At 40.8% G+C, this 144,179-nt stretch overlaps 2 protein-coding genes across 4 annotated transcripts; one reads left to right on the top strand and one right to left on the bottom strand.

Annotated features, from left to right (window-relative positions):
• Positions 1 to 38,051: 38,051 nt before the first annotated feature.
• Positions 38,052 to 45,096, bottom strand: LOC147901024 (protein STRICTOSIDINE SYNTHASE-LIKE 3-like). Of its 2 annotated transcripts, none has more exons than XM_087375504.1 (4): positions 44,469 to 45,096; positions 39,045 to 39,320; positions 38,769 to 38,936; positions 38,052 to 38,665 (listed from the first exon to the last, which is right to left on the bottom strand). In XM_087375504.1, the coding sequence occupies exons 1-4, from the start codon at positions 44,747 to 44,749 to the stop codon at positions 38,272 to 38,274; spliced, it is 1,119 nt and encodes a 372-aa protein (XP_087231630.1). In that variant the 5' UTR covers positions 44,750 to 45,096; the 3' UTR covers positions 38,052 to 38,271. The 2 variants fall into 2 exon arrangements, with proteins under 2 accessions (XP_087231630.1, XP_087231631.1); XM_087375505.1 differs by having other exon boundaries at positions 38,066 to 38,665; positions 39,045 to 39,317; positions 44,469 to 45,090.
• Positions 45,097 to 75,695: 30,599 nt separating this feature from the next.
• LOC147901025 (protein transport protein SEC16B homolog) lies at positions 75,696 to 103,376 on the top strand. Of its 2 annotated transcripts, XR_015541184.1 has the most exons (14): positions 75,696 to 78,503; positions 78,810 to 79,136; positions 83,670 to 83,798; positions 83,900 to 84,022; positions 84,122 to 84,298; positions 89,793 to 89,918; positions 90,011 to 90,145; positions 91,063 to 91,190; positions 91,312 to 91,423; positions 91,720 to 92,034; positions 99,620 to 99,769; positions 99,881 to 100,170; positions 101,420 to 102,654; positions 103,171 to 103,376. XR_015541184.1 is itself a non-coding variant. In XM_087376091.1 (13 exons), the coding sequence occupies exons 1-13, from the start codon at positions 76,227 to 76,229 to the stop codon at positions 102,189 to 102,191; spliced, it is 5,061 nt and encodes a 1,686-aa protein (XP_087232217.1). In that variant the 5' UTR covers positions 75,696 to 76,226; the 3' UTR covers positions 102,192 to 102,891. The 2 variants fall into 2 exon arrangements, 1 of the variants encoding a protein (XP_087232217.1); XM_087376091.1 differs by lacking the exon at positions 103,171 to 103,376 and having other exon boundaries at positions 101,420 to 102,891.
• The last annotated feature ends 40,803 nt before the right edge of the window (positions 103,377 to 144,179 follow it).

The raw sequence follows: 144,179 nt of genomic DNA on the forward strand, positions 1-144,179 counted from the left end.
ATCGACTTCACAGTCATCTACAGAAAAGGTTGATGAAGAAGAGCAAGAATTGCTAGAATTACCCCAAGCAGAGCCATAGCAGCTCAGACAGTCTACTAGGGAAAGCAAACCACCGTCCAGATTGACATATGCTCAGAAAGGCAAAGCAATTCAGGTGGAAACCACCAACTATGCTCTTATGACTACCATCATGGCTATAGAAGAGCCAGTGTACTTCAAAGATGCAGTAGACAAGCCAGAATGGCAAAATGCTATGAATGAAGAAATGGATGCTTTGTATAAGAATAATACTTGGGAATTATGCGACCTTCCATGAGGAAAGAAGGCCATAGCAAAACAAATGGGTATACAAATTGAAGTACAATCTAGATGGAAGTATTCAAAGATACAAAGCCAGACTAGTTGCAAAAGGATTCGCACAGCGATATGGTCAGGAGTATGATGAGACTTATGCTCCAGTAGCAAAGATGGCTTCCATACGGTTCTTGATATCACTAGCAACACTCAGCAGATAGAATGTGTATCAGCTCGATGTCAAGAATGCATTTCTCAATGGTTACCTATACGAGGAAGTCTACATGCAACAACCAACAGGTTATGTTGAACCAGAAAAGGAGAATAAGATTTGCCATCTTAAGAAGAGTCTCTATGGCTTAAAGCAAGCACCCAGAAGTTGGTACAACAGAATCGACAAGTATTTTGCTGATCTGGGATACATTAAATCCGATGCAGATCATACTCTCTACTACAAAGTTCAAGGGGAAGACATTACTATTGCACTTTTGTACGTAGATGATCTGATTGTGACCGAAAGCAAGGATAGCTTCATCAGAAAACTAAAACAAGACTTATCTGCAGAGTTCAACATGAAAGATCTTGGACTTATGTACTATTGTCTTGGTTTTGAGTTCTGGAGAGATTCAAATAGCACATTCATGAGTCAGCTCAAGTACGTTGACAGTCTCCTAAAGAAGTTTCATATGGCAGATTGCAAGACATGCAACCACTCCCATGGAATAGAATTTGAAACTTACTAAAGATTCAAAAAAGCCTTCAATCAATGACAGGTACTATAGGTAGCTCATTGGATCTCTTATATATTTGACTATCACACGACGAGATATTTGTTATGCAGTAAGTTCACTAGCACAGTTTATGGCAAATCCAAAACAGTCTCACTAGAATGCAGCCAAAAGAGTCTTGAGATACATCAAAGGCACAAGACAGTCTGGGATAGAACACAGAGGAAGTCATCCACAGTTGCATGGATACTGTGACAGTGACTATGTCGGAGATCATGAGACCAAGAGATCGACACAGGGATATGCATTTTTCCTTGGTCAAGGTGCTATATCATGGTTGTCAAACAAACAGTCAACTGTTTATTTGTCTTCGTCTGAAGCAGAATATAGAGCACTCACTACAGGTGCATGTGAGGCTATATGGCTCAAAAGACTATTGTTAGAAACTGATTACTTTGATGAGTCAAAGCCAACAACAATATGCTGTGATAACCAATCAGCTCAAGCATTGGCTAAGAATCTAGTATATCACTCCAAGACAAAGCTCATTGATGTCAGAGAGCACTTCATCACCAAAAGAGTGTTACTCGTCAATGACATCACGCTGCAGCATTGTGATATCAAAGGGAATGTTGCAGACATCTTTACCAAAGCACTCGGTAAAGAGCTTTTCGAGAAACACCAACTAGCTCTTGGTTTGATGCAGAGGAAGGACATTCCCATTAAAGGGGGGTGATGGAATGTAATGCTCAGTCCTTCTTCGATTCCCCAGAATCATCATCTTGAGGGAAGGCCTACTTCATGATGTTGATCTTGAGGGAAGGTGTTGAGAGTTCACACTCAACATCATGTGATCATGTGTGTATAGCACCATCATGTGATCATATGTGCAGAGCACTAATCCAATAGAGTGCTATAAAGGAAAGGGTTAAATGCCCTAAACCTAACCCTAAATGGGTTTGTATATATGCTACATTTTCAACTAAATCTAGTGTACAGTCAGTCATTTGTGGTGTGCTCTCAAGCTATGCCCTCTCTCCTCATCTCCACTCTTCTCCTCTCCCCTCTTCATATTTTGTCAAATGACCCACGATATTTCAATTGGCAATATGATTCACATGTGACAAAATATTATTCAAATCTTGATAATCAAGAGCCTATTTTTGCCATATTTAAAAGGGAGATTCTTTGATCCAAAGAGATGCAATCAAATCAAAGGGAGATGGTTATGCTCACGTTTTCACCTTACTTCATAGACTCGTCCATGTTCTTAGTAAAGTCTCAATAGCAAAATACTTATGGGATAGAGAGGTCAATATTATAGTGACATACTTTTCCAACTCTTATTATGTTTGTATCCTCATGCAATTATATCACTCTTATAAAGAAATCGACACTACCATGTCATGATAAATGAAATTGCTAAGACCTTTGTATGTCCATAAAATCATAGATAATTTATGTATGTCATAGTTAGATACATTGATGTTTTTTAGGATGAGCAGGGGTGTGCAAGGTTTCAAGGCATTTTATCAACTACAGATATATCATTCTCATCATTTATAGTATAAGTGTAGCTTAGGACCTTAGGTCGTATTCCGACGAGAGACGTAGGCTCAAGTGTGGGAAACAAACATCGCGCATGCTTGTGTGAAAGGAACATTCATTAACATGGTTGGGTAATGAAGGATTTTTCCTCCATTGGGGGGCTTTTAAGGCTTAGAAAGAGTTTCAGGGTTAGAAGAAGGTCTAGGGTTCAGAACGAGGTTCTAGGGTTTAGAAGGGCTTTCTCAATGTTTAGAAGGAGATTCAAGGTTAGAAGGAGGTTCAAGGTTAGAAGGGGGATCCAAGGTTCAGAGTAGAGTACGTGGTGGAGAATTCATCTCCCTCATAGGTCTTGGAGGTCAAGAGTTGAGGAACTACTCTAAGTAGGTAAGGGTTTAGGGGAAGCATAGGAGTGGGAGAGAGAGAAGGTGTAAGAGCATGGGGTCTCGTTGTTGGTGAGGATGTGGATTCTTTCAAAAAATCTTCTTGAGAAGAGGTTTGGAAGGGGTCTCATTGTTGAGGCTGTGGACTCTTTCATCGAATCGTCTTGAGCTTTGGAATTTGTTGCTATCCTACATTAATTTTGGATGGGATTGCACCCGGATCCTTGAACTTGTAGATCAATTTGTATGCAGGTGTGATATTTGTGCATGAAGAGATGGCTGTGACGTTTGGTAAGCTCTCGTTGTTGCTAAGGCTGCAGGCTCTTTCGGCGATGAATCTTCTTGAGAGTCAAAATAGCTGCTTGTCCTTCTTGTGAATTCATTGGATGTTTGGAGACTGTGAATGAAAGTGTGTTAACAGAGTTTTAGTGATGCAATTACTATGTGCCTATTCAAAATCATGTGAGTGCACATGACCTAATGAGTAGGTAGGGACTAACTATATGCTTATTTGCAGGATTTCGTAGGGAAACTATCATCACCTCTGAGCCCTAGGTTGAAATCAATTAGTTCTACCTATATGTGAAAAAATGTGCATATGTCGATGAGTGTGCATGTAACAATCTAGTTTGGACTATATGTGTGAAAACATGCATATGCAAGTGAGTGCAAAAATGTGCATATTCCAATGAGTGCATGTGGACCAATCTAGTTCTAACTAGGGGAGATTAGGGATTCCCAGATCTTTGATTTTGTCCATATCGGTAGCAATTCCATGTTGAGAAACTATGTGTCCCAAAACACATTAGGAAAAAAGGGAGCTCATTTTGGGGGCTTTTACGGTTTGGAAAAATAAGCTCTCAACCAATCAATAGAGGGCCAATGTAACGTTGAAAATTCACGAAAATAAGAGAAAATAGAAAAAAGAAACAATACTTTATGTAGGTACAAGCGTGCTACATTAATGTGGAGATTGGTTTTTTATTCTCAGAAGATCTTTGGACAAGAATATAGAATCTAAACTGACATTTTATCTGACAAGGGCCTTCTCGCTTCCACCTTCCTTTGAACTTTGAAATGTTGTGCCACCTTTCGTGCGAAAGGTCTACCATTCTACACCATTGCCTCATTATGCAGCAGCCTTTCTTTTCTAAAACTGCTCCTTTGATCCTGTTTGGCGTAGAGTAAGATGTTTCTCGTCAACTGTCTGTCTGCCCACTTTCTCTTTCTTGAAACTTCAAATTGTTATCTTAGTTACATTACTTTGCTATTGTTACAGATTCAGAAAATCTCCATGGTGAACCAAAACCACGGCCGTTCTTGTGGAAGACGCTCTGTGGATGATAATGCTACGAAGGCAGAATTATACCAAACATCCTTACCCCGTCGACCTGCTTCTTCTATTTCGTCGATAGAGAATTCAAGTACAGTCAAAACGGAAGGAACTTGGGAAAGGTTTAGTGTTTCGAAAGGAGCATGGGTGCTCATGCAACCTAGCAAAAGAAAAAGACCCCAGACAAAAAACATTTTCTTGGTGTCGTGGAAGGGAAGAGTACGAGATTTTAAAATCACCAAAGGGAAGATATCTGTGAAAGAAGTTTTGATTCAGCACGTGTACATGTATAAAGAACTTGTCTTGTGAGACTATCCAAAAAATCTTCCGCAACACAGGCCTAATTGTATATTTTTCTATTGTGGTTTTTTTCTTTACGAGGTGTATGGATTTTTAAGATGAAGCTTTCTCTCTTAGCTTATTGACATTCTTGTGTTGTTTTATTTCAAATTTATATCCTTCATCGTATGAGACATGGCAAAACATCGATTGTATTCTGGGATTTATAGATGTTCTGCATGGATCGATAGGGGAACAACAATACCAAGGTCGATGTGCAACAGAGCTAGCTCAATCAGGTATATTTTTTACTGATCATTTTTATCAGTTGCTGGACAAAGCTAACACACATGGTGTATTAATAAAACAAGACCTTCCGGCGTGGAATTCAGTGGATTGGCCTCACCCACATTCTAGTGTTACAGAGGCATATAGGGCGAAGCTTTTTACAGAAGTACAGAAAGCTTTGAGGCCCAATATTGCCACTAGGATAGTAAAAATTTCTTTATGCATGCCTCTCACAGTTTTTGTGGACTTGTTTAATACCTTTCCAGTGAAGGTTTCAAAAACAATGTTCACAGTTAAAGCAACAAATTCGGCATGCATGCCACAATTTTTGGATAAAGGTTGGGATAAGAAGACATGTAGTTCAGTGTTTTGTGAGGTTGTCCAACCTTCTATGCAACTTGATCCAGAGGCTGCTCTACATTTTTTGGAGGATCTTTTCTCTGCTGCTCCATCCTGTCCTGTGCAGTATGTTGGTATTGCTCCATTGTCTCCTCCACTGCCCCAGGAGCATCTCTTTGCTACTTCTCCACCTTCTCCTCAACAACATCAGCAGCAGGTCTTTGCTCCTGTGTCTGCTCCTCCTCAGCACTATGTGATTGCTCCTGTGGCTTCTGGTCCTCAGCATTAGGTGCTTCATCTATGGCATCAAGGTGTATGACACCTTCTTATACTTTAGAGCTTTCACCCAGCTCCACAGTAGCTGGTACAATAGGTTTGGGGGAGGCATAGCTCAAAAACCTCCAAATTGTATGAGCTCTAAAATTATGTACATAGTTGGAGCTGAAGCTATCCTCTTTCATCTGCAATGGCAGAGGATAATTTAGAACACTTTGTATCATTATGAATTATCTTCAAGCTAAATGAAAAGTATTTTTCCTTACAAGGTCTGGCTGTTCCTTCTCAAAGTAGCTTGAAAGTATATATTTTGCATTGATCAGCACTCTCCATCCACAGCTACTTGAATCATTTTGTTGTGGTGTCTCTACAGTTAGAAAGATATGTTAGAAACTGTTAGCATCAGCACAAAACAAAATTATTCAATAAGTTCAAAGACATAGCATTTAATAGACTTTTTACCTCTAGACTTATTGGCTCTATTGAATCCAAAAGAGAGACATTTGGAGGATAGTGATCCAATGCATCTAAAAGCCTTCTAATACAACTGCAATATGTATAATTTAGTTAGTATGATATCAAAATAATGAAGTTTTAAGTTCAAAAAGCACACACAGCACTTATAATTTCAGCTCTCTGTGTGTGTTTTTTAGAGAGTTGAATAGAAAGCATTGCTTCTGCTGGATGTCAATAGAAACAAAAATCCAATGGTCACTGCATAAGGAAAAAAGCATAAGGAAATCAAAGGCTACAAGAGTTCCCAATCTTAAAGAAGAATCTTAAAAGAAGTAGTCACCCACATACCTGCTATGGTATGGAAGTAGCAAAACATCAATTACTTCAAAATTGCAGTGTTTGAACCAGCTGGAAATACTCATGGGAGTCTCCTTTGCATCTCTTAATTTAGAAGAAATGGCAGGATCAATAATATGGACTGTATGCTGTACAGAGGGGTGAAGCCAGCTTCTCATCATGCTGCATAGGACCAGAAAATAATTAGGGTAGGTTATAAAGGAGGTACAAGGAGGATTGATTTGCAAAAAATGTAAAATAATAGACACTTACTAGAGCATTGCAAGAATGATAGTATCTGAGCAATACTCATGCTTATGAGCCAATGCTGCTAAGCATTGTTTTGTCAAGTCAAAATCATTCACTGAAACTTCATCCTCAATATGAACAACTACATCAGGGCCTAGCTCCTGCAACCTTCTATGTATCTATAGCTCCTTCTTTCCAGTCTCCACATCTATATAATAGATTTTGTTTCTTTTATTTGCTGCTTCAGTGAATCCTCATAAGCAGCCTTCCCTCTGGTGTTCTTTGAGTGCGTTACCTCAACAACCTTTACCTCATCAACCTTCAACTTCCTTGTAGGTGGAATTAGCAATATGTCTCTCATTTTGATGTCTTGCCATTCCACAAGATGAACAAGCTTGTCATACCTCCATCTCACTCTGGACAAAGTGTTGAAGTCTTTGGCCATCAAAGTCACCCTGTGAGCATGGCCTGCTACAAGCATTGCATCTTCAAAATATTTCTCCAAGTAATCCTCTGCCATTTCCTGTAAGGAAAGAATGGCAGTTCTATTCCACCTGAACCCAAGGTTCCAACTGTCACAAATTTCTCTCACCGGTCTTTGAAAAGGTGCCTTGGGTATTGCAAAGCCTATAGCTTTCTATTGCCTCCTGATCTCCCTTAGCACACCTGCACCATGATTCAATCTTTTGGCCTTTTGCTTGAGTAGGCTCATTGGCTGACCCTTCCTGCCATGTGCAACTCTTCCCTTTGGAGGCACACTAAATTTCTTGGTACCTGCCCCAGCTGCTGTTGCTGCAAGCCCTGGCCCTTTGCCAACTTTCCTTGCAGTTGACTTGGTTCTTGCCATCACTCTGAAAAACTACATACAAAGGATTGGAAAGAGATCACACACATGGAGAACATGTTTTAACAAAGAAAAGGCAATCACAGGGGTGGACGAAGCCATATAGAGAAATTTGCAATAAAATGCGATATGAGCAGTTTGAAATTTCAAACAGGTCCACATCGCATTTTGCTGCAAATTTTTGAAATGACATGCTGGTGCATTCCTACAGTGATTTCTCTGTCTCTATAACTAAATACAGTATGAATGGAGTTTATGCAAGAAGATTACAGCTATGGATAGCTATGGAAGTCACAAAACCAGAATGACAGGGGTTGATGAAGCAATATTTCAATATTTGCAACAAAACGTGATTTCAACTATTTGAAATTCCTAAGGCCTTCTCCTCGCGTTTTGTTGCAAATTCATGAGGCAGCATGCTGGAATATGCCTTCAGTCATTTGAAGGTGTTTGCATAACCATACAGGATGGATTGAGTCTATGGAAGGCAAGAAGTGTGCACAGACTGAAGGGAGAACCCATAAGTACAGTTTTACCCTCACATGCAAATATCACACTTGAAGATCTGCATTCCTACAGTGATTTCTCTGTCTTGACTTGAGTCTATGCATTTCCATGCAGGATGGATTTTTTCTATTGTAGGCAAGAAGATTGCAGAGACTAAGGGGAGAACCCAGTGTTACTGACCTGGAATCTATCTGTGGATGTGCTGTGCTACTGATGAGTAACCTGTGCTGAGGATGAACCTGTGCTGCTGGACAGGATGCTGATGTTGCAGAGTATGGAGGTAGGGAGGCAAGAGAGCAGAGACTGGAGGGCAAGAGGTCTAAAATAGGATACCACAAATAAGTGCAAATACAAATAAGGCATCTTCTAAATCCCACACGTGTGGAATGTAGTCGTTTTTCACACGTGTGGATGGGACCCAGATCTCTTGGAGTTTGAAATTTGGCACGTGTGAAAGTACACTTTATGCCTTGGAACTTGTGCCATTCATGATTTCATAATCAATACCACAACCACTCTTCCCTCCCCTGCCTCCCAATCTTTCATCCCTGCCACGACCCTTGCATCTTCCATTTCCTTCTCTCTGATCCTTTCCTACCCAGCACACTCCATCCAGACTGCAACCTGCCTGCCTGAAGACTACTACTACTGCTAGATCTCCAGGTTACCTAGAGTAGGTTACCTAGAGTGCAGAGTTCAAGCTAGAGAAAGAGCAGGAGATTTACCAGTGCAACTCCATCAGCATGGAAAAGGAAAAAAAAGGTCAGAATTCTAGATTGGCTTCAATGTTTTTTAACATATATTTCTTCCATCCATTGGATTTTTTATGTCCAAATGTCTTCACTCAGCTCCATCCTTCTTGTTACATTTTCAATTTATACTGTCCAAGAATGTGGTAAATCACCCAGGAATTAGATTGGAGATGGATATGAATAGAAACTAGAAATTTGCAACAAAATGCGAGGAGAGTGGTTTATAATTCTCTAAATAGCCCATATCGCATTTTGCTGCAAATTCCTGTTGTTGACACATTCCTCATGAAAAGTTTCACTCAGCTCCATTATTTCTCTTGCATATGAGATCATAGTGTCTAGAAATCATTGAGATGAACCTAGTGCTTGATTTGACATGCACATGAACAGAACTTGAGAATTTGCAACAAAATGCGAGGAGAGTGGTTTATAAATCTCTAAATAGCCCATATCGCATTTTGCTACAAATTCCTGTTGTTGACACATTCCTCATGAAAAGTTTCACTCAGCTCCAGCATATCTCTTGCATATGAGATCATAGTGTCCAGGAATCACTGAGATGAACCTAGTGTTTGATTTGACATGCACATGAACAGAACTGGAGAATTTGCAACAAAATGCGAGGAGAGAGCTTTATATTTTCCAAATGGTCTCCCATCACGTTTTACTGCAAATTCCTGTGTCTGATTTGGTTCTCACTTCTACCTCATTAATTTGCTATCTTTAGCCCTGTGGAAATCTTCCTTGATGATGAGAAATGTTTTTGCTTTGGAACAGCTGGCTCCCAGGCCCCACCTTTCAAGAGGAAGCTGGACTTTTCTGCTGCTATTATTAGACCACAGCAATCACCAGGTGAGTCATGAGATGTCATGAAGGAATTATCTGGTGATATACAATGCATTCACTGATTGCATATGTCAGCATATAGAATTCATAGTATATAAGTTTTTGAACAGGCAAAAAGAAGAGACTGGAGCAGACTGCTGATTCTTCCATCAAAAAACAAATGGAACCAGAAGAGGATGATTCTCCAGATTTGCTCCTATTTGAGTTTCTTCACAAATGCAAGGCTCAGAGTAACTTCCATATATACCACAGTATTTTCAACATGGAGTTCACAATGAGCTCTGTACTGGAGCAGCACAAAGATTTTCTTTCAGACTATTGGGATACCTTCAAAGAATTGACAGAGGCAGGAAGAATTGTGGAAGGAGAAAAGGTTTTTGTGCATATAAATCATATTGTCTCCAATGACAGGCTGAGGTACCATGTGAACAGAAGATTTGACAGCCTGCCTGATCAATATAAATTCAACTGTACTTTGCACACCAGAAAGTGCAGAGTGCTGGAGGAAACCATGGCATTTCTTATGTACATTGTCTTCAGTCAGGAGTCTTTGGATGAACAAGGGCAGGAAATAGAAGAAGAAGACACATCTGAAGCAGAGGAAAAGGAGGATGTTTCTTTGGTCACAGAAATGGCAGAGCAAGAAGAAGATATCAACCTTCAGGATGAGGGGCTGCAAGTGGCTGCTCTTGACCTTGTTCAACTGAGGACAAAAACTCTGAGGGGAGCAGAGCCAGTTGAAGATTTTGATGTTCAGAGCAGCAACTATGCAGTGCCCATGCTTCCAGGTGTGTTGATTGGTGGAAAGGATTATGTTTTCCTCCATGATATAGAGTTTATGTTCAATTTGAGGGAGGACTATGCCATTTCCCTTATTGCCCAGGCTTCAAGGCTTGACAAGGAGGTTGGCATAGAGGATGACCATTCACTACTGGCTTTGGAAACAATTTTTGATCCTATAGAGGCCCTTTCATTTTGTTTCAAAGAGGCTGAAAAGTTCCAACAGCTAGATGAAGCTGCCTTCCAGCTCACACAGGAAGCTATGAATCTCTCAGCACTATACACAGAAAAGCCTAAAGAAGAGGCTAGACAAGAGGGGAGAGGGATAAATCTTTGGAAAGATGAACTGCTTGTTGCTGATGAAAATGAGAAGGTACTTCAAATCAAATACTTTGACTTCTGCTTAACTTTGTTTTTATAGGTTGTGTATTGTCTCACTCCAATCCTTTGATATGTGGCAGCTACAAATTGAGGATGACACATTCCTCCAGAGATCAAGTGGAAGCAGGTAGGTTGGGTTTCACAAAATGTCAGGCCTAGCTCATTATATTCATGATCTAGGCAGTGCCAAGATCTTGATTTACCATAGGTAGTTGAGCAACAATGGAGAAGCCATTGTTTACTTCTTAAAATGTTTGTCCAGGGCTTTAGGTGGACATGTTCTTTCATGGCAAAAGGAAAAGATCATTTTGATAGAGAGGTTGTCTGCCATAGATATATTTGGAGATTATGTGAATAAGCAGGCCTCTAGGGCCGCTTACTTTTTGTCTTACACTTCTTATGCATTAGCATGTGATGTTAAGGAGCCCAAATATCTGGAGGGCTATGGAAAACACCAGCTCGTAAGGTTTCGAGAGCCACCCATGATTGCATCAGGCCACACAGTCCAAGAAGAGGAACAGGTGGAGAGAGCTGAAGAAAAGGATAAACAGACAGTCGACATCAAGCCAATAAAGAAGAAAAAGACTCCAATCAAGATCAAAAAGAGAGTTCCGATCGGTAGGCCCTAGGAGAAATAGGATTTAGTCATCAAATATAGCACAAACATTATATTAAATTTGAACTGATTTGTACAAAGTCTTTGATATCTGGTATGATCTTGTATAAATGATTAATAAGTTGATGATGAAATGATTTGTACATTTACATAGAGTGGTGTCGTTAAATATTAAACGAACAATATATTAAAATTGTGAACAAATTGTATTAAGTTTAGATCATATGTTTCACAAAAGAAATACTTTTCATGCATAACACCAAGAGTCACTTGTTCCACTAAAAAAATTTCTATTGAATGAGTTTGAAAACATGTGGACATAACACCAATAAGTTACAAATGAGTCCTATTCATGTTTACTTGTCCATTTATGGTTTCTAAATATCTTTGATTCCCTCCATTGTCTATGTCTCTCTGCTGCAATTGAATTGTCTAGAGCTTGTCTTCGTCTTTGCTTTTGGGCTAGAAGAAGAAAAGCAAGCTTGATTTTGGAGCTAGCAACTTTTCTTTTAGCATGCAGCCTCTGTAGGATGCCTCGGTAAAACCATTGGAAGACTTCCTTCAGACTATTTGCCTTCTGACTCCCTCCATAGTGTTGTGTGTGTCTAAAAAATGCATTACGTGCCATGTAGTGAGACTTCTACATGCCTTGGGTAGACCAAATAGCTGGGCATCCATACTTTTTGACAAAATAGGGAAGGTGGTTGTATATGATATGCTGTAAGACATAAGAACGCATAGTAAGTAATAAAAAAAAGAGGATCACACTTAAGTAAAAGAAAAAGACAGAACCTTACCATGTAGTGAGTTATATTGCAGGCTGTCCACGCGTCTTTCATTGACTTCCCAAAATGTTTAATTGCCTCCTCAAAGTTCTTGTAATCACTCTTTGTCCATGTTACTTTGTCACAGAACATGAAGAGTTGATCAAGAGACCTCCACACCTCTGCCTTCCTATTTCGTGCTTCCCCATCTACCTCATGATCTTTCACAGCGTTATGGACTTGCTTCCACAATCCATAATTAATCTTTGAAACTGTTCTACCTTGCCTTACTTGCTTACTGTGTTTGGGTCGAGACAAGAATCTTCTTGCCTTAACACCACCAATAGAGGGCTTGATTGGTACCTCCTTGCCATTGGTAGACTTTTTAAAATCCTTTGTGATTTGAACATCTCCTCCATGCAGACCTATATCGGATAACACTTTTTCCAATGCTTGAAGAGCATCCTTTCTATTTTTTTCGGGACAGAGTTTCCAAGCAAATCCAATATATAAAAATACCAATTTCTCAATAATTCGACATAGACCATGCAATGTGCAGATGTGAACATTACATAGTGGAATGTCCAGAATGGCCTTGAAGTTAGGGTCAACTTTATCTCTATTAGTATCTCTATTAGGTGCTCTCTTCCACCATTTTGAATCCATTACTTGAGCTGATTCTTTGCAGTAAAGACAAGGAGACTTTGAGTTGCCTCCTTTACTAATGCTATACATGCACTTAAGTGTTTTAAGATCCCCAGCCATGTGCCACTCTACTTGAAAATCACCTTTTCCTGCAACATGGAGATTCTCGCCTTGCACTTGTCTTTTGATTATTCTTGGTATTTCCGTGTGGTGAAACACCCAATCTAGTGTTTCATGGTCTTCGGTCTTCACGTGCCAGATTATAGAAAACAAAAGTATTACTATAACAGATTTGAAAACAATGACCAAAATCAAGTATAAAACAAAAAATGATCATACCTGGAACGAGCCTAACCACCATATGTGTTTCTCTGACTGCACACTAAAATACTTCGAACTCGCTTCAGTCAATGATGTATCAATTGCTCCATTCATCAATGTAATAGTAACTCTTTCCATTTTCTTTTCCTTTACAACCTCACACTCATCCAGTTTGATAACAAATTTCAAAATGCCTTTGCACTCCTCAAATGTTATTCCCTAAAACTCGACCTTCTTTTTTGAAGTTGTTGCAGATCTAAAAATATATTATTCCAAGGATCATACACAGTGGTTCCTTTAACACATGAAATATTTCTTCAATATGGATATATTGCCCAATAAATTCAGCTATACTTGCATTCAAATGACCTCTTATCCTCCACACGGTTGCTGGATTTGGCAGTAAAACTCGTTTAATCCTTTGATCTTTCAAAGTTGAGGATATCGCATGGAAAATCGAACTATATCCCTTCCTGCTAACTCCACTAACATCAAGAGCCTCTTGGATTATAGTGCCATCAACTTGATTATTGGATACAAAGTCCTCTACAACATTGCGTTTGACTGTTTTGTATTTTTTTCCCTCAATCAAACCTTTTGCTACACCGCAAGAAAGCAATCCTTTCATTAGTTTAACAGGAAGAAGGTTCGGGTCCATATTTTCTTTTGCAAGCTCCAATAATTTCCTGTAGTAACAACACAATATGACTATATCATTCAGCACCTCCATTCTTATTTTGCGATAATCGACGAAATAGATATAGTCTGGAAGAGAGCCTTTTTGAGTATACAAAATGATAAATTTCAATCTAACCTTGCTTCCTGAATTCGTCGCTTGCATCCACCAGTCCCAGCCTTCAAATTTGGAATGTTTTCAATCTTCCTGCTACGTAGTCTGTCTCCAAGAATGGTTCTCTTCTTTCTTGCTCTTGTTAACTCTTTTTTACTCTTTGAATGCTCCTCAATTTCATTCTGCAACTGTTGCTCCAATTTTGCACGAATGGCTATCTCCTGCATCTTGGCCCCCTTTTCTTGTAGGTACATCATTTTATACGTTTCCGCAAATGCAGACTGCGCTGAAATATAACCAAGAAGTCCATTTTGTCCATCGCCGGCAAACCTCAGTAATGTGGTGGGATTGACAAATGGAGGTGTAGAGTTTTTTACTTGACATTTTGGATATATGCTTCCATCGCACCATAAGTCAATATGTTGAAGCCCTTCTCTTCTCATATTTTCCTGCTGTTGAGCATTCAGCACCGTATCCTTTCGTCTTTTTTGTGCTGGAGCATATTGTTCTTCTAAGTCGATGTGAAGATGGTGTAATCACTTCTTCTGAGATAATGACTCACTAGTATCGGCCATTTTTTGTGCTTCTGAGGTTGCGAAGTTTGTTTTTCAACCTCATAGTCGTTTTGTAACATGAATCGTGGAAGTGTGGCAGTATCCATGTGAATATTTTGAAAACTTGCAATCACCAAGTTCAGTGATGGACTTTTTATGAAAGGCTTGCACACGTCGGCCAAAGAGATGCGGAATCTTTGGTAAACAAAAAAAAATCTAAGGAGATATTTAATGCAAAATCGTGTTAGTCAGACAAAAGATTATCTTATTCCTTTTTGAATTGACAGTTCTGTAGTCCTTACTGACAATTCTAAGCCACGTTTTCGTATTTTACTATTTTTGAGGTCTTTTAGGAGAGAAATAAATCAAAAAATAGTGAATTTCTTACAGGGCCCCAAAATGAGTTCCCTTTTTCCCTAATGAATCCGTGGGTGAACATGAACGGGTGCCATACTCCCTGCATTTGATGAGAACTACTTCAAGGCATTGTAGGTGGGATTTCTTATTGGAATGGATGCACAAGTCATCCAAGAAGACTCGTAGCAGACTTGTTAAGCAAAGATTTGAAGCAGTGAGCATGACTCTTTGGAATGTGGTAGGGACATTGAACAATCCGAATGGCATGACACTATAGGCAAAAATTTCCCATGATGCTATAAATGTTGTTTTAGATTGATCTTTAGATCTATTTGCACTTGGTTGTAGCCACTAAATCCATCAAAGAAGCTATATATTTATATTCCTACCAGCTTTTCCAATTCCATTTCTATTAAGGGCAAGGGATAGTGATTCTTGATGATGGCAACATTCACATTATTTAAGTTCACACATATCCGTAGCTTCTTGTTACATTTAGGCACAATCATGATGGGGGAAACCCAACCGGTGTGCTCTATCTCATTGATGAATCCTACATCTAAGAGCTTCTCTAGTTCATCATACACCATGGTGCCATATTTGAATTTGTTCAATATGGTCCACATACCTTTAGTGTAGGGACCTTAAGGCAGATAAGGTATGTACCTTTAATAGCTTAGAGTTTAGGGTTGATTTTCATCATTCGATTCATATAATCTATATACTTTGGTAGATTCTATTTTAAATGCGAAATCCATGCTTTTTCTTTAATTAATAGGGAATCAAAACTAGGATTTAGGGCTTAGCATAGTAAAACCTAGCAACTCAAAAATATTTTGGTGGAAAACTGGAAGATAATATTTCAACCTAAAAATTTAGGGTTCCAAGTGAACAATTTCTTTTTGGATTTTCCTTGAACCCAGGTGCTCCAATGGGAATGTTGGTGCATAGGGTGAATTTCCAGCACAAAAGTAGGCCGTGGTCACATGATGTTAGATTTTATGTTTCCAGGGCTTGTCTAGTGTGCTGGAAATTCACCCTATGCACTAGCATTGCCATTGGAGCACCTGGGTTCAAGGAAAATCCAAAAAGAAATTGTTCACTCGGAAGCCTAAATTTTTAGATTGGAATATTTTCCACCAAAATATTCTTCCACCATATAGAATACATCAATGTTTAGGCTTTTTTTGCAACATTGATAAAAATTATACAACAAAACCACTATTCTAGATTGAACCATGGTTTAGGGTTTAGGGAATCAAACCACGGTTTTTGGTTTAGCATACAAAAAAACTCATTTTTAAATATCCATGTGATCATTCTACACATCTGAAGAATATTGTGAGTTTTCATACCCCAAAACTAGAAGAAAGTATTACTACCAAAAAATTTAGGGTTTAAAGCAAACAATTTTATTTTTTATTTTCCTTTCACCCATGTGCTCCAATAGCAAAGACAATGCACAGGGTGATTTTTTAGCCCCAACAAAGCCCAAGAAGAGGAAAATCTGACATCATGCAACTAGGGCCCACTTTTTTTCAATTTCCCTCTTCTTGGGCTTTTCTCGAGCTCTAAATTCACCCTCTGCATTTTTTGGCCATTGGAGCACATGGGTGCAAGGAAAATAAAAAATAAAATTGTTTGATTCAAACCCTAAATTGATTTTAAAATGTTTTTCATCTAATTTCTAAGTTTTTCCTGCCATAAATATGTTGTTATAATCACAAATCAAGGTTTAGGGTATTGATGTAATATGTTCATTCTCGGATGTTTTATGGATGAGTATGCCCAAGGGTGGAACCAAAGGATCTTCTAGGGGCGGGATGGCTTCAATCACTCAATATATTGACAAAGTGGCTCATCATATTTTGGTCTTTCATCAGCAATTATCGCCAGATGGAAAATTAAACATTATGAAGTTTAGGGTCCTTAGTCGGATGGAGAAGATGAAGCCTATTCATCACACTAGAGATCGTGTTGTTTTAATAAAGCATAGCATTTCTTCATTTTTGTTCTCAGACACACGATCCGGCCCCCTCCATAGCATCATGGCCATCGTAGGGCTAGCTGGTATCACTAATACCCAAGTAATTGAGAATGAAATCATTCAATCCTCTCTTCATAGGCAAGCCAAAGACAGTGCAGAACCCAACACAAAGAAGCATAGGCCCTTTGAATTGCATGTCATTTAAATCAAGGTTATAAAGACAAAGTCAAAATATTATTTTCTATTAATATTTCCTTTCTTTGAATTGCATGTAATTTAAGTTGAAGTTGCAAAGACAAAGGCAAATATTATTGAATTTTTTCATATTGCATGGAGATTGCAATGACAAAGACATAGACTACAAACATTGTAAAAAAGGACACTTTATTATATTTATAGGAGCAAAATAGAACATTGAGAATTGCACAAGGCGCAATACATAGACCATCTTTAACCATCACCCAATGCGTAGTACCCAAAAAAAACCTAACTATTCTTGGTTCTCCTAAGCCGTACAATGAACTGCCTATCCTTTGCAATAATAGTGACCCTACTACTATGTGGATGATAGCCAGTTGGACATCATCCATGAGGTCTATCAACAAGTAGGCCTCAAATACATGCTATAAGGCAAGAAGGGCATCCGATGCAATATGCCAAGGGGCCTCCCCCACCCCTGATGGCCCCCCTCTACAAAACCACCTATTCTTAGGAACCTGGTTGATGTCTTGCATGACCTCACGAATGACTTTGGCAAATCTCACCTTTGAGATGAGGAGATCAAAAGACTGCTGATATCTCTGGATCTCCCAAAGTGCCATAGTGCCTGGTTTAAACCCATTCCATTTCCTTGGGGGAGGACCTCTTTGGCCTGGATGTAGAGGTGGCTATTGTGCTCTCCATGTGGGTGCACATGGACCATGTGCCTGTGGAGGAGGGCATGGCTATTGTGGATAGCATTGTTGCTCTTGGTTGTTCTTTGACCTCTACTCTTGATGTCATTAGAATGCCCCTTTGCTTGCTTCTTCTATCTCAATGTTGCTCTGCTCTTCTTCTCACCCCTGTGGATTCCACTTTGGAAGCTTCTCACATTGGGATTGTTGTCTTGAGGGGGTGGGCAGGGGAATGAGTCATTGAAGGATCTCTCCTCTTTTGGCATCAATGGTGTTCCTAGCTTCCTCGCCTTCAAATTTTTCCTAGCCATGGGGGATGGAGAGAGAGGGAGAGAGGGGGATGGGGAATAGGGGCAACTGGGAGGGAGTGTCAAAGCTCTTTTAAAAATGACATGAAAATGAGTGCCAATTCCTTTATATAGGGCCAAAAGTCTTAATTTTTAAAAATACTTGCTTTTGACATAAACTCCTAGAACATAAACTTGGCGCAACCTTGAGCTTTCTTTATTGCAATTCCTTTGCTTTATATAGGGCCCAAGACCTTAATTTAAAAAAATACTTGTTTTCAACATAAACTCCAAAAGCATATAATTGGCACAACTTAGAGCTAGAAACCTATAATTAACATCGAACAACTCAATTTTTTCCATTTCATAGCCTAAGACACTAACTTTACTGCATATCACAAAACTAGAGTTACGAAAATCCCAAAATTTATGAATGGGCATCCACATTCAAAGATTCTACATCATCAATTTCATCAGACTCCACCCATATGTGCCCTTCTCTGTGATGGGTTGCAAGCCACGTTGCATGATTTTGTCTTGCATTTGATGAATTATATATTCTTCTTCTATGTTTCAGCATTAACGTCTCACACTGCATGGGATACTAAGGACTCTTTAAATGCCAGTGTTGCAGTTGCTCTTATTTTGATATGCATGTACCACTATTGAACCAATCAAACTATCGGGTCGACCTAGTTCTACCACCCCCATGTTGTGTCACTCTGTTATATACACAACATGCTTGCCAATGCGATCTTTCCATGCCTTGAGTGGACCACACTCCAATGCTTCCATAATGCGATGCCATGTATGGTGCATGGGTATATAAAAGGGGATGGAATATAAAAAAACAAATTAATAAATATGGGACCAATCAATATATACATCTTAATATGTAAGTTAGGGATTACCATGCACTGTGTGAAATGATTCTTTTCCCAAGAGATTTCCATATTCTTGCTAAAGTCATTTCACATAATTGATGAAATGGTGTGCATCTTCATCTTCAAATCTTTTCTTTTGAAGCAAAGGTACCAAGCTATCAAGAGCTAACCTTTTTCATGGTACCTCAAATGTAACCAACCACCAAATCTCTTGTTTTAATTGCACACTAAACTGCCTTGCATCATCAAGCTCAACTTGAAGGTCCAATATTCTATTCATCAATGTCAAATTGACTCTTTTTAATTTTAGACCTTTGACAATCTCACTTTCATTAAGCTTCAGTACGATCTTTAGTTGACCATTGCATTCTTCAACAGGCATATCATAAAACTTCACTGTCGCTTGCAAAACTCTTTGAACATTCATGACAAAGTTATTGTTGATTGTGAGTTCTTTGGACTCTCCAGCCTTCCCTTTCATAGTTAGCATACTACATACATGCCAAGGCTCTCCAACTAAATCAAGTACACCCAAATTGAGAGCATGCTTTGCCTTATTGACATCGGTTGGTTTTGGAAATGGGGTTTTAAATTTTATTCCTATAGAAAGGCATATTTCTTTAAGCTCTTGAATATGAGATGATATTCCCTCATGCATATCTCTGTGATATCACAGACTCCCTCTGCATTAGTTGCATTGAATTGCTCCATGACTTTGCTCATTGACTCAAATGTTATCTTTGATTTTAGACTTTTGAATTTGGGATAATGTATAGCAGACTCCAACATTTTTTTTGTAAACACTTCACCCATAGCACTAGAGTGTTCATCATGGACAAACATGAGTTCTGAAAGAGTCCTGCAAGCTTTCACTCAATGCTTCTAGTGACCACTTTTTTTTTAATATTTCATCCATTGGACACAATCTCCTCTTACGAAGTGTTGGACACATAGGAGTATCCTTCATGAATGCTAATGTTTTTCCCGATTTCTTGATCTCATCTTTAAGAGATATGTTTTGCATTTGTAAGTGAATTACATTTAAAGTATGCTCTCCCAACAATTGAGCGCCTAATGTTTGAACCTTTTCCTATAATTCCTGGTTTTTATTCTCTATGCCATCATACCATTTTTATTTCGTAGCCATCTGAATAGTTGTAGCTTGCATAGATGATACCAAATGGTTGATTCCAAGACTCTAACATTGTAATCCTTTTGTCTTTTTCATTAAGCAAAGATCCATAATGGGTGTGAAGGCTCCTTGCTCCATGAGTAATCAATCTTTTACAATATCCTAACAAACCATTCTCACCCTTACATAGAAAATTTATTAAACTGCTCAACCCATGAATTGCTTGCTCCATGAGTAATCAATCTTTTACAATATCCTAACAAACCATTCTCACCCTTACATAGAAAATTTATTAAACTGCTCAACCCATGAATTGAGGGGTTTGATAAGTTTTTGGATGTACTGGATATATCTTGCCATCTAACCACAAATCCATATGTGTTTTTCCTTGATTTTAAAGAGCTGCCAAATCACTTTCACTCACCAAGGAGGATTCATTCCTCTTTAGAAATGGTGCATTTTCTGCATCAATTTGAAAATGGATGTCCAACTTTTTATTTTTCTTGAGGGCCTCCATGGTTTCATACACTTTACACCTAACATAATATGATATTGACATCAGCAAACAACATATATATTCAACACACAAAACTAATACCACATGCATAGATCATGCCAATAATAAATGAAATGGCCTTGCCTTAGAAAAACATAGTAAGACACTTAACTTAGTAAATTACACATAACATAATACAATTAAATACACAAACATAATACAATTAAAACATATAATACAATTAAAGATCACAAACATTGCTAAACTATTGCATGTAAAATAAATCAGAATTTAAAACTAACTATATCAAACATGCTTTAAAAAATAATAACAATAACATCAACACATATACATTGTAAAGTTATAGAAAACAAACTAATATCACATACAAAGATATCACACAAACAATAAATAAATTGACTTGCATTTAGAAAATATAGAGGCATACTTGACTTTGTAAATCATAAATAACTACAAACACGAATCACATCTGAATACTTAAAACATTGTTAAAGTATCAAGTGTAAAATAAATCAAAACTTCTGAATGAACAGTACCTGATTCTCAATGATCCCTCTTGTATTCCAAGATGCTAAAGTTAATGGATCTTTATCCAAAACAAATTATATTCTTCCAAACATCTCAAAATCTATTTCAAACAATCTTTTGCAAAAAATAATACATTGTAAAGTGATAGAAAACAAAACTAATATCACATACAAAGATATCACACAAACAATAAATAAATTGACTTGCATTTAGCATATATGGAGGCACAGTTGACTTCAAAACTCATAAATAAACAACACAAATCACATCTAAATACTACACACATTGTTAAACTATCAAATGTAAAATAAACTTTTAAATGAATACTACATGATTCTTAGTGGCCCCTCTTGCATTCTAGGAGGCTGAAGTTAATGGATCTTGCTCCAAAACAAATTATATTTTGCCAAACATCTTGAAATCTATTTCAAACAATCTTTTGCAAAAAATTATACATAGTAAGAGTGTAATGATTGCTCTTTCTTGTAAGAAAACATCTATAAGCTCACTTCTCATGAAATTTCTTTCAAAACAAGCAAACCTTTCAACATTTTCAAATAATACAGTAAAACAAAACAACACATTTACACAAAAGAAAGTATAAACTAATTGTTTCTTCAAAATTGCATCATTTCCACTATCTTGCATTATTCCACAGGAGATCTCACCTCAACCTCCATGAACGCTACTTGGATAAATCCCAAAACTTCACAAGCTCTTTGAAATCGTGTCCCTTCAAAGCATCTCTCCTTCTAAGCTCAAAACACCTTGCATCATTCATGGTTCATCCAGAACATTGATTGGATTGATTTATTTATGAAAACTATTTGAGATTGCAACAAAATCTTAGATTAGAGAAGAAATGACAGGATTTGAATGAAAAGCTCCCAAGATAGAGTAAGAAGAAGATAGAGTAAATCTCATTCAAAAATCTTGAAAGTTTTGAAAGAATGAGAGTGAAATGGGAGGGAAATGCAAGTGAAGAAGGAAAATGACAAGATTTTGGCATGAGATTCCATCCCATGATAGGGAGAACAGAGAGAGAAGCTTCCCCCTCAAAAGAAAGGAACATATTTGAAAATAGAATTGGAGCACTAAAAATTCAAAATGGAGCTTATAAATAAGGAAGAGGGAGGAGGAATGAGAGAGAATGAGAGGAGTGTGGTAGTTGGATGGCAGGATTTAATTTTACGACAAATGGTGCAAGTTTGGTTGAGAAACTAGGTTTTTTCGTTTGGTTACTATTCAAAAACATCATCAGAGAGTGGAGGCAGCAAGTGGGAGGCCTACATTAAAATTTTGGCCTTTGAATAAAGAAATAAAAACGTCAAGCCATTTCCAATATTCTATTGCCCTACACTATCCAATATTTTACTCAATTTGATTCACCTTATCCTTCCATGTCACCAACCCAAGGAATCTCTTACAGGGACCCTTTTTGAGTCTAAATTTTTTTCTAATGGTAGAACTTGCATGTAGGAATTGTATGTAGGACTTGCATGTAGGATTCCTAAGAGAGATTATTCCTAGCCTTATACAAGTATAAGTGGAGCTTTGCTACTATTCCACACACACATTATGTGCTACTTGTGTCCATGTTGACACAGAGCTAACATGATACATTACATCCATAGAGTCATCAATCAACACACTAGTCACCTTATGTAATGAGTTGTGTCAAGTCAACACCATGTCTTCAATCATACCCAAAACCATCTAATGATCACGTAACTCTGATGAATTATTCTCCCTTAGTTGATATCACATGATGTTAGTGCTTCACCTAGCTTGTATCGGGGGGGGGAGTGTTGATATTTGTATACATAAGGATGATAGGAGTGGTTAAAACCTACACACATGATTGGTGGATGTAGATATTGGAAAGGGGGTGGATGTGGTTGATGGAGACTTTGGTTTCTATTTAATGGGTGTTCACCCCCCTTGTATAGTATGGATCGATCCAACCTTCCATTCTATGAAGGTGATAGCTAATACAATTTTTACATTTGGGCTCCTATCTATTGTGGTCCTCCATTGTTTTTCTTACCTTGTGTGAGCTATCCTCTCCATTGTACTTACTTCATGTGTGTCTCGACCCTATGCCTTTCTTTTGTGCCTTTTGGCTCATTAAAGGTCTCTTTTCTTTATGTCTACTCTAGCTCCCTTTGATTCAATTTTTCTCTAGTTACACTTGAGCTTTGTTGAACTTTCTCATGCTTGTGATTTTGACATGTATTCTACCCCTCTACAAGTTACAATTCATGCTTTGCTTACAAATGGTAGAATGCACATGGCCTAAGCACTTTTTAAGTAGCTCTGATATGATAACTATGCTACCTTAAAATTTTGCCTTGATTGGGCTTTCATTCCTAGTGCTCATGGCCACTTAGTTGTGCTTTCTTTTATAATAAGGTTTAACTTGATTGGGCTTCCTTCCTCCTAGTGCTCATGGCTATTTATTTGTGATTTATTTTACACCTTTAGATCCCTCTCATGGCTCACAAGCTCTATAATTCATGTGATTTGGATCTTCCAAGCCAATAGCCTATGATACACAAGCACTTCACTAGACCTTTTGAGCTCTTGTACAATTAATTAATTGTTGTATTCCCTCACCCAATCAACATAAGCTTAAGCCTTTCAATTCACTCAAATCAATGTATTGATTCTCTGCAGCTCTCCTCTATCTCTCCCTTTCAACTCACCAATCCCTCTCTTAGCCACTCCCTCCCTCTCCCCTCCTCACCTACCCTCCTCAAACCTCTCAGTCGCTCCCCCTCCACTGTCCTCTCCTCCCTCTCCGTTGTCCACCCTCTTCCTATCCTCTCCACTGTCCTCCCTCTCCCTCTCCTCTCCCCTTCCCTCTTCACTCCCTCTCCCTCTCCTCTCCCCTCTCCCTCTCCCTCCCCTTCCTCCACTCTTGATGTGCCAGCCAAACTTCTCAGAAGAGAAGGCATGAAGAGGGGGTTGCAGAAGACACCGCTACAAAAAAGAATGCACCGATAGGAACTTGCAGAAGAAAAGGTGACTTACTACATGTAAATGACCAGATGCAAGAGCAAAACGACAAAGATAGAGATAGATACACTAACAGACAAAGAGGTGACGTACTGCATGGAAATGACCAGATGCAAGAGCAGAACGATAAAGATAGAGATAGATACAGTGATGACAGACAGAGAGAGACACGGAGAGGGCACGAACAAAGGAAATGATCACCTTCCAACCTATTGTCAGGCTGCCTGGATTACCTTGAAAAACAACAACATGCAAAGGAAAACACTACACACTTAAATTGAGCACTTTACTTCATATTAAGCTCTACCACAAATTAAGCCATGAGCTTCTACACAAACCTCACTCTATAGTTGCTCCAGTCAAGTCAAGACTAGTCCTTAGTGGTGGTGGTGGTACATGCTTTAAATGTTGCTACTACATGTCTCACCGATACTACATGTGTTGTCACTATTGCTGCATCCTGCTACTCAAGCGCATGCATAAGCTTACTATTGTTCAGCCTACCCCTCCTTTGCTTGCTACTAGTGTTGTTGCTCACTCCTTCTCCCCTCTCCCCCTCATTCTCCACTACCTCAATCTCCCTTTCTATTTTGGCATTATTGTTATGGATCGATTTCATGCTCTCTCTCTCTCTCTCTCTCTCTCTCTCTCTCTCTCTCTCTCTCCACTACCTCAATCTCCCTTTCTATTTTGGCATTATTGTTATGGATTGATTTCATTCTCTCTCTCTCTCTCTCTCTCTCTCTCTCTCTCTCTCTCTCTCTCTCTCTCTCTCTCTCTCTCTCTCTCTCTCTCTCCCTCCCTCCCTCCCTCCTCCCTCCCCCCCCCCTCTCTCTCTATCTCTCTCTCTCTCTCTCTCTCTCTCTCGCTCTCTCGCTCCCTCCCTCCCCCCGCCCCCCCCCTCTCTCTCTCTCTCTCTCTCTCTCTCTCTCTCTCTCTCTCTCTCTCTCTCTCTCTCTCTCTCTCTCTCTCTCACACACACACACAAATAAAAAAGACAATCACTTCTCTTCATAAGATTGTTAAGAAAAACAACATACATTGTGTATTAGATTCCAAAGGAAAAACAACATAGTTAGGCACAAAAAGGATGGACACGTTGTTGCAAAATCAAAGCTTAAAATTTGAAGGTACAAACTCGATCATCATCCTTGACACCAAATTACAAACTACCCATCCCTCCTATGATCCCTAGCACTATGATGTCCATATTGATGACATAATATGGATGGCCATTTCCAAGGAGGGAAGGTGGCAGGTTATTCCTTGCAAGACGTCCTTCACATTGACTTTGAAGTGTCCAATGAGTTCCTAAGTGCTATATAATGCAATCTTGTCTACTTCTAAGCTGACACTTTGTTACAAGAACTTTGCCCGAGCTCTAGCCATGCACCCGAAACCAGGGAGAAGGTCCATTACAACATCCTTGAACAAAGTGAAGATCTTCACAATAAACCCACAAAACAATGGTATTTTTTTGTTATGTGCATGGGTACCATAACCCCACTGAATCCCTAATAAGGCTTAAATTTACCCACTTGCTTGAAATTCATTAGTAAATCTTGACCATGGGCTAGAATTAGTGTAATGTAACTATAAGAAGGCAACACACAAATCACCAACAATTCCTTTACTTATTGGTATGGCAAGGTCTGAGAGACCATATGCAACCAATAGATGTTGTAGTATGCCATAATGGACTTCTATGTGAGAAAAGACCATATGCAGCAAATAAATATTGCAATCTGCCATAATGGACATTTATGTAAGAATGGTAAAGTGGAACAAAGAATTTTGCTATGAAGTGCCATGATGGGCACTAAATGATAGGCATAGCCTATGAGAAGGCTATAGCCATGATGTAATATGCTAATGGATATTTTGGCAATACGTTGAAGGTGAGCATACAAATAAAATGAATGAGAAGAGCAATATATAAGATAACTTGGGGCCATGTCATAGGCATAGTCCATGATAGGCATGTGATGGCCATAAGAGTTCATGACAAGACATGTAATGGCCATGCCCTAGACAAGGGCATATGATGGCCATAGCCCAAGTAAGGGAAAGGAAGTGACATGCGGTGTTAAATTACACGGCGCAGCGGAACAGAAACTGAACAAAGAATAGAGAGTACACAGCAAACTAGAGAGGAACAAACTTTTCCTTCAATACTAATGTAGTACAGATGATGGCTCCGTCCACTCGTGCGCTCCCACAGAGGAGCTTAGATGGCGATCTAGACAGATACTAGGTGAAGAGCTACTAGCTAGAAGATATGATCTGATCTAAACTGATCTGATGCAATGGACTGGGGAGGTCGCCTCTTTATAGCTATGAGGGCGGTAGTCGGATCAACGTAGTCGGTGAAGTCGACCTAGTTGGTGGAGCCGACCGGTCAACCTAGTCGGTGGAACCGACTAGTCGTCCATGGAATATTCAAGAAATATTCCCTATACCGTCACCTCAGGGGCTCCCGCCCCCAAACCCCCCACCAAGGGGGCCCCTGGGACCCCCCAGTTGGGGGCCAGCTAGCCCCCAGGCCCCTGCAAGAATAAGGGGCTCCCACACAATCACCTTTCTACCATCAATAATCTCATTGATAAACCTCATCTCACATGTAAGTCAGGATCCATCCAAATGTGCCAGGCTCACACATGGCTTCTCCTCATATTGGGCCTTACAACTTGAGCACCTTGGACCACTGATGGTTACTAGGAGGGTGCGGCATTGAGCATATCTAACACCCCCCCTCAATGTCCACCCGTAGGTGAACTACTTTCTCGGCCCAATGCCGAGTCTCTGAAGATGACCCTGAAGCTAATCCTTCTCGAGTGCCTTGGTAAAGATATCTGCTCCATTTTGCTCTGTTGGATAGTAGACCAATTTCACTATCCCGTCCTCGATCAAATCATGCACATAGTGATACTGAATCTCTATATGTTTTGTGCATGCATGAAACACTGGATTTTTAGCAATGGCCATGCAACTTTGATTGTTGCACCTTAGCATAGTTGCCTCATCCTCTTGCACTCCCATGTGCCATAAGATCCTCCTCAGCCACACTGCTTCACATGCAACAAAACATGCTGCCTTCTTGTACTCAGCCTCGATAGAAGACAATGCCTTTGTTGGTTGTTTCTTACTGATCCAAGAGAAGATACCTGAACCTAAAGAGAAACAGTATCCAAAAACTGATTTCCTAGAATCATCTCCAGCCCAATCTGAGTCACAATGACCAGCCAAGGAAGTGCCCGTACCATAGGTGATGCCATAATCAAGAGTGCCCTTCACATACCTGAGCACTTGCATCCCTGCATCCCAATGATTCTCTCGAGGCTTATTGGAGAACCTGCTCAAAATGCCAACAGCAAAATTGATGTCCGGTCTGGTGTCCGGTCTGGTGTTGCACATATAGATGAGACTGTCGACCAACTTCCTGTACCTCCCGATGTCTACTGGTGGTGAGGCATTCTCCATAGACATCCTTGCATTTACCTCCATAGGTGTAGCTATCTCCTTGCACTTGGACATACCAAATGCCTTCAAGATCTCCCTTGCATATTTTTGCTAAGAGATGATCTTGCCTGGATCTTGCCAGACTTCAATCCCCAAACAGTAGTGCATCAAGCCTAAGTCTGTTTGTCATCTCAAACTCTATGCTCAACGCCTTTCTAGTCTGCTGGATCATGTCTTCATAGTCACCTGTAATAAGGAGATCATCCACACATATAGAACAATAATAGCAGTTTTTCCACCTTTCTTGTACACATACAAGTTAGCATCTGAGGCACATCTTTTGAAGTTTAATTTATGAAAGAATTTGTCTATCCATTGGTACCATGCTCTTGGGGCCTATTTTAGCGCGTACAGAGCCTTCTTCAGCTTACATATCTTATTCTCAAAATGGGGGGCCTCAAACCCAGGTGGCTGAGCCATGTACACCTCCTCCTTGAGGTCACCATTCAAGAATGCTGATTTAACATCCATTTGATAAACTAGTGACTTTTTATGAGCGGCCACTGATAGTATTGTGCGAATAGTGATCATTCTGGCAGTTGGAGTGAAAGATTCCTGAAAATCAAACCCTTCAACTTGCAAAAATCCTTGTGCAACCAATCTGGCTTTATACTTTTCCAAAGTCCCATTGGCCTTGTACTTTACCTTCCAAACTCACTTGGTGCCAATAACCTTTCTGTTAGGTGGTCGATCTACCAACTCCCAAGTTTCATTCTTCATGATGCTATCATATTCTACTTGCATAGCATTTGTCCAATCATGGTCTGCAAGTGCTTCCTCCAAACTCGCAGGCTCCTTTACTTCTGCAATAATCTCAGCCATCAAGGCCATATTGACTATGTGAGCAGAAGCCCTCCTTTGCTCCTCGATTCTCTAAGACCACCTTGGCCCATCTGCATGCTGCTCAACAGACATAGGCATCTGGTTATCATGGTTGTAGAGCTGCCTTACCCATCGTGGCAATGGCTTTTCCGGTGGTGTAACAACAGGTTGGTGACTTATACCTTCATCATCTAATATTTCCTCCTCCTTTATAGCTCTTGGGATAGGTCCATAGTGAATTACCTCTTCGCTTGATGATAAAGTGGAAGAGCTCTTCTCTACCTCCATTACATGCGGCTGCTCCCTAAACACCACATCACGGCTCGCTATGATCTTCTTTGCCTCTTGATCATACAACTTATAGGCTTTCTTCTCATCACAATAGCCTAAGAGGATACATTTGGTTCTTTTTGGTTGTAGCTTGTTTCTCTCTTTGTTTGGTACATGCGCATAGCATTCACACCCAAACGTTCTGAAGTGGGAGATAGATGGCTTCTTACCGCTCTAAGCCTCATGTGGTGTTTTACCTTTGAGTGCCTTTGTATAGCTGCGATTAAGGATGTAAGCCACCGTATTGACAGCCTCAGCCCAAAAGTGGTTTGGCAGTCCAGCACCTTTCAACATACACCTCCCCATCTCCATGGTGGTCCACCCGCATTCAACAACCGAATTTTGCTGAGGCATATGTGGTGTCGTCATTTGTTGCTTGATCCCTTTGCTCTTACAAAAATCTCCAAACTCTGTAGAAACAAACTCACCACCACCATCCGATCTGATTTTCTTCACTTTTCTCCCTATTTCATTTTCAACAAGCTGTAGCCATTCCTTAAATTTACGAAAAGCTTGAGCCTTTTCGTGAAGAAAGTACACCCACATCTTCCTACTATAGTCGTCGACAATCAATAAAAAATAAGATCCCCCCAAAGCCTATGTAGGCATCTTACCGCACAAGTCAACATGCACCAACTCTAGAGGAGCGTTTGCTCTATTCTTGCTTTCTTGTGGGAATGCCTTTCTTTGTTGCTTGCCCATCATGCAAGCTTCACACACACAGTTCTTTGATTTATGTGACTACAAGTAAGTGAGCAACCATACCTTGCTTCTGCATCTCCTTCAGCACTACAAATCCGATGTGGCCGAATCTTTCATGCCAAAGTCTGCTTGTGCACTCCAGTGATGGCTGTAAGAGCACTTAGCTCATACAGGTTGTTCCTCCTTACTCCTGTGCCAACAAGATTGCCTGCACTATCCAAAATTTTTGCTCGTGTCTTGTTGAACCTCACCTCATGGTCAAGGTCAGTTATGGAAGCAACTGATAGCAAATTTCTCTTGATTTGTGGAACATACAGCACATTAGATAGTTTCTTAACATCTCCATTTGCAGAAACAAATGAAACCGTACCTGTACCCTCAATAGGGCGTTTTGCGTTATTACCAACCATCATGGTGATGGGTTCCTGTAGAGGCTGCATGAAACAATATAGACCCTTCTTGTAGGTCATGTGATGGGAGGCACCACTATCCAACACCCATGAATCAATGGTTGAAGCTTCTTGAACTGAGGAACACTCTTCCTCAATGGCCAGAAATAGATCCAACTCTGTTTCCACTATGTTAGCTGTCTCTTTCCCCTTATCTATCTTCTTTAGGATACCATTCTTTTCATTTGCTTTCTTGACCTGGCAATCTGCAATCATATGGCCCTTCTTCTTGCAGTAGAAGCATTCTTCCTGAAACTTCTTGCCGCCGTTCTTCTTTTTGTCACCACTAGTAGAGGACTCACCTTTCGTGGAGGAACCACCTTTGCCTTTCACAGTGGCAAAGAAAGCAACATCCCCATTGCTCCCTCCATCTCGAGCTTTAAGCCTCAATTCCTCCTCCATAAGTAAAGTATAGAACTCCTCAAATGACAATGGTTGGGGTCTCACCTGAGTGTTAAGCACTATTACTAGTCCATCAAACCTTGGTGGACATATCCGGAGACACGACCGAGCTAGCTCTTCGCTAGTCTTTTGTATCCCAGCACCAGCCATCTGGTCACGCAAATTTTTAATTTGGGTTATGAACACCTCCGCTGTCTCTCCTTCATTAAACTTCTCAACTGCGAGCTGATTCTCTAGGTTATGGATCCTTGTCTGATTCCACGTCTCATACTAACTCTTCAATAGTTCCACGCCACAGTTGCCTTAGATGTATGCTGAATCAAGGTCAAAACACTATCAATAGTACTTGTAACCAGGGCACATAGAGCATCTACGTTCTTGCGTTTCCAAGCTCATAGAAGGTCGGCATTAGGAGGTATCATACTCCCCAGATTTGCTGGGTCAGGGGTTCCTTGTGGTTCTGGGTCAGTCCCCAGTACTGTCTCCAGAAGCTCATATGAATCCAGAATAGCAGTAATTTTAAACTTCCACAGAGTGTAGTTCGTACCATCTAGCTTGCCTTCAGTGAAGGCAGGTGGGCGAATCCTCAACACCTGGATTATTGGTGCAGCAGCAGGTGCTTAACTTGAGCCACTTCCTGTTGCCATCACTCCGTATGCTATTGAAGCCCTAGCATCTCTTCTATTCTTCGATCCTTAGAGCCGCGTGGGCTCTAATACCATGTTAAATTACATGGCGCAGCGGAATAGAAACTAAAGAATAGAGAGTACACAGCAAACTGGAGAGGAACAAACCTTTCCTTCAATACTGATGTAGTACAGATGATGGCTCCGCCCACCCGTGCGCTCCCACAGTGGAGCTTAGATGGCAATCTGGACGGATACTAGGTGAAGAGCTACTAGTTGGAAGATGTGATCTGATCTGATGCAATGGACTGGGGAGGTCGCCTCTTTATAGCTATGAGGGCGGTAGTCAGATCAACGTAGTCGGTGGAGTCGATCAGTCGACCTAATCGGTGGAGTCGACCAGTCAACCATGGAATATTCAAGGAATATTCCCTATACCATTACCTCGGGGGCTCCGGCCCCTGAACCCCCACTAGGGGGGCCGCTGGCCCCTTTGGGACCCCCCAGTTGGGGGCCAGCTGGCCCCTAGGCCCCAGTAAGAATAAGGGGCTCCCACATAATCACCTTTCTAGCATCAATGGTCTCATTGATAGACCTCATCTGACATGCAAGTCAAGATCCATCCAAGTGTCCCGAGCTCACACATGGCTTCTCCTCATATGGGGGCCTTACAACTTGAGCACCTTGGACCACTGGTGGTTACCAGGAGGGTGGGGCATTGAGCATATCTAACATGTGGAGCTATAAATTTGTGAAGGCTATTGAGCCAAGTGCTAGAGAAGCAGCATTTGGAACTGCTATTATGCTACATTAATTATGTCCAGCATTTGTTGATGTTCTAATAATTATGTGCCAAGGCTTTGGGAGAAATCAAATCCTAGTTTGCAATGGACAGACTTACAAGAAATGAGAATTGTTTGATAATTTACATAATTGCATGTGCATCGACTACCAAGGGGAACTTGTCTTTGGAGGAACCATAAAGTACGAACTAGACCCTTTCATTAAAGGCAACGAGATCTTGGGATCTAGTTTTGGCCTATATTCACTAGTTTGTTTCCTTTAAATTGATTTCACCTAGTTTGATTACCTCAAGACTAATTCCACTTAGTTTGGTTACATGGTCACCAAGTTTATCTAGTTTGGTTACATGGTAACTAGATCATGTAATTCAATTACATAGTAGGCAAGTTTTTCTAGTTTGGTTTCATAATACCCAAGTTTATCGAGTTTGATTACCCTAAAACCATGGGCTACCAAAACCATGTGCATAAATGGTGAGCTGCAAATTAATGGGCTTCAAAATTGTGAGCTCCCAATTTGGTGTGCCTAAGAGCGCTCTATAAAGGGATAATCCCCATTGTTTATGCACCACTCCATCCTCTACTAGGCACCCATATGCTCCTAAAGTGCCCTTCCTATAGTTGGCCCTCTCCTCCTAGTATGGGAGAGCCTTCCTATGCAATTTTCATCTAGTGCCACTCCCACATGTGCTCCCCACTTTCATGTCTTTATGTGCAACTATGTTGTGATGGATATGGCCTATAGTAGGATCTTGTTTTGGAGCTTGTGAGATTCTCAGATATGGAGAAAGGCCTATCCTTTAATTTTGAAACTCTTTCTAGGGTTTTTCTCCATCCATTCCATGCCTTGCACATCAACAATACATGAGCATGGAGTCCTCTAGGTTTCATGTTGAGAGTTAAGTTGAAGATCTTGTTGTGGAAGTTATTTGCTTTGCAATTTCTAGGTTGAGTATTTTTCCTACATTGTTCCTCTAGGTTGAGTGTTGCAAGTTATGTTGTGGTGAAGATCTTTTTGTGGAAGTTATTTGCAATTTCTTCTTGTTGAAGTTCTTTCTTCTCTTGTGGGAGGTAGGAAGATTAGGATAATTCTTCCACAAACCATTAAGGAATTTCCTTATTGTTTCCATGCAATTTTTATAATGACACCATATGAGCTCTTTTAGCTTCTAGATGAGCATCTACAAGTTGTATAAGTCCTTGCTAGTGATGCTTCTTCTTTGGATTATAGGAAGCATAGATGAAGATAGCCATGTGCCATATGTTTTATGGGTTTCCTTTCATTGTTGCAACTCGTTTAAATTGTGAGTTATTTGCTTATGAAAGGGTAACTTTTCATAATTCACGTTTAATTTGTGAGTTATTTGCTTATGAAAGGGTAACTTTTCCATTGAATTATGATGATAATTAAATTTTGTGTGCATGTTACATGGTTGGAATTAACAATAGAATATGCATAGTTGCATTGTAAGGTTCTACACATGCATGCGTTTTGAATGTAGCACATGGTTTTCATTATTGGCATGCATATTGTCCTTCCTAGGAGGGAAATCCCTTCTACTCGGTGGCCATGCCAATATTGACACATGGTAGGCAAACCTACCATGGAGGACCTCATCCCCTTGTCCATTTGATTGGGAAACACCCTATTCAAGAGCTTGTACTTGTCCTAGTGTATAACATGAATGTTTGATAGTTATTTGTCAAGGTCTCTATCCATGACTTTCAAATGTAGGCTATTCCATAGCTAAAAGGCAAACATAGCAAGGCAACTTGCTATGAGGGATCAAGTCCCCATTGCCCACTAGTGAAGGAACTACTATGGGAGAATTTATCCTAATGTGATGATGTGTCATGGTGTGTCATCCATGTGAACCATTGCTTATATTGCTTGAGCAAGGGCTCATGAAATAAATTATTCTACATGAGGAAGCATGATCCATGATTTCATTTTATCCTAAATGAATACAAATTACATATGATTAGCATGGTTCAAGATGAAGTTGCTAGCTAGATTAACGCAATCCTAACCCAACCTAGGAACATAAGGTATCATAGTAAAGATCTTGAGACCTTGAATGGATCTAAATATTTTGGTTGAGTTATGGATGCCAAGAGACAATAGATGGGCCATGGCATAGAGCCAAAAAAAAAAATCTAGAGTGTGGGAAATGAAGATGGTGTGAAGCAAGGTATCGAGTCTATAACCTAGGTCTTATATGAGTATCCATGACTATTTCCCTCCCCTCTTTCATGGCGCAATTGATGAAATAGCCTCTTATGTAGAGCTGTGATAGTTGCAAAGAGGGAGGTATTAATATCACGTGGTGGTTTGAGAGAGATTCAAGTATTTACTTTATTTCCTTTGTATTGGCATTTATACGTGCAAATTGTTGTATGGAAAAATAACATAGGAATAATTTTCCCGATTGGATTCAAAAGGTGGGCAAGGACCATATATGTCTTAGCTAAAATACACCATTATCAACGCTATCAATTAACCTTGCCTAACCTGCAACTCCTTCTCAACTAAGTATATATCATTTGGAGTAGCCCACTGTATTGCTTAGAAGTTGTTAACAGTCCTCATCTATGATTTACACTATGCACAATTTTACTGAACACAAGAGCCAAGGTTAAAGAAAGCCTATATGAGTCATCTCCAAGTATTTTAATTACTTGCATATGCAAGTAATTAAAATCCTTGGAGATGATGTGTCATGGTGTGTCATCCATGTGAACCATTGCTTATATTGCTTGAGCAAGGGCTCATGAAATAAATTATTCTACATGAGGAAGCATGATCCATGATTTCATTTTATCCTAAATGAATACAAATTACATATGATTAGCATGGTTCAAGATGAAGTTGCTAGCTAGATTAATGCAATCGTAACCCAACCTAGGAACATAAGGTATCATAGTAAAGATCTTGAGACCTTGAATGGATCTAAATATTTTGGTTGAGTTATGGATGCCAAGAGACAATAGATGGGCCATGGCATAGAGCCAAAAAAAAAAATCTAGAGTGTGGAAAATGAAGATGGTGTGAAGCAAGGTATCGAGTCTATAACCTAGGTCTTATAGGAGTATCCATGACTATTTCCCTCCCCTCTTTCATGGCGCGATTGATGAAATAGCCTCTTGTGTAGAGCTGCGATAGTTGCAAAGAGGGAGGTATTAATATCATGTGGTGGTTTGAGAGAGATTCAAGGATTTACTTTATTTCCTTTGTATTGGCATTTATACGTGCAAATTGTTGTATGGAAAAACAACATAGGAATAATTTTCCCGATTGGATTCAAAAGGTGGGCAAGGACCATATATGTCTTAGCTAAAATACACCATTATCAATGCTATCAATTAACCTTGCCTAACCTGCAACTCCTTCTCAACTAAGTATATATCATTTGGAGTAGCCCACTGTATTGCTTGGAAGTTGTTAACAATCCTCATCTATGATTTACACTATGCACAATTTTATTGAACACAAGAGCTAAGGTTAAAGAAAGCCTATATGAATCATCTCCAAGTATTTTAATTACTTGCATATGCAACTGAATTGAGCAAGAAGATTGATGTCAAATCACTACGATGTGTTCTCATTGGTTATAGTGATGGAAATAAAGCCTACCAATATGGGATTGGATGAATCAAGTAGTCACTATGAGCCCCAGTGGTACAAATTCCAACTCCACCACAATCCAAGCCGTTTATGCAACTACAAGTGAACATCCAATGGTTCGTACTCAAGTTTGAAGTCAAATTATACGAACGCCAATAGAGGCAAAGTAATTATGTACAACTTAGGCTACATAGATTAAATTAAGAGTTCTTTTACAGAACTCAAAATGTCTACTAGCGAGAAGAAAGCCCCTGACAAGTGGATATACACCACAAAATTTGCACACATGACAAATGTGATGCATTTCAATAAACCATTAAGTTCTCAAGAGGCTGGACAAGACCCAGAGTGGAAAGTAGCAATGGATGATGACCACAACATGGACTCTAGGTAAATAATCATAGCATTGGATGCAATTAGGATTATAGGGTTGAACTTACAATACATAGCCAAGTTGGTAAGTACAAAGCAAGGCTAGTAGTGAAAGAATATGCATGAGAGTATGGATAGACGACAATGAGAAATTTGCTAATAAGAAAAACAAACATAAACGAGCCTCGATTGCCATACTTGCACAATATGATCTACCAATTCATCAAATAGATGTGAAGAATGCCTCCCTGAATATATATATTAATGAGTAGCAAATGACTATTGAATACAAGATGGATTACGATGAGACATTTTGCTCCCATACAAGGAGCATAGTTGAGCAGTGATTGCCATAGCTGCACAATATGATCTACTAATTCATCAAATGAATGTGAAGAATGCCTTAAAGAAGGCCCCTAAAAAGTGAAATTCTAAGATTGATATTTTTGCACATTAGCTTGGTTTTCAGACATCTTCAGTAGAGCTATCTCATTATATTCTTAAAACTATCCAAGGCATCGTATCATCGTTTCTATAGATGATTTTACTTTTACAAGTTCATGTGCAAAGCCTCTTTTGCATATTAGGGGAAAACTTAGAAGATAAGTACATTCTTTGCATTGAAATATAGAGATCAAATGGATAGATTATGCTTACTTAGACAAAGGATGCCAAAAAGATATTGTATGAATCTGGGATTGATGATACAAAGCCCATGGGTACCCTAGTAACATGTAGATTGAAACTCCAAACTTTCTAGATACAAATCCAAGGGAGTACCCTCAGCTTATAGATGGCTTGACATACTTACAATTACATGGCCCGATATGAATTATGCAATCAGAGTGCCAGCCAATACATGCAGAATCCTTACAAAAGCCATGGCCCGTGAAGTTCCTAAATATATTGAAGGAACCATTGGAATTGGACAACAAATCTAAGTTGAAGTCTAGTGCATTCACAAATGCAGATTGGGCTGTTAGCCTTGATGATCAGAGATATTTATTCTCTTGCTTCTTTGGCAATTTCGTAGCAGAGCAAGAAGCAGTCTTCTGTTGCATTCTCTCCAACAGAGGTGTAATATAGAACAACCACCAACACGTCTTGTGAATCGATTTAGTTTCACATCTTGTAAAAGGTGCTCCAATAGAGTGGTGAACCCATGGTACCAAGGAATGATGAATACCAAATGCGAGCCCAAGCAGACTAGACAACTCTAACAAGATTGGTGTGGCCTTTGATGAGCTAGGCTAGAGAAGGAAACCCCACCCCTACTGATGGTGTTCACTTGAATGTAGTCATCTTCTAGGACCAAGCTCGCCTGAATCTAGTCTAAACTAGGAAGCCATGTCCTACCACTCCTGAAGGCATAAGGCCAACAATGTGCCTTATCAAAGATTCTGCCATTTGAGCTTATTTTGGCTGGACCTGACAGTTACTCGGCCAAACATATCCACAACTGCTAATAATTGAGCCCAAAAGAGAGGCGGAGGGAAAAGAAAAAGAAAGGAGAGAGATACAGAGTGAGGGAAAAAAAGAGGAGAAGAAGGAATTGAAGAAAACTTGAAGGGAATGGGGGATGGTTGGGAGGTGTAAACAGAAATGGAAGGCAAGGGAGACAGGGCTTACTGACCTGGGGAAGAAAAGTGCCTAGCCAGATCTAAAGAGAGGCCATGAGGGGGGGTAAAGCCTCCAAGGAGGTGAAACACAAAGGGTGGGTCAGAAAGGGTGCGGAAGAACAAATGGAAAGGGCTAATACTCCGGTTTTGGAGGGAGTGTGGCCAAGTGCATGGCTTGTCAGGGGGTAGAGGTGAGACATGGCCAACGCCTGGAGCAATGGTGCAGAGCCGAGGTGGGCAAATGAGGGGGATAATGAAGGGGTCACAAAGTCTGTGAGCGGATCGCTACAGTCCACAGGCATTTTGTGAAGATGGCAGAAGAAAAGAACCACAAAAAGCAATGGTGCAGGGCCGAGGTGGGCAAATGAGGGGGATAATGAAGAGGTCACAAAGTCTGTGAGCAGATCACCACAGTCCGCAGGCATTTTGTGAAGATGGCAGAAGAAAAGAACCACAAGAAGAAGGGTAGAGGAAGAAAAGAACAGAGGGAAGAAGGGTAGAGGCGATACAAGCAAGGGGAAAGGCACTGGGGAAGTCATGGGCAGGAGCAGCAGCTGTCCAGAGTCCACGGTCCACTAGCATTTGCCTTAATATCGGTGACATTATCTCAGGCCTTCACAGAGAAATACAGAGATCCATATCCAAAGGGCGAATCAGCACTAGAATTCAATGCCTACTATTCTCTTTATAACAGGTGAAAGCTAGGTCAAACCTAGTGCAGATGCTGCCATGATGCTGGCAGATATTTTAGCTGTTTTACAATGAGCTATCACATATCTTCTACATTTAGGAAGAAGATCAAACATCCAAATTTGTGAGGCAAAAACAGAAGACATACAAAGCCTTCAGCTCACAACGAGGGTTGGAACATGCAAGGTGACTCTGTGTCTAAGTTAAAAAAATACCAAAGAACCTTTCAAGGGAGCGTTCATTATAATAAGCAGCAGTTTTGAGTGCCAAGGATCGTAGACTTGAATACCTCTACAACAATATAAGGTCAGAATTCTTAAAGGAGTCCTCAATGTCAGCCAAGCAGTGACATCTAGGAGCCAGGTAACCTGCCTTCTCAAAAAACCTTGTATACAGGTTAAAATCATTGTTCATGATACCAAGCAATCTGGGGAAGAATGACAGATCCCAACCATAGTTTACCATCTTTTTCTTCCACCTCACTAACTAGCTTCACTACCTTCCCCTGTTGGTCCTCTAAAACTTCCAAAATCTGACCATCTGGACTGAGACGTATCACCGTTCCTTTTGCTAGCTTTGAAGCTATCTTTGTGTACAAGCCCGTAAAAGATATTGGCAGCTTCAACAATGCTCTTCGAATCATCAAGGGAAGTCTTAAGATCAAGTTTGGCCGTGCATGAATGGCAACCCAGAAATCTCCCCTCACTGTTCTACGAATATTGTCTGGATATCCTGGAAGTGCTGCAAAAAGCTCAAGTGTACCCATTTTTGGCCCCTTCAACCAATATCTCAGGACCCTGTAACGTAAAGACAATATCCAAGGTCCAGCTTTGCTCATCACCAAAGCATATGGAAACAGACCAGGCATTATTTGAGAAGAATGATGGACAAAAGAGTTACCTGCACGTGAGTGTCTCCGACATAACCAAGAAAGATTTGTCTTGACTCATAGCGATACCGTTAGGGAATTGAAGACCATGTAAAAGAACTTTAGTCTCACCAGTTAAAGGGTTAAAGGTCAACAGTCGGCCACTATCATCTCCACCCATAAACATTACAACAAAATCCCTGTGACATAAAGCGACGATGCCTCCATCACATATTCAAGCACCAATTCACATTATCATCATGATGGCTCCAGCAATCAGAACAGTAGTAAGTAAATGTTCAACTAACCTTCTATGATACTTGGAGCTACTGTCTGTAAAGTATACTAAACCATCTTCATCAAAATCAACATCATTGGTGAATGCTAAAGGCACCCCCTCCGCTTCTGTAACAAGAGACTTGGCCAATCCACCCTCTGGGCCCACAACATGCAGACCATAATAGGCGTCCGCAATATATAGATCTCCCCTCCTGTCAAACCTCAATCCCAGAGGTCTTCCACATAAAGGCTCAATATCCAAGTTTAGAACCAAAGGTGAACTTGGATTGCACACCTCAGAGCTGCTTTAAGCACAATCCGAAAATAAACAAGATTCAAAACAAGGAAAATAGACCGGGCCAAATAAGGGCCAAATAATTAGGAATCCCAGGTTTCAGCTCCAAAAAACCAGCAGCAACAACAAATTTATAAAGCTGTGAAACAACGATTTCATTACATCGTGTACAGCAAACAATGAGAATTCCACTATGCAGAGCAGACTCCAAAGATGCCTTTCCGTAGAACTATACTTGGGTAATTCATTAACGCTAACTAAAATTTGGTCTGTAAGAAGTCCCAGTGTAACATCACTTGAAATTAGCTATGAAGCCAATTTGTGAGTCAACTATAGCCCTAAGCCATGAGCACGAATACACGGGATTAAGGATATCTACAAACTGTGTAACTGCAATGGAAGGGAACACAAGCTTCCTATTTCAGGTGAATGTTTTCAGGTGTACTTTACAATGGATTCATGTAATTATGGGAAGGATATCTGACCTGCAGATTCATGGTCTTCTGTAATTGATTAGAGAACCTATGATGTGACAATGAACCAATTATACATCTGAGGGATGAATAAATGCGACGAAGGGGATGAAAATGCACATCATGGACCAAGAATCTCCATAGAAATCAGGCACCCAGCGGCTGGAAATTGATAGAAGCCTCGATGACACATCCTTTAAATCCTCGTGAGTCAAAAGCCACATGGGCATAAAAGGGCCCAAAAATCAAGCTGTGTATGTGCCACTACTCAAGCCCAACATGCCAAACCAACCCTGGAACATACAAGATGCAGCATTAGTATGTGGGTGATAGCTTCTATAGAGAAAGATCTTGGAAGCTAATTAACCTCTTTCAGGCCAAAAATATGAGTGCAAAAAGAGGATGACATATAAAATTGTCAAGAGCGTTTGTTAAAAAGGCTAAATATGATGGATACCTAAGATTTTGTAAGGGCTGTGCACATAAGAAGATGCATGGACTCCTATTTGTAATATTTGAGCAGAAGAAAGACAAGGCTGTCCTTGACCTTTGTGCACTCGGATCCTGTTGGGCATATAGCATCATTTGGTGGCCAGAAATATTTATTGACTTTCATTGATGACACCCCTGGAAAGTTTGGTGTATTTTCCATGCAAAATATCAGAAACTCTCTTAAAATTAGAGAGTAAAAAGCTATGGTTGAAAAATAAAATGGGGGGAAAATGAAGGTTTTGAGACGTGACAGAGTGGAAGAATGTAGACCAGAAACTTAGCATGTTTTGCAATGGGAAAGGCATCAAACAACATTTCAGCACTTCCTATACTCTGCAACCATCGTTGCACAAAGGAAGAATAGGCATCCAATAGAGGCTTCCAAATGCAAGCTTAAAGATATCTGCATGCCTAATGTGCTCTAGGTTGAAGCAGTATCTACAGCTCTATTATTAATAAACGTCCCAACACAACCACTGTTGTAGTGGCCACACACATACACTGAGCGAATGTCACCTCCAATTTGCCTCCAATTCACAGCTAGATTTGTAGTGAGTGCCAAAATGGGGATGAGTCCTCTGTGAGAAGTGCAACGGAACTGAATGGAAATGGGAAGAGAGAGAGAGAGAGAGAGAGAGAGAGAAAACCTCACACACACACATAACAGGAGAGGAGAGAAAGAGATGAGAGAAAAGCAAAAGATCTCAGGAAAAAACCCGCTGAGATGAAATGAGAGGAGGGGCCTATATTTAGCCCCCAACCCTCCCTAGTCGGTCTGCATACTAGGGGGCCGACCAGCATGCAATGTGGGCCACCCCACAGCCCTAGGGACCTACTCCTCCTGCGTACATAAGAGCTGCCATACAGCCCTACAAGGGTCTGGGCCCCCCTGCCTAGAGGCTGACTGAGTCTACCCAATGGGCAGACCTAGTCTTAGAGTCTTTTGGTATCTTTAGATATACCCATTAGTCAACTAGCCTTGTGAGCATGTGTGATGTGTTAGTAGTAGGTGGTTGGCAAGGCCACAGTGAATTCTTTCATGCATAGCAGGACACAGAACCAAACATCAATCATAGCAGAAGACCACATTCATCACCGAGTGGTGGAGCCTACGCATGTAAATTCATGCCATTTGGCTTGAAAAATGCACCTTCAACTTTTCAATGATTCATGGTGGAAACATTCTTAACCAAATTCCTTGCCACAATTTTTTTGTATCTACAAACGACAAAAGCCACCTCTCTTGTCTCAAGGAGGTCTTCAAGAAATGCCTTGAATGGGAATTCCCCTCAATCCAACAAAATGCTTACTTTGTGTTAAGTTTTGTATTTTGCTCAGCCATACTGTGTCCAGAGAGGGGATTAGGACGGAGGAGTAAAAAATTCAAGCTATTGAGAAGATGGCCGAGTCATATAATCTAACTGAAATTCACTCGTTTATCAGTTTTGTTAGGTTTCACTGCAGGTCCATTAAGGACTTCAACCAAGTAGCAGCTCTGTAGAATGAATTCACCAAAAAGGAGGCACGGTTTCATTGGGACAACACTCTTGCTGCAGCCACTAAGGCATTAAAAGACCAAGCCACAGTGACACCCATCCTTCGACAACCGAGGTGGGATGTAATATTGCATGTACACCGTGGGTTATGCCATAGTTATATTTTAGCTCAACCAAATGGCTGCTTAGATTATCCAGCGTACTTTGCGAGTCGAATGCTGACTCCACCCGAGTGCAACTATTGCCTTCAGATGTCTTGTATACTATGAGATCCGAGGATGATGCCACCCAAGAGCGGATTTGGACCACTCTTTAGCTTTCTTGGTCCATCGCGATCAGAGAACTGAGGTGACTTTTCTACATGAGGGTGATCGATCGAGTGCACAGACGAGATCAGGCCCCTCTCGGTTATATATTGTTTGCCCCTGGTGGAGTCCAGACAAAGGAGACGATCATAACTTCTTGCATTCAAGAGACATTAACCAGAGGGAGACAACACAGTTGGGACCCAAGGAGCAAGACACGACAAACCCATAAGCATGTTGAACACACATACGGACCACAGATATCCCCTCCTTACTCTCTTAGGGAGAAAGACGATATGAGTGATGCCGGCGCTTGCCAGGGAGTCAGCTCTCTCAAAGAGAGCACACAAAAGGAGAGGGGGGCATAGGTAGGCTACCCAGGCTGACCAATAGCGGCGTCGTATCATGGACTTCATTCGTTGGGGACACTGACCTTCACCAAATCCATTGTCTGCAGACTCTATTCTCCATCGACCATTGTCCTCGGTCCTTCAAACAGCATATAGAGGATTCGACAGCTAGGTGGACAGATGACCGTCTGATTCCTCAGTAGTGAATCTTCCATGGCTCCAGATATCTGTCTTTGGTGCGGATGCACACTTCAGTGGCTCCACCCTTTCATTTTATTGTATCTGGTTTTCTCCAATCTCATAGACCCTTTGGCCTTCCAAAGGCTAGAATACCTTTCTTGCTTTCTTTCTAAGATTGGATATATTTTTGTCTTATAAGGATAATGTCAATTGTCTTGAAAGTGCCAAGCCTCTTGAAGAAGCCATCAATCTTGTTATACTATTATGACCTGTGTCCTTACTTTGGACCCTAGAGTGACTTGCTCAGTTTACATTGTTTCTTATCCCTTGTGGTCTACCCCCTCATCCAAATCTTCATTTTCACCATCAGAAGAGTACCCTCTATCATCCTTGGCATCCTTCCTGTTCAGCGGCTTCCCTTTGCCGATCTTGCTTGTGGCCATGAGAGCCCCTTGTCACCATCGTCACTTCCATCGTACGGCTTCACCTGGGTTTCTTCTTGAAGCAACATCAGGCCCACTTCCTCCAACATGATTGGCCCTGACTGTTCTCCAGAGATAAGAATAGTTACCAACCCTCGGTAGGTCTTTGGAGGCTTGCAGACCAGAAGTATGGCCAATCCATGGCTATCCACCTTGAACCAACTGCTGCGAGTTGATCCCTGAGAATCTCTCTCTCTCTCTCTCGGACTGAACAGGAGTACACGGAAGTTTTCAGGTGAAGTGCCAAATTAGAGACAAAGCTTCAAGAAGTACAGGAAAAATTTTAATCTTGTGTATAAAAGGACCGCCCATTCAAGACTCTCACCAGAACGATATCTGTACCCTCTACAGTCTAGCCTGCCCTCATATCTAACTCAAAACCTCAAGTGAACCAGCTCAAACACAAACAAGTAATTGGAAGTAACGAAAGACAACCCCTCTTTCTGAAGGACAAGTTCTCCCATTGCCTTTTTCATCCCCTATCCCTCTTTCCTGATTATCTAATCTTGAATACCTTGAGTTTGTTTGGAACTTTGGCCAGCCTTAGTTTTATGGGCCAGCTCCAGTGAGGCAGCCGAAACGGTCAGCTAATGTAATTGGGCGATCAAGTCAAGCTACGCTAATGGTCAATTTATCCTTTGAGAACCTCCCAAGAGGCGTATGGGTTGCAACATGGCCATCCGCTTAGCTATCAGAACGAGTATTAAGCCCTTATGACATGGTGGAAAAAGGGTTTTAGTGGGAAAAGTCAATTCCCCATGATGAACATCATATTTGGTGGAAATGTGGAGTACATGTCAATTTCAACCAGTAAAAGCTTCACTAGTTCCCTTTTCCCACAAATCCCCTGCGCTCAAGAGCTCAGAGTTTTATGGGAAAAAAAGGTGAGGACCACATGCCACCTTGGCATTAAAGTTTCCATTTCCCACAAAACTCCCACCATGTTAGGTAGTACCAAGTGTAAAATATGTAGCCTTGCAGGAAGTGCCACCCGCCTAGCTCTGTCTGACAACGGGCTGAAATTACCCACAATTCTGGCGAGTAAAGGCCTTGTATTCAGTTCAGCTTTCGTTGATGATTACAAGTAGCTGTACCCTTTCTGGACGTAAGGGTCTAATCCGCTGGATGTATACTAACGAGAGAGTACAATATCTGATTTAGGCGTTTTCTTGCAGGGACGAAATCAAGACAGATACATGGGGCGATCGCCCCTGTTCCCACAGCTACTTGCTGGACACTTTCTACAAAACAACCACACGCCGCATGGAAGAGACTGCATGCGAACAACAGTTACTCTTATCATTTCAGCTTCCAAAAGTCAATTTTCGGTTCACACAAGTCACCACCAAATCCTGCGGCCGTAACATAATGGGAGCAAACCGTTTCGGGGAGGTGAAAGCAAACTCGCTCCAGCCCTCTTCAGGGCCGTTCCAACGCATCACTCGACCGTCGGCGACTCCCGTGTAAGGACCTCGCCCTTCTCCATCGAATGCCAAGCTTTCAGGCCCCAAAAATTCCTCAGTTCTCAGAATTTCACATTTCTGTAGCTTATTCTCCAAATCCCCAGCAAACTTTCTGTCGCTGGCTATCAGCTTGAGCCTCACGTAAGCAGCTATGATAGCAACGAGCAGGATCCATTTCCAAGGAGGTGCCATGAGCATTGAGTTCGGAGGTTAATCCAATACGTGCAAGGAAGATTCAGCTGCGAGTGCGAAAGAAGCCCAAGAGAGTTGGGCAAGGCGTGCCGAGTTTAGAATTGGGTCAATGCAGGCAGCTGCAGAACAGCGACGGGGAAACTGATATGTGGGTAACTATAAGAATAAAATATAGCTCCGAAATCAGCCTTGGAGCTCCCTGATGTGATCGAAATCTGAAGCAGTCAATGCAAAGCACGTGATTCTGGGCTATGGTGGTGATTCATAGGGCAAGGGAGCTCGTGAAAACAAGAAGGTGAATGATATTTAATCATTCATAAGGCCTGCCCAAGCAAAAAGGAAATGGTGTGGAGCTCGAAGAGTACACGAGAAAAAGGGGGAGAGAGAGAGGGGGGGGAAGGCACAAAAGGTGGAGATGGTGTGTGTAAGAAAAAGAGTCGAGGAGATAAAGAAGGGTAGGGAGAGACACAGAGTCTGTGTGTAAGTCAACCAATTTAAAGTCTGCATTCAAGTGTAATGAAGATGAGTCAACATATTGTCTAATAGCAAAAATGTACTTCCAAAAATTCAAACAATACTTGATTTTTGCTTTCCCAAATTTGCAGCATAGTTAAGGCAAGCCAAAAAGATTATGCGATTGCGATCGACGAGGAAAATAGAGAGAATCAAATGCATGTGCAAGGAAATGCAAACTTTTTTGCATGGATGATGATGATGATGGTACTAGGATGGATCATCGCTTACTCAGAAGGAAAATCTAGAGTCCTGGATCATCACTTACTTAGAAGGATGGATCATCACTTACTCAGAAGGAAAATCGAGGGACTCTGATGGATCATCACTTACTGGGAAGGAAAATCAAGGGACATTGGCAACCTTCCTCGCCGTCGCCCTTGATGCTTGGGAAAGCACCTAGCTCGGTCTGACACGCTCTCGGCTACCACCGGTCGCTTTGCAGGCCTCCTAGGCACTCTTACTGCCTTCACAAATTTATTCTCACCTTCCAAAGTGGACACAAAATCTGTTTGACTACAAATCCTGCAACAATGCATTGGAGTCACATCTAGCACTCGACGTGGATTAAAAAACTCACTCCAATAGCACATATTTAACACGAATGGATTATATTTTTGGCTACCATGAGGTAGGTCTTAGTGAAGATGATTCCCAAGAAGAGAAAAATCATCATTTTTAGAGTTTTAGAAAATCATGAGTTATTTTTATGATCCACTTACTATTTTCTTTTCTACAAATCCTCTGTATTTTTAGCCACTCTCTCTCTCTCTCCCTTGCTTCCTCCCTTCCCCCCCCCCCCCTCTCTCTCTCTCTCTCTCTCTCTCTCTCTCTCTCTCTCTCTCTCTCTCTCTCTCTCTCGCTCCCTTTCAATTCATCATCTCTCCACCCTCTTTTCCGAGTTGCAAATCCAATTCGTCTTCTTCTTTGGTATTTTAGATTTTGGGCAGGCCTTTTGAATGATTTATTATCATTCACCTTGTTTAATACAAGCTTGTATATAAATAGCAAATGGACGCATCCAAAAATCATGGGAACAGCTCCACTGCAGCGTATTGAGCTCCTCACAATATATGGACATTGACAAATGAACACCCTATCACGTGGTTTGGGCACTCTCCCTCTTGAGCAGCTATCCACATTTGAATTCCCTCCGCTGTCACACGGACATTGTCTACAACGCAAGAACTGGTTTGGGCACTAGGCCTGTTGCGCAATTGTCCAACATATTGGGCTCCTCATAATACATGGACACTATCTACAATGTAGGAACACCCTGTCATGTGGTTTGGGCAATGCTCCTCATTGAGTAACTATCTAGGTTCAAATTCCCTAGAAAATCGAGCTATTTTCAAGGCTTTACCCACCACCTTCCTTGTGTGTGGTGTATGAGAGATTTTTTTGTTAAGTTTTAAAAGAATTTTCAAAAAAATCTACACTCTTGTCTGAGATCATACATATTTTGTAGTAGCTCAATCCAAATCCTCCATTCATTAGTGAATGTGAGAAGAGAGGTGTCTTAAAATGGTAGGAATGACGGAAATCGGAACTCATCCAAATGGCAAAGTTCCCGATAGCACTTTACTGCCATTTAATGGTGACATAAGGGGAATTGAAGTTCTCGTCTAGCTATCATCTCAAGAAATTAGGAGGGTTTTTTAGAATCTCTCTTCCTCGTTCTCAAATTCCTTGAAATTTTGTAAGTTTGGAGGCCACTTTTTATGTTGTGGACCCACATACCATCAACTCAAGGACTTTCATGAGAGGAGAGGGTCAAAAGTGAGTGATAATGAAAAGTTTGGATAGGTAATTAACTCAAGAGAGGAAGGGGCCATCATTCATTAGCGAGTACAAGAGTGGAGCCCCCAATCATACATCTAATCCAACTTGTGCAAACACTCTAACATTTCATATTTGACTCTAGAGACAAGCAATATTCTTAAGACCCCTAACAAGATCAATAATTAGCTTGATTTCAATACTAGATAGACACAATATTTTAGCTACACGGAATAATGTCCAACCACTTTCACCTACTATCATTGATTCACACGATCAATTGAAATGCAAGAGTCTAAAAAACAAAACATGAAAACAAACAACACCCCATAAGCAACAATAACTTGATTGGTAATGAAATTGCTTTTTATGCATTATTATTGATTGTGTTTTGTAATTAATCATGTAATTTCTTTATTTGCTTTGAAAGATGTACGATATCATTGAGTTTGATGTTCACATGGGTTTTATTTATTATGATGTCCCCTACGTCTCCAAAAAATAATATGAAATCCTCCATTCATTAGTGAAATGGTGGAGTGGAGTACCTCTCGAACATTTAATATACCCCATATCATACATTGAATAAAAGCCTGCCAAAGGTTTAAAAAGCCTACATCTAACATACATTACCAACTTATTACTAAGTCATCCTTACACTACCATCAACCCAAAATACTAACCACGCTCAACTTTGACTTAGCCATATCCATATTCTTTATGGGGATCATTTACGTTTTTACGTTTGCACTAATTTGTCATTCACATATAGCATTTTTGCTTCCAAATGATGTGAGGATAATGTGATACTATTGATGACCAAAAAAGGCAGTAAATGTGCTAGTTTTACTATTTATAATGTCCCTATGACTGGCAATAGTAGGCCTATTACTAGTGTGGTAGAAGGCATATTACTGGCAGCAATAGGCTTACTACCAGTGGTAGTGGCCTATCTATCAATGGTAGTAGGCCTTGTACTAGTGGTAATATGGCCAGTACTAACTTTCAAGGATGAAATTTCATGGATGCCATATGAAGCTTAAGGAAGACAAGAAAATGTCTCAAAAGATACAAAATTTTCCTGCTAAAGTGTCCATGGGTGGAGAAGAGGCAAGGAGACTCTAATTTAACCACAAGGCTAGCAAAGAAACACATACCTTGTCTCACAGAATCCTCGATTGGGAGTATTGGAAAGCTTTGTGCAAGTCAAGTAGCAAGCTTCACATCCTCAAATATCTACTTTGAGATCAAAAGTTTGGACAAGGCTCAATGCGTAAGTGTTTCTATAGGCTCAAATTAGCAATATGTATTATGAAAGATTTAGGACAGCATTGAGAGAATTTGAGGAGAATTCATACCATTGATGGTAAAAGCATGGGGGGAGGTGCATATTATGCATTACATGGTAATCCTCCTAAGGTTCTAATTTTTAGCATTAGCCTCAATTTATGTTGCTGTGTACAGCATAGTTTTTATGTGCATGCACCATGATTTTTGGAGAAATGTAGGCCTCTGCCCATTTGGAATACTCATTTTCACACTATAGAGAAAAGGCCAACCTACATCAATAATTCAAGGCACGGTGGTAGTATTGCCCATAGCAATGCGGTACACAAAACATTTGACAAGTGTTATAGATGTTTGTCAAGTGGGACTCTTGAGAGTGAAAAGGCAAAGGAATCAAGAATTGCCAAAGTATTTCATCTCATGACAAAGACCAAGACATGTGCTCCTCAAAAGTCATCCACTAGGAGCTGAAGGTTGCACTCTAGTTGCAATGTAGAATCCAACAAGGGAGCCAATTGGTCAATAGAGAGCTCAAATTTATTGAATAAAGGTGAAATATTCTATGAACATTGATTAGAGTCAATGTGCATGCGTGTGTGCATGTGTGCATGTGTGCGGTGACAGATAAGCATTCCTCTAATGAATGGGATGAAGATGATGTTGTCCGAAGGAATGGAGGAGCACCTTTCTACCAAATCTATTGACTGGGATATTGCCTTGTCCGAAGGAATGGAGGAGCACCTTTCTACCAAATCTATCGACTGGGATATTGCCTAAAGGACTATGAGATGTCTAGAATTGCTGAGTGCATCTCAAATGTTGTGCGTGATTGGTATGTCTCTCAAAAGAACTAAGAGATAGACTTGTGGTGTATTCTTTCTAACCATGTCCATCATTTTTTTTGCTCCATTCCTTGCATAGGTGATCTCAGTCCCATTGCAACATAGCCACAATTTTAGCAGGTCTGGCATTGCTTAGGTTTTCCTAGAGGCATTTACATCCATAGTCCCAAATCCCAAGAGGGTGACAAAACTTTTACCCTCATCAGTTATCATGCCAACAAAGGACACAAGTGTATTCTAGCTTCTCTCGCAAGAGCCATGCAAATGAGTTTCCATGCTTTCAGTTTTGGTTGCCTAGTCTCAATGGCTTCGCCATCACCCTAGAAGCTCATGGAGTATCACCATCAATTCTATGTGGGTGCTTCTTCCACAATGGGGAGGGTGCATGCCAATAGTTGGTAGCCAGTATCATGCCGTTAGCATTCTACAGGTTAGTGCCTTCTGCATTAGCAACCCAATTAATCCTCAGCATTTCACGAGGGTAGCATTCCTGAGAGCCTATCAACGTGCCATACCACCCACTGAGCAGGAGTTCAAGTAGTAGCATGCTGGGATGATTAGACATAGCAGTTTGGCTTCCAATCTTCACGGGGCAATATCGATTCTCATGAGTTTTTATTGAGCCACCGTGTTATTGTAGTAGAGCATTGGTTCCTTAGCCTTTTGGAGTAGTGCCAACTCAATACCAATGCCAGACTGTTATTCCCCATTTCTTTAGGAGGTCAGCCAAGTTTTGTGCCATAGTTAGTGGTGATCATGATCACATTCACTTAGCATATTCATTCAACCCCTACAACTACCATCATCCAACGTGGACAGGGTTTGGATGTGGATGATGGAGACTTTGTTCCTACTTGACGAGTGGACGGTTATGTATTTATGTATTTATGTATTTATGTACATATGTATGTATATTTGTACACAAACATATATACATGTGTGTATGCACGTGTGTGTGTCGTGCATGCGTGCGTGAGTGTGTGTGTGAGAGAGAGAGAGAGAGTGAGTGAGAGTGAGAGTGTGTGTTTAAAATAAAAAACCTTTTATAACACGGCACATAAAGCTTAGATAAGGGTGGATAAAAAATTATTTGTTAGATGGTTGTTCATACAACCAAAGATTGGTACAAAAGTGTAAAAAATAATAACACCGGTGCAGTCCTGACAAGCATCTTATTTACTAAAGAGGAGAATCTGCATACTTGCCACCATCCAACAAGAAAACATGATAAGAACCACGTTAACTTAAATTGGGAAGACAGGTGTCATAAACACTCCTCCCTTGTTATTGGGGTCACAATAATTTAGAAGCTTAGCCATAAACTTAACTAGCATAATGTAGGAAATTAAGTGTAAAAGATGGTTTTTATAAGTGTGTAAGTGTACAAGAATACTAACGATGAGAAAATGGAGGGTGGGAAACAATACTTGGAGGATTTAGAAAAAGGGTAAAAAATTAAGCTAGGGGGTGAAAGGGGTTTTTTGGAATTAGAAGTACCCATCTGTTGAGAAGGGGGAGGACTTTGTAGACTATATTTTGGTAGAGGAATATTTTGGTTAGAGAGAGAAACATGTAGAGAGAGATAAGGGGACATATTTATCTATAGAGAATGGTGCGGGAAAGACGAAGGTTTAGAAACTGAAAAATAAGGGATAAAAAATATTATTAGAAAAAATAAAGGAAAATGTAAAGTGAGGGAAACTAATTTATATGCGAGCATGAAATCAAAGCACTTTTCTTTTAAAAAGTACATTACATGCACATTTATTTTAGCCCCAAAAAAAAAATTATATACAGGGAAAGGAATAAGGAAGAAATTTGGAAAAAATGAACGGGGAAAGAAGGAGGATTGAGGGGGAAACATGAAGGAGTGATATAGAAATAGAGAGAGAGGGGGGGGGGGGTGAGGGAGGATTTAATTAAATAAAAGACAAGAGAATAAACAAAGTCAAAAATGGGGGGAAATTAAGCAACAAAAAAGGAAAGGAGGGTGTACATGTGTATACTATGTACACCTGTGAGCCTTGCGTGCACTGGTGCTCGAAGGCTAGGGCATAGTATAGGGGGTGGTATAGCGAGTCGAGGGAGTCATACCAAAAGTCGAGGGAGTTATGTCGGGAGTCAAACTGCAATGAGGGGACCAGGCAGCATAGTAGATGGGAGTCTAGAGCATTAGAGGCCGTGCAGTGGTGCAAATGGAGAGACAGTGTCCCAATAGCACCCGGAGTGGGGGCTTGGAAGGTAGTACAGTGTAGGGAGGCACCGGAGGTAGATAGGTCGCACGAGCGGTAAGGATAGCTACAATGTATATATGGAGTCAGCCGATTGCATGGCATTGAGTGGAGAGCCAGGCGTGGGGGCCAGAGAACAGACCTAGAGTAGGGAGGCAAAGAGGCAAGGCGCAGTGGAGTAAGGCCCGTGCAGCAGTACGACAAGCAGGGGGGTTTAGATGGAAGTAGTTTAGGTAGAGCCTCCATTTACATAGGTTGGGCCATAGGCGTAGAGTCGAGAAAATAGATGGTAGATAGTTTAGGGAGTGAGTATTTTTGGGAGGCATGTAGGCTAGGTCGGTTTGGAGCATGAGAATGCGTGTCAGTGAAGAAGAACAGGATGGGTGTAGAATAGTGGGCGGGTAGAAAGTGCGAGGAAGGGGTCTTTCTTATAGATCGGATAGAAAAAAATTAGCCACTCTAAATAGCCTTACATGGTTTAAATAAAAGAGAGAGTACATTAGGAGAACTAAGTAGAAAAATTACATAGTAAAGTAGTAAATTAAATTACATAGTAAAATAGAAAAAAATTAAATTAACCAAGAAAAGAAAAAGTAAATAAGGAAAGAGACTTAAACAACAAGGGGGGGGGGGGGTATAAAAGATAATAGGGGAAACAATAGGGGGGGGGGAATAGTAAATTAGTGTAGTACGCAACGAAAAAATTAAAGTAGTATGAAAACATTAATGTGGTTAAAAATTAAATAGTGAAGGACATTAAAAGAGGAGATTTTTCTTTAATCAAATTTTAAACGTAACAAAAATAATTAATTTAGAGGGAAAAAACCAAAATTAAGATGCAAAGACCGTGGGAATAAAAAAGGAAAATAAATTAAATGAAAAAAGGAGAGTTTGAAAAAAAGACGAATTTAAAGGAAAGTGAGATTATTAAAAATTAGGAAATTTTTGACCAATAAAATGAAGGAGAAAATAAGGGATAAGGAAGATATTAATAAAATGTGTGTTGGGGGGGGGGGGGAGGGGGGGTTTAAAGGTGGGAAGACAAAGGAGCCAGGGTTTAAACCTAGGGGAGGAAGGGGTAGGAAGTGTGTATGTGTGTGTGTGTGTGTGTGTGTGTGTGTGTTTTAAAATAAAAAACCTTTTAACAACACGGCACATGAAGCTCAGATAAGTGTGAATAAAAAATCATATATTACATGGGTGTTCATAACACAAAAGTTGGTACAAAAGTGTTGAATCCTTCCGGTAGTCCAAGCTCCGGGGTCAAGGTCCACTTGCAGGAGTTTATTTGGTGAGGAATGCCAATAATGTTAAGCAAAAAACAAAAGTACCGCTGACAAAGTCCTGACAGAATCTGCAAACCTACCACCATCCAATAAGAAAACATGATAAGGACCAAGGTAACTTAAATTGGAAAGACAGGTGTCATAAACCCTCCTCCCTTGTTATCAGCGTCACAATAATAAATTAGAAGCCTGGCCATAAACTTAACTAGCATGATGTAAGAAATTAAATGTAAAAAGATGGGGTTTTTTAAGTGTGGAAAAAAAAAGGGGGGGGGGACATTCAGAGGGAAGAGGGGGTCAATTAGAAGGTGGAAATAGAAGGTGAATTAGAAGGGAAACTAAAGGGAAAATACTAGAGATGGGGGAGGGAAGGAGAACCAAAGAAAATAACTATTTAGAAAAAAAAGGGGGAAGATATTTATATATAGAGGAGGGGGAAGAAGGGAGAAATGTGTATATAGAGCGGGGGGGAGGCGGTTTTGATATAAATACTTGAGAGGATAGGAAGAGGAGCAGTGTTAGGATGAAGGGTCGATGAAAACTTATGGTATAAATTTAAGAATGTGAGAAGCAAGGAAAGAGGAGGAAAAAAGAAGTCAATAGAGATGAGGGGGAAATTAAGGGTAAATACTTATTGGGGAGGGGGTTTAGGGATTATATATCTATAGAGACATATAGAGAAGGGGAAATTATATATAGATAGATCTATAGAGAGGGGAGAGAAAAGGTATAGAGAGATCTTTAGGGAGGGAAAACATAGGGTAAAAGTATTTATATATTTAAAAATAAATAAAAATTATAAAGGGACATATATGAATTTTGTTTAAATAGTAATAATGTAAGAAAAAAGTATTTAGTCCTAAGAGAGAGGAGGGGTGTTAATAAATACGTTTTTAATGAAAAAGACTAATTAACATGGAACTTGAGAGGGGGGTAAACGTATGTCCTAAAAGGGTAAACATATGTAATAAACGTATGTACTAAAAGGACTAATTAAAATGGAACCTGAGAGGGGAGTAAACGTATGTTCTAAAGGACTCGTGGACTGCACGGTGATGTAGCGTGATCGTCGAGTTCAAGACTCTGGAGGGTGGAGCGGGAGCCATAGGATTACCGTGTCAGTCTACTACTCTAGAGAGGGAGACAAGTTGGAGCAAGCCGGCTATATTGTGTGGCACAAGAAGTAGGGCGTGGGGGCTAGAGAGCATAGAAAACTTATAAGAAAATTAAAAGAAAAGTAGAAAATTTATAGAAAAGAAAAAAAGCCATTGATAAAGGATAAAAAGGAAGAAGGAAGGAAAATTAAGGGAAAGGGAAAAAGAAAAAAAGAAAGGAAATTTTTGAGGTAGGTAAAACTTTTTTGAACAAATAGATTTAATTATTAAGAAAAATTGGAGACACGGTGTTAAAAAAAGGGAGAATAAATAAGGAGAATTAGGGAAAATAAAGAGAAGTAGGAACATAAAGGAAAATTTTAAAAATAAAAATTTAATGAGAAATTAAGGAAATATATAAGAAAAGCAAGAGAGAGAGACACACACACACACACACATAGACAAGGGGGCCACGGTCTAACAAAAAAGAGGGAAGGTGTAGAAAGTGTGTGTGTGTGTGTGTGTGTGTGTACATACACACACACACGGTCTCTTGGTTCATGAATCAATTAATGTTCCTCTATCTTTATTTGGTTGTTGTAGTAGCAATTGTGTAATTAGTATTCTCCTCATGATGCATAAAACTTTTATGCATATAACTCTAATGCATGGATTGCACTTGACTAGTTGTTTTTCCCATTATAGATGCCTTTCTAAACTAGTACTTGTGTCTCACAAATTAAAATCTCTAGCTAGTATATGGATCTATTGTTGAGAGTTGTGGTGCCATGAGCACATAGAGCAAAGGTATGAGCAAAGGATAAGCTGCCACATGGCATGGAGAGGAGATATCCCACATGTGAGCAAGCAAATGGATGTAAGTACCCTCACCTATAAAAGGGAGGTTCATTTGAAGTAAATAAATCAAGCACTTTGCACTATCTCAAGATTCTCTTTATGAGTCCAAGCTAATCTATCTTGGAACCTAATTGACTTGAGATACATGTCATGAGCACTCTCTTCATCATGTTTCCACATAGGTTTCATCCACCTTGGAGCGCTCCATAGATCCTGAGGCACACATGTTTTGTCATGGTATCAGAGCATAGGTTTAGCTCTCCTAGTTTAGCTCATTAGTAGTTCACTAGGATTGCTCCCATTCCTAGATTAGTTTCAGGTAAGATTAGTTTTAGATCTAGAGAGTTCTTTAGAGTGTTTCTTGAGTTGTAAGAGAGATCTAGATTCATTCTTCTTGTGAAATTTTCCGTCCATCCAATCCATGAGAGTTCTCATCATTCCGTTCTTGTGAGAAAGAGATGTTAGAGTCCATTTTATCCTTAAGGGGAGAGAGAAAGAGAGACAAGTCTATCCTATCATAGCAGCAACAAGCTCTCGGCCATGCAAGCTCCTATCTACAACTAGCACCTCTAAACTCTCCTGATTCCTTCAATAACAAGGTCCAACAACAGCCTCTCCATCGCCCAGCCTCCAACGAACCCCACGCCCACGGCTCCATCGAGCCTCCAACGCTAGACCGAATGGAAGCTCTAGGCTACTCAAATGCCTCTACAACAGCAAGGCGGCTCTAGCCTCCCATCAACCAGTGCCTTCTTCAAACAGCCGTCTCCCCAACGAGCCCAACATCATGACCTCTGAGGAGAGACCCCAATCAGCGCCAACTCCTTTGGCGACTTCCCACAGCTACTTTTACTGTCACGGCATCTTCATTGAGGTGGGCAACAAGCTGCTCATGTAACCTTTGCTGCCCGTCAGCACATCTCTCCTAGCCTCTTCCGAGAGCTTTTGAGGCGACTCTTCCAGTTATGCTACTCCACCCACAGCGGACAACCTTCTCCTTTAATGCTCAACCGACGGAATCAGCTCACCGACGCTCCCCTGCAATAACCCGACCAGCAACTCTCCTCCAGCTAGCCAAACTCTGCGACATATCCGTTCGTTGAACTCGGTAAACTGCCTTCCTGTATCGTCTTCTGAAGCTCCTGATCGCCTTGGCATGCTGCGTTCTCCTCGGTTAATTTCGCTGCTTTGATGATCACGTTCGTTGATTCCATGCGTCGCAGATAAGCCTCAAAGTCTTCTCCAAGGTTTAGTAACCTTAAGACACGTGGCAGATAAGAGAACTAACCATAGTTAACCAACTTAACCAAAGGTTCTTTCAACTAACCTAGGTCAATGGTTAAGTGAACCCACACTAAACCATGGTTAGATTTAAGTTCAGGTTTAGTTAAGTGCCACCTAAGCACCCAGCACCCTTGCTAAGCACAGTCTTGCAAGCTGCATATGAACAACCCCTATGCCACATCATCAAAGGCTCCTCTTCTTCACAAAAGCTTCCACAAGCCATAACTTGCAATCTAGGAAGAATTTGCACACGCTCCGAAAAGGAAAAATGATCGTCTTTCCAAGCTCTACGCGCCTGTCAGTTCAGAATCATTGTATGCAATTAGACACTGCCAATATTGAAAGAATTCAATTGGTAAGACCTTTGCAACCATTGGAAAAGCAAAGCATGTATGCAAACATCGATGTAAAAAGCAAGCCGAAGCACAAGTGCATGAGATGACCATAGCACGAAGCATGGCATCCACACATAAAGCATCAAGGCATATGGTAGAACAAAGCATCATGCAGGTAGCTACACCAAGCAAAGCAGCAAACGAGTCATCATCAAGCCATGAGCCAAAAGGTGACATCAATGGAATGTATTGAAAAGCAAAAACCTTGCCAACCTTGCCTATATGTTTTGTAATCAAACCTGACCACCTGAGAGTAGCTATGAAAGCACCCAGGGGAGGTATTGACATGTAAAAGCCACACTTGACCACCTTAAGTAGCATGCATGCACTAAGGGGAGGTGATGGAATGTAACTCACATCTGACCACCTTGCAGTAGCCAAAGGATCATGGCACCAAGGGGAGGTGTTGAGAGTTGTGGTGCCATGAGCACATGTAGAGCAAAGGTATGAGCAAAGGATAAGCTGCCACATGGCATGGAGAGGAGATATCCCACATGTGAGCAAGCAAATGGATGTAAGTACCCTCACCTATAAAAGGGAGGTTCATTTGAAGTAAATAAATCAAGCACTTTGCACTATCTCAAGATTCTCTTTATGAGTCCAAGCTAATCTATCTTGGAACCTAATTGACTTGAGATACATGTCATGAGCACTCTCTTCATCATGTTTCCACATAGGTTTCATCCACCTTAGAGCGCTCCATAGATCCTGAGGCACACATGTTTTGTCATCTATCATACTAATCTTAATACCGGTTTACTGTGATAAGCCTTTTTGGATCATATAGTTAATGATTGTCTACTTAGATTGAATGTATGATATGTTTTGTTTTTTTTTTAGAGCTAGCTTTCTGTGTGTGGCAGTTACACCCACAAGACTTCTTATGGAGTGTATAGGATTCTCAACCATGTATGGAGACGCCGAAAGATTTTACATCCTCCACATGATAAATTGACTCCATCATGTTGTTTTAGCTAACAAAACCATCTCTCTCAGGCCCCCTTACATGGTAGAGAAGGTGAATTGATTGATGATCTACCTTTCTATCCTTCAGTTTTTATAATCCTATTTATGGCATCCTTTGACTAGGTGATGTAGGCATCGAACATTAACTACATACCAAAGCAAACATGATTGATTTGGAGGATCCCACTTCAATGACATTGGAAACACAAGGGAACCTTTTTAGTTATGTATTGATCTCTCTTTATGTAAATTGCTCTTCTCCTTCATGGAATGGCTTCTCCTAACAATTTTATGCTTCTTTGATGGTTCTCATCACAAATAGGGAAGAAATTGCTTGTCCTGTCATTTGAAGTTTTTAGTGAGTCTTCTTTTCAAACATCAAATATAGAACTCTACTCAATTTCAACCTATGCAAGCATACAAATCACTATTTCTCAATTGAATGTCCTCAAATCCATCACATAGATGCCATTCTATCTTTTTCACATTCAATGGGTTTTTTTCACCTCCAAATGCCTATCATCCTCCTTGTTTCAATATACCATGCATGGTTCATTATGCTTCTTCCTGTAGAGCACAATCCAGGTCTAGCTTTTATGTTTATAGTATGTTTTTTCTACACCATCCTTGAGATGAAAGCGTTGCAAAATGATATACATAATTTTCAACCTTGTTTTCCTTGCAATTGTACCTACATATCTGATGTCTTAGCAGGTTTATTATGAGAGCAAGTTGAGTAGCCCTAATGACCTATTGCAAGATACTCTTAATTGTCTCCATTTGGCGCATCACTAGTCAGCCTTGGGCTAGCATACAGGGATGGTTGCATGCTTTGCTATGTTTTGCTAGTCTGCTCTACATAACTTTTTTGGTTAGGATGTGCCAGACATCTAAATTTATACTCTCTTTTTGTACCTCTTTTTGTACATTGGAGCTATTATAATGAGATATGGAAGCTTGAAGACCATATTTATTCTTTCCATCATTGTGTGTGTGTGTGTGTGCACGCATGCGCATGTTTAGATTAAAAAGTCCCATCAATAATTGAGCCATACAATTAATTCCATCAATTGGATAAAAAGTTTAAAAAGAGAAACATATAAGGAAAAAATGTCTGAGACATCTAAGTTGAAAAATCCAACTAGAGTTTGCAAAAATTTTTATCAAAATTAAGATTTTTTAATAATATTGAGTTTGACAAACATGATATTGAAAAAAGATGTCGAATCCTCAGGCATTCCAAGTTCTAAGGTCATGGTCCACTTACCTACCACCATCCAAACAAACTAGGTGTTAGAACATCATAGTTACATTTGGGTAGATAGGTAATGCCTATTTTCCCCGACTTGTTATCACTTTACCTAGGAATACAGACAACCATATGGATGAATCTTAGAAAATTAAAAAAACAATTTAGCCACAAGTGAAGTTTAAGTCACAAGTGGAGTAAGGAGTGAATGAGTGCATGCATTAAGAAAGGATTAGAGGAGGTATGGGACGATTAGTAGGCTTGGTATGTGGGGTGGTTAAAAAGAAAATGTAAAGGAAAGATTTCATGGGGGTACATAAAAAAATAATTCATAGTTAGGGAAGTATTCATCTGTGTGTGTGTGTGTGTATTCATGTGTAAAGAAATAAGTGTCTGTGTGTGTGAGATACCTTTACTTTTTTTTCTTTTTCTTTTTTTTGTGGCCCACTCTCCACCTACTGATAATAAGTGAATAAAAGTGGATCTGTATGATAAGTGTCAAAATGAAAAAATAATGCCAATACTAAATGCATAAACCACTTATGCAAAATAGATATAAAAGTTAGTAAAAAAGGTGGATCACAACATGACTAGGGATTATTATCCATGCTAAAACATTATCCAATGGATATAAATTAATTGTATGGCTCAATTATTGATGGGACTTTTTAGTCTAAACACACACTTTGATTTCCCAACTAGAAATCAAAGTGTGTGTTTAGACTAAAAAGTCCCATCAATACTTGAGCCATTTAATTAATTCCATCAATTGGATAAAAAGTTAAAAAAGAGAAACATATAAGGAAAAATGTTTGAGACATCTAAGTTGAAAAATGCAACTAGAGTTTGCAAAAATTTCAATCAAAATTAAGATTTTTTAATAATATTGAGTTTGACAAACATAATATTGATAAAAGCTGTCGAATCCTCAGGCACTCCAGATTTTGAGGTCAGGGTCCACTTACCTCTACCACCATCTAAACAAACTAGGTGGTTAGAACATCATAGTTATGTTTGGGTAGACAAGTAAGGCCTATTTTCCCTGGCTTATTATCGCTTTACCTAGGAATATAGACAACCATATGGATTCTTAGAAAAATAAAAAAACAATTTAGCCACAAGTGAAGTTTAAGTCACAAATGGAGTAAGGAGTGAATGAGTGCATGGGTTAAAAAAGGATTAGAGGAGGTATGGGATGATTAGTGGTCTTGGTATGTGCGGTGGTTAAAAAGAAAATGTAAAGGAAAGATTACACAGGGGTACATAAAAAAATAATTCATAGTTAGGGAAGTATTCATCTGTGTGTGTGTGTGTGTGTGTGTGTGTGTGTGTGTGTGTGTGTGTGTGTGTGTTCATGTGTAAATAAATAAGTGTTTGTGTGTGTGAGATACATTTACTAATCAAATTTATTTTATGCGTGTGTGTGGGTGTTGTGAAACATTTGCATCTATTAACATTGTTTGCAATCAAAAATCAACTATTTTATGGTTTGGTTCTTCACAATCATGATGGCATATTGTTTATTTTACTTTCTCATTAAAACTCACATTTTCTGAGGCAATCTATTTGTGTGGTTCTAGGATACATGATATGTATAGCCTGTGATCTTCTATACATGGTCAATCATAATGCTCTTCTCACCTTTGGCATGGAACCTACGTCTCTCATCCTTTGGCACATGATTTGTTGTAGTTAACCCAAAAGCTATTAGATATTGAACACTAATATGCTTCCTCTAGTGTGAAAACAATTAGAAGTGATCTATTGATCTATGTATACCATATTACAACAATATGCTTCCTCTTGTGTGAAAACAATTACAAGTGATGTATTGGTCACATATAGCATATTACATACCACTTGTACCAAAAATTCCCCTAGTATATTTTTGGTTTGTGGCATACTCCTTACACATTCCACAATGGTGTGGCTCTCCTTTCTACTACACCATTTTGCTATTGTGTCTTAGCAAAGGTAATTTCTTATGAATACCCCATTATAGTTACATCTTCCCTATTGAATCCTCTATTAAAGTTGCATCTTCCCCGTTGACATTTTTAAGACACTTTAGTTTTGATTGCCACTTTAAGCCTTTGCAAGCGTCTTGAGCTCTTAAAACCTTTCAAGCATTTTAAACCTCTTCTTCATGGAATATGCAGATACCTTGCACGTATAGCGATCTACAAAATGAACAAAGTATTACTTATCACAAGTGATATTGTGTGTTTTATTTGGCCCACTATCTCATTGTGCAGTAGTTCAAAATGCATGTTTGCTCTATGGATCAATTCTTGGGATATGGCATGTCCCTTATGGATACCTTTCACATCTCATGCTTGAGGAGGTGGCTATCCACAAACCATGTTTCACTTACATTGTCCAAAAAATGAAGCTATCCAACTCGATGAAGCAACAAATTTAGATGACTATATGGATAGCCTTCACATAAATCTCATGTTTGAGTAGGTGGTTGTCCATGGACCAGGCTTCTCTTGCAAGTCCAAAAATGAAGCTATCCAACTTCTTGAGGCCACAAATTTGGATTACCATATGCCAATGTATACATCTTTTGGCTTGGCAATGCTATAGCAAATTTGTAGAAGATACTATCTCTGACTCCGTGCCCTATTATTACTTCCCTTGTAAATATAGTTACCATCGAACATAGCTTTGATCTTCTAGTACACACGTTAAAGGATGGATAAATATTGTGCTAACCTAACATAAATAAGCTCTCATAGTTGTCCCTTAGATAAAGTCATTGATATTTTGGAAGGTCTTCTAGATGTGCATGTAGAGAAACTTTAAACAGGAAAGTTCCTTGAGCCCATCATTTCTAAAAAAATTGTATTGTGGTGCACCCAAATTCATTATTCAAATGTCATGCTTAGATTCACCTGTTGCAAGGAATGCTATGCATAACTTGAGACTATGTTTCCCTATATCTTTGTCCCTTTTGCCATGGCACAACACATCTTGTGCAATGTATCTTCTTTATCTTGCCCTTCAAAATCATATCTTACATTTAATGCATGTGCTTGAAGTTATTTCTTTCTCTTGCCTTATCCTTTACTACAGAAATCTCTTGCAATGTGGCCTAGCTTACCACAATTATATCATATCACCTTGCTCTTTGTTGCTGACTAATCCTTGGACTATCTTTGTTGTTGACCTTAATTTTATGAATACTTATTCTTTTTTGTTGACTTCCATATTGGACGTCTTGGAAGCCAATGTGCCTTTGGCATAGTCTTTGGGCCCATAATCTTTCCTTCAATCTCTTCTTGGATCAGTAGGTGATCAATTCAACCATTCGTACATAAAAGCCTTCAAATGATAGGAGTGACATGCTAATCCTCTCTATAAGCTCTATGTTTTTCATATCAAATCCATTATCCACCATTAGTCTTTCTCTTAGTATATTCATCTCATTTACATGGACCATTATGGCATCTCAATCTTGCATTCAAGTTCTCCAACCATCTCTTGAGAATTTAGAGCCTTCACAAGAGTTTTTCCATCATACATAGAATTGAATTTTGTCCAAACATCTTATATTTATGTAGATACATCACTTGGGAAAAAGTTTTTTACTTTATGGATGTTGCAAAAATTTCTATGGCCTTGGTATTTCAAATCATCAAACACATCCTTTTCTACTTACGATGCATTTCAAGGTAGTGCTAGCATTTTCCTATTAACAAGTGACCACCACTTCTATCCTAAAAGTGAAATTCTCATTTTTCATTTCTAGATGTGGAAGTTGTTGTATTCAATATAAGAGATCTGACACACTAAATTCTACACCTACCACATCTTTATATGATGAGAGTAATACAATTAGGTGATGCAAGTGCAAAATGATGGCCTAATAGCTGATGATTGATGTGTGAATTTGACAATCACAACTCTACTCAAATCAAGCCCTCAAAAGTGCATATATTAGTCTTTAGATTTAGTTCAGACCATAAAAAGTTATGGCTCCTCCAAGATCATGTCTTTTCATATGTTTAAATGCCCTAAAGTGACTCTTAAAATGCCTAAAATTTGCAAATTTGTAAAAATAAAATAAAAGGGCTAAAATTTTGATTTTAACTCTTATCTTTGGAGGTTTCCCCTTACTTTTGGGTCACCTTAGTCCCCACTTAGTCCTTCCTTAGGGTCCATTGGACATTACCTTCAATAGTTTTCTTTATCTTCGAGCTAGTTGCATGACTACTATGAGTGGGGCCTAGCTTAGGGTTCATTTAGACCTTAGGTAATCTCATAGGGTTCCCTTGGGCCTTAGGGTCCACTTAGACCTTACCTTTAATATTTTTATTATTGGGCTCTATTTGCATGAATACTATGACTTAGGCCTTACTTGGGGTCCATGTAAACCTTACCTTAGGGAGTTTCCTTAAACCTTGGGTTTTAGCTACACAATTGCCATGTGGCATTATTGAATACTACTAAGCTGCAAATTATCATGTTGACATGGTAGTGTGGGTGAATTCTTCATGTGATGTGGTACTTACATGGCAATTTCTTTCTTCAACGGGTATGCTTTTCTTTTTCTTTTCTTATTAAATTAGGTAAAAGCACAGTTGCACGAACAGTTGTTGCAAAATTTGAATTCAAACATACAATTTGCATCACTTAACCCCAATGTTATTGACTACACTCCACATGGTTCTCTTGACCCTACATGTGTTAAACTTCTTATATGCTTATGTTTTAAGGATTTAGAAGATGTCATGTACTTGACTTTGTGCCTTTTGTCTAGTCTAAGCACTCTTTGCTTTAGCTCTACTCTAGCTCCTTTTGCTTCAACTCTGCTATATTGGTAGTGTAGAGCTTTATTGTAGCAATTTTTCTCATGCTTGCACTTCTAACCTCTATTCTACTCCTTTGCAAGTTACAATTTGTGCTTTGCTACTCATGAGATAGACTACATATGGCTTATGCACTTTGCTGGTAACTCTCATATGCTAACTATGCTACCTTAAGATTTTTCTTTGTTGATTGGTATTTCTTCTTCCTAGTGCACAAGCTACTTAATTGTGCTTTTTTTAGGGCTCACAAGCTTTATCGAGCATGTTATTTGTCTCTTTTGATCCAATGGCGTATGAGACACGAATAACTTCACTATGTCTTTTGAGCTATCTTCATTTTAGTTTCATTAGGCATTCAAGTCTCTTTGTTGGCTTCACATGCTCACATAAGTAGGTTTTTTAACTAGATAATGCACTACCTACACTCTCTTGGCTAATTCTAACTAAATTCTGATCTTTAACACTAATTGAGTTGCCCTCCATGAGCCACTAAGGCACTATTAGCCTTTGCTTCTAGCATTTAAATCATCATTCCCTCTTCTTATGCCTCCAAATGTTTCCTCAATGCTAGATGGTTGAATATGAATATAACTTTAAAGCCACTTACACTCATTTCACATCAACCATAAGAGAGTTGGTATGTCTCATTGCCAAGTCATCGTTAGTATCAAAGACAAACCCTATGGTAATCAAGTTCTCTCTTTCCACCATGGTTATTGAGATCATGCAACCTTCCACACAAGTGGGGTGTTTCCAAGGACTCCTTAAATGGATTAGTCTAGATTCCATGCATATGTAAATGCTTTTTAGCTCTATTCACTCTTGGAACAAAACCCATGTTTCTTTGTTACTATAAAAACATCCCTCTCAAATGATTCACTCTTACATCCCACTAGTCTAACCAATGGAACAAATCGACCACAAATTCATATTTTGGGGATTAAATTTTACTAGATGGTGCAAATTATGTTAAGTTGCTATTTTATAAATCCCCTCATGCACATAAAAAGCCCCCATTAAAAAAATACCCCTAAGTACACAAAAGTGCTATCTTACACAATCGACCTCTTGGTTTAATTGCCAAATCCAAATGCAGTCACGTTAAAATAGTCCTTAACTTTGGACTACTCAATGTAAAAAATGTGACACATAAGCCCCCTTTTGAATAATTTCTACGTCAAACAATTATTTTATGAGATACTTAGATTCTTTTTTTGCTTGCTTGATTTTCCTACACTTCAATAAATTGTCGCATGCTTTTTCAAGCTCACTCGCTTTTTCTCGCTTGCTCTATCAACTCCCTCTTGAATATTTAACAAGTTGTCAATGAAAAAAATCTCACATCAAAGAATAGTTAGTAAAATATAAAGCTAGTGTTAAAATTCCTTGCTTCAATGAGTATTCATGCTGAAATTAATGCTTAACGATGGTACGCCTCTAACTAAATCACTAGGCTACAAGAGGATTAGGCATGACTTACTACACAAGTTTCTTCACTAATCAACCAATCAAATCCAAACATATTGTTCGGCAATGAACTTTTGATAAATCCTACAATGTGATGCATTAATAGTGTGGAGTGCTCACTCCCATTATAGGAGGTGTAGCACTAAAGAATAGGATTTAGTTGTAAGACATCTACTTGATTTTTTGTGGGGGTTTTCTTACCAATGCAAGAATTTATGCCCCACAATTTGCCTTGTCATGGGGGCTTTCTTACCATGGCAAGAAAATTGACATGACAAGAAAACCCTCGACACAAAATGCCCCATAATTTGCTATATTAATGTTTGCTAAGGAAGCTTTAATAGATCATGTGATGTGATGCAATAGGAGTATAGAGTGCTCACTCCCATTATAGGAGATATAGCACTAAAGTATAGGGTTTAGCTATTATAAGACTTGTTGTGGGGGTTTTCTTGCCATGCAAGAAAATAGCCACAATAAGAAAGCCCCAACATAAAATGTTCCATTATTTGCCCATATCTTCCTTAATAAATGTCTAAATATAGTCATAATTTCTTGGTATATGTCTACATGTACATATCAAAATTTTGTCATTTAAGAGTTGGTACATCTCATTTGAAAAACATTTAAATTTTCATATGTGAACATTAGATTTGAAATAAGTCTATTGAATGACATGATAAGACTATGAACATAGAGTTCAATCTAATTTGAAATCATTACTTTGCTCATCTAAAGAGAAATCCTGTTTCAACAAATTCCTCATGATTTGCTTTTCAGGAGATGTCAATCTAGCGCCTAAAAATTTATATAACATATCGTTTGAAAATCTCTTAGTTATATTATAATTAATTTCAAAATTTCAATAATGCTTTCTCCTTTAAGTAGAAGCATGTTGGTGCTTCCTTCTTGTTAAAAGACCCTATTTCTACTCATGAATTTATGTTGGTCCAATACGTTCTCTATGTGATCTCTAGTTTTTGTGCTCGCCTTTTTAACAAGCCCAAATACACTTGATTCACTCATGTTTAATAAGAGGATATACGGCAAATGAAATGGACACATGAGGGGTAGACTTGTTACTATTGTCAAAAATATTGTGTAAAAGGGCTATGATTACTTGGATGCAAGGAAGATGCAAGGTTTTGTGGTTTAACATTATTAATGCAATCAAGATTTTTAGTCCTAACCACTATTCAAAAGGCTCCTTATAAAGAGAAGCAGTTGCAAAGGTTACTAGAACAACCTTGTCAAGACCATCAACAACCACTAAATTAACCAAAAAGCACCCACAAAGCAATTAAAGATATACACAGCAAATGACTCTACTCACTAAGATCATGAAAATCCACAATGCCAACCATATACGATCTTTGTCTAGCAAAAAGTGGCAAAGTAATATGTGTAGATGAAATATGTTCACGAACAATATAAATCATTCACAATGATATCATGTGAATTATCCGTCGTTCATTTAGTAATAAGCATGAAATTTTGTCGAGCTTTGCAATGTTTCATAGGGTGGAGTCTGATCCTTCACATCCCATGACACACACACTCGATCATGTTTTTTTATAGTTGCATTGCAGTCTCCAAGTTTTTCCTGCATACCATTTTGAAGCTAGTAGTATCCTGTATTTTCAATTTTGCTGCGTCAAATGCTAATGCCTCTGCATTGATGCCTTCAACTTCTCAATCGAAAGTAAGGGAAAAAACTTTGCAAGAAGCTTGGCAGAGTCCAAGAAAGATTATGACAGCAAGGTGACCTATTCCATCACATACTTGGAATGGTTCGTCATCAAGTGGAAACACTCCTCAAGAAAATTCAGAGATTGGAATTACATGGGCTGCAGTAACAACCAGTCGTACCCTCTTCCCTGAAGAGGAAGTGGCTACTCTTTTATCGTATCCACAAACTTTAGTTTCATCTCAGGGTCGAGGGCCGAATCCTTAGGTTGAAATGCAAACTTGAATTTTTGGGTTGTCAAATGTATATACTTTGTAAATATGCTCACATATAAAGTGTTTTACTCTCAATGTACAGGGTCTCTATGATCCCCAGGAAATGGAAGTTGGTTTGGGGTTATCTACATCAAATGCAGCCTGATATAGTTGCATTGCAAGAGCATGATCACCATATGTATGCTAGTCAATATGGGCATTTTTCCGGCTATGATATCTTCTATGCAGGAGAACATACTTTTTCAAGAGTGGTTTTCCTGGTAAAACATGAAGTACGACCAACGATTGCTCTAAATGATTGTCAAGGTAGATGGTTGATTATCCAATGTCTTATACAAGGGGAAGTTTTTGAGTTTTCTTCAGTTTATGCGCCACAATCCTCTCATAGCAAAGGTTTGATTTGGGCTGATATGCAAAGTTATCCTTGGAAACAACATGCATTTATTTGTGGAGATTTTAATAATGCTCCTCAACCAGGTGATAACACATCAAGTCATACTCATATGTTAGCATCTGAGCATCAGCATTGGTCTGCTTTATTGACTCAGGTCCCTCTTATTGATTTGTGGAAAGAATCATAGCCTATGTTGCTTGGTTTGACCTTTCAACATAATGCTTAGTTTGCTTATCGAGCACGTTTGGATAGATGGTATAGAGTTGATCCTTAGCATTATAATTCTCTCACTATCAATTTATGGGTGGATTACACATTCACACATTTTGATCATGCCCCTTTGTGGTTGAGGATTGCTCTCCATGAGATACTTGATGATAGACTTGTTCACAGAAGATTGCTTCTTGTCAACAATAGTTATTTGCAGCATGAAGCATACAAGAATCTGGTTAAAGATGCACTTCAACCACTATCTCGACAGGCTACTATTGGTATTGATTTTGCATGGGAAGCCTTTGTTACATGAATACAAGATGTCATTCGTAGTTATGGCAAAAGCTATATGAAGACCTTGAGGGATAATGTTGCTCATGCAAAATCTCAGTGTCAGTCTTCGATAGAGTTGAGTCACCTCAAGAGTCTTTCTTATCAAGAAAATTAGATTTTATGTCAGGAAAAATATTATCTGCAATGCAATGACAATAGGAACATAGCTAAATGGGAAATACGTGCAAGACAAAGAGCTTTTTTGGATAAAGGTTGCTCCTCTAAAGCCTTTTTTAAAGGGCTTCATTATAGGTCTTCTCAAAATATTTGCAGAGGGCTTTGTTATCAGATGGTATTTGGACTTTTTCCAAGGTAGAGCTTGCTGCAACTTGTGTTCAACATTTTTATTCTCAGTTTGGAAAAGTAGATTTACCCTCACATGAGGTTATTACAGTGAGAGGAAAATTATTACAACATGTCATTCCAATTGTCTCTTTGGCATAGGCCTTGGATTTGGAAGCTCCTTTCACTAAACAAGAGCTAAATGATGCTGTTAAATCCTGTGGTAGATGGAAATCTCTTGGTTGGGATGGGGTCTCATGCTGAAATTTTTCTTAGCATTTTGGGATTCGTTGAAAATGCCTTTGCTACAAATGATTAATACTACTTGGCAAAATCAATGTATGCCTACTGCTTGGACGAAAGGGTTGGTTAAACTTCTTCCCAAGAAGCCCATTTGTGAGTCCTTAGCTGATTGGAGGCCCATTACTTTGATGCCAGCAATATACAAGATCATCACCAAAATGGAGGTTGATCGGATAAAGGAATATTTACATGATGGCCTCTGCACCCAGCAAAGTATGGCTTTATTCCATGACATCATATTGTTGATAACATTGCAAATTCTTATGTTGGAATTGAGTATGCCAAGTATACAGAGTAGGATGTGCTTATTTTGTAGTAGGTAGATATTGCAAAGGCATTTGATACCATTCAATGGGACTTTATAGCTCAGACCATTGGGATTTGGTCAAAAATTGTAGCATGTTATCTTTTGGCTTTATCAAGATAGCAAAGCTGCATGCATTCTATCTGAAGATTTATCAGAATCCTGGACAATCCTAGACACTTAAATGTTCAGTTCGGCAAGGTTGCCTTCTCAGTGCTATTTTGTATGCTATAGTCACACATCCACCAATGCTTCAATATATTGATCATTCGATGGTGACAAATATATTACATGGGTTGGAAATTCCTACAAGTCGCTCATTGGTTGCTTAGGATTATGCAGATGATTCTTTCTTCATGCCAAAAAACACTCCAAGGGATCTTTTTTCATTAATGCAAGCTCTTTCTTTGTATGGACTGGCTGCTGGCCTACACATTAATTTTCAAAAATCCCATTTGTCGCCATTGCATACCCAGGATTGGCAAAGGCTGCTATGGCTAGGGGAAATTGTTCCACCAACTCAATTGATTCATCATCTTGGATATCCTTTAGGTTGGAGCATCACCCACCATCAACAGATTGATTGTTCTTGCTGAATTGAAGAAAAAACTAAAATTGGCTACTTGGCCATTGCATGTCCAACTTCACACTGTTCAATCTATTTTGGTGGCTTATATTCACTTTTATCTGCCATTGATTTTTTTCACTCGGAAGGATTTGTATTCCTTCATGTCCACCATTATGGAAATTTTCTGGCGGTCAAAGCATGGCAAGAAAAGCTTGCAGATTCTTCCAGTACATAGATTGTGCTCACCCAAATTGCATGGAGGGTTGAATATTCTTAATATACATGTGCACATTTTAGCTCATAAAGGCAAGATGATGCTTTAGTTTCTTCAAGATGATCACTGCTATGATGCATTCCTTACTGGTTGACATCACCACTCCTACATTTGGTTTTTGGCAACCCACTCAGTGGGATTTTCTTCTGGGCTATATTGAAGGCAAAATCAAAGGTTGCCCTATGGTTTCTCAGATGTTTTTTTATTGGAAGCATATTCTTTCACACTTGGCATGGAATGGAAGAGACTCTTTACAAGAGGCTAGCACTTTGCAAGCTGAGAGCATCCATTGGTCATAGGCTTTCTCTACTCCCTTGGCTTTGCAGAAGCCTCGACACTCTTATTTTCTTAATTTAAAAGGGATTTCAATTGTTGTAGATGTTATCAATGATGATGGCATTATTTTATCTTTCCCTTAGGCTGTTGCAAAATATGGTTTGGGCATGCACTATTCTCCAGTATGGCAGGTCATTTCTCAAATGGTTCAGCCATTTCATCCAGTCCCACCATTAGAGTTTTGAGACAGGCTTCAGGATTGGACTCTTCTTCCTTTATATTCATTTATTCATCCTTTGAAGTTGTCTCATATCACAGTCTCTTCTTTATATAAAGTTTTGTTATCACCACCTTGGGTGTCAAATAGAGCTAATCAGATTTAGGCATTGCATCGTCCACTCAAATGGTGGAGAAAGAGATTAAAGTAGATTTGGCACTCTAAGCTTCCTTTACACCAACAGGTTTATTTATGGCGTGTTCTGCTTGGGGTTGTACCATCAGGATAGCTTTTATCTTGCAGACGTATTGCTCTTGCCATCTGTCAGCGGTGTTTAGCTCCCTGGGAATCTGTATCTCATATCTTTTGGAATTTCTCTAAGACAAAATTTCTTGGGTATTCTTTGCGACAGATTGAGATTGAATTCTCTTAGGTTGTTTTTCGCAAGCATTTTTTATTGTTTGGGATATATCCCAAATAGCCAAATTTTGATTTGTTCTTTACCTGAGTTCGTTACTGGGCACTCTGGACTCTCTAGAAAGCTAGAAATCACAGAGTCCATTATTTTCTACTTTTCCCTTTTTTTGTTGTTCCTTGCAACAATCACTCCTCGATTGTTTGCAAACTCATTACATAGATCAGGATGTATATTTGTCCTACATGGACATTTTCGCTTACCATTTTTTTTTTGGCTAGCTATATTGTAATATAAAGCAATCAAAGACTTCACCCCAAAAAAATGTGTGTGTGTGTGTGTGTGTGTGTGTGTGTGGAAGACAAGACAACAACCCCTTTTGCATAGTGAAAAGAAGAAAGAGTCAGGGTAAAGGATAGAAAGAGAACATTATAGAATTAAGGAAGAGTTTGAGTATGTAGGTAAAGTACCTACGAAATTGCATAAAAAGTATATAAGGGCTTTGATAAGAAATGACAATAATGTTTTTGCAAAAAAAAAAAAGAGCTTGGTGAAGTCTTGATAAGCATCAAGTAAGCATCTCTTTTACTGAAGAGGAGATTCAACATACCTACCACCATCCAAAAAGAAAACATGGTAAGAACCAACTTAACTTTAATTGGGAAGACAGGTGTCATAAACACCCCTCCCTTGTTACCAAGGTCACAATAAAATAGTAGCTTAAACACAGACTTAAACAGCTCGATGTTGTTGGAGTAGCATGGAGACAAGATGGAGATACCAAGATGATGAAAAGGGAGAGACTTTATGTTACATCCAAGAGTGACATCATATGTGAGCTCAAGAGAGCATCTGTAGATCCACAATTATTTGCACTAATGCTTATTGCAACTAGGTTCTAGATTAAAAATTAAGGTATAACTATATCTACCTTTAATTTTAGATTAAAACTATTGTCTTTTGTCAAAGAAAACTTTTTTTGAGCTTGAGAATTACCTAAATGGATAGTCTAAAACTAGCTCGTAGCTTTCAAAAGCCTACTCCATGCCACATAAATATAGGTCTCCAATGGGGCATGGGTGTAAGTATGTCTTAAGTGCAGTTTAAAATATTTTAAAGGACTAGGAAATATCATAAGAATCTTACAATTGCGTTCATTTGCCACCATTGTCTTATGATTCAAGCCACATAGACTTTAAATAACTTTATAACTTCTTATTTGCGTATAAAAAGTAGCATGACTTCCACGATCCAATAATAGAGTTCCCTGGAGCTTGTTAGCTTAATAGATTTTGGTGTGTGAACTCAAAGGGGCTTTCAATAATGCTTATTTTCAATTAATGGTGTTCAAATATGCAACATCACCAAATTCTCTCCACATATGACTTGTCTTCAAGACAATCCTTATGGCTAAAAGAAGTTAATGACATCAATTTTCATATGGATCTACTTAAGATAACGGGAAAGATAATTAAGCATTAAACATGGGTCATTAGTTGAAAATAAGCATTGTACCTTCTTTTTTATCCTTGCTGACACCAAAATCTCTTATCATAAGACATGGGTAATGGGCTAACATCGTGAACAAGCTAGACCAAGTACTTCTCCCCTATCTTCCCCCAAATTGACTATCAAATCAATATGTAGATCAATGATGTTGCATGTAAAAGTGTAGAGCTGAAAGTACAGAATAGCACGTGACCATTGTGAAGATGATGCTAGAACAAGTTGCTTAGTTGTAAGAGTGAATATATGAATGCACATTTAGAAACAAAACAATTTTATATAGTTTTAAGAGTGTACACATGAATGCACATCCGGAAGACTTAATTGTGAGACACAACTTAATAACATGCACAAGATTTTAACCAATTCCACCTTTCATTGATCCCACAAATGTACCTAGATTAGGGAATGTAGACCTTGTTGTGCCCATGATGTAAGCACTAGCCTTATAGAAGGCCCATTGCCTTATTAAGTTACCATATGGCATAACCATCTAAATAGCATTAGTACCTTGGTAATGGCAATCCTTATGGATAGTCACAAGGGCCCTTCTAACACAACAATAGTATTTAATAATGGCAATCCTTATGGACAGTCACAAGGGCCCTTCTAACCCAACACAGTGGTGGGATAGCTATTGTCAATATTGTATACATGAGTACATACAAAGTTGGAAACATGGAATGCTATCATGTTCACATTCAACAACTTAACGTCTACAAGGGCGGTCCTTTGGTCCCTTCTCCCATAAAGTGCTAGTCATGTGACATGATCACCCACCTTGTCTCATGTGCTTCACAAAACTAGTGCATACATCAAAGGCATGATGGTGAGTCAAGGATGTCATGGCTAGTTCTTTGTCCCCTTTCTTCTCACTAGTTTGTCACCATCATCTCGAGATCATGGAGACATGTTAATCCATTGTTGGACATGGGTGGACTAAGTGAACAACCACTGTACTTAAATAGCATAGTTCTCTTTGTCAAACCTTCAAATTTGCAGAATGTTAGCAAGCTAGAATGGCTATCCCACCCACCCCTTGCATTGCACTCAACCTACCCCACACTCTTCTTCACTCCCTCTTGACCAAACTAGCCTAATGTTATAGCAAGGGCGAAGGTGATAAGCATATCTTATTTTCAAAATCATTGATGGAGATGGAGTTAGTCCATAGATGGACCATATGACATGGTTGGGGGATAAATGTAGGCATGTGGAGGTAAAGATGGCTAGTAGTGTTGAAAAAATGATAGGAGAGCAAGGGGTTGATGGTTTCATACATCCATGTAGGTTGTTTATGGCAAAGTATGATGTGCAGGATCCTATCATAGATGTTTCTAATCATTGATATGAAGCGCAGTGCAAGTTTGATATTTATTTGTTGTTTTAACTTGATAGTTATTAGCTAATTAATGTCAAAATGTATGATGATAGGTGGATAATATAAGAGAAATTTTAGTTATAGGATGGGGATAGTATAAGATGGATAGAGGAGAGGAGTAGGCTCCATAGTATGTCAATAAATGTCATAAACTCTTCCACTAGCTTACCCACTTAAACAGCTCCTTGTGTGTGGTGATCACGATTAGTTGGTGTGATGTGCATCCTTGCACATAAGAAATGATTGTGTTGCACATGTTTGAATTAATATGGAATGTAGGAATTATTATGTGGTGTTTACACAATTTCGCACTCAAAAAATTACTTGTGCTCATGTTATAATAGCTACTAATGTCAAGCAATTCTACATAGAGGTACCTACAAACTTGACTTGTTCTCGTTGTCCTTTCTCATCTACATCATAGTACATTTTCATTGAACTTCCATTGATCATTGATGTGAGATCTTACTGATGATAGTTAATTGTAAATCCAATCGGTTTAATTATCTTGATCATTTAAAGAAGATTATCGTGTGCCTTGTTTAACCATACTAATAAGGTCAAAGAATCAAAAGGATTGAAAGGTGATGAATGGAAGGACCAAGTAACCTAAGCACTTTGAGAGGTACTACAAAAGGATATAGGAAGTACTAAGGAAGCATGCTTGGATGCCTAGCTTCATGCTTAACTTTGGCCTTGTGATGATGCACCCCAAGCAGACATAAGATGTGACAATCTTAGTCAATGTCCTTGCTAGTGTAAAAAACTCATTTTCTTGAAGAACATGACCTTGCTACGCCACATAAAATGTGTTTAAATTTTGTAGGTGTCTCTAGAAGCCCTCTACTATGTGTAAAATCAACACTATGGGGTCAACATTCAGCAAAGTGTTAAACTTCATCCTCCTAGTGAGTTCACAAATGTAGCTAGCTCATTAATGTAAATCCAAAATAAGGTAGGGATACATGGTAGCCTTGCTTCACACCAGTGGTTCTACTTGCTCATCTAACATGCCAAGAATTGTACATATACTACACTATCCTTCTTTCAAAAGGTCTCATTGTAAATTCCCTGATGTGGACCAAAGTGTCCCATTAAATTTAAGAATCGATAGCCAAAGCATCGTTGGCTCCTCCAAGCTGCATACCCTTATCTCGACCAATGAGAGAGATACTATTGTCACTAGCACTAACACAACACTCCAATGAGCATTCCACCAAACCCAGGTTACACCTTTAAAATGTTGATTGTAATTATGAGTTACAACAATGTTTAAGATATATGGGTCTCTAGTATACCATAAAAACCCTGTGCATGCAAGCCACACAGCCATTGATGGGGAGCACTTCAAAAAGACACAAAATCAGACATGTAGCTGAACTAGGGGACTACTATAAAAACCCTATGCATGCAAGCCACATAGCCACTGATAGGGAGCACTTTGAAAAGACACAAAAGCAGACATGTAGCTGAATGAGGGGACTACCATGAGCATAGAGAGCGGAGAGGATACAAATTTATTGGAGAAGATGAAGGATGGTGAGGGGGCATCCCCTGAGATAGAAAAGTGCAAGAGCCAAAGGCTTCTCACCATTCTAATGAAAATTGTACAAATGAAGTTACACCTCACTCTAAAGAAGTGGCTAATAAGAGCTAGTTTGAAAGTGGCAAGAATCATGCTACAACCTGCATCCTTGAGGTGGAGGACGTGAAACTAGAGCTTGTGCGTTTCTCTAAAGGCGAGTTCTATCTATTTTTCATTGGGCATGTCCCCAGTTGGAGGAGCAGAAGCAATTGTCGGTATATGAATGCAACCTTCCCTCTAGTTGTTATACACCTAGGTTCTTAGGCAAGGGATTCTTATTGGTTCGATGTGTGTTAGGAGCAATCCGCAGCAGTGAATTGCTTTCTTGTTTGCAAGTGCATTGATTATGGCAATACCTTGGAGCCCAGCCTTCTACATTAATGCGTTTTTATACCATGACTGTCCATTTTGGATTGAGTTTCCGTATCTCTCGCCATAACTTGGGGACATGAGAGGCTGGCGGCCAAGTTGGGCAATGTGCTGTAGATCTCAATCTCTTCATGTACCATGTGGGGATGCAAGCAAGCTTGGGTGCCAAACTTCATCGAGATCAACTTTTTGAATGATTTGTCTTTGGCACAACAAGTTAGGTTTGGGCCTTTTCTAGACTCATGCTTGATGTGGCTGCTGAAGTGGGAAGCTAAGTAGGCAATCAACTCATGCGGGCGGGTGTTTAAGTACTAGAGCCGCCCATGGTGCATTGAAAGCATGTGGGCATAGGTCGATGATTCGTGGGTGGTGCCCATGGTGCGCAAGTCTGTAAACAGGTGTGATTCGCGAGGAATCGAATGCGAGCCGCCAGGTCAGGCAGGCGAACACCTAAAACGCCGGGAGTACTGATAAGCAAGGAAGGAAGGGATGAACGGCGTCAAGTTATTGAACGCCGTTAAGTGATCTCCGTCATCTTTCTCATTTCTAGTCTTCTTCTTGTTATCAAAAATTTTGCACTGCCCCGAAAGCTTGTGGAGCTCCTGGCTATGGCGGACCTGCACTTCCTGCCCTAATTCGCTCTTCTTCCCTCTCCCTCCCTTCCTCCCTTTCCTCTCTGTTTTTGATCTGCTTCCCGTTTCTTCGCCTCCTCAATTCCCTTCTTCCTCAATGCCCTTGCTCGCTTCCTTTTGCAACAATCTCAACTCCTCCCCTTCCTTTGTTTCATACTTCCTTCCTTCCTCATTTTCTTCCTGTACCGCCTTTTGCCCCAGCTCCTGCTTCCATGTCGCCCGTGAATGGACAACTCGGCCTCTTTCATCGGATCCATTGTTCGATTCGATCCCTTCTCTGAGGCTTTTGGCGTCTTGGCGAGCGCGGGTAACAGAGTCCAAGCGATCCCCGTTTGTCCCGTCAGAAGGCTGTGACGAATCCAGGTGCGGAATTTTCTTGTTGCACACCGGTTTGGTGACATAAAATGGCCCTTGTAGGGTCACCCGCCTTTCAACCTGACGATCAGGAAGACAAGGATTTCTTTGAGCAGCTTGCAAACGATCTTGGGAATGATGATCGTGTTTCGGACCTTGGACTTCCGGCGACGATCCAAGAGACAGGTATAAACGAGGCTTTGTCCAAGCTGAGTATCAACAGTGCAGGATCTGTAATAGTTAGATCGACCATGATGGAAGAGAATGGGAAAATTGACTCAGGTGGGGACGAGTTCTGGCTAGAGGAGACTCTAAGTGAGACATCTTCGGGGAATTCACAAGGAGGTATAGGAGCAAGTGGGCTGAGGGCAGCAGAAAATTCTGCTGAGAGTCTGAAGACGAGAGATGAATCTGTCACACTTGGTGACGCATACGCGGAAATTTCTCACGTTGCTGAGGATCATGGGGCAGCGGAAACGTCGAAACCATCGGAGGTCGACGATTTGAGATCGTCCTTGGATACAGAGGAAGCTGTAAATTGGACGCATCCAGTCGACGAAGGGGGCTCTATCTTCGATATTCATAATGCCAACTCTGCTGACTGTGCTGGGCAAAATGTTGCCACCGAAGTTCCTACCTCACTTCGTGCTGTACCTTTGTCCTTGGATCCCGAAAAGCCAGCAATTTCCGATCATCCAGACATATCTGGAATACAGGCCTCAACGGATGTTAAAGAAGTGCAATGGAGCAGTTTCGGTGACGTTTTCAGTCATGAAGGTGAACAAGGCGCATTCGGATCTTACATGAATTTTTTTGCAGATGTGGATGCGGGGGGATCTCAAAGCGGAAATCGACTTGACTTGTCAAGCTCAGCACCTTTGGCCTCCTCCAGTCCACAACCCGGATGGGGTTTTGAAACTAGCACAGATACCGGAACAGGACCGATCTACAATGCTTTGCCCAGGGCTCAAAGCGGAGATGGAGTTGACTTTCCAAGCTCAGCACCATCTTTGGCCGCCTTCAGTCCACAGACTGTGTGGGATTTTGAAACTGAATCATATGCGAACACAACCAATTCCACTACGTTTGGCTACTACGGTGCAGAAACCCAACAGCAGGGTTTTACTGACGGTTTAAGTAAAGGGGTACTTGATTATCAGGTTGGGTCAATGGTGGAGGGGCAGATAGAACAAGGGGCAGAAATTCAGCAGGTACCAGGTCAAGATGCTTTATCAGGTGCAGGTCAGCTTCATGGAGACTATTCTGTAAGTAACAGCTTAAACGAAGCTCAGGATCAAGGAGGGTTGCAGCAAAGTTGGGAGAACATGTATCCTGGTTGGTTCTATGATTATGCAAGCAATGAATGGAAACAAATAGAGGGCTTTGATGCCGCGACAGAAACAGCAGCAGTGACCGAGAATCGAGTGATCGATAACAGCTCAAATCACTTTTATTCTGGAGAAAATGAGGTTGTTCCTTCTCAAATGGCGGGTGTGGCCCAGGACGCTGTGCTTCTTAGCAATGCTACAGAGTACTCACAGCAGTCAACGTGGCACACTGCACAAGAAGTTTCACAGCTGGGGCGAGAGCCAGAATCACTAACAGAAATGGAATCATATGCCTCTAGGACAGAGGTCTATGGGCAGCAAGTTGCTCATAATGGTTCAGGACTTCAACAGCAAGTTAAATGGGAGGAGCAGTACCCTGGCTGGTATTATGACTATCAGGCTCAAGAATGGCGGCAAATTGCAGAAAACAATCAGGCATGGCAGTCATATGCACCTACTGAGGACAACAAAACATTAGCCTCACAGGTGACAGATGGTGTTACTCTGACTCATGGTAGCAGTACCTCGTCAATGCCCCAGGGTGGTTGGTTGGAGCAAGGTCAGCCTGAATATCAGCAGCAACTAAATCAGAATGTCTATTGGCCGGAAAGGAGTCACAGCGTATATCCCACTGGTGGTGACGTGGCTAACAACTATTCTCCAGGCAACTGGGCAGGGTCCGATATGGCTACCCAGCAGTCTATTAATACTACTGCTAATAAGGAAGTTAGCAATGCTGGCCATGAAACCTGGGATAATAGATTGCAAGGTTACAATAACAACAATTTTAACTATTATGAACAGTCTAAAACAGATTATGTGCAAGTGGGTAAAACAACATTCCCTGTTGGAAGTGAGGCTTCGTTTTATTCCCCCTACGTAGAGTCATATTCTCCGGCACACAGTGCTCCTGCCACAGGAGGCTTGTGGCCTTCGGCAGGACGTCCTTCGCATGCATTGGTTGCCTTTGTATTTGGTGGGAAGCTCGCTACAATGAAGGTGAGAGACGTGCTATGTTATGATGTGCTTGACTTTTGTCTGACAGTTTTGAGGGATGCTCCTTTATAAATTTTGCACAAATACGTGATAGGTCCAATTTATTAACAAGGTGTGTGTGTCTGATTACTTTTACTGTGTTGTCATTCTTTATTCGTACTGGTCAGTCACCAATGTGGCTCTCTCAGAAAGCAAGGGCTACACATGCACGCACATGCACGCATGTGTTCTTGCGCAGATGTTATCACTTCTGCTGTACTCATGTGGAGGTGGGTGCTAATGGTGGTCATTGTTTGACGATTTGTACAGGCCACATCCAGTGGACAAGCTGGAACGATCACTCTTCATGACCTGAATGGGTTGGTTGAAAGTGCAGGCAGCAGTGGCCGAAATGATGGTCCTTTGTACTTTGCAGCTCTCAATCGCCAAGGATTAGCTGGACCTTTGGTTGGGGGAGGGGTTGGAAATAAAGAGTTGTTTAAGTGGATTGATGAGCGGATTGACAAATGCAATCTGGAAGATCCTTACTGCACAAATTCACAAGTGCTGGGCATACTTTGGGGGGTGTTGAAGATTGCCTGTGTTCACTATGGCAAGCTACGGTCTATGGCTGGTTCTGCTGGCATCAAAACACAGGTTTGACTCCAGATTCTGCTGATGTAAACCTTTGGATCTGTCACATTGTTGAGTCTCGATGTTCTGTTTGAATGTCATTTTTCTTACTCGTGGGATCTATGAATGGCAGAGCTCACATAACATCAGGATTTTAGTAGCGCAGGCAGCATGGTTTTTTTTAATGATGATAATTTTGGTAATAAGGACAAGATTAAAACCTTTTTGACTGCCACGTGGGTTGTAAACCTTCCACCATATAGTGGAACTGCATTTGATTTATGCACCAGCTTTACATATGCATGGACAAATCTGTTGGGATGGCAGTCAGCTGGTCAGCAAACGGATTTTTATCTAATTATGCGCCCTTTTGGAAAGGAATGCTTAAAAATGCACGAAATTTTTGTTCAAGTCATTTCTTACTAGATATCATAGCTGTTAACTTCTCAACCTAAAATTGCTACTTTTGCTGGTCTGTGTGTGATGATCCACTTATCATCATGTCACAAATGATCCAGCTGGAAATGTGTGCTTGAACCCTGGTGTGCAAAATATATGCAGAGAGAGGGAGAGGGAGAAAAAAAGAAAGGAGTTTATCTTCGAAAGACTGAAAGGTCTATCAGACTGAAAAAACCAGATACAATGCATATCACGAGGTGATCCCTTCATACATTTGGGAGAGGATATAGCTGCATACTCTAAAGACCATGCAATCATAAGCAGGGGACTTTAATGCACAAACAAAATTAAGGCAGGGCACCGTGACAGTGGAAGGGAGAGACCCACTGTCGATGGGAAAAATGGAAAAAGACTTCTTACTCTATTCGAGTGCTTCAGGCTACAGATATGCAATGGCACCTCACTTTCCAAAAACACAACCCCCTAGGCTCACGTGTGATAGACTACATGGTAATCAGCCCAAATGCAAAAACACAGACTTATCGATGGGGTGATGATGGAGTCGGACCACAAGGCCCTCCCCCTCAGGATCGAAGGGACAAGACCCGCTACAGCAAACCAGGAACGCATCACACCCTCCAAGTCTGAGGATGAACTATAAAAAGGCCCATGTTCATGAGGAAAAATTAGAGAAAGCAATCTCTCAATGCTAGATGCCTTGCACTTGCCACGAGATGGACAAATGTCTAATACTACAGAAAACAGCCAACAAATGCTTTCCAAAGGGCACGGGGAGGAGCATAGGCATGCCCTGCAATCATTGGTACAACCAAGAGTAAAGCATAGAAAACAGCAGACACGAAGCAGAAAGAGGCCAACGCAAGAGATTATAGGTTTATAGTCAAGAAAAAGACGAGAGGCTTCTAAGAACAAACAGCTTGAACACTTCAAAGAGCTCAAGGAAAACCCTAGAAACTGCTTTATGGAGCTTTTCTCTGGTGAGACTTGCTTTTTGCGCTTCTCCCCTTAAAACTTGGGTCTTTTTGCACTTGTCCAAGGTCTTACACACAGAAATGCAAGCAAGCATTGCCAAAACAAAATCAATAGGGACACAAAACAAGTAGATGGCCTTCATGTTTGAAGGGGAAACAACCACCTCATACAAGCATTTGGGACTTGAATTTGGGGACAAATAAAGGAGGAATGAGTGTGAACGAAAGTCATGGTAGGGTTGAAGGCATTATACGGCTTCCAAAACAAATGCTTGGGGAATGAGAAAGTTTCTATACACCACATTCGTACAAATGGTAGTGCTCTACGGTTGCCCAGCCTAGCACCTGGACTATTCAAGGCATATTGGAAAAGGATAGAGGCCATCCACAATCAAATGGGTTAAGCCCAAACTCCTTAGTGTTTGCAGAGACGGGGATGCTACCTCTTCAGGGGGAGGCATTATGCCAGTGCATGGCCTACCTCAACAAGCTCGGAAAGATGGCTGAAAGCAGGATCGAGGGCCTGTGTTGTGGGTGTGCCCGCCCCCCGTGAGGGTAGTCTAGGGTAGGCTGGTCACCATGTGTCTACCCATATTTGGAGTGGGGCAGCCTCCTGTAGGGCTGCAGGCAGTGGCAGCCTGGTCGGGGTTGAGGGGCAGGAGGAGAGGCTCCCTTTAGGGCTGTCCTTGAGCCCTTTATAGGGCAGCGTGGAGGCAGGGCAGTCGGCCATGGAGGCATCCTGAGAGTCGGCCCTGAGCAGCCCCTCCGAGGGCTGCTACCAGGCCCTTTTATAGGGCAGAAGTGGGTCGGCCATCTAGGGCAGGGGAGTCGGCTATTTGACCCCCTGCTGGTTGGTTTTCTAGGGAGGGGCTGGGGGCTCTTTATAGGCCCCCCCTCAGCCCTCATTCTTCACTCATTTGGAGCAGCATTACCAGCCCTGTATAGCAGTTCTAGGGCAGGTTTGTGGAGCAGTTCATCCACCCCTTTGTGCTTCTAGTTGTTGAGGTTGATGAGCTGTCCAAAGGAGCTCTTGAGCAGCCTGTTTGTGCAGAGGTTTTCCCCCAGTTGTAGCAGGGCTTTCTCCAGAGATCACTTGCAGTTCTCTTGTGCCTTTCTCTCCTCCTCAATGTGGTGTGTGTGAGGCATGTTCTCTCTCTCTCTCTCTCTCTCTCTCTCTCTCTCTCGTTCATTTCCGCCGCACTTCTCACAGAGGGATGTATATCATCACATTGTATCAAAAGACAAGTGTCCCTGTGCAAAAGAGAAAGAGTATGAGATTCCCAATCAAATTGAACATCATGGGTTTTAAACCATTCAATGCATAGGAGTGCATGAAGCCCCTCCACGGTATTACATAGCATTCATAAATTTTGCCACTTGGCAGAGACAAAACTGAAGAAAGAAAAAGTGTTTTTTTTAACGACAGTTTAAGACTGAGGGTCTTTGGGTTTAGGCTTGAAGGCCCTGATAATTGCTTTGCCATCTCTGTAGACAGCCCCGTCACCCTCCTTCCGAGCTTCTCTGACTTTGCCTTTCTGCTTGAGCTGGTTTAATAAGTTCTTTGCCTTTCTGCTTGAGCTGGTTCTCAGTAAGTTCTTTCTACTATCCATATCTCTTGCCTTTCCAATCGTTACTCTAGCTTAGGATCTTTACTTGTGCTTCTTTGTCCTTGCAACGAAGCTGAGCAAGTTCCCTGCTGCTCCAATCAATGTTGGGTAGTGAGTTCTTTCTACTATCCATATCTCTTGCCTTTCCAATCGTCACTCTAGCTTAGGATCTTTACTTGTGCTTCTTTGCCCTTGCAACGAAGCTGAGCAAGCTCCCTGCTGCTTCAATCAATGTTGGGTATTCTTGCTGTGAAATTGCTGAGTAATCGCTTGTCGTTTCAACCTTTGGTTCAAAAAATCCCCCAGTGTTCCTGGTAATCCCATGAGTCTAAGTATTATTGGCTCTTGCATCTGTGATCTTTGCTTGGATGCTTTTAGATAACATTGGAGTCAGGTATATTAATTTAGTCTGTTTAACATGATATTTGAAATGATACAATTTTGAGAGTGTATGTGGAATCTTGATGGTATTGTGATAATTCTTTCTATCTTAAATGGTGCGTTGCCCTATCAGCTAGATTTAGATTTAGATTTAGATGCTCGTTGGGGAGAGACTAAAATGAAAATGTTTAGACTTCACAAGCAGTTGTAGCTTGAATGAAGAGATTTTGGACTACCTTTTGATTAGCCTTCTCCTTTAGTGCTAGCCTTCATCATGGCTGAGTCTGCCCTTCACCTCCGGAGTGCCGACAGAAACTCAGTACGAAGACTTTGTATAAATGGATGCTCAAGTATGTGTGGGTGTGTGGATTTGTATGTGTGAGAGCATATTTTTATATTATGGTCTACACCCACTGTTGGGCGCTGATGACGTCAGTGGGGATGTCATAGTAGCTAGTCCCTGCTATGCATGATGGAGTTTATGGTTTTCAACCTTGTGAGTGACTATCATGAGATTGAAACTGCACTATGTTGTGTTTTTAGAGGGTGAGTTTGGGAATGTTCCTGGATTCATCTAGGTATATGCTTTTGCCGTATTAGTGGACATGCAAATTTCACCTTGTGAGGTTTTCGTCCAAGTTGCGGCCTGCTGGTATTGTGATAATTCTTTCTATCTTAAATGGTGCGTTGCCCTATCAGCTAGATTTAGATTTAGATGCTCGTTGGGGAGAGACTAAAATGAAAATGTTTAGACTTCACAAGCAGTTGTAGCTTGAATGAAGAGATTTTGGACTACCTTTTGATTAGCCTTCTCCTTTAGTGCTAGCCTTCATCATGGCTGAGTCTGCCCTTCACCTCCGGAGTGTCGACAGAAACTCAGTACGAAGACTTTGTATAAATGGATGCTCAAGTATGTGTGGGTGTGTGGATTTGTATGTGTGAAAGCATATTTTTATACTATGGTCTACACCCACTGTTGGGCGCTGATGACGTCAGTGGGGATGTCATAGTAGCTAGTCCCTGCTATGCATGATGGAGTTTATGGTTTTCAACCTTGTGAGTGACTATCATGAGATTGAAACTGCACTATGTTGTGTTTTTAGAGGATGAGTTTGGGAATGTTCCTGGATTCATCTAGGTATATGTGGAATCTTGATGACAACTATTGCAACTTGCAGGCAGAAGATGGACCTGAGGCTGCTTTGGGAAGGTTGTTTGCTGCTACCAAAAGTAACAATGGGTGGAGTCAGGGGATTTCTACTTCTCCACAGGCCTTACGATTACTGCCCACAGAACAACAATTACAGGTCTTTTCAAATGAGGGTTTCTTACTGCTTTCATCATAGTTGACCTACAAGTGTACATTCTTATCACTCTTCAGCAAGGTAACGAGTAGCTTGTTTTATAGGCAACTGCACTTGAAATGAAAAAAAGTCTGGTGGCTGGGAAAAGGAAAGAAGCTCTCCAACTTGCACAGCAGGGACAGTTGTGGGGCCCTGCGTTGGTTCTTGCTTGGCAACTGGGTGAGAAGGTAAGCAGTTGCCTTGGCTGTTATTCAGTCTGAGCTGTGGCTTCAAGCATGTGGAAGTGTGACTACTGAATCTTCTTCTGCTCGCTATTTGTGTAACAGTTTTATGCAGATACAGTGTCCCAAATGGCTCAACAAGAGTTTGCACCTGGTTCTCCTTTGCGAACTTTGTTTCTGTTATTTGCTGGGCAGGCAACAGAGCTTTTCACCACTCAAAGTTTGCCATCATCATCAGGAGCTCAGGGTCTATACTCGATGGGATCACAAAATAGTGCAAAGGTATGGAACTAATTAAGTAGAGGCATGTCAGAGCTGAATAATCAAGTAAAGAATACTCGTTCCATTGTTTACTTCTAAATTTTTTCAGGCGGGAATGCTTGTTAATGTAGGGGTTAATACATTGACAATTCCTTTGTCTTTTATCTTGATCATAAGTCAGGGCAAGAATTGTCACTCAGGAAAGATACAGCTGCCTGTTATTCAACTGCTGAAGGCTTGTGGTCAATTGTGAGAGCTGTGATTATACTCATAGAAGTTATCCATATAGAAAAAGAATCATGCAATGAATAGTTATCCAGATAGAAAAAGAATCATGCAAAGTGTTTTGCCAAGATAGAGGGTGAAGCTAGGATATCTTTATGGATGCTCATGCCATGTGGGTGTGTAGATACATGTATGTCTGTGATATATGTTTATACTATGGTCTACACCTGCCATTGGGTGTTGTTGATGTTCATGTGGATATAATAGCAGCTTGTCCCTGTATTCGTCTAGATATATGTAATAGACTTGGCCCTGCTATGTGAAACTTTATGGCATTCAATCTTGTGGGTGACTGCGCTTTTTCTCTGGTTTTTTGAGGATGAGCGTGTGCATGTTCCTGTAGTAAATACAAGAAGGATCAGGTGTATGAGATGTCTATTGTGGACATACTAGAAATGCTGGAAAACCGTTTTATTATGAGCAGCAAGCTAGGTCTTCACAGGGAGGAATTGTTTTAGTAGAACCTCTTTCTTGAACATACAAGTATTATTAGACATTATGATGGAGAATACAGTAATGCAATTGTTGCCGCTATTTCTCATTTATGGTCACCAACAGTTATGTTTGATTGCTCATTGTAGCATAAGTGATCACAAGTGTAGCATAGGTCCTTTGGTCATATTACGGTCAGAGATGTAGGCTTAAAGCAGGGAAAGCGAATGAGCCCAAGTGAATGAAGAAGTGTTGTTCAATGAGATTGATGGGGATTCTTACCTCTTAGTAAGAGTTTGTAAGATTTAAAAGAAGAGCATGATTGAGAAATCTAAGCTAGGAGTTTTAAAGCGAGAAATGGTTGTAGGGTTCAAAAGATGGTTGTAGGCACAAGAACTGGTTGTAGGTTGAGGAAGGGCATAGCTAGTCTCCTTAAGGAGGATAAGGGTTGAGAAGTCTAGGCTAGGAGTTTAGGCTCAAAAGGGGTAGTAAGGATCTGAAAGGGTTGTAAGGTTGAGGAAGGGGAGAGATAGTCTCCTTTATGGATAAGGGTTGAGAAGTCTATGCTAGGATTTTAAGGATTGCAAGGGTAGAGCTGGAGTGAGAGAGAAGGATTGTGAAGATGGAATGGGTTTTTTTTTTTTTGGGCTCAAAAAAGAGACTTCTATTAATGCTTGAAAGACTTCATACAAAACTGCAGCCCCGAAGGTGCTGAGTATGGGAAAAACTGGGAAAAGGCCGAAAGAAAAACCGGCCTGTTCCAGAGAAACCTAGCTCACTGCTTAGGGGATCTTTGGTATTGGGGCTAACAGTTAGGTGGGGGGACTATACAACCAGCGAATCCTTGCGGAGTGAAAATGTAAAAAACTCCTGCAGGCCAAGCCTTGTAGAATCAAGCACGCCTTGCGACAGTCTCCCTAGAGCTTGGGGTCCCACGCTCCCAGGTGGAGCGGAGGGTGTAGATGATATCTTGCCAGATGGCGACCAGAGGGTGGAACCGGGTGCTCACCCATCACTAGACTACAACAAGCAACCCAAATGTTCCACATAGTAATACTGGCCACTACCTCCCATATGCTGTCCGGAAGAGGAGGAGCAAGGGTATCAAGAGGGACTGCCTCATGGAGCTCTATCCTCTGAATGCTCTGACACTGTATCTGGTAAGCTGGGGAGATCTCATCAATTTGGAACGCGCGTCCTCCCTTAGTCAACTAGGCCACGATTCCCCAAGTGTAGTCCCTCTGAAGGCTCTACATACGAGTAGTAATCCTGAGGGCTCCCATCCAAATCCTCACTGTGTTATGACAGCTCTAGAGGCAGTGAGGGATCGTCTCTAGAAAACCAGCAAAACAACAATGACACTGCCCCTTTACCCATATCTGCTTCAACCACGGGCCAATGGGCAAGGCTCTATGGGTGGTCAGCGAGAAGAACTAGATCTTCCTCGGTTGCAAACTAGACCATAACCGCGTCCAAAACCTGGAATGGACATCCCGGGGCACTCTCTGGGCCACCCAATGCCTCTCCCTCGAAGGGGTCCACATCGAAGAGTCCATCTGAAGCCTCCTGCCAATCCGTGTGGTATAGGAGAAGGACACCTCGTCCACCTACTCGGCAAGCCCTCCCCTGGAGGGCCAGAACCACTCTCCCGGATCCCACTGGACCTCCCTCAAGAGCTTACCCTCCCAAAGCCAGAGGTGCCATCTGGGGGCATCCTGCTCTGAGATAGTGAGAGGGTCAATGTGCCACTCCTTCCCCAAACGTCCCACCACTCTGATCATCTGCTAATGAATCCCATCTGGACTCCCATCCATCTTTGGGCACTCTCTTAGTGAGTGCCTAGAGTAGGCCTCCAGGTCCTACACAGAAAAAACTGGGTTGCGTGCTGCTTCGCCGCATGCTTCGCCGCATCATCATCCTCAAGGGGACACCAGTCCGAGAAAACTGGCCCAACCATTTGCTGTCCATCCATACAAGAAGTCCCTCCCACCAGGACTCAAGGATGGCCAGGTTAATCTCTCTCATCCGCTGCCCTGCCCCTCGCAAATGCGCTAAGGCGCCAAGCCTCGCCTCTGCCTCCATGGGTAATCTGCTCCATCTGTCAAAGGAGCCGGCCGGTCCATTGTCCCAATGCGCCCAACTAGTGTGAGTTCGCAGCCCGAGTGTACACCCCTCCTGACCTCTGATCTTGGGGTGCCAAACAAGGGGCTGACACTCGAACTCCTCTCTGCATCTGGGCTGAGCACGAATGAGGCCCCCTGCTAATCTGTGCCATACCCTATGGAGGCTCCTCATCAAGGGGGAACCCTTCCCCATAAGGGGGGCCTCTGAGAAGATCCATCTGTGTGAATGCTGCCACTGCCCCCCAGTGCGTGGGGTGTTCCTGAGAAGCCCTCGCTGTAAGAGGAGCTTCCAAGGCACAGGACCTGGGGTGAGGCTGCGAACAAGCAACTTGTCTAAGAGGGTTCCACTCTGCATCTCCGGATCAATGATACCTAAGCCTCTCAGTGCCTGCGGCACGATCATTGTCTGCCAAGCGACCCGGGCTCTAGTATTCCTTGTGCCGTCCGAACTTGCCCAAAGGAAGTTCTGAACCATCCGTCGGAGCTGCGGTCCCTTTGTGAAAACACCATCAGGAGGCGATATACTAGGCCGTGGCAAGGACTTGGTTTGCCACTAAGGCACGGCCGCTAGGGAGAGTTTGGCCGAGCTCTAGTAGAGAAGCTTGCGCCAAACACTCTTGAGGACCGGGGCGATTTGTTGCTTTGCTGTAATATCAATATTAACTTGACATTCGAGGTATCTCGCTGTCTAGCCCCGCGGTATCCATCTGAAGCCAAAGTCACTCCCCCACTCTCGAATCTCCTGTTTCTCCTCGGAGCTTGCGAAGAAACCTGACATCCGAGGTATCTGTTGCTTTGCTGTAATATCAATACCAAACTTGACATCCGAGGTATCTCGCTGTCTGGCCCCGCGGCATCCATCTGAAGCCAAAGTCGCTTCCCCACTCTCGAATCTTGTGTTTCTCCTCAAAGCCTGTGAAGAAACCTATGGATTTTGTCCAGTTGATCCGCGCATCCGAGGCCTCTCAATAGATAGCCAGGGCTCCTCTGACTCTCTCCAAACTCGCTGTGGCGCCCTTTACATACAAGGCCATGTCATTTGCCAACTCTGAGTCCAACAGCTCCTCCTCCTGCCTGATTGGGAGCCTCAACCCTGTGAGGCCCGTCACTTGTGATCTCAAGTAGTAGCCCAAAGCCTCCGCCACAAACAAGAAGAGGAAGGGAGCGAGGATGCAGCTTTGGCGGACCGAGCGAGAGAGAGGAAAGGCCTCGCCCGTGTGTCCTCCGATATGCATCTGGCTAGAGCTCACCACATAAAGCGCAAAAACTCCTTTGATACATTTGTCTGAGAAATCCAATCTCCACATAGTACCCTCTAGGAAAGACCACTCCACCTTGTCGTAGGCCTTCTCAAAATCCAAGAGGAGGATGGACAATGGCTATGACTCCTCCTTGGACCAATCCACTGCCTCCCAGAACGTGAAGATGTTGTCCAAGATGCTGCGCTCCCGGACGAACCCGGTCTGTGTGTCATGAATGATGTCAGTAAGATGGGGCCGTAACCGCAAACTCAAGACCTTGACGAAGATCTTGCATGCAGTATCAACTTTCAAGCAAGGTGATCGGTCTCCACTGCGAGATGTCTGACCTACCTCCCCCTGTCAGGATCAAACAAATCCACCCCCTGCTTAGGGACTGAGGAAGGGACCCTGTGTCGAAAATCTCCTGGCAAGCTAGTCGGAAAGGGGTGGAGATGATCTCTTAGAAGTTCCGGAAGAAAGCTGGAGTCAAGCCATCCTCGCCAGGACACTTCTGGGTAGGGAGAGCCTTGAGGGCTTCCCAAAGCTCCTTATCCTCTAGATTGCTGCACAAATCCTGCGAGACTGGGATCCCAAACCACCTCACGGGCCACAAGACAAGCTGGATTCATCCTCTCTGTCTGAAAGAGCTGGCTGTAAAAACCAGTAAAAATCACAACAATGAATAAATACCTTATGCCTCGCATTGACAAGTGATCATTTGCAAGGGGCTAAATATTTAACTAAGATTGATATAAGATTTGGATATCACTAAGTACGGATTGGAGAGAAAGATGTAACCAAAACATATTTTTGTACAACATATGGGCATTATCAATTTATAATAATGCCATTTGGTTTCTCCAACAACGTGTAATTTGGTTGTGCAATATGCTACTAAGGATTTCACATGGCCTTATAATAGTATCACCACAAATTATTTTAGGTTAATCTTTGTTGTGGAGGCCAAGCCTACGACATATACAGAAGTCCACAAATGCACTTGGGGATGTAATCAATTGGACCCGTCCAACTACTCCCCTCTACAACAAGATGAAAGTGGGCCTGCTGCTGACTTTGCACATGGACATTTAGAGACAATTATTTCCTCATTCAGAGGAACAGAAATTCAACAAATGGTTGTCTCCTTCTCAATTGCCAGTTGATCCTCCAAGTCCATGCACTTCGTGCTGTCTTGGCAAAAATGGTCTTTGAGTAAGCTGCAATGGCTGCGTTTCGTGCTAAGAGACAAGGCCTGTATTCATACACAATGTATTTGAGCACCTTCAAATTCTAAAGTAGCACAAGTGTCCTGGGTGCACGCATTGCCTTCACTCTGAAATGCTTTATGTTAGTATTTTGTGATTATAATCACTTTTTAATGCCTTAAACTGGAATTTGTCCATGGAGATATTTATTGGGTGAATTACCTAGCAGGACAGTGCTGGAGGTATGCTTGGAGACTGGCTTGAGAATTTATCTATCATTGCTGCAAACAGAACCAAAGGTGATGAGCAAGTCATTACACACCTTGGAGACTGCTTATGGAAGGACCAAGGCGAGGTTTGATGCTACATCACTCTGAGTCAAAATTATGATATGGAATTGAGCTTATTAGCTGAAGTGGTTTGAGCTGAGATGATGAAAATTTGCAGGTTGCTGGAGCACATACATGCTACCTGGTTGCTGAGGCCAACTTTGAGCCTTTTTCAAAAAGTGCTAGATTGTGTCTTCTTGGTGCAGATCATTTTAAGTACCAACGAACTTTTGCTACCCCGCAAGCAATACAGGTAAGGATGAGAGTAATATCTAAGTTGCACTATGATGGTCGAGTTTGTTGTCTCCTACCTTGCGAGCGACTAACATGAGGGTTATCAGCTTCTGCTGCTTTGTGACAAGTACGGAATCTTGATTCGAATAATTATATACAAGGATTGGATTTGGTACTGGTGGTGATGTGTTTGTTGCACAGCTCTGCATGTATATGTGTGGGGATTTGTGGAGTGAGTGAGTCCATGCTGCCTGATTTCCTCACTGGGCAGCTGTCAAATTCCTGTTTGCAATTATATGTCACAAATAAAAGCAAATAGATGTGCTAGTTATCTCCATGATGTTTTTAGAGTGTCTTAGGGAATATACATATATATCTAGCTTTGTCTAGATATACATCTTAGGGAATAGATATATAAGCTACCTTAATGTGAAGTAGATAGGAGGAGATTGTGTTAAACGTCTTTGAAATATGTTGGGCAATTTGCACTGTAAATACAGAGGGAAGCAAATTTCGCTGTAAATACAGAGGGAAGCAAATTTCGATGCCTCGATTGAATAATTTTTCTGTTTTGCATTATTTTTGGTTGCTGCATTGGTGCCTGACGTGAGTTTTATGTGCTTGCTTTTATTTCTAGATTTTAATTGTTTGGAATTGGTTTCTAGCTGTGAAGTTGAGATGCTTTTTGCATTCTTGTCGCATGCAGTTGCTTTTGTGTATAGACTTTCAAGATCTTTGAATTAATTCTCTACTGTGTGATTCTCGGCTGAGATTTGTTTCGTGTCTCCTGTTCTGTTGATTGTGATGGACTTGGAATTTGATGTTTAAATGGTTGTAATAGTTCATGTGATCCCATCTCACAATTTCTAGCGGAATGACTTCTCGGGGTAAGCAAGCATGACAGTTCGATTGATGTTTTCTTTTAAATTCAATCAGAGGACAGAGCTTTACGAGTATGCCAAAGTGTTGGGCAATTCACAATACATTCTTGTTCCTTTTCAACCTTACAAACTGCTTTATGCACATATGCTGGCAGAAGCTGGAAGGATAGCTGAGGCCCGCAGGTTTGTATGTCTTGCTCAACTGCTGTTTACAGCTTGGCCAGAAAAGTGCTTGTCTAGATTATTTGAGTTTTATGGTGTTATGGTTACAAGAGCTTCGTCACCCAATTCTTGTTGCACACAGATATTGTCAGGCTGTGGCAAAGGCTTTGAAAAATGCTGGTCGTGCCCCTGAAATTGAATCTTGTAGACAGTCTGTGGCAGCATTAGAGGAGCGCTTGCGGTTGCATTCTCAGGCATGTGTAGAAAAGTTTATGTTTGTTTTACAAGAAAGGTTTAGATATAAAATTTCAGTATTTTATCTCATGCAATGCTTTTCCTGAAAGTTTCTAATAGTCATCTAGCTTTCTTAGTGTTGTATTTACAGTTTATGTATGCAATACTTTTCTTCAAAGTTTCTAAAAGTCATCCAGCTTTCTTAGTGTTGTATCTACAGTTTATATATGCACAATACTTTTCTTCAAAGTTTCCAAAATTCATCCAGCTTTCTTAGTGTTCTGTTGATGTTAATGCTTCATATTGTTTGTGACAGGGTGGATACAGTTTGAATTCTGCTACAGGAAAGCTTGTGGGAAAGTTCATTGGTACCATCGACAGTACTATACACAGGATAATTGGTGGACCACCTCCGCCACAAGCCTCTGAGTCTTCACAAACTAATACTGCTATCAGCAATTCTAGGGACTGGTATGCAAACGACCAAAGAACAAAAGGTACAAATATGCGTGCAAGTGTGACTCCAATGGTCCCATCAGCATCCATTAACAGTTTTTTCGACACCAGCAATCAACCAGAGGTGCCAACTCGAAGCATCTCAGAACCAGACTTCAGCAAGAGCCCAACACAGGTGTCTACAGATTGCATACATACTCAAGACCACCTTCTGAATTTTACATGCATATGTTTTCAAGCAATCAATGTATCTATCTATTTATGCCTAAATCTTTAAGTAAAGATATGTGCATGTTTGTATCTGCATGTCGTGTGGAGCAAGGAAACTCAAGTTAAAGTCTTCAAAATGATCCTAGCATGTATGTGAGCTAAACACATTATACATCCTGATGGGATTATTCTGCCACTTTTGGGGAAATTTGTACCTACACAATCATAGAGGGACTAACTTCCTAGTGGTTTGTTCATTTTCCCGACACATCTACTTACAAAACTTTTTTTTGGGGGGGTAAAAGAACCTTTCATTAAAAAGAATGTACATTCATAGCTGTCCTAAAGTGAAACTACTACTTATAAACTAGCAGAAAGTTAAAGAGAGACAGTTATAGCCATTACATGTTCGTCTTCGGATAGTGCAGTCCATTATTATGGTCTATGTGCAGTTTCACTTGCCACTAGTTCCTTGGTCTTTTACAGATATTGAGAAATTTCACTTACAAAACTTACCAAAAGGGAGTGCCATGCACAACTCCTATAAGAATATAGCTGCCCTTTGGGGTCCAGTATGAGGAAAAGGGGGAGGGAGGGGAGGGAAAAGAGGGGGCGGGGGGGCTTCCTATACGAGGAAAAGGGGGAGGGAGGGGGAGAAACTGCGTTGCACTCTCAAAAGAGTATTCTTGCTCTCTTTTTGGGGGCCTGCTTGAGCACTTAGGAGAACATAAGCGTAGCTTTGCTTACTAGTTTAAAAAAAATAAAAATCTAATGTACTCATAAGTCTGTTTAATGTTACTTCCAAACTCCCTTCTTTCCTTTGTTCTTTTGCTTGTTTTATAAATTTTTTAATTTGATTCGATATATTCTAGTCTTATTAAAGTATATATTTACTCATATACCCCACGTAGGGGAATTAGAGGTGTCCATCACACCTCTATGATATATAAATGGAAAGTGACTTTGAAAGGAAAGACCAGTACATCTAAGAGAGAGAGAGAGAGAGTGAGTGATTGAATTAGGGCCTTGAGGCCTATAGTGTCTTTGGTGCATGTCTGAGATCTGCCTGTTTGTGGGTTTCACTTGAGAGTGTCGTGAGGGGGCTTGGTATTACATTGTACAAGGCTGTAATGAGGGTGGCTCGAATGGGAGGACTAGGCTCAGGCTCGAATGGGAGGACTAGGCTCAGGATTGCCCGTATAACAGTGTCCACTAAGTGGCTCTCTTGTGAAGAAGAAATATGTGATAACTATTTCGCTTGCTGCTGGTTAAGTGCTGATCGCATGACCATACATTTGAAACAAAAAGGGCAGTGCACTGTTGATTCCAGTGGTCAATGATCCTGAGCGTGTCTTCAAAAATCCGGCTCAAAGAGGCAGTGGAATCTCCTGTGCATCTTATACTTTAGGGCATCTCATAAGCACAGTTTATCTGTCTCTATTCTCACGTAGACTGCAGATTAACTCACAGTGGTGAAGCATGGCATCAAGGCTTGATATGGAATGTATGAGATGAGGTCCGAAGCTAACCCATGGCGGTCTGCATTCCATGCAGCTCAAGAATTGAGAGCAAATTGGAGGTTTTGTTTGCTTGCCATCTCCCTGCTAGTTCCTGTCAGCTACCCTGCCTGTCTCTCCTACTTGCCAAGGTGTACCATACGTATGGCACGAGAACTGGTACGTTGGGCCATATGGGAAAAATTTAAGGTACGCAAGGCACATTGGCTCTGAAATTTATCCCCCCTCCCCCCAAAAAAAATTAAAAAAATCGGGACGGGGAGAGATCGGTAGGCATAGAAAGAAACAAAGAAAGATATATTAACGTCCACAGAAGGCCTCGTGAGCCTATGGTCCTATGGGACAAAGTGACACCAAAGAGAAAAACTCATACAAGCCACAAGGGGCTGAGGCAAAGGGCGCGCTAAGACCCTTTGCTGAGTACTGTGCTGAAATAAAAAGAGCTCAATGGCTCAAACAAAAACAAGTACAAAAAAATATATCATATCATATCATGTGCTATCTGCTATCAGGAGCAAGCTGAGAACTGGAACTGGGGATTGGAAACTCAGAAACCAAAACCGGGCACTGTGGTGGCTCGTCTATGAGCGGTGAAAATGTCTTGAATTTGAGTCTGTCTAGCTGTCTCATACTGTGGCATCGGAGGGGGGCGTGGTCTCCTCGATCTCTAAACCTGCTGAGCTATGTTCAGAGTGACCCCTTGTCTCGGGCGGTCCCCTCTGAGGAAAGCTGTGATAGGGTGAACCTCAATCAAGTGTGCTTTGGGCGGTCTCCGTGTCGTGGGTGGCCTCTACAGTCCTCTCTCGATAATCCAGACTGCCCGCATAGCAGCTAGCTCCTCCTCCTCCACCCCACTGTGTCTTGGAGTTGACTCGAATGCATAAAAATCTGTGACGTGCCGCTGTCTGTGGTCAGCCTCTGCATCTTGTGGTGTGATTGCCTCTTGATCTGTCGTAGCAAGGTCTCCCTGTGTCGGCGCATCTCAAGCAGGTAATGGAAATGGATCAAGCGTGATAGTGGGCTGAAGCCACTCCCGTCCTTATAGAGGCAGTGGTATTGTCCCCGGATCTCGTAGTAGGTTGGGCAAGTGCAAAGAAAGTGTTACTCTGTCTCAACCACTCCCAGTGTGCATAGCGTGCAGGTCTGCTACTCTCTAGGTATAAGTGCTGCTCTCCTTGTCTCAATCCTCTGTTGATGGGATGAAACCGGCATCTACCCAATGGCGATCCTCAGCGCATGTGAGACTCTTCTGTCCTTGAGATATAGGGGTTTGACGATGAATCCCTCCTCTGAGATATTCAGGAAATTGTCATGGTAGACTTGTGTCTTGGTGGGGAGCTCTTGATCTCCCCCCCCAGCTCGAGACGTGTGGAGCTGGAGAAGATCTAACCGTATGATACGGTTAATATCATCTCGCGGGATCAACTCAGGGGGTGCATCCAAACTATAGTGAAAGGGGGGAGCTTGTCCATTTGAATCCCATGTCTGGCAAACCATGTGGATATACGTGCATACCGTGTGTCTGCCCCACCCTCAGCTAGTCGTTTGGATGACTCCAGAGCCAGCCTCGGTAGTCTCCAATGGGGTAAGTCCCAGACTCTATGGATAAAAGGCATTGTCTGAAAGATGGCATCAATTTGTAGTGGTGCCATGGTGAACTCCGCCTGTACTATCTCATGCGGGACTGAGGGCTTGCTCCGAATCATCCTAGATCCCATGGTCACCTGTAACCGCTCAAATGTCTTCCACATTGCTATCGGTAGATCACATCCCTAGAAAGGTATTTCATACATGGCAATCAGTCGTACTAGCGTATCGAAAAGCCAGCACTTCGTGGTGGATCTTGGAAGTGTGCTTGGAAACATTGTCTCTCCAATTGGGCTAGAGCACCCCGTCCTCGTGTGAGTCGTGCTTGGGCTGCATGTGTCATAGTGAAAAGGGGTCCTGTGAAGACTACTCCCAAATATGTGTATGATTGCACTATCTCCACTGGCTTGGTTCGATAAGTGAAATTGAGTCGTCGGATTACTGCATATGAGGTGTTGAAGACCATAACCTTGGTCTTCCCAAGGTTGACTGTCAGGTCTCTCTCTCTACAGAACACCTCTAGGGCCTCCAAGTGTCTCTGCAGCCCCTCCGCTGAGGATGAGATGAGGACTATGTCATCAGTGTATAGCAATATCTGTATCATGAGATCGGCCAGTGGTGATCCTTTGTCCCCTAGGCGGTCTATGAAAGAGGTGATCTCATCAATGTACAGCCCGAAGAGAGTCTGTGAGAGGGGACATTCCTACTTCACTCCAATCGTACTCTCGACCCAATCCGATAGGCCACTTGGGACACGAACTCGGCCTCTGACTGACTCATATAGGCTCATCATCCCCCATATCAATGTCTTTGGAATCTGTAGCTCCTGTAACCTCCTGATCATGCGGGATTGTGGGACAGTGTCAAAAGCCTTCCGAAAGTCTACAAAGCATGTGTAGACTTTCTGGTGTGTAGACCTCACCTCCTCAATGATAGCCCTCAAAGTGAAGATGTGATCTAGAGTAGAGTGTTGTCTCCGGAATCCTGCCTGTCCTAGAGAGGGAAGGGAAAGAAACAATATACTAGTGACTATAGTCCATAGAATGCAATGACTAACACCATCAACAATCAAGTAGATTCTACCATGCCGACTATTGACATACATGCATTCACACATGATAGCGGACATGCAGATTTCACCTTGTGAAGTTCTCATCCAAGTTGCGGCTTGCTGGTATTGCGATAATTCTTTCTATCTTAAATGGTGCATTGCCCTATCAGCTAGATTTAGATGGAGAGACTAAAATGAAATCGTTTAGACTTCACAAGCAGTTGTAGCTTGAATGAAGAGATTTTGGACTACTTTTTGATTAGCGTGGTAGTGGAGCTACTAAACGAGCGTCCATACCAATGCAAAATGCAAAATGCCAAAAATGTAGAATGGCGGTACTAAGTCCTAAGTACAACATAGTCATGTCGGTGGTTGACTATATATCAATCTCAGCATCATCATCAATATCATCATCATCCCCAGCAACAGCAAGATATCAGGATGGATGAGGCACTGGAGGCATGAAGTCGGCAATAGAGTGCTGTCGGCCACTCAAAGGTGCAGTCCTGGCACGTCTCTTGGTCGTAGCTCTACGTCTAACCAGGGCTACTGTGACCCCCGTCGGTCGGGCTCCAACTCTCAACAAGGAGGGGATGTCTCCAAGTGTGATCTGTGTGTCGACCCTCTGTCTGAGCTGTCGGGTCACGGGCTCTGGGTCACGGTCATGTCGAGGCCTCGTGTCGTTGGGGTCCATGTGATCTAGCTGAAAGAACTCCGTGATAGAGCTCTGAGAGGGATCAATCGAGGAAGAAGTCTGCTCCTGTCTCTGTGCTCGGAGTATCCTCTCGCGGTGTCTAAGTGCCTCATGAATGAAACCTGCCAAACACTGCTGGTCTGGGTAGGAGAGGAAATGGGCTAAAATCCCATAACTATCTCTGAAGAGGCAGTGGAAACGTCCTTGGATCTCATAGTACACAGGACACCTGAAGATGAAATGCTCCTCTGTCTCAACCTTCTGTATGTCACATAGTGTGCATATGCGCCGCTCCCTGGGTAGTCGCTCTGCTCTGCCGCTCTCGATGCGAAGTCTGTGTGAAGAGACCCGGAACTGCCCAAGAGAGATCCTCATCGAGTGGGGTAGGTGAATCTGTGTGTATCCTGGTGGGTCAATGAAACCCTTCGCTGTGATATGTAAGAAGTGATCTCTGTAGAAGCTAAGCTTCATTGGGAGTTCACTCGGTTCTAACCAGGTCCGAAAAGTGTGTAGCTGTAGTAGATCCTCACGGATAACCGGGTTGACCTTGTGTGATAAGAGGGGAGAGAACGGAGCATCCATGCTATACTGGAAGGGAGGTAGTCTATCCATGTGGAGCCCCACTCGCTCAAACTATCTCTCTGTACGTGCATACCAGCACCTCTGATCTCCTCCTACTGCAAGTGCCATAGAAGAGGATAAAGCTATCCATGGTAGCCTGCTACGCCCTGAGGTATAATCCCCATATTCCCTAACTCGGTCAGATATGTGATGACCTGAAATGCAGCATCTAGCTGTAAAGGGGGTGACCCAAACTCAGCCTGAATGATCTGGTGAGGAATGGATGACTTACCACGAATCATCCGTGATAGCATGAGAACCTGTAGCCGCTCCACACGGGCCCACTCTATATCCGACAAGTCTGGCCCCCAACAAGGACTGCCGTACATCCCCGCTGGGCGAGCCAAGGAGTCAAAAAGCAACCCCTTGGTGCGTGGATCCTGAAAGTGTGAGCGGAAGCATTGCCTCTCTAGCCTGGCCAATGAGGCATACCCTCTACTCAAGCGTGCCTGCATGGCGGGTCTCATAGTGAAGCTTGGTCCGGAGAAGATAACCCCAAGATAAGTGTATGATGAAACTATCTCAACAGATGACCCCGCAAATGTGAACTGCTCCTGACGCATGATGGCTCGAGACGTATTGAAGATTATGACCTTGGTTTTACCCAGGTTGACCTTCAAATCATGAGAAGGAAGGAGAAGGGGTATGAGAGAGAGAGAGAGAGAGAGAGAGAGAGAGAGAGAGTAGGAGGAAGGAGGAGGGTGAGTACAAATGAGTGGTGGATGGGGAATTATATAGTCCCTTCATATCCCTTTCCATAGAATTCTTCATTTGAGTTCTGGTATTATTGGAGATTATGACCTCCTGCATATGAAAAGCACCAGTAGAATGATGGCTTGGTGGGGGCTTCTTCTTAAGCTTCTTTGTTATTGAGAAGATCCAATCTTATCATATGGTGATGATGCTCATGAGAGGCCATTCAGGCTCCATCAGAAAAGGAGGGAGTCTGTCCAGCGAGAAGCCAAGGGCTTCAAAATAAGGGAGGGATCATACATGAATTTTCTAAACGTATCTCTAGGATGCAAATACGTTGGGCCTTCCAAAAAAAAAAAAAAGTTGCTCTGTTCCTAGAATTTGTTGGTCGATTGTAGAGAGAGATGCCAGAAGTAAAATGTTGATGGTATGGTGCATGATGTTCTTCGCAATAGAGATTTAAGCCATGTCAACAAGGTATGCTTTCTATAAGGAAAGGGCTTGTCTATGTAGTCTGCCCTTGTATTGTAGTGAAATAGCTATAGCTAAATGAACTTCATATCTTGTAAACAATTTTCTTAGTGATCTTACTCACGCCATTGTCATGGCTGAGTTTGCACGCCTTTAAAGGAACGGTTAAAGTGCAGCATGTTAGTATGTTTAGAAATCAACTAAAGTGGGTATAACATGTACATATGCAGGTAATAGATAAGATATGATAGGATAGCATAGGATATGATGAATGCACGAAGAGATATGCATTCCATTCCCTTGTCTTTGGCTACACAGGCAGCTCAATACCTATAACCTGAGCTATTTATCTTTTTGCAAGTGGTTACATGGTTCCAAGAGGTGCCTAGAAAATGCCATAGCATGTAGGTCTTAATGCATGCAGAATCTTATTGTTTTTACTTCCTGAGTGATTCTTGAAGTTTGACATTGTCATTGGCCGTGTTGGTTGTAATCAAATATCGAGGGAAGGGTCTTATTATATCAGAATTCTTTCGTAGTATTCTTAAAATGAGCGAGTATAAGAAGAGGGCCCGTGGTGGGCCCTTGAGAGGGGGGGGGGGTATATGCAAACACTACGAATTTTTTTATTGTTAACTTGATCTGTTCCCTGTCATATTGGCTAATTCTGTTTGTTCAGTTCCCTCCTTTTTCATCAGTAATATTGAGTTTGGAATACTTTGTTTTATATGCAAGTCCATATAACATTGTGTGTCAAAAGTGCTTGAAGAGCCAGACTTGAATATCTTACATCGAAGTGGAATAGAGTGGATGTTTATTTTTGTGTTTGTTGGTTCTGCTAAATTAAGTCGCTTGAGTCTTGAGGCTGCTGTCATTATGGTATCAGTGCTAATCCTTATTTGTGTGTATATAATAGGAAAACTCCAATCTTATTAGCGATTCAGAGATCAGTTCTGGGGCACCGAAGCATAAGAAAGCTGACTCCTCTGGTGGTGGCTATCTTGGACGTTTTGGATCTCAATTTTTTGCAAAGGCAGTAGGATTTATAAAGCCTAACAAGAAAGAGGTTGGTTGTTTGAAAGGGGCTTGGGATGTGGGTTGTCTTGCTTTTTTCTTTTTGTGTGGCATTTTATGTGTTATTTTCTGTTCTAAATCTTACTAAATTTTATCAAATCAGGCAAAATTAGGTGACAAAAATAAGTTCTACTATGATGAAAAGCTCAAAAGATGGGTTGAAGAGGGTGCCGAACTAGCTCCTGAGGAAGTTGCTCTTCCTCCTCCTCCAACTGCTGCAAGTTTTGGCTCCAATTTCGGAACTCCTGCTCAAGATGCCAAACCTGCTAATGGAAACGTGGGGCAGGTTTTGTCAGATTCTGGTAAACTTAGCTTATCTTCAGAAATGCCACCTATGCCCCCAAGTATCAATCAGTTCTCTGCCCGTGGGCGCCTCCATGGTGTCCAATCAAGGTATTGTTTCTCCTCTTGTGGCCGCTCATTTGTGTTCAATGTAAATGCTGTGTTTTACCCTAACATTTGTAATTAATGTAAATGCTGTGTTTTACCCTCACATAGCTGGGTTCATTCAAAATTTCCCTTTAATTTCAGATTCCAGCGTTCAAGGCATGGATGGTGTCATTTGTGGTACTTGGCATTATAAGGAGTGGATTAACTATTGTTTGTCATGAATCTTTTTCTTTGAACTTGCCTTAATGATAGACATAGGCAAGGCATTTAAACCCTCGATCTTCATGTGCTTGTTTGTACATGTCCCACCATTATGCTAAAATTTCTCTTCTGCTTTGTAAATCCTGCAGTGTGCAAAATACTATTTTTATAATAAAAGAAGTTTTTCAATATAAGAGTGGTTATTTGCTCAGGCATTTTTCTTAAAGCTGTGTGTCAATGTCAATGACAATTGCTTAAGAGTGCATAAAGTTTGTCCTAAAAACATGTTTAATTTTACGTTGTTCAGGGATGTTCAGGGATATAAAAAATAGAGGGAAATTTCTTCTAGGCTGGATCTTGTAACCTGATTAGAGCAACATCCCATACATCTCATTGTATGGACAGGCAGATGGACTTTCAAACACAGAGGCAGCCCTTGTCAAATCAGTTTTTGTGTGTTTCCATAGCATAGTTTGGCTAGTGGTGGGGTTGAATGAAAATAGAGGTCCTGTTTAGATCTGCTGACCCCTAAAAAGAGAGACTGAAAATAGTTCGTTAGAGAGGTTGGGGTTACAAACTTTTGCTTATCATGTGGATATTTCGTGTGGAATGACATTCTGGAATCAACTCTATTAATGCTGATACATCCACTATTTAAACGCCCAAGTAATTTGTTATAAGAATATGTGAGCCTGCCTTTTTCTATTAGTGGCTTGGATCAGTGTGCAAGGAAAAAGGTGACCGACAGCTAAATTTGTAAAGGTGACAAGCATCGTTATTCTCTCGTGCTCGTCCTTTTTTGGCAAAGTACGAGAGACTTAATGGCTGGCTACTGCATAAATTGTATAAATACTTGTTCAGTCCATAGGATGAAGCTATACTTGAAGCTTTGTGACCAGACTAGGTGGAAGGCAAGAATGCATGTGTTTTTTTGGTGTGTATGATGCGGACTCTGGAAATAGTTTCGAGCTTTTATGATATAACCAGGTGTTTATTATTGATGTACTACTAAGTGTCTAATGGAAATTCGATCATTCTATTGATAATGCAGGTATGTAGACACCTTCAACAAAGGTGGAAAGTCGTTACCACCTGCAAAGTCCAGCCAGTCTCCTATTGTGCCTAGTACAGGATGGGGGTTTAATTCAGCACCAGCCCAACTTTTTGTACCTGCATCTGTATCTGCATTGGCAAGTGAAGTGAACCAAATGCGCAATACTGGTCAGGTTAATGATTTAGAACCAGAGGTTTCATCTGGTGCAACCATTAACCGTACTCTAAATGGTCATTTACAAGATGAACATGAGCCTTTGGTGCCCAAAAATCTGACTTCAAGCTTCATGGCAGTACCTTCAATCAACAGACATTCCAGTGCTAGTAATATAGCAGTGTATTCGGAAAATGAATTGGCAGCAACATCAGGGACGGCTGAAGGTGTATCTGAATATGGGTCTCTGGCCAATGCGAACATGTCAAAAGCTCTCTCCTGGAGTGGCGATCCGAGTGCATTATCACATGCAGATGCAACCAGAGCTCTACCAAGTCTTGGTGGCCCACCTACAATGCAGAGGTTTGCTCCACCAAATGGCAGGAAAATGGAATCAAACCATTTTTTTCCAGCTATGAAAGAAGCAGCATCTAAAGCTCCCTCTGCAGGAGGTTTTAATGCTCCTCTACCATCGCCACCAATTATTGAACCCCCACCGAATTGTGTAGGCGTTGATAATACTCTACTGCCAGGTGCAAGGCATGGGCTGGGGCCTGGAACACCTAGCAGTGCACAAGGAGGCATTTATGGTGATATGCAAGAGGTCGAACTGTAGAAGGTTCCATAACCAACAAAGCACAGACAGGACTATGGAATTTTAGCTGAGCTGGATTCTTTGCAACCATGAAATCGTCTTATGTACCTAGAGATTTTGTATTCTAATCAACTTTCAGGCTGCATGTGTCTGCAGCAGGCAGGTACATGCAACGCTTGAAATTAAGGTTGGAAGGAATAACTTTGGGCTAGTATACATGCTTGGTCTGCCTTGACTCTAAGATGGAGTTATTGTAGATAATATGGTAAAGAAGAGCAGACAACAGTTTTGGGAATGGAAACCTGGTGTAAATGTTCCACTTGTTGATCTCTATTCTTTGGGGTGCAAGAGCCTGTCGTAGCAACAGGTGTGCTGAATTGTGCACCCCCTAAGGAGGGTTTTATGCCTTCCCTAAATTCATTATACTGTCTGGGTTCGCCTGCTGGAGAATTTGCTCAAGGTGGAGGAGCACCGCAACCATCTGGTATCTCTTTACTAGTCTTCTTTCCATCCCTTTTAAATGACTGTCTTCTTGCAGGAGCTGTAATTTATGGAAATTATGAAATTTTATGTCCTTGTATAGCTGTTTGTGGGAAGGGCAACTAGGAAGTTGGAATAAGAGATCACATTTCTAATTTGAAATGTGGAATTATGCAACTTTCCTTACGCCTCCCCAAGTTGATCTTGTTGGGTCTACCATGGACGGTAACAAATAATTCCATTTCACTCAACTATTCTATTGTATTGATCCATTCATTTTATCACGATTTCCACCGCTCCCACTACCGCCCCCCCCCCCCCCAAAAAAAAAAGAAGGGGAAAAAGAAACACTATTGGAACTGTTTGCCTAAGATTCTTGATAGAACTTATTGAATGGGTGTAGACACACAGTCACCACTACGCATTGAGAATAAAAAGACTATGAAGATCTTTCAGTAAGACAATACTCCAAAATTCTGTTTGGGTTTCCTTGTTTTTAATGCGAGGCTTTTATTTGCAGGGAAATCTGAGCTTTTGTAACTGCTGCGTCCAACCAGGAACTTGAAATAAGGGCGATAATTATCATGAAATGGATAAGTAGAAAGTACAGGAAGCTGCAGCTTTATCCCGAACCTTAAATAAGGGCAAAAATTATTGAAGGCGGCCATCAGTCATCCCTGATGATTTGGTGAAGCTTTTAATAGGTCAAAGAGTATAATTAATGAGGAAGGTATAGGCGTGCTGCGAGTGAAGCCACTCAAGTAACACATTTATACAAGCGTCTTTCATCTCCCTCTATTGCATTTTGCATTCTACAATTGGTCATCTGCTGGTCATCTAGACAAGGTATATATATCAAAATATGTCATGATCTTGGCGGACATGTTTGTGGTGCATGGGTTTCATTTCTATCTTTGCAAGCACTATGGTGTGTGGGATAGTCGGTGAAGATGTGTAAGCACGACGACTTGGTATTTGTCAGCTAGTTTTGGGTGTACATGGATTGTAGGGGGTGCAAGTGGATCAAGTGGGTTTGCAGATGCTTAGATTGAACCTAGAAGAAATGGTGTATCTTACATGGATGTATGATTGAATAATCTCCACATGCTCTTTTTCGAATGTGTCCTAGTTAAAAACCACCACCTTGGAAGTGAGGTCAAGTTTGGTTGAACTCCAAAAGAGGAGTTTTCTCCAAGTACTCTCCAACGTAGGAGCAAAATGTTGCGAAGGAGAGACCCATGCCAACCTTGTAGTCCAAGTACCTAATAGAAATACCCTTTTGAATTGAAATCAGGCCCCCAATGTGGAGTGTTCTCATTGTTAATCAAAAAGTTATTGAATTTATTCCAAGTGATATGTGCACGTGCTCTATAGAACGAAATAATCCAAGGTTGCCTTGAAAGAAGTGAGATTTGTGGAGTGGCATTCAAAAAGCAGCAGTCATTAGCAAGTTCATAGCTTGGAAGTTTTTAGTCCAAAAATGTCAACCTAAGATTTAACAAGCTGAACAAAGTTCAAGTGGCTTACCTTGGAGATCCAAAATGACAAAGAAGACGAATGGGATGCGTAGCATGGAAAAGAGGCCGGGGAAGAGAGAGAGAGAGAGAGAGAGAGAGACTTAGCAAAACTAAAAACGAATGATGCTAACTAAAAGTGGACAACAAATTATCCGAAATTGTGAAAAATACACAAATCCCCTTTTGCGTTTGTAGTGCAAATCCGTCGCCAAGACTTGCACTACGGCACGCCAAAAAAGATGCTAATTACTTCAACCACAAGCAAATAAAGAAAAGGTGTTGGGTTGATCTAGAAATTTAAAATCTCTCCCCCTTGTCCCCTTTGATAACCTCCTAGCTGTGGGTTGATTTGTATAAATAAGATGCCTCTCTTGTCCAAGAATTTGAAAATCCAAATTGTAGACTGAACTTTAAATTTCATAATTTGATGTTTGATATTGGAATCTTTCATTTAGATTCGAAGAAGCTGCTTGCCAAACGACCATCCAACTTTCCTATTACTCTTAGAAGATGTCCTTCAAACGTAAGACTTTGAGCAAAGCTTCTAAAAGTCTTAGATTGCAGAAAGCAATCAGTTTGGTGGTTGTGTACAAAGAGCGGATGGCAAGGATCAAAGAAGTTTTGATCATGATCTCTTCTTATGTATGATCCAGAACTTCGTAGATGAAATAGGACTAGAACGGGGCTTTTTTCATCTTACTTGAAATTTGAGGGCTTGTAGGTGAGGAAACAAAATACATCATAATTCGTTGAAAAAACAAAGCTGTTAAGGCTAAAGAAGACATCAATTATTCCATGTAAGCATATAGTAGAACAAGTAGATGTGCTACCCTTGTTGCCAATAACATAGCTCTCAAAAAATTGCTCTATATTTGCTTTTGGAGAGGGAAGATGTTTGTAAAGTATGGCACGTTCTGCAAATGTTGAACAAACTGCTACTCTTGATGTTTCTGATGTTAATTTATGTTTTTTCTTCATGAAAAAAAAAAAAAGAACCTTACCTTCAAAACAAAGATAGAAACATGGCAATTGTTCCAAGGTCTATTGACGAGCTACCTGAATTTGAATTGGATGACATTTTGAACAAAATCTCACTAATTAAAAATAGTATACTATCAGGATGTGTTTTTCTCGAAGGTATAGTAATATAGTATATCATATATAATTTTATAAAGTTTCAAATCATTGTCGAATTTCAACTTTTATTATAAATTTTCTTTCAAATTTTGGCAAAATATTCTAGATCATTTTAAAACTTTCATTGTTCCCAAATATGTTGGAAACTAATAATAGCAAAAGCTACCTCTCTTTCCTATTTCACAATCTAAAAGGATATGAAATAGCCAACATTTAAAACTAAAAATACCAAAAACTGCCTCTTTTTTCTATCTCACAATCTAAAAAGACATGAAATAGCTAGTATTTATAAATTATACAAAGCATGAAATTCATCAAGGGTAATGAATGGTCTTCAAATACATTGTAAAGAAAGTTCTCCAAGTCAACTGAAAAAAATAGTTCGACAAGCTAATTATAGCCTTTCCTTTTACAACTTGACTTCCATAGTGCTTACCTCTCTTTTCTATTTCACAATCTAAAAAGACATGAAATAGACAACATTTAAAACTAATAATACCAAAAGCTACCTCTTTTTTCTATTTCACAATCCAAAAAGACATAAATTATTTAGCATTTATAAAGTATACAAAGCATAAAATTAGTGAAGGGTAATGAATATCCTTCAAATACATTGTAAAGAAAGTTCTCAAAGTCGAGTTCGAATAGTCCAAAAAGCTAATTATAGCCTTTCCTTTTACAACTTGACTTCCATAGTGCTAATGCTCTATCATATGGAAAGGTACTAACATCATAAGAAAAAGAGTACAATCTCAAGATCTTTTGTAAAGAAAGTTCTCAAAGTCGAGTTCGAATAGTCCAAAAAGCTAATTATAGCCTTTCCTTTTACAACTTGACTTCCATAGTGCTAATGCTCTATCATATGGAAAGATACTAACATCATAAGAACAAGAGCACAATCTCAAGCTAAGATCTAAGTTCTCATCCAGCTTATTGGGAAGCTTATTCTTGAAGTAACCTAGAGTATTGAAACACCTTTCATTCTCAACTGAGCCAAGAATAAATGTTTGACATAAATTTGCAAGCTTGAAGTACTCAGAATGTTATCTTGTAGGAATGTGCTACGGGACAGCTCACTCCAAAGCCGAACCATAGAACCTTGCATTTGAACATTTTCCATTGAATTGCTTTGCTGGTGCATGACTTCTCCAAAAAGGGAAGATTGTGAATAAAGCTTTTCAAAGTCCAATGGACCATTGTACTTTATATCATCCATGTCAATGTCCTTTCAAAAGTGTTTTTTGAGAGCATCCATATGAATTTTTAAACCTGCTTTGATACTTTCACAAGATCCATTGATCCAAAAATGTGGGAATATGATTGTAAATGCTTCCATTAAGTCATTTTGTGGGAACTTGCTTTTAATCTCATCTACCACTGCACTTGCAACTTCACTAAGGGCATTTTTCACTGCTTGTACTTTCTTTAAAAAAGCCTCTTTCTTTACATATTGCAGTCTTTTGTGCCTTTTCTTTTCTCTTTCCAACCTGAAAACCTAATTATTTGCACAAAGGCAAACATATCCTTCCTCATCACATGTTAAAAGAGAGGAATCCCCATCCAAGTCTATTAAAACTTTTCCAATCTTTGAACAATTCTTTGTCTTGAAAACTGGAGCTTGACTTTTTATCATATGCTGCTGTTATACTCAAATTAGTGAGTTTCATTGCTTTGACATATTCGTTGATATAAATATCCTTGGATTGATACATTTTAGTCAACATATTCATTTTGTCTAAAAGAGGACTAATTCCACGCAATCCCAATATCGAATCTATGTTGGTCAGTCTATGATGTAAAACATCTGCCTTTTCAACCTCTTCTACCTCCATATGCATTTAATAGACCAAAGTTTTGTATTCATCCCATAGTCTGTTCATTGGTTGAACCAAGAAAATCCAGCTAGTATCCCTTTTCAACCTCTTCTGCCTCCATATGCATTAAATAGACCAAAGTTTTGTATTCATCCCATAGTCTCTTCACGGGTTGAACCAAAGAATTCCATCTAGTATCCACGTTCTTCAAAATCTTTCTCCCTTTTGTACCCACTACTTCTGCAATAACTCGAAATTGATTATATCTTTTAGACTGTCTTTCAAGTGTAGTAGTGCTCAATGCGTCATGCTGCTATTGTTGATTAGTGCATCTATTGCAATCTTTTGCACCTTCTACTACAAAATGGTGCTTGGTCTAGGACTCCATCGCTTCTGAGTAGATTGGCACTTCAGTGACTGTACTTGGAACTATGTTAGCCTGACTCAAGTTTTAACATCTCACCTCGGCTACCCTTAACCATGTCCTCACAGACTGGTAAGAGCCGGCCGTTGCTTGAATGTGAAGGTGCTTGGGTTGAAGCCGTGCAAATGCCGTTAAAGATGGTGTCTTCGCCTAAGTGGTGGATCGCGGTGAGCTTGCTTATTGGAAGCACCAACTTCATCTGTCAAGGCTTGAGGAGGAGAGGTTGGGTGCTCAGCTTCAAAACTCCGTTGTCCTTTAGGGAGGCCATGAATACGAAGACCTGATGTTGGCGGGGGGCCACTCAAGTTTGATGAGCCAATCTATTGCCCATATTTCAACCCCACTAGATCTCCATGTGGCTAGGTGATGCCCAATGCCATCTCAAAATTTGTAGTATATTGATGGGGACCAGGGTCACCCTCTCCTACCACTTAGTAAGCGGATCCTTACATAAGTCACATACATTGTTGCACATCGCCCCCGCTCCTTCTGTAATGTGGCTACTAAGGAGTTTTTCGAGCTATCGCAAATTTTTGGAGTAATAGGTAGGGAGATCGGGAATTGTAGGCTTGGGCAATCACTTTTTTAAGGCCACAAGGATACTCTCCTTTGAATGTTCCAACCACACCAATCAATGCCGTATCGACTGCTACCTTTGTCCATATAATCCTCTAGCATTAACTTATGACGACAAGTATCACCATCAGAAGTGTGACCAATTATAGGTCCTATGACATGCTTTAATTTTACATTCCACAACCTCTCTACAAGATCCCATTGCTTCCCAATGAACTTTGCCGTAAAGCAATTGCAAGTATAATGCACAACAAGAGCTAGCCATGGAAGGCATTCATGAAGAGGATTGGCGATGAGGACTCTAGCATAATGCCCTATGACATTTCTAAAAAGCATTTACAATTTTATCATAACCATGTGATCCTTGACCCACGTAGATAACATTGTGAGATACACATTAATGATCCTCCTTTTGCACCATAGAATCCTATTAGAGTGTCTCTTTTGCATTCCACCTATAAATAAAAATTTAAAAATAATGCTGGGTAAATTATACTTTTGACAAAAGAAAAGTAAGGTTACTAATACCTAGTTCATCTCTTGATTGTGGTTTCATCCTCAACTTTGACAAAAGGTACTTTGGAACTAAATCCATATTTTATTTTTGCATCAGTGTAGATATGTTCGATTGCAACGAATATATATTCATTATCTCCAGGTATGAATTGAGTTGCCTTTCTACCCTCATGCTTCGTAGTAGATATAGATGGGCCTCCAAGATTGATGCTCAAGAGATCATGTAGGTGTGGACCTCCCCAGAGCTTTATGGTTTCATATATGGTTTTTGTACTCACGGTATTTGTATCCTTGCTTTGACCTTAAGATGTTTCTTGACACCTCTTGAAAAAAATCCCTTAAAGCTTATTTGCCTCCAAACATTCCTTCTTTATGGGCTTTAATAATATTATTGCAAAAGCAGTGAACATTTTGATAAGTACCTCACCGCTTGGTTCATTGCAGGCCTAAGGAAGAAAATCCGCAAAGACATGAAAAAGATCAGCAACAGCAGTTACAAAACATTTAGTGCTGCTCATGTGGCAGCCATTAACATCGAGGATGGCATGATAGACTCTAACACCAGTAGTGATGATGGAAGAGCCAATGCGCATGATAAGCACTCTAAAAAGAAAAAAGTCAAGTCCACTGCAGAAACATCTAGTGAAGATCACCTAGAGGCCATGACCATGACCATGAAGTTCCGAGAGGCCATGACCATGAAGATCACCTAGAGGCCATGACCATGAAGCTCCGAGAAGAAATGATGCATGCCATGGAACAAAAGCTTCACATGTCTCAGCCGGCCCCTTAGACTTATCCATAGTGAGAAAATGTATGGTGTCCACACTGCATGGCCAATCATATAGCAAATGAATGCCCGGTCCTAAGAGCCAGGATCAATGCACACGACAATCCATTGCCAAGGTTGCGGTGCCACATCTACGTAGCTGGTGGGCATGATGAAAATAGTTGCATCTTCAACATGCGCAACAACCCGCCTCGACCTCAACAATACCAACCGACACCCATCCCAATGTACAAGCAACCAACACTTGCACAAGCACCCCCAGCTCTGAGATTAAATAATCTTCCCATCACGACCCAAGTCCCGCAATTACTTAGAAATCCAAATCCATGACCATACCCAAGAGCACCAAATCTAGCCCCTCCGATAGTTCCAATACAACAACTTCAAGCCGAGAAAAGGAATTCGCAATTCGAGCATGAAGCTAAGTACCCAATGTACTATGTGGAAGGAGCAGAAGGTTTAATACTCGTCTGTGCGAATCAAGTTCGGCCCAACACATAGCGAGTACCACTAAAGTGCTACGATTGTGGAGAGAATCACCGAATCGCAGAATGCCCTCATCGTGGTAGCCTTGCTACTTTCCAACGATTCTGCAGAGATTGTGGCATCGGCCATGCTTGTATGGATTGTCCCATGGAAAATAAGATCCTACAACAAAATGGGGCTAAGCCTGACATCCAAATCGGCATTATTGGGGTGGACCATCAAAGTCTAGGGCCCACAAGCATAGTAAACTTTGAATATAATTACACACCAGCAAAAAGAGGCAACAAAGGAACCGACTATTCCAATTCAATCAAGAAGACCTCTCCAAAAGAAAGCACAAGTGCCTATATCTCCGTCAAGCAATGAGCAGCCAAGCACATCAACATCAGCTCCAGATCATAACATAAAAGAAGTTCCAAACCCTAATGCAGAAGTGGAAAAGACTCGATTTCTGGCACTTCAACAATGGGTACAAAAAGAACAAGTTCACTTCAAGATTAAGAAGCAAGCACAAGATCCAATCCTTGACTTAGCCCCACCAAGTATTGGCATTGTACTCGAGCCTCTGTGCTAGGAACTAGATTCACAACATAATGTACCGCCACACCAACTTGAAGTCGCTGCACTCTATAGCATTCTAAGTTGCCCTATGTCCATTTCAATAGGAATCCTTTAACAGAATTATCCCAATATTTGGGAGAGTTTCAAAGGATGGATTGAATTAGTGGATCCCCCTCCACCTATGGAAGACATAGAAGATATCCCTCTACGGATGGGTGAGCGAGATGACATACGCAACATCACTGTGCCTTTGATCCATAAAGCATATGATGAAGTCCAAGCCATAGTGGATGGTGGAGCAGGTGTGAATGTTCTATCCAAGAATCTCTATGATGAATGAAGTCTCCCACCAATGCAAAAGGCTAATTTCAACATACGCCTTGCAGATGAATCACGAGCAAAGCCCTTGGGAATAGTGAATGGAGTGTTCACAAAAGTCACAGGAGTTTGCTTTACTCTTCAATTCACAATCTTGGATCTCCTCAAGAAATCTTATCAAATCTTGCTTGGACGCACTTGGTTGCATGAAGCATTAATCCTCCATGATTGGGGAACTGATAGATTGATAATCCAAAATTGCAACACCGCAGTGAGAATCAATGTGGGGACATGAGTAAAACCAATTGTGCCTAGAGTGTTGGATGAAACCTCTTCATCGACGATCTCAAGAAAATCAGCCTCCCTGCAACAACATGCCTTAGCGGGAGATACACAAAGCAATGTCAACAATTGGATCCAAGCATTGGTGACGATTGACACTACCATACATTGGATCCCATCTTCTCGCAAATTGAAGCCAAGGTCCAGTCTACCCCCCTAGATGGTGGCTCTTGCTTCCCATCTAGAGTATTTATAATTGTAATTCCAAAAAGCAAAGAGCCAATAATAGTACATCCAAAAGCATCAATTGTCCATAATCAGATGGATTGATCAACATAGCTCCATGAGCTTAAAATATCACAAGGCTTAATATGCTCTCATCCATAATTAATTAAAATAAATTAGCCCACGGCTTAAAATTCATTACTTTACAATATGGCCCATGGCCTTTGACAGCCATTGGATACTTCGATCGATCCAAATTACCTTCACCATCTTCGTTCCTCATTATCCAACTCATCATCTGTACTCAAGCTGCCAGTTGTGTTAGTTATTACAATCAATTGATGATTCATCACACCAGCTAATCCCAACACAATTGTATGCTTGATATACAGACATCAAAATACACACCTTGCGACCAATTGCTATAACACTAGTAACACTAGCGACATTAGTATTAACATGGAATCACCCATAATACTAACTATCCAGCTTGGAAAAAACACAGGTAGTTAGGCATCCCCAACTAAACCCCACAAAGCATCCACTAGGACCCCGCCGCGTCCGGTGTGCTCCTATGGAATAATTTGCCATAGTCACACTTGACTACAATAGAATAATTTTCATAGCAAGAAATATCAGAAATACAATTATGTAACACTCACACATGAAGAACCAATCAATCCAAAAGTGCCATTCTTTATGGTTGACCTTGAATGGAATAGTGAACCTAAAGATCCATTCCAATAAGGACTTAGGTTTTCCTTAGGACCTTGAAACAGGGGCTGAAAATGTGCAGTTAGGATTTAATGGCTATAACCAAGTGCAAATTGCTCCTGCTGATGACCAATAAAAAATAACATTTGCTACAGAATGGGGTATATTTGCCTCTAGAGTCATGCCATTCGGCCTTTGTAATGCCCCGACCACATTCCAGAGAATCATGTTCACCGCTTTCGAGTCATTTTTGAATTAGTTCCTATAGGTGTTCATGGATGATTTGTGCATCCATTCAAATAATAATGACCACTTAAAATGTCTTGAAGTAGTTTTAATCGAATGTAGGGAGTGACAGTTCATGGTTACCCACGGACTTGTTTTGGGACATATCATTTCTCAACATGGGAGTGCAACTGACATGGACAAAATCAAAATCATCATGGAATTGTCTCCTCCTAAAAATTCCACAAGTGTATAGGTCTTTATGGGACATGCTAGCTACTATAGAAGATTTATCTTGTGGTATGCCATGGACCACTTTACAAATTATTGGTGGAATTCTTATGGACAAAAGAGTGCGACCAAGCCTTTGACCTTTTAAAGTGGCACATAATCACAGAACTCATTCTTATATCTCCCAATTGGGATATTGATTTTCATGTTCATATTGATGGATCCAAGTATGCAATTGGGAGTGTGCTTTTCCAATCTAGTGAACATCAGAAAGACTACCCATTCTACTTTGCCAGCCGACAACTCAATGATGCAGAGATCAACTATATCACCACAGAAAGAGAAGCCTTGGCAATGGTGTATAGTGTTAAGTAATTTTGACACTATTTTTGGCAATTAATTTTTGTCTTCTACACTTATCATCAAGCATTACTTTATCTAGTGAACCGTCCGTGTTGATAGGAGGAATAACCATGTGGCTCCTCTTGCTTCAAGAATTCAATTTCAAAATAGTGGTTCGCAAGGTTGCCCAACACTACATTGCCGATCGCACGTCTCGTGTCAAGACGGGAGAAGAATCCACTGGAGTAGAAGATGACTTGCCAAATGCCACACTATTTCAAATAGATGCTGTTCCAGATTGGTGTGCAGATATCATTGGATACTTAATGGCAAGAAGACCACCCCCTGAAATGAAAGTAGTGGATGTCAAAAAACTAATTTTAAAAGTTGCACCCTATCATCTCATTGCAGAGGACAACTATACAAGATGGACAAGGACCGGGTTTTAAGGAGATGTGTAATGCCACATGAGATCATGCCAATCCTCAATGAAGTCCATGAAGGCATTGTAGGAGGATACTTCCAAGGGGAAGCAATAGCAAGAAAAGTTCTTCTCGCAGGCTACTGGTGGACAACACTTTGGGCAGATGCCTATGAATATGTCAAAAGCTATAATGTATGCCAACGAACTAATAAACCACAACACAACACCTTCAATCCCCTAATAATAGTCATTGCACAAAAGCCATTTGAAAAATGGGAGATTGATTTTATGGGTCCCATCCATCCAGTGGCAAAGGGAACATAGGCATGCTACATCATTGTGACCACTGATTACTTTACCAAATAGCCTGAAGCTAAATCAGTCAGATTGACAGATGCCAGAAGCACATCAAGATTCTTATATGAGAATGTGATCACCCGATTTGGATGTCCCATTGAAAATGTGTCGGATAGAGGCACACATTTCATCAATGAGGTTATCCAAGAACTCTTGTCTCGCTTTATGGTAATCCATAGAAAAAGCACACCCTACTACCCCAAGGGAATGGACAGGCCGAATCCACCACCAATAAAATATTATGCATTATCCTTACCAAGGTAGTAGACCCAAAGCGTTTTGATTGGGCAGAGAAACTAAATGCAGTGTTATGGGCATGCTGAACGACACTCAAGGTCAGTACAGGGAATACACATTTTCAATTGGTGTAAAGCTGTGGTCCCACTAGAATGTGTAATACCAAGCCTATGCATAGTAGTACAGTAACACATGGGAGATTATGCATTCTTGAAAGAAAGACTGTATCAATTGGAAAAACATACAGAGACTAGATTAGTCGCTTACCATGCCATGACAATAGAAAAACGTAGAAGAAAGGCATGGTTTGATAAACCTTAAAGCCAAAGACATCAAGAAAGGTGACCTGGTTTTGCTATACAATGCCAAAGTCCACAAGGGAAAACTCAAATATCTAGGTCAAGGATCTTATAGAGTTAAGAAATTGAATCCCATCGGAGCTGTGTTGCTAGAAACATTGGATGGAGTCCAATTCAACACAACCATAAACGTGAGCCGTCTAAAGCGCTACTACATCAACACACAAACCATCCCCGATAATAATGAAGATTTAGGAACCCTAAGTCTTCCTTAGGTAGTATTAGATTGTATCACGAGCACTCACTCACATATATACATCTTCGCACATATAGGTAGCATCAACCAATTTCAACCTAGGGCTCAAAAGTGATGCATGAATCCTAGGTGCAATATGAAATCCCAGAAAAAAAAAAAAAGTTAGTCCCTACCTAGTTATTAGGTCATGTGCACTCACACACTTTTTCTTAGACACATAGTAGATTGTGTGAATAATTGTGCCACACACTTTCATTCCACTCTCAAAGCATGTGCTAAAATAACATCTTTCACACTACACATACACAACTTTCATTCCTGCATACCAACTGATTTAATGATCAATGGTACACCATATCAAAATGGATGCAAGTTCAAAAACAATGCTACCACTAAAGAGGATGCGAAGAAAGAGCCCACCACCTCAACCACGAGACCCCCTCTAGAGTTCGCAGCCATCTACCTCCTCTCAACTAAGGTGACCACATGCATTTGTGGTTTAGAGTGATAACTTTGATGAGGATTCTATGCATGACATGGAGACATAAGAAGTACAAATGCCACCCCAATCACCACCGGCCTACACAACCATTGATGAGGATCAGTCCTTGGAGCTTGTGTGGCCACCTACATCAATTTATGCACTTTCCAATGCAACAAAAGCTTTCTTAGAGCAAAGGGGTCTTGGCAGTTTGTTTGAGTGCCTAAAATCCTTAGAGGACAGTCCTACAATGATCACGTACATCATGGAATTTCTCCATTCTTACCACTCCAACGATGCACAAGTTGGCAAGTACAACACCATCACTATAAATCAGAGTCAACTCAGTATTATACTTGATTATACAGTGATTTAGAGGACCTTCTCACTCCCAACTCAAGGTGCAAAATATCCCACAAGGCTTAATGATGCTAATTCCTTGAAATATAGCCTCTTCTTACCAAGAGCACAAAGTTCTATAGGGATGGGATATTACTTCGCACCATCATCAACCCTCTTCTCAAGGAAGGAGCAACATTCCTATCAACAATCCTGGGAGTCAAGTGTGGCAAAAATTGCTCTCTCTCACTCCACACATTTGTTTTGCCGAGTAGGTAGCTAAAGCAAGACTACCAGTGAAGTCATTCCTCAACAAGCACACGTCGCCTTGCAAATGAAAAAGCTTAAGAATGCATATACATCCATCGACCATAAGTATAAGGAAAAAATGGATGAGATGCAATTCCAAAAGATAGCTATCTCAAAGCTTGAACTCCAATTACTAGTGCAAAACAGTGAGGCAATGGAAGACACCACAAATGAAGTCCCACTATAGTGCATGACGCTGGTATATTAAGAGCTTGTGGCCACTCTACAAGCGGAGGATCATCTAAAAGCACGAGTGCTTATCCAATGGAAACAACTCCAACTCAAGATCATATTCACTAATCCGAACATCAAATGGGAACGTTCCATAGGGACAAAAGCTTTGCGCAAAATTTGCTAAGACTTTTGTCCAAAGATGAAAGAAATATATCCTACTTGTCTACACATGCCCGGGTTTATTACACTCAGGACATATGCTTTCGTCACATATGTATGCCGCCTCATGGGCAGTCCTCCTCTTAGGGTCATTGGTAGTTTGTTGCCATTGCTACAAAAGCCAACAATATTATCTATAGGGCATGACATAACCAACATCCCACCGTTGCAGCAGCTGATGGTCCCATCGCACCAACAAAAAGAAGTGTTGGAGGATGACATGGCCTATCTGACATCTAACTTCCCATATCTAACCACTCTCTATGCCAATCTCTTAACCTCACTTATCCTTGCTGCTACCACCCTCTTAACCTTCCCTGAGCTCCAGCCTAATATCTACTCCCTTCATTGTTTCTTTGCTCATGCCTCTCATCACTTTCAACTAACCCAACACTCACAAACTTACTAGCCCCTCAGACCTAACTTCTTCCCTTCCCTTGCTAATCCTACCCTCGAGGATCACCAAGCTGCTCAAACCATTTGCCCAGCTCTTCCCTCACTTCCCTCTAATTTTTCTCCCACAACTAATACTCTTCCATATTACTCTCCCATGTCCCCAGATTCTCTCCCTGCCCTGCCATCATCTCCGACACTTGTGCCAAATATCTCTGTTCGAATAAATGCTGAATACAGGCTTCTTGAAAACAGAGAAGAAATTGTATGGTGCTAAGGCTTTGTAGAAGGATCGACTAGCCCGCCACAAGTTTCAGAGTCACTAGGTTACGTGCATGGCATACCAAGTCCGTGATCACAATAAGCCATAAATCGAGGACATGTAATAAAATAGATTCGAGGATATGTTGTCTCTGTGCCAACATAGATTTAGGTAGCATAGAATGTGTGTGTAGAGTAGCGGCAAAGCTCTACTTGTACTTGCATAAGACTAGAAATGATCTCTCTTAGGAATTCTTAACATGCATCTTCAACATGCAAGTCCTACATGCAACTTCTACATGCAACTTCTACATACGATTTCTACATGCAACATGCAACTTCTATATGCGCATCCTAGATGCAAGTTCTACATGTAGAGAGAGAATGTCTTACAATACCTACATGCAGAGAGAGAAGCTCTCCAACTTGTATAAATACCCCATAATGGAATGAAGCCCATACTCTTTGGGGCATTGTGTTGAGTTTTACTTTGGTATTCTAAGCAATTGTTTCCAAGTGTCCATGCTTCCTTGCACTCCATGTTCAAAAGCATGTCCTAACCTTGCAACTCCTCCACCCCTCTCCTCCAACCTTGCAACCTCTCCTCCTCCCTTCTCCTCCCTTCTCCTCCCTCTCCTCTCTCCTCCCTCTCCTCCTCTCTCCTCCCTTCTCCTCCCTCTCCTCCTCCCTCTTCCTCTCTCTCCTCCTCTCCCATGCTCTTACACCCTCTTCCTCTCCCACTCCTATGCTCCCCCTAAACCCTTAGTCTCTCAACCCTTGACCTTCATGATCTATGAGGAAGAGGAGTTCTCTTCCATGTACTTTATCCTGAACCTTGGATCCTCCTTCTAACCCTTAAAATCCATCCAAAACCTTGGAACCTCTTCTGAACCCTGAACCTCTCTCTAACTCTTAAACTCTTTCTAAACCTTTTAACCCCCAATGGAGGTGACAGCCTTCATTATCCCAACCATGATGATGCACGTTCCTTTCACACATGCATGCACTATGCTTGCTTACCACACTTAAGCCTATGTCTCTTATTGGAATACGACTCGAATACGACTCGAGGTCCTAAGCTACACTTATATTAAAACCGACAACACCAATATATCTGTAGGTGACAAAAAGCCTCGGAACCCTGCGTACTGAGAATACCCTTCTCTTATTGCGGAAGAGCCAATAAAGATCCATGTCGCATCTGTTTAGCAATAATTTGAATCTTGCTTTCTATTCCAAATTGTATATGTGGAGCCAGCCTTCCACATATGTTGAAATGTATCTCTACTCATTCAAAGATGCTTCTTAAACATGCTTGCAGGATAGGAGCCAAGCAAATAGTCCTCCATAAAATTTTGTGGCCTTGGAAAAGTGCAACAGACATGTTTGTAGTGCCTCTTGCGATGATTTATTGTCTTCTTGCACTTTGGTGCGTGACCAATGATGCACTGCAGCATATGCAACCAAACCTGTAACATGGACTCCTCATGTAGGTAGACTTCGTGTCCATCAGTGCTGCCATGGCAACATAGCACAGACACGCATATTGCAATGCAATTTCCCTCGAGATGGCCATGAGAATTTGCATCAAGTAAGCACCAATCATGAAGCAAACAAAGTTGTCATGTAAACCAACTATGTAACAAAGCTGTTACACTCACACTTGTGATACATGAGGTGGCAAAGGAGTTGGGCCAAGTTATCTTCGCCCCCCCACCCTGAGCAGTTGAAGCGAATCCTACCCCCAAAGTCTGTATTCTGTGGGACATCTCTCAAAAACCCCCGGAGGTCATGGAACTGGATACAGGAGACTTCGAACCTATCCGCATTCGAGTTTGCTTCAGTCTGTTCCCTAATGCATGCTTTGCATGCAGGGAGATTGGTCACTTTATGAGGCAAGGCCAAGGCCCCCCAGCATCCCAAGATTAGAAAGCTGCTCCGTTGGGAGAATCATCTTCAACTAACCATCTTGTGTTGCCACAGAGGCTCGGCTTCTCTGATGAAGACATTCCTAGCTTCAGCAAGAAAAACCCGTAGAAAGAGAACCACCTTGGCAAAGGAAATGGGAAGAAGGGCAAGTCGAGTAGGATGAACATGTTCGAAGTTCTGGGTGGCCCCAACCTTCCTGTTAACGATGCTAGTTAAACTTCTATCTTGGAATGTACATGGTCTTGGCCTCAAAGCCAAGAGATGGGTCCTTGCCGAGAGGATTCACCATTGGAAAGCCAATGTTGTCTGCCTTTAGGAATTGAAATTGGGAGAGGAAGACACTTTTTTCTTAGCTTCATTATTTAAGGAGTTTGATGATTTTACTACTTGCAGGAAATAAGGTTCAGGAGGCTCACAGCCATCCTCTCTTGCAAGGAGCTCAAAGCCTCGAAGAGCATTGAGCATAAGGAGGGGTCTACAGTGGGGGTTAGCATCGATGTGGACGGTGAACCCCTCCCTGTGATCTCTACTTACATCCCAATTGACGCCGGTGAGGTGAACCAATTCTGGGAATGGATCAGCGACTAGGACTTCAATGCGAGACTAGTTCTAGTCGTGACTTCAACCACTCTGAAACAAGGAGCAACGCTTGGCAACATGGTCTAGTTGAAGCAAGGCAGCTTGGGTTGCTGGATAGCAAACCCACTTGGTTAAGAAGACGGGGCTCCAATCTATAGGTCGAGACTCGTCTATCTCTGGAATCAAGTCAGCGGCAAGAGCCAATCCATTTTCTTGAAATCTTTCTTTGCATCTATGTTTATGATTTCTTGGTTATAGATGAGGACTCCCTTCTCTTATAGGATCTGATGTTGTTGTCAGCCTCTCCGATTCTTGGTCGTAAGGGCGTTCTAGCTTTTAGGTGCTGTCTCAATGGCATATTTGGTTTGCTCACTTCTGTGTCTCTCAACTACCTGCCAACGTTCTACTTATTTTCCACGCCATCATGTTGCCGTCCATTGTCGCTACTTTTCTCCCTCTTAGAGATATTTCTACGTCATCCCCACAGTTCAATTGTTCTTTATTCTGTCCTCAGTTTATCATTCATGAGCGAATCCCTTGCTACTATCTCATGCGAGACAGAGTTGATGTTGTGTTGGGTTTGAAGAAGGGAATAGGAGAACCATTGGAGTCCAAACACCGAGGATCAAGCAACTCCAACAGTTGTCCATCGAAACATGCAAACCATGTAAAACGATGCATTCCTTAATGCACTTGTGAGCCATTGTGTGTGGGGGGGGATCAGAGAGACACTCACATTATGTGTGTGGGGGATCAGAGTGGGAAGGAGGGACAGGGGGGAGAGAGATTTTGGTTATGGTAGAATTCCCAAAGAGCTTTACTTACCTCTTTCCCAAGTAGCCTATTCTTTCAACCTATTAAGAAAAGCTAGGGAAGAAGCCAACCTCCCTCTCGAAAATCTTGCGAGTGGATGAATATGTATTCCATTCACATTGGTATTCTAATCTCCCCTTGGCGAGGATGACAACTTGCCATTGTAAGTACCCTTGATGTTCTCTGTTCCTCGGCCATAGATTCTGGATGCTGGTTCTGCGTTACACTTCTTCCCTGATTGATGGTCGTCGACATGTCATCCTAATAAATCAGTGAAGGTTCTTTTCGATAATATCTATGATAGGGTCAAAGTTGCACAAATCCATGTGGCATGCACTGTTTGGAAGCGTGGAATGCTTTGTCTTTTTCAAATGTGTGAGCAATGCTGATGCCCAAGACTCTACACAACTAGCCTCTTCATCTATGTCCGCATTTCCATCCTCTGACCTAGAAACAACACTTGCCTCTGTGTGCAAATCGATGACCCCTTTTCTTGAACGCTTGGGGGTTCCTTGCAGGTTCTTTTCGATAATTTCTGTGATAGGGTCGAAGTTGCACAAATCCATGTGGCATGCACTGTTTGGAAGCGTGGGATGCTTTGTCTTTTTCAAATGTGTAAGCAATGCTGATGCCCAAGACTCTACACAACTAGCCTCCTCATCTATGTATGCATTTCCATCCTCCGACCTAGAAACAACACTTGCCTCTGCGTGTAGATTGATGCCCCCTTTTCTCGAACACTTGGGGGTTCCTTGTAGGGATTCAAATTGATCCTCTACTACTGATAGCTTGTTCATAGTCTTGGCATAGTTGTTTGGCTGCTTGTAGTTCTCTTTGCCAGTGCCTCCTTCAATAGCTTTGTCTCTTCTTCCAACATTTGTTCTTTCAGCATTTCAATTTCTTTCCCATCCTGAATCTCTTGTTAAAACCACCAATTACATTGGAACACAAAAAAAAGACATTGCATTTCCATCAGGCAGGCCCATTGAATGTAGTTCACCTTGTTGTAAATTGAATAGAATCAAAAGACAGCTTATTTCTTCAATTGCAACCTTGCCTCCTTTTTCCTTGCCCATGTGCATATTTTACAAATAGCCCACTTTGGTGCATCCCCAGTGTCCACTTTGTCTACCTCCAACCAAGGATATTTAGCTAACCAATCTTCTTGAAAATTCCTGTGAAAATCCCAAGCTCTCTTTCTCTTCTGCTTACTTGAGGAGTTGTAATTTTTTGATGCATTTTCAATGGCTTCCTCTGTTGCTGTTTGCATGGATGACATTGTTTCTAACATTTTTCCACTTTCCAATCCACTTAAATCCAACGCCTCATCACAAAGGTGTGCTGGTTGATGCATTCTCTTTGACAATTGCATTCAATGGTGTGCCAACTAATGCATTATCTATAACAATTGCATTACCTTGATTACAGTTATGTAAGCTTGATTGGCCTACTTCCAAGACCAGAAAACTCAAATCCCTGCTAAAACTATCATCATTTATCAACGATCTTAAACATTGACTTTTAGCATGATGTGTTGTGCCTAAAGCATGTTTTGGAGTCCCATAAATTTCCTCATCATTCAAGGAAGAAGGATTTGATAGTACATTCTCTAGTGTATTTGCTATTATGATTGAGTTTGCATAAGTGCCTATTGACATGCAAGGTAATAAAAAAGACGTCATTTTGGTAATTTTCCCCAAAACTTGAACTTTCTTCTTTCTCCCATGGTAAGTACCTATTTTACAATTTATTCTTGCATTAGTTGAACATTAAATAGCACAAAAATTATTGTCTCTAAAACTTTGTTGAGAGTAATAGCATCAAACTTCTTATCTTCACATGATTATTTGCACTTCAAGTACATTGCAAATGAAATATAACACATCTATAATAAAAGCTATACACATCTTAAGCATAAATACATTTTAAAATGAATAGAATAATTTACAAAGAAAAGGAATAGCATAATCAATTTTGATACAAGTCTACTATATGGTTTTCAAATTTAATACAAGTCTACCACACAAATACAACTCTAAGAAACATATTTTTGTAAAAGAGCATATTTTCTATGTTGCTAGTGTTATAGCAACATTCATCTCATCAATAAGCTGCATTGCTAGGTTTATATTACATCATATGTATCCATAAGTACTATTCTCTCTCTATATTCTCAGCCATCATCTCTTTAAAGACATGTCTTTTTATGTTTCTTTAATCCAATTGCATTTATGTAGTTATCCATCCTAATGGATGACTGTGACATGGGATGAACCAAGAGTTTGCATACTTTCAACCTTAAGGGCACAAGAAAGAGTAAATAGAGAATATGGTCAAGCTTCACAAACATGAAGTCATCTTCAAATAATATTTGCATTTGTTAAACACTATGAATCAAATCAGTGAGGCATGTTCTATCCAAATTTCCTGCACAATATGAAACTACATTTTCCAACACTTAATAATTTCAAATAGCATAAAACCATATACTAGTATTAAAAATGCAATAAAGGGTAATATTATAGTTAATAAATACAATTTTCCAAAGAGTAGCCTGATAATCAAAGCGGATTTAAAAAATTGAGGCATCATCACAATCGTAGGCTGTAAACAAGCATGGGGTTGAGTATTAAATCTTACCAATCGATTTTTCATCTCAGCCAATGTCATCCTATTTTATTTTTCCACAAACATATAGTTGGTCACATTGAAATAAACATGCTGCAACTTGCCACTCCATGCCAACTGTTTTATGTAATCCTCCTTGAAATAGTATTGTTTACATTCTTTATAGAAAGTAATAAGCTCTTTAATCATATATCCCAAGGCATAGACATCTGATTCTTTACTATAAGCATTACTATTCTCAGGGTCTATTATTTTTGGAGCTTGCCAAGGCTGAAATCTGTTCTGTCTTATTGCCCTAGCCTTCTTAATATCATAAGTTATATCATCCATATGTGGAGGGCCTTTTACAAAATTAATAGATTCTTCCGATTCACCAAATCGAAGTAGTAGTCCCCAATTAATAATGCCAACCCGCAGACATTGACCTTTAGATCTAGCATGACATTGAAAGGGTGTAGACCATAACGTATAATTCCTGCTTGGCGTACATTTGCTAATGCATCAACCATTGCATGCATGATGTTTGGGGTAGCTTCCACAAATTCCTTTAATCTAGTAAGGTCTGCATCATCTAGCACTGGATTTGGTTCTCTCCTAGTGACTCCATTTCCTTTCAAGCACAATACTTGCTTTCTGAATGTCCCTTTCTTTGGCAAAGGGTAGCTACATCATCATATCCCTCCATGGAAGTATGGAAAAATGTTGACCCAAGGTAAGCTTCTCGTAAATCCTATGCATCTAACAATCCCTAGATGTGATATTTGCATCCCATATCCTTATCAAATGAATTAAGTGTGTGAGATATGTCCCCTTTGTAGCGCTTTGCTGCATAAGTGATACTTCGAGGAAAGAAAGAGATGCCATGGAAAGTGACTTTGAAGCACACCCCAAATGAGCTAGCACCAAGATTCTCACCCTCTATAGCCTCATGGGGGACACCTAACACAATTGAACAATTGGCATTTCAAATTAATGTGCTTTGTGAGAAGCATTCCTGTTACTACCCTCCATGGCTAACCATGCCTTGGAAGTTGGATCACATGTGTGTTTTAATTGTTCATATCGCACATGCTTTGAAATGGTGAAATGTGAATCTATGTCTTTTGCCCTCTTGCTTCTAGCCTTCTCCTCTTTCCACTTCAGATCCCAAAAATCTAAATTTTCCATGTCAATATTAGTAGGTAATTCATCTCGAAGGTCTTGTGCACATTTTTTCATATTACCTATGATACTATTGATCATGTGACTTACTCCATCTTTATTCATTTCACTGAAGATAAGCATCTCTCCCATTGTATTTGCTATGACCTCATTATAGAAACACTCTATGCAAACTGCATTACTAGTTGCATATGTTATTTGTTTATTACGCATTTTGCTTATCCCTATACAAAGATGTCGTCTAATGACTTTCAACCATTTTTTTCGTTGCTCTGCTTCCATATTGCTAAGTAGTTCTGGCAAAGACATGCATGAAAAAATCAATTATAGAGAGAATACAAATAATATTAATATTCTAACACAATCAACAAACACAAGGTTAATTGTAATAAAGAGCACAATGAATTCCATAATGAGATGACTCCTTATTAGGGTAATTTGTGTAGGGATCATGAGTGTATGCATTTATAAGACATGGTAAGTGTGTGTGTGTGAAAATCCATATATAATTATATATAACTATGATGAAGTGAAAGATACTACTTCTGTTGGAGTTGCTTCCATTGGATTAGAGCACATTCTCTAAGATGCAGGTAGAGCTACCACAAGGTCTTGGTAAAGTACGGTCAATGCGTGTGTAGCCATTGTTTGTGAGCTTCAAGGAATATATTGTATATGGATAACTTGCTTGATTCGTAACTTATGCATTTCTCAATGGAATTTGACGAACTTTGTGTCTAAACTAATCTAGACATTCTAACTTAAATATAAGATCAAAATATTATCCAATTGGCATCATAAATGAGATCATAAAACTACTGCAAATGATAAAATGCCTATGAAGCATGCATCTTGGAGTATACAGGATATCTAAAATATTTTGAAAACTTCAATAACTATTCTATACATATATGAAACCAAGTGATTACTTGAAAGTGCACTATTTGATCTTCCCACAAACCAAAGGAGTCAACCAATTGAGAACCTTTGCTATGGTTTAGATGGTGTCTAATGATATGCTACAATCGTATGGATATATAAGAGGGCACAATCAAAAACTTTTTCTAATTTGGTTAGGAGCTATTGCATGGCGGTCTTAAACGTTTGATATTTGTAGCTTAATTCACCCATAAATGGATATATTGATTGTTGACACATGTGCAATGTTCATTAAATAAATCCAACCTTGTTTATCATTTTACATTGGTTCCTTTTTTAGTCACCACCTTGCAATGAGTCCCATAAGCATTCCAAAGGTGGATCCATTTCTTAATCCATAGCATCAAACCCACTAGCGGGCCATTTCACCATTTACTTTTTTTTTCCATTTTGGGCCTCTTTGTAATTGTTTAGGGGCACAAGTTGGTGATGTGTACAATCAAAGGCGAAAAAATATGACCACTAGTTTTTTCAAACATTGACAGCTGAGACTTTTCATTAAAAATTTCACTTCTTCCAGATTGGTAAATACTAAATAAAAACACAGCACACACCCATGTCCCGCATGACTTGTGCAAAATATTCTCATTGCATTGTATGACCTGTCACTTTTAGGCTTTCCACTTCTTTTTTGAAATTGTTTCCTTATCATCTCTATGTTGTCTTCTTCTCATCTGTGTGTGTCTCTCTCTATGCTACTTAGGCTCCTCGGGCTCTCTTGGAACATGCACAAGTTTTTATTCTTATCATAAAGCATTCCCCAATCAATGATTCCAACTCGACATGCACCATTTGGAGTAAAATCAAGAAAGATGTTGCCAGGATGCAAGTCTGTATGGAACCATTAGGCCTTATGCAAGCGTGCTACTCTAGCTAGAAGAGTGGTGCACGTTGGCACAAAAGTAATTGATTCTCTGGACCACATTGCCAAAGCCTATGATTGCATACTCTAGATTGCCTTGTGCTTGTGCTTTCTTCTCAGTTCCTCCCTTCAAGTGTGTATCAACATAATGCCTAAAGAATCCTTTATTAAATGGCAATTGGAGAAAATTTTGAGATAAGCTACCACCATTGAAGTATGGTGTGATGGTCCAGAGAGGCTCCTCTCAGGTAGCAGCAATAACTCAGATGAGGACATGATGTATTATCTGCATGTCTCCTTCTCTTCGTACTTCTTGTCTACGAGCACCAACAGTACCTGTGTATTGCTTGCCAGCATAGCACATGTGTTATAAGAAACCAGGAGATCCTATGAGAGGGACTCAATAGATAGTTCCATATGTTCCAGATCCAATCCTCACCTAGGAAGATCTCTTGATTTGTCATGTATGTCACAAAAGTAATATTTCTTATGTGACTAGCTCACTGTTGTAGCTTTTGTATTTCACCTCTAGGCACCTTTCCTTTCAAGAGCACAACACCCACTTCCTCACCTTGCTCAGCTCACTCCTCTGCCATGCCAAACTTTAAGGCTGACTTCTTCTCCCAACTCTCAATTCTAAGGTTCTTCTTATCATATTGTAGGACCTTACTTTTATGTATAGCCCATAATGCATCCCGTTTTTCCATCTGCGATGCACTAACATCATTTGCAAATCCTGGTCTTATAGCACATGTTTGCTTGAACCATGCATGGACATCACTAGTTTGGGATTTAACCCAAAGCAATGCATCAGAATCCCCGCTTACAATGCTAGCAAGCTCATGGGTTTGAGCACATTGTTCTAGCATCCCCTTTGTGTCTTGTATAACCTTGGTCTTAAAATTACTCAATCTATCAGTGCTCTCTATTATGGTCTCCATTTGTCTCTCGTGCAAGCTATTTGTTTGCTCTAGTATTTGCTCTCAAAGTGCTTGGTTAACTTGCTTGTGTTGTTTCAATGTTAATGAATGCTTATGCTTAGAGCCAACAGAACCTTCCATCTCGAAGAAAAAACTGTATAGAAGTTTGAAATCAAATATAATTTTTGCATATACAAAATCCATGTGTTAATAGCATGTAGTGCATGATACTCGCATGATACAACGTCACTGTTAATAAAACTTATGGAATACAACAAATAGTACGTGATATGAGGGGGGTTGTGACTATGTGAATGCATAAAGTGGACTTTAAATCAAAGTCAACTTAATTTTCATCTTTATTTCAACATAATGCATATGTGGGGGGGTTGTGACTACGTGAATGCATAGAGTGAACTTTAAATCAAATAGGCATGCTTCTTATGCAGGGATAAAAAAGGCCATTACCTCTCTCTTTGAAAGAGTCCAAGAACCTGACCTTAGAAGTGGTCCCATCTAGTCCCATCACCTTGTAGGCGTAGGGGTCAGGAACCAATCCCTTGCAGGCTGGGGCTTAAGAGAAGGGATAAATTTAAAGTACAACATCTAAAGTCGAACAAACGACCAAGTGTTGAAGATAAGACTATTATATCCTATGACAAGATACAACGACATCGAAAGCCAAATAAATGACCATGTGTCGAAGGCTAAACAATTTTGCTATGATGAAAGGTACAATGACACCGAAATCCAAATGAATGACCAAGTGTCAAAGACTAATTATTTTGCAAAATATGTACCTAAGAAAACAACACCACAAGTCGAATAAATGACCAAGTGTTGAATCCTATTACCCTTCTAAGATTGGTGAACAACACATGCAACTAAATCGTATGAGCTAGTTTCAAAACAGGAGGAAGGAGTCCTTATAGCGACATCGAAAGTCGAGTATTACAACCAAGTATCGAAATGTAGAGTTACTTATCTAACTGAGTTGAGCGGTGCGGCCCAGTGCAGAGAGATAAGTACCATACAAATGCATGGCCCAAAAGACAACTCAAATATTACATGACAAATCAAGCGATTGACGTATTGTGTCGAAAGACCAAATACGACACTACGTCGATATCGAAGAGTCACACACACACTTTTTTTCATATTACCTATAACACTATTGATCATATGGCATACTCCATTATCATACATTGGTGAGTGTAGAGAGCCTCCTAAAGCAGAATAAGCTAGAGGGGAGGAATCCTTGAAGGCCGAACACGAGATGCCATCAAAATCCTTTGCCGTAACGGTGCATTTTTTGAATCTTTTGCACTTATGCGATTGTCTCCTCAAAACCTCTATCCACCGTAGGCTCGGAAGGACCCATTACAATGTTGGAGTGCCACGATTGGATCTCCCTATACTCCTGCAAAAAAATGGTGTGTAAGAAAATTAAGACATGTTCGGGATGGATACAGGCTCCTTTGTCAAGGAGCTACAAGCGCAACAAGCAGTTATCCGAAAAATGAGACATACCTGACGACTAGGACCTTTGCTTGAGAGGCCACAAACACACACCTTCACGATTGCATGGCAAAATTTGTTGAAGAGCAAGCATGCACACGGATGCGATCCCCTGATTGCTACCGAACGCACTGATTACCAAAGAGATGGTGACAACTTTTCGAACCAACCCGTTGTCCAGTCAACGGATAATGCCAAGAGCTATGTAGCTAACAGAAGGAGTTACACGAGCTTCACACCACCAAATAGTAGGCGTAGCAAGAGGAGAGAGACACAGCCGAAATGAAGAAGCCCCAGGAACTATAGTGCTCAAGGCTAGCAAACAAGGTAGGGGGTCTAGCTGAGGCAGAAAGAATTACCTCCTTGAACAACGTCGAGGCACCAAACAAGAGAAACTTTGCAAGACAATCGGCAGCGACGTGCTCTTGATCACACGTGCACATACACAGACTTAGGCAGCAATAGAAGGCTGGATCCAATTCAAGCGAACTGAAGACGATTTCTCTGGTTTCTACAAAAAGAAACCATGAGGTGGGAGAGGGTCAGATTCAATGGCAAGCTTGGAGATGCTCTCGAGGGTCGAAAGTCACTTGGTCATAAGGGCGGCACCGTTGGTCCCGAGAAATGCTGGGGCCGTACTTGTAACTCTGTTAAGGGTGGCCGAGCTCGGAGGAGTTCGTATTCAAAGAGCTACAACAAGAGGGTCTCTGAGCCGCCGACCAAACCTGTCAACGCAGACATCACGCTGCGTACCCCAGCACCTTGCTCTACGTTAGAAAGTTCGTCATTTATAGGTGTCAAAGTGCCACACTACACACCTAGAATACTACTCTCCTCCGACATGCAGAGTCACCTACTCATGCTATTTAGCAGATGAACGTCACCCCTTGGCGATGGCATGCCGTTAGAATGAAACAACCTTTGTGACGGCCATTGAACTACTCAGCAACTCCATTGGTCTCTGCCAGCCGTTGAGCTGCTCATTGCCTCGAGATAAACATCAAAGCAATAGCCGCGAGAGAACCTTTTCTCACTCAGAACACAGCTCATTGATGGATGCGAGAGCACCAGGGAAGATGGGAACAACGATCATACACACGGAAGAGCAAGGCCTGACCATCACGCCAACCTAGGATGGCGCAAGGCGGCTACGAGTTAAATGAAACCAGAGATCACGCCGCAGAAAGGATCATGCAAAGATAATATCCACCAGAAAAAACGACCAAATTAACCATGCATTAACCCTCCCTTTACGAATATTAGAATCAAGGATTCAAGGTTAGTAGAATAGTAGAATCTCTATCATATGACAGGTCATGAAAATATGTCTATACTTGGAAACATGGATATATTCAACCAAGTTGTTCCATAGCAATGCACTTGTCTCCCCCTACTAGCAAACTATAAAGCATCGTGTGCCAATTTGCTAAAGCTAAATAAGTAATTACATTACCACTTCTTGCCAAAAAATGGCAAAAATGACATTGAACATTGGGGCATTAAGATAGTATTAATGTATATCAACCATTCAAAAAATCATAGCATCCAAAAACCAATGCACCATGATAGCTATGATTGGTAATGTAAATATTTGTTATGTAATAACAAATACTTTATATCAATGAGTTTAATGTGAACTCATATGATTCTTTATAGAGTACACGGCCTTTAAAGTTTATCAAAACCAAAATAAAATGCTCCATTGATATTGAAGAACGGAGAGAGGTTTCAAAAGAGGAGAGGAGAAAGGTGAAGGTTTGGCTTAACAAAGGAGGAACAACTGACATAAACAAGAAATGGACATATTAACTAAGGAGGGAGAGGTGGAGTAAAAGGGTGAGGAGCGCTTATAAAGCCCATGGAGTAGCCCATGGAGTAATTTAAATCCACATTAATCAAAGGCTAATCACTAACTAAATCTCAAAGTCATACTAAGCGCATCTAATACCCCATGATTTAAGTTTAACAAAAATTGATACTTTGAAGGAAAATACATAGACACTTAGCATTTCAAAAGAGGAGGGAAATTTTCAAAACAACAAAGGAGAGAGGTGAAGGATTGGGGTGAACAAGAAGAAGGGACAACAAAGATAAGCAATGAATAAGCCAATTAACTACAGAGAGGGAGGTGGAGTAAACCAAGGTGAGAAAGTTTCAAAAGAGGAGAGGAGAGAGGTGAAAATTTGGGGTGAACAAAGAAGAAAGAACGACTAACTAAATAAGGAATGGGCCATTGACTACGAAGGGGGGGACGTGGACTAAATCGAGGAGAGAAATATTCAAAAAAGGAAAGGAGAGAAATGCCATCATATATCTCTTCTGCATTAGGTAGTACGAATCTTGCACCACACGGTGACGTAGGCTTCCTTGGTTGACTTTATCCTCCTTCATAGCACTTGCAATAGAAAGAAAGAAAGAAAATAAAGAGAGTTTATTTAAGTCTTCAGAAGACCGATGGGTCTATGAGACTGTGAAAATCCCGATACAATAAGCTGTAGTAGTGGAGCTACTAAATGAGCATCCATACCAATGTAAAATTTAAAAATGCAGAGTGGCAATACTAAGTCCTAAGTACAACATAGTCATGTCGATGGTCGACTATATATCAATCTCAGCATCATCATCAACATCATTATCATCATCATCATCAGTAGCAAGATATCAAGATGGATGAGGCAGTGGAGGCATGAAGTTGGCAATAGAGTGCTATCAGCCACTCAGAGGTGCGGTCCTGGCACATCCCCTAGTCGTAGCTCTGCATATGACCAGGGCTACTATGACCCTCGTCGATCGGGTTCCGACTCTAAACAAGGAGGGGATGTCCCCAAGTGTGATCTGTGTGTCGACCCTCTGTTTGAGCTGTCGGGTCACAGGCTCTGGGTCACGGTCATGTCAAGGCCTCGTCTCATGGGGGTCCATGTGATCTAGCTGAAAGAACTCTGTGATAGAGCTCTGAGAGGGATCATTTGAGGAAGAAGTATGCTCGTGTCTCCATGCTCGAAGTATCCTCTCACGGTGTCTAACTACCTCATGAATGAGACCTACCAAACAACGCCTGTCTGGGTAGGAGAGGAAATGGGTCAAAATCCCATAACTATCCCTGAAGAGCCAGTGGAAACGCCCTCGGATCTCATAGTAAATTGGAAATCTGAAGATGAAATGCTCCTCTGTCTCAACCTCCTGCATGTCACACAGTGTGCATATGTGCCTCTCCCTAGGTAGTCACTCTGCTCTATTGCTCTTGATGCGAAGTCTGTGTGAAGAGACCCGGAATGCCCAAGAGAGATCCTCAGCGAGTGGGGTAGGTGAATCTGCATGTATCCTGGTGGGTCAATGAAACCCTTCACTATGATATGTAAGAAGTGATCTCTGTAGAAGCTAAGCTTCAGTGGGAGTTCACTCGGTCCCAACTAGGTCTGATCCCAACTAGGTCCGAAATGTGTGTAGTTGTAGTAGATCCTCACGGATAACCTGGTTGACCTCGTGTGATAGGTGGGAAGAAAACAGAGCATCAATGCTGTACTGGAAGGGAGGTAGTCTATCCATGTCCAGTCGCTCAAACCATCTCTATGTATATGCATACCAGCACCTCTGGTCCCCTCCTGTTGCAAGTGCCATAGAAGATGATAGAGCTATCCACGGTAGCTTGCTATGCCCCGAGGTGTAATCCCCATATTCCCTAACTCGATACAGATACCCAAACTCAGCCTGAATGATCTTGTGAGGAATGGATGTCTTAGGTACCACAAATCATCCGTGATAACATGAGAACCTGAAGCCGCTCCACATGGGCCAACTCTATATCCGACAAGTCTAGCCCCCAACAAGGGCTGCCATACATACCTGCTGGGCGAACCAAGGAGTAAAAAAGAAACCCCTTGGTGCGTGGATCCTGAAAGTGCAAGTGGAAGGACTGCCTCTCTAGTCTCGCCAATGAAGCATATCCTCTGCTCAAGCATGCCTGCATCACGGGACTCATAGTGAAGCTAGGTCCAAAAAAGATAAGCCCAAGATAAGTGTATGATGAAACTATCTCAACAAGTGACCCCTCAAATGTGCTGCTCCTGATGCATGATGGCTTGAGATGTATTGAAGACCATGACCTTGGTTTTACCCAAGTTGACCTTCAAATCATGAGACTCACAAAAGGACTGTAGTGTGTCTAGGTGTCTCTAGAGTCCCTCTGCCGAGGAAGACAAGAGAGCCACGTCATCTGCATAGAGCAATATTTGGATCAGCATGCCTACAAGAGAGCAACCTACACCCCCATGTGTCTGCATCACTGATCAATGTAGAGGCCAAACAAGGTAGGCGACAAAGGACACCCTTGTTTGTCCCCGATGGTGCTCATGATCTCATCTATCCACCCGGATCTTGCCCGAGCTCTGCCTAAAACTCTCGTAAAGTGCCATGATAGCCCAAATGATCTCCTTGCCAACCAAGTTCTGGAGGCACCATATGAGGTGGGCTCTCGGAACTGTGTCAAAGGCCTTACGGAAATCCACAAAGCAACAATACACCCTCTCTTTCTGTGCCCTCACCTCCTTGATGATACATCTAAGCGTGAGAATTTGGTCCATGGTTCCTTGATCCCGCTAGAATCCGCCGGCCTGTCCTGCTGCTCTAAGTCCTTGACACTCTGCAAGTCTGCTAACCTCCGTGTCAAGTACTGATGCATAAATCTTGGACATGACATGTCCAATCATAATGGCCCTATAGTTCTCCAGGCTCATGGGATTCCCTACCTTGTGGATGGGTGAGATAGTGTTAATGGTCCAAGTGTGTGGAAACCCCAAACAAATAGCCTCATTAAAAAGCTTTGCTAAGATCGGGACTAGGAGGTTAATCCCATATGCAATGAACTCAGTGTTGCATAACCCCTCATGATCATTCGCTCGGTCATTATGAAGTTTCAATACGGCATCCTTTACCCCTCCTCTAGTGAAGATGTCGTAGGATGTGGGGTGAGGCACGTGTGAGAGATTAGGGACTGGCTAATTTTGGATGTCATAAAGTGTGCGTGCATATTCAAACCAGATCTGAGTGTCAGTGAGTGGCGGAGGGGATAGTCCTTCTAGAAATCTCGCCAAAAGTCCTTAGAGTTGTTACTAAATAAAATGTTTAGTATCTCCTCCTCGTTCTGACGAACGAAGTCTAGTTTCCTCCTCCATACCAGTCTACGGTACTCGCGTAGCATATCTAATGCACTCAGAAGATTGTTTCTGGTTTCAAATCTGAGCTAACGGCATTAGGAGAGAATTGGGGTCTCCAAAGGGCCCCCAATTAGTGTTTCCTAATTTCAAGGGATTAGTGAGTTATTTGAGGTGTTTCAATAGGAGTGCTCCTTTTTGTGGGGCAATGCCATGTTGAAGTGGACGGTGGGTAGACTTGCAAATAGCCCCTATTGGCTACTCATCCTACACCAGGGACCACTCAAACCATCCCCCCCCCCTCAACCCATGCTTGACCCTCCTCCCATATGCACCTCCCCCAAACAACCCTACAAGTCATTCAAGACGTGGTGGGCCCTTCTGGGTGAAATTTTTCCCCCTCTCAGCTTGTTACAGGCCTGCCCCCTCCTCTTCTCTCATCCAACTCCATTCTCCCTCTATTTTTCAAACGTGGGAACTCATTTGGTAGCTTCTCTGTCCCCTCTTGCTCTGGTCCACTGTCTTTCTCCCGCTCCAGTACCTCTTGTAGCAGTTGCTTATTCTCTCTCCATTCCTAGCTATAGCACCTCCTACAGCAGCAGGCTGTAGGAGGTGCTATAGCCCCCTCTGCTCTTTCTCCCTCCATTCCTAGCTACAGTACCTCCTGTAGTGGATGCTTATCCCCCTCTGCTCTTTCTCGCTCCATTCCTAGCTACAACACCTCCTGGAGCAGTTGCTCATCCCCCTCTGCTCTTTCTCCCTCCATTCCTAGCTACAACACCTCTTGGAGTTCTGTCAACCTTTAGTTGCACCCTCTATACCTTCTCCCTCTATCGGAGATGCTCTCTCCCTCCAAGCTACACTTTCTAGTCCACTATTGTTGTTGTGACCTCTGTACAAGCATGGTGAGGAGACTATACATGTACTCTCTATCCCACAGGAGCAAAAATGCACTGGGTGAATGGGTGCCTTGCACCTACAACTTGAATGATTGGATAGTCATGAGAGGATCTGCCAAGAGTCCACATAAGCTTCCCAAGAGCAAAAGATGTGATCTTTTGCATGAATGGAAGGGCCGCATCATGAAGTTCAAGCTTGGGAAGAAAGGATGGCTTGCAAGGTGCAACACATCTACATGGGAAAGGGCATGCACCTTCCTCCGTCAGCAATCAATCGATAAAAGCATCGCATTGTAAGAAAACAAGTGGCAATTGGCTCTCCCTTGACTCTAACGACGATGATAATACAAGGGTAAGTTTATGTATTGGTTCTCATTTAGGAGATGTCAAGAATGTGACTATCGCATCACACTGGACTCTCAGGGACGTGTGGGAACACCTATTGGTCATGGAGGATGGCATGTCTGAGTCCTTTCACTTTATCTTAAATGGTGAAAAGGTAGGAAAGCATGCAGAGAAGCACATGCATAGTGCCCACTGCCACTTTTATCTCTCTTGCAATATTGAAGATTGTAAACAATGTGGGGTGGAACAATTGTGGATTTTGACATTTTCGAATTAATAGTGGTGCAATTAATTTTGATGTTTTGAATGGTTTTTTCATGTCAATGTCAAATTTTGCCCAAAAAATTTATAATTCTTTTTATTATTTATATTTAGAACATTTGGGTATATATAGGTTATAAAGTTACTTAAGTTTCAAAGTTTCACTATCATAGCCATAGTTCTCCTAGCTACCAAACTACCATGGATTCTGCTAGGTCTGCCTTCCATAATTTCATCTCCCATACTCCATTAGTTGATAGAGAGGAGGAGTTATTTCCAGTCTTTGATAAGAGCATAGATGTCCTAAGCATCTACTTGGGAGTTCGAGATGATTTTGAAGACCTCATCAAGTACATGCAAGACCACATCACGAGTTTTGCATATCAACTTGATGAGTCTACAAAAAGATGGGTCCCAATTGATTATTTAAAGTACTTGTTCAATCAAGAACCCAGGTTCATGAAGTGTTTAGATCACTTTCGAGCCCAGCTCACATCCCTAGGGTTTAGGGAGGTGGACACTGATGACCTCCTAGCATGCAGAGTCGTCATTCGAAAACACAGGAAATAGGTTCCTATCTTGGGAAATGACTTTATTTTCCTTCTCCACCGATCCTCTTATTTTTGTAGATGAGCCCAACATCTACAATGAAGAGCCCATAAATAAAGAAGCTGAGGAGCGGGAAGCTGCATTGGCCCTAGAAGTGCTCCAATGACCTCTTGAACCCCATTCTACTTCTCAAATTCCATCCACCTCGGGCACCACCTCTGTTGACCCTACAACAGTGATATGGTTTCTTGCTCCCCTTCTTGTCAATGGAGAACAATACCTCTTTCTCCATGACATCGAGGTTATGTTTGGTTTTCGGTAGGATGAAGTTCTTGGTGTCATGTGTGGATACGAGGTGGACACGACTATGCAAGAACCTAGGTTTTTGGGAGCAGATGATTCAATAGAAGAGGTTCTTGCTTTAACACTGGCCAAAATCAAAGATGCAGAGACATCAATCTACTCCGACCTAACTAATGTTCCAGAAGAAGCCTCCACATCTCACTCTGGATAGTAGGAGGCCTCTAGATCCATCCTCATTGACAAAGAGGAAGGGATTGAGCATGACGACTCCATAGTGGTAAGAAACTATGAGCTTTGAATTTCTTCTCTCTTGGTATAATTTTGCTTTAATGGAATTCTAATGTAATGTTGGACTGTTGCAGGAGGCATTTTAGGTTGACCTATTCTCATCTCGGCAATGCCTTGTTCGCAGTTGCTTCGGCTGAGATCACTCACTAGCACATTACCTTGGCCAAGTAAAAGGACACTTTGTGGTTATCCACAAAAAGTTTTCTCCACATGGCACTGGAAGTACAAGGCCTTGTCACTAGTGATTGGTCATACTGACATCAATCACAATGCTGACAAGGTCATTTTGGTGAACTGCATGGCTGCCCTCAATGCTTTTGGAACCAATTTTCAAGGTATGGCATTGACGGCAGCAGCCATGTCCTTGGCCAGCAAACGATAATAGCGTTGACTCTCTATCAACTAGGTTTAGAGCTAGGAGTGTATTTGAGAATTCAAAACCCGATGTTCTCAGTGTTTTAGAGAAGAGAGAAAAGCTTTAAAGCCTTATTGTATATAATTTTTATTTTATATGAATACATATATACTTTTTATACAATGTCCCATTTTGTGTTCTTTTACAAAATTTATTTTATACTGTCATTGTATTTTGTAACTTTAATTGTTGTTGGCATTAATATTTTCATTCACTATTCTATTCAAAAGCATGCTATCAGATAAATTTTTACGCTATAATGGTCATTTCTGAGCAATCCAGTAAGAATATCATCGTGGCATAGAAGGCAAATGTGTTCGGCATCGTGCGGCATGTATGGAGCCTATTTGACCAACAGCTCCCCACACGATGCCAAACACATTTGCCTTCTATGCCACGATGAAAAAACATCATTTGACCACTCAAATTCACACTGTACTTGCATAAACTGATGGAAAGCATCACGTAACATATATAATAACATGGGAACAATAATAGATCATAGAAATATCTTTTATTCATTGGCCTCAAAGGGTAGAGATTTACAAAATGATTCAGGCTAAACCAAATGAACCTAAACAACATCTAGGGCCTAAGGGAGGGATCAGAGCGGATGCGCTTGTTGGCGAGTGCAAGGTCCTTGTCTATTACTGTTACTCTTTTGGCATGGATAGCACATAAGTTCACGTCTTCAAAAAGACCTACTATCATCTGCTCTGTTGCCTCCTGAATTGCTCCCATAGTGCCTAAAATGAAACACACATCATCCTTGTAATGCTATGCTATTTCATGTACAACACACTAGAAGGGTGCACGGGGAATGAGATTGTACACAATGGTTTGGAACTTGTGGATCTCTTGAACTACCTTCACGCCTGATTTTTTGCACCTCTTAATCTTTAGGGGGGCAAGCGGCCATGGGGCCATGTCCAAAGGTCAGTGCAAGGTCGCTTTGAACTTCTTTCGCCTCTCCTCCCTTGCAACTGCCTCTTCCTGTGTCTGGTGGGTCCTTCGAGGTGGCTTGTCGTGCCTAGGGGTCTTCTTTGTCCTTGGTCCCTTTTCCTTTCGATGAGGCTGTGAGACAACAAGCTGAAGCTCTTGCTCATCTCGTACTAGAAGCTCCTCATATGTGACAATCTTGAGGTACAGAGGGTTGATGGTGCTCTTCCATGCGGTTTGCTTGGTTGGAGGATTATGGTAAAGGTTCATTATATCTGTGAGCCCACCCCCATTATAGATAATGAGATCATGTATCCTACCGAGGTCTAATAGGGCCTACCCATAAGATGAGAATGGACCTCGCCTGTCAGTCGAAACCCGTAGCATACCTGCCTCCTCTAGGTCAATATCTGGTAGTAGAGTGGAATCATCTCTGAAGTTAAGAAGTGGTACCTAATGGGCCCTTGTCCTCCGTTGAAGTCCCCCACTAGGAGGACTTCTCCACAGCTAGAGAAGTCAATGATGGACTGATAAAGAGCAGCAAATGAGGATGTCTCATCATCACCTCGGATATCTCTGGCAAAGTGGGAGGTCTCAAGGGGAAAGTAGCAAACGGTGACAAATAGATCCCAGCTGTCCATGTGCCGGGACCACCTTTTCCCATTCCCATCCTATTTCTTCTCATGTGCTAAGCCCTTTAGAGTGTCTTAGGTATAATCCAATGGATTCCTTTGATGGGGTTCAAGGAAACTATATATATATCATCATACTAGTCTTTTGAGATGTATACTTTAAAGACATCATAAGTACTCACAGGGGGCATATAGTTGTAGAAGGATCTACTACCAACTATGTCCTTACCTGCCCACACTTAATCATGGTATATTTAATGATGATCTCTTACACAATCTTAGGGAATCCCATGCTACAACAAGATAATAAATGTCCCCCATTATCAAAGTGGCATTTTATTCAGGAAGGAAATTCTCTAGGTGGAAAATGCCAAGACCAATCCAAGTTTTGGGGGCACAATGATTGTATCTGCCCCTTGCTTATTATAATAAAAACCAATCTTTGGGAAAAACCTTATTTGTAGGTATTATAGAAGAAGTCACCTTTTTATATAATCTAAACTTCTTCATAGGGTGGCTACCCAGATTCCAATCATTACATTCCAATCATTACGGGGCAATCCACCTCTTCTCAAACCATAGGAGATTATGATACGAGTTGGGGAGTTCCTATCTATGAAAGTACTATAAGGTCTAAGACAGTAGTTGATAAACATTGCCACATTCTCACACCTCGTTTTCAAAGTAACCATAAGGAAAATGTCCATGATGTTCTCATGGACAATCAAAGTGCTGATAGCCCCAAGGATCTCCAAGGGGATAAGTGTGTGTTTGTTTATATATTTATAATTATATCCTTATATCAAGCTGAGAAGAAAAAAGCACACCTTAGATAGCACACTATAGCTGACTAAACCGGGGGCCAAGTTAGGCTCTCTCTCTGTCTCTCTCTATATATATATATATATCTATACACACACACACATGTATGTATATATATATATATATATATAAGCCACTAGCTAAGCTAGAGACAAATGAGAAAGATCAAACATGAGTTGTAAGCCAAGAAGATCACACGTGGGTGAGTCAAATTCTTTAGGAAGTGAAGAAAATCATTCAAGCTAGAGAGGGCGAGCAGCTTGAGCAACCCGAATAGGTCTAGGTTCTATGTGTTCTTGTAGTTAGCATCACTCACAGACTAGGATGGGCAATAGCTTGGGCAATTGGATTGCATTTTGACAATCAATGTACCCCCAACAATAACGTGCAGTCCACAATAACATGCATTTTGACAATCAACAATAACGTGCACTCCACAGTAGCAAAGGAGGCTCCTTCCATCACCTTAGATGAATGAAAGAGAGGTAGTCGAATATTTGAGACAAGAGTACCAAAACTAGCCAGAGGACCTTGCAAGCAAGGCCATGAAAGGAATTAGCAGCATCACGTGGGGGAACTAGTGCACCATTCACATGCTATGCCAAAATAAAAGGTGCAACCAATACAAGCATTCAACCACCAAGATGACACAAAAGACACATCAATGAGCCAACATTTACACCTATGCCAGACCCTATTAATCTACCAACCTGCACCAAAGAAGCCATAAGGACTTCTAATCTGAAATATAATCCTACCAGCACCAAAGAGTCCATATGGCCTTCTATCCAAGAGAGAACATGCCTTATAATTAGCAAAAGGCTTAGAGGAACACAATGCCACATCAATTCGACAAACTCTCATCAATTCCATTCAATCCCTTCTTTGTCGCCTCACCATTTGAATAGCACATTAATAACACCCTAAGAACATCAATCTGACAAAGGCATTCACACACACCTCAATAAGTATTAGATTAAAGGTCCATCAATGACTGCCTAACATTCTTTTAGACTCCGAGAGTACTACTCCAAGGCTCCTTTTACTAAACCATGGATTAATAAATTTAAAAATCCAAGATTACCTATCCACTTTAAGCAGATTAAACAATCATTAATATGACTTCTAGCCCAACTAGAGATTACCACATGACCACGCCAAAATTAACAAATAAACCGAAGCCTAAACGGCTAACAACAAACATTACACTTATTAATTATAAATATTAGGAACTCTCATCATTAAAAGTAAGTAGTCTATGCTAATTCCTATTACCAATTTGAAATGAAAACCTACTGACCTTGACACATTAATCAAGACCGCATAATAGTACTCACTACTCATCATCCTCTATCAGGAACTTATGGGCTAACTTTTTAAAGAGGAACCCTAATATACTAAGAAAAAGAGAGCATATCCTCTATCCTTTTTTTTGGGATCTATCTTCTTCATACATTATGAAAGAGAGACACTAAATCACATCTTTGTATTAGTCTGTAGCAATTTTTTTTCCAACTGGTCATAGCATTTCAGCTTTTTGATAGATTGGTTGTGATGATAGATAATTATAGAATTTTAGTCACTTTTGCTATAGTTATCATTGCTCTTTTCAAAAAAGCACACCAATTGTTGTAATTTAAGATCAAATTGCCGTGTTCATATAATGTTGAGTTTAGAAGACTTGAATACATTACAAATCGATCTCAAATTTTTTAAACCATTTCCTTGGAATACAAACATATTCTTGGCTTTCGTAGACTCCATCATGAAGTTCATGTGGAAAATCTAGAATTTATGTTTGTTTCAAGCATGGGTGAAGCAATCAAGATTAGACAACGTGATGTCATCCTTCTTTGCCACCCCTTCTTGAAGACAATGAGTTACACTGTGAAGACTTAGTGATAAAATAGAGCATTTCCACATTGCTTCAAACAACTTTCAACTCTAGAATGTTGATTCATCACATCTATTATGTTCTTGCAAACCTAATGAATCGGACTCTATCAGTAGTAAGCTACAAAAGAACCTTTAAAGAATGGACTCTGTCACTTATGACATGGGAGCCATGCAAATGTGAGTAGCCTATTCCTAAACTTTGAGTGAGGTTTTTCATGAGAAGAAAAAATCTAGCAAAACCTGCCAAAATAGGAATGCATATGTATCATCACCATCATTGAATTTGAAGCCTCTTAGTTGTCTCATAAATTCTTGAATGTTTAAGGTGTATACTTGAAGATGTGTCCCCGAATGATTTCTCACGCATGCTCTAGTCCTTAGCAATTTTTAAAATTACATTAATATGATGAAAACTGATAAAACAAGAGCATCCATGTCGGGAACAACAACAAGTAACCAGTGGGAAAACAGACGGCGGACTATAGTCACAAAGCAACAAATAGGTTGACTCATGCATCATCACCGTCATTGAGTTTGAAAATTCATTGTTGTCTCCAAAATTATTGAATGTGTAAAGTGTGTGCTTGAAGATTTGAATTGTGTTTTGTCATTGGGGCTTGTCTCCTCATTTTGGGTGCAAAGAAATGCAAAATTCTTGGCTTGAATAGAGGGCTAATGCTGGCAAGGGGCTAATGCTGGCAAGGGCTAATGCACGAGAGTCGGCCAAAGCATGAGAACTAGCCATTTGAATGAGGATTAGTCTGTGCATTTCTCTCATTCTTTATCCCATTCATTTATTTCATGTCTTTTCAATCAAATTTGCCATGCATGCAAATGTGAATAATTTACATGATGATTGTAATGATCATGAAAAGATTAATCTATCTATCATCATCACATGTAACATTATCATAATTTTCCCTTGAGACTTTTTTCTTCTCATATTACCATTTAAAAGAAACTCCAACATCACCAAAATATGTAGCATTTCATAGCACTTTTGTGGAAGTTCTTTTGTAGGCTAGAACATGTTGTGCTAGCATGACTTGTTATTGGGGATTTTTACCTAAACTGGAGCAAAAAATTGGTGCAAAATGTGAATATTTTGAAATCAGCAATGCATCCGGAGTGCCCCAAAATGACTTTTAAATTACCGAAATCGGACTTCAAATGAGGGAGAAATGACATTTTTAGGCAATTTCTTTTGTGTAAATCAGGTCGTGCCAATGCATCCAGAGTGGCCCAAAATTATTGAATGTTTAAAGGGTGTGCTTGAAGATGTGAATTGTCCTTTGTCATTGGGGCTTGTCTCCTCATTTTTCTTGCAAAGAAATTCAAAATTCTTGGCTTGAACAGAGGGCTAATGCTGGCAAGGGGCTAATGCACGAGAGTCGACCAAAGCATGAGAACTAGCCATTTGAATAAGGATTAGTCTGTGCATTTCTCTCATTCTTTATCCCATTCATTTATTTCATGTCTTTTCATTCAAATGTGCCATGCATGCAAATGTGAATAATTTACATGATGATTGTAATGATCATGAAAAAATTAATCTATCTATCATCATCACATGCAACATTATCATAATTTTCCCTTGAGACTTTTTTCTTCTCATATTACCATTTATAAGAAACTCCATTCAATTCCTCCTAAACATCACCAAAATATGTAGCATTTCATAGCACTTTTGTGGAAGTTCTTTTGTAGGCTAGAACATGTTGCGCTAGCATGACTTGTTATTGGGGATTTTTACCTAATCTGGAGCAAAAAATTGGTGTAAAATGTGAATATTTTGAAATCACCAATGCATCCGGAGTGCCCCAAAATGACTTTTGAATTGCCAAAATCGGACTTCAAATGAGGGAGAAATGACATTTTTAGGCAATTTCTTTTGCGTAAATCAAGTCGTGCCAATGCATCCAGAGTGGCCCGAAATCCCCCCCCAACCCATTTTTTACACAACTAGGGTATCTCGACATCACCAATGCATCTAGAGTGGCCCCACAACCCCCAAAATGTCTTTTGAATCACCAAAATCGGACTTCAAATGAGGGAGAAATGACATTTTAGGCAAATTTTGTTTAGATCAAGCCACGGCATGCATACATACATACATACATACATATATGTACATATACACACACACACACACACACACACACACACACACATACTTATACATATACATATACATACATACATACATACATACATACATACACACACACACATACATACATACATACATACATACATACATACATACATACATACATACATACATACATATATATATATATATATATATATATATATATATATAGATAGATAGATAGATAGAGAGAGAGAGAGACAGAGAGAGAGAGCTACAAAGAGAAGGTAAAGAAGAATGTCTATGCAATGAGACAATAATCTATACCTCCTACATTCTTTGCAACGTTCTCTTATGGTAAAAAATCGCCTAGAATATTTGCAAAAAGTGAATCCCAAATAGTGAGCTCGACGCAACATACATTCAGTCGACATATCTTTCTCTTAGATCCCATCACAAGAGAAAGGTGCTATGTCCACCATTTCCAAGCAATCAAGCAAAAATTGAAAGCAAATAGCACAATCATGGGGAAGGTCCTTGAGATCTTCTTCATCACAAAATTCCAACATAGAGGTAGTCAGCACAATCGTGGCATTTTATGGATTCAAGATGCACCTACATTAATACAGATCTTGGATATAGACATAATTTCTTTCATTGATGAGTACATATTTGTTGACAGCAATCAATTACCTAGAACACTTTGCAGTGGAGGTAGTCAATAGAGCGAGCGAGAAAAAGCGAGCAGGCCCAATGAAGCGAGCGAGTTTTTTTACAATTCCTCTGATGAGAACAAATTTGAGACCAAACTTACTATAGCAAGATGTTGTCATAATAAGCATACCAATAATCAGACTTACAATCCACCCTATCTTTCACTTGAAGAACATAAACTAATTACCAAACTCATAACATAGATGACTGTTGAAATGCCACTTCACCTGCAAAATGCACTAGACCAAAACTTTCCAAATGTGTCCATGGTTCACCACAACAATTATCAGTCTATGAACAAAATGGTGTTTTAAACCATATTCTAATCCCCCTGACATTCATCATCAAGAAAGTAGTTGCGCGCATGTGGTTTATCTAATTGGCACTCATCATATCTCTTGTCAGCTGTCATGAATCTTGCCATTTTTTCTGCATAGCATGGTAACAAACTACAACAAAACATACATTTCAAAGGAAAGTAAGTCAAAGTGGAACAATGAAAATAATTTCGAATAAGAAGAACTTGCCATCCTTATGTGTTATACAAAAGACAATTCGCTACCAACAAAAAGCAAAAAAAATCAATTGCTAGATCAAGGCCTTACAAACACTATCCAAAGCATCAAATTTTGTACTTTTTTGATTCAAAGGCACCCGTAAATGTTCAATATCTACCATATTATAAAGATGCTAAATAACACTTTCAAAGTCCTCAATTTTAGCATTCAAAATATACAACAAAAAAACTTAGGGCCAGTAGCATACTACTCATCAAAGGGGTTTGTGACAGGTTCCACTCTCTCTTCTTCCCCCTCTCCATCATGCTCTGACCTGATCCGTTTTCCAGAATGATCTGCCACAAGTGGCTCAACAATGCTAGCCACAATACTGTTGTCTGAATCAAATGAAAAACAAGGCCTGCCAATGGCTTGACAAGCATGCATAAGAGGGGCTGTACCACAACCCAT

This window comes from Dipteris shenzhenensis, chromosome 6 (genome assembly GCF_047967505.1).
Source record: "Dipteris shenzhenensis isolate YYH24624 ecotype China chromosome 6, Dip_SZ_1.0, whole genome shotgun sequence".
NCBI classification, from domain to species: domain Eukaryota; kingdom Viridiplantae; phylum Streptophyta; class Polypodiopsida; order Gleicheniales; family Dipteridaceae; genus Dipteris; species Dipteris shenzhenensis.

Bases quoted from the DNA above. Each gene is read 5' to 3' on its own strand.
- LOC147901024 (XM_087375504.1), bottom strand. From the start codon at position 44,749: ATGCTCATGGCACCTCCTTGGAAATGGATCCTGCTCGTTGCTATCATA. The intron at 39,321-44,468 runs GTTTGCTCCCAT...TTGTGCTTAAAG, and splicing joins GCTTTCACCTCCCCGAAACG to CAGCTCTGAGGTGTGCAATC. The intron at 38,937-39,044 runs GTTAGTTGAACA...TTTATGTCACAG, and splicing joins AGCTCCAAGTATCATAGAAG to GGATTTTGTTGTAATGTTTA.
- LOC147901025 (XM_087376091.1), top strand. From the start codon at position 76,227: ATGGCCCTTGTAGGGTCACCCGCCTTTCAACCTGACGATCAGGAAGAC. The intron at 84,023-84,121 runs GTAAGCAGTTGC...TTTGTGTAACAG, and splicing joins CTTGGCAACTGGGTGAGAAG to TTTTATGCAGATACAGTGTC. The intron at 91,191-91,311 runs GTTTGTATGTCT...TGTTGCACACAG, and splicing joins AGGATAGCTGAGGCCCGCAG to ATATTGTCAGGCTGTGGCAA.